The sequence below is a fragment of the Physella acuta genome, unplaced genomic scaffold (assembly GCF_028476545.2).
Source record: "Physella acuta isolate Inbredline_101_S28 unplaced genomic scaffold, ASM2847654v3 ptg000187l, whole genome shotgun sequence".
Lineage (NCBI taxonomy): Eukaryota > Metazoa > Mollusca > Gastropoda > Physidae > Physella > Physella acuta.
Window position 1 is genome coordinate 1,049,734 of NW_026731706.1, and position 144,179 is coordinate 1,193,912.

At 36.8% G+C, this 144,179-nt stretch overlaps 6 protein-coding genes and 2 long non-coding RNA genes across 10 annotated transcripts in view; 5 read left to right on the forward strand and 3 right to left on the reverse strand.

Annotated features, from left to right (window-relative positions):
• LOC131936794 (uncharacterized) overlaps positions 1–3,522 on the forward strand; it is a 16,072-nt gene extending 12,550 nt beyond the window's left edge. The window contains exons 4-7 of the mRNA XM_059293871.1: positions 408–498; positions 1,549–1,820; positions 2,010–2,240; positions 2,397–3,522. Coding sequence (XP_059149854.1) covers positions 408–498; positions 1,549–1,820; positions 2,010–2,240; positions 2,397–3,461 — 1,659 coding nt within the window. The 3' untranslated portion in view covers positions 3,462–3,522. The remainder of the gene's footprint in view (positions 1–407; positions 499–1,548; positions 1,821–2,009; positions 2,241–2,396) is intronic.
• Positions 3,523–10,476: 6,954 nt separating this feature from the next.
• LOC131936781 (uncharacterized) lies at positions 10,477–20,615 on the forward strand. Its single transcript, XM_059293844.1, has 7 exons — positions 10,477–10,628; positions 12,349–12,364; positions 12,919–13,190; positions 13,382–13,612; positions 13,774–14,889; positions 15,282–15,368; positions 18,780–20,615. Exons 1-7 carry the CDS (start codon positions 10,614–10,616, stop codon positions 18,894–18,896), a joined length of 1,854 nt encoding a protein of 617 aa, XP_059149827.1. The 5' UTR covers positions 10,477–10,613; the 3' UTR covers positions 18,897–20,615.
• Positions 20,616–20,631: 16 nt separating this feature from the next.
• On the reverse strand, positions 20,632–48,091 carry LOC131936780 (uncharacterized). 2 transcript variants are annotated; one of them, XM_059293843.1, is made up of 24 exons: positions 47,986–48,091; positions 46,712–46,849; positions 46,350–46,435; positions 45,409–45,525; positions 44,144–44,377; positions 43,757–43,877; positions 43,509–43,619; positions 41,927–43,177; positions 41,447–41,629; positions 40,422–40,692; positions 39,799–39,913; positions 38,900–39,352; positions 38,222–38,399; positions 36,240–36,426; positions 35,411–35,571; positions 33,629–33,897; positions 32,651–32,835; positions 31,462–31,690; positions 29,720–29,877; positions 29,370–29,557; positions 24,562–24,687; positions 23,777–23,847; positions 23,463–23,659; positions 20,632–22,069 (listed from the first exon to the last, which is right to left on the reverse strand). In XM_059293843.1, exons 2-24 carry the CDS (start codon positions 46,827–46,829, stop codon positions 21,547–21,549), a joined length of 5,532 nt encoding a protein of 1,843 aa, XP_059149826.1. In that variant the 5' UTR covers positions 46,830–46,849; positions 47,986–48,091; the 3' UTR covers positions 20,632–21,546. The 2 variants fall into 2 exon arrangements, with proteins under 2 accessions (XP_059149826.1, XP_059149825.1); XM_059293842.1 differs by having other exon boundaries at positions 47,975–48,091.
• Positions 48,092–54,457: 6,366 nt separating this feature from the next.
• On the reverse strand, positions 54,458–55,421 carry LOC131936813 (uncharacterized). Of its 2 annotated transcripts, none has more exons than XR_009386100.1 (3): positions 55,308–55,421; positions 54,788–55,087; positions 54,458–54,583 (listed from the first exon to the last, which is right to left on the reverse strand). It is a non-coding gene; the product is annotated as an uncharacterized LOC131936813 (long non-coding RNA). The 2 variants fall into 2 exon arrangements; XR_009386099.1 differs by lacking the exon at positions 54,458–54,583 and having other exon boundaries at positions 54,619–54,885; positions 54,978–55,087.
• Positions 55,422–62,577: 7,156 nt separating this feature from the next.
• Positions 62,578–97,518, reverse strand: LOC131936790 (NBAS subunit of NRZ tethering complex). Its single transcript, XM_059293862.1, has 60 exons — positions 97,420–97,518; positions 96,163–96,226; positions 95,801–95,843; positions 95,614–95,694; positions 95,458–95,505; positions 95,195–95,372; positions 94,711–94,796; positions 94,209–94,503; positions 94,029–94,094; positions 93,618–93,746; positions 93,401–93,464; positions 93,123–93,172; positions 92,803–92,946; positions 92,375–92,556; positions 92,189–92,258; positions 91,952–92,077; positions 91,074–91,225; positions 90,839–90,973; positions 90,608–90,686; positions 90,043–90,147; positions 89,891–89,955; positions 89,522–89,593; positions 89,275–89,349; positions 87,946–88,014; positions 87,690–87,819; positions 87,080–87,214; positions 86,182–86,355; positions 85,431–85,504; positions 84,528–84,587; positions 84,344–84,412; positions 83,807–83,870; positions 83,499–83,557; positions 81,439–81,541; positions 81,139–81,193; positions 79,669–79,837; positions 79,447–79,559; positions 78,233–78,312; positions 78,005–78,100; positions 77,689–77,810; positions 77,366–77,453; positions 76,586–76,918; positions 75,760–75,883; positions 75,108–75,184; positions 74,635–74,935; positions 73,496–73,562; positions 73,276–73,386; positions 72,707–72,951; positions 71,834–71,952; positions 71,485–71,583; positions 71,243–71,356; positions 70,771–70,865; positions 69,956–70,115; positions 69,158–69,300; positions 68,170–68,265; positions 66,378–66,486; positions 65,901–65,987; positions 65,316–65,455; positions 64,253–64,382; positions 63,974–64,102; positions 62,578–63,117 (listed from the first exon to the last, which is right to left on the reverse strand). Exons 1-60 carry the CDS (start codon positions 97,504–97,506, stop codon positions 62,842–62,844), a joined length of 7,011 nt encoding a protein of 2,336 aa, XP_059149845.1. The 5' UTR covers positions 97,507–97,518; the 3' UTR covers positions 62,578–62,841.
• Positions 97,519–99,015: 1,497 nt separating this feature from the next.
• Positions 99,016–99,894, forward strand: LOC131936811 (uncharacterized). The gene has a single exon (XM_059293890.1). The coding sequence runs from the start codon at positions 99,016–99,018 to the stop codon at positions 99,892–99,894; it is 879 nt and encodes a 292-aa protein (XP_059149873.1).
• An 18,134-nt stretch (positions 99,895–118,028) lies between these two features.
• Positions 118,029–119,102, forward strand: LOC131936777 (uncharacterized). Its single transcript, XR_009386098.1, has 4 exons — positions 118,029–118,132; positions 118,224–118,360; positions 118,492–118,575; positions 119,021–119,102. It is a non-coding gene; the product is annotated as an uncharacterized LOC131936777 (long non-coding RNA).
• An 18,133-nt stretch (positions 119,103–137,235) lies between these two features.
• LOC131936791 (coatomer subunit epsilon) overlaps positions 137,236–144,179 on the forward strand; it is a 13,083-nt gene continuing 6,139 nt past the window's right edge. The window contains exons 1-2 of the mRNA XM_059293863.1: positions 137,236–137,355; positions 144,050–144,179. The exon at positions 144,050–144,179 is cut by the window's right edge and continues 34 nt beyond it. Of these exons, the coding sequence (XP_059149846.1) occupies positions 137,260–137,355; positions 144,050–144,179 (226 nt within the window). The 5' untranslated portion in view covers positions 137,236–137,259. The remainder of the gene's footprint in view (positions 137,356–144,049) is intronic.

Sequence of the window (144,179 nt, forward strand, 5' to 3'; positions counted from 1 at the left end):
TCAGTATTATGGAGAGTGGTTAACTTACACTAAAGGCTTTCATAGGCCATGCTCTGGGGTGTACTGGGTGGTAGTGGTAGTGTAGGCAAAGCCGTGCCCTGACAAATATGATCCAAGAAATATAGCACAGGTGTTGTTTACATCTAAATAACTCAGTGTTAGAAAACTAGTTCACATGTCTAAGAATATAGGATTGGTAACGCATTGATAAAAACCTCTTAAAATATTGCACCAGACTTTCTTCTGAGGCCGCTGTAATGCGTGAGAAGGGGCACGCAAGTAAAAAAAAATAGGGCTACCTATATAAAATTGTATGTATAAAATTTATATGTCCCTGAACTATCTGCTTTAAGAATTTCTAAATGACTAACATAACACATTTTTTTTGTGTGTTTTTTTTTAACTAGATATTTTTGGAAAAACGCTTTCATGGTCTTCATGCGTGTAACAACAGCGAGGAAGTTATACCATCCCTGAAATTACCCTACCAAATACAGAGTAAGTTTAATTATCTCCGATAATGTTAACGTTTTAATAACATTTTAGATCTACTTAAGACCACATTATAAAAATATAGATCTAATCATCGCTTAACATTTGTTAGGGTCATTGGGGCACCACAGAGTGGTGCATCTAGGTCAAGGTGTTGCGTAGTGGTGCCCACCCCTCTCCATGCCTGACCACAAGCGGATGGCTCCAGCTAGGTGGCTCGTCTAGGTCAAGGTGTTGCGTAGTGGTGCCCACCCCTCTCCATGCCTGACCACAAGCGGATGGCTCCAGCTAGGTGGCTCGTCTAGGTCAAGGTGTTGCGTAGTGGTGCCCACCCCTCTCCATGCCTGACCACAAGCGGATGGCTCCAGCTAGGTGGCTCGTCTAGGTCAAGGTGTTGCGTAGTGGTGCCCACCCCTCTCCATGCCTGACCACAAGTGGATGGCTCCAGCTAGGTGGCTCGTCTAGGTCAAGGTGTTGCGTAGTGGTGCCCACCCCTCTTCATGCCTGACCACAAGCGGATGGCTCCAGCTAGGTGGCTCGGCTTGGTCACAAACACGTTGCCGTTGAAGTTCATCTAGAAACTGTTGCGCCTCGACTAAAGTGATGCAGTGTTAGCATCAGTTTAATTATGGAGTTTTTGTCTCCTAGATGAGTTGCTGTCCCTAGCTATCAAGCCTCATATGCCTGGGGTTTGAACACGGGACTTTTTGGTTTAGCACCCATGAGATATACTGACTCCTAAAATGTGTTTATTAGATCTATTAGACAAACATTTTGAAAAAGTATTTCAGATGGGAAAAAAGAGTTTGTCATGATTTATTTTCTCCACAGTTATAATGAATTGATGACACAAATTTTTTCTTGAAGAAAAGGTTGATGTTAACATTTTACTTACCAAGTATTAGCTTCAGAGCAATAATATAACTCATAAGATATACATTAAAGAATATCAGGATAAGTTCTTGTGTGAAAAGATTTTAAATCGATGTATACAAATTAATATAAAGATTTCTGCTGTTAGCAATCTCATACGTTTTCTTATTTAAAACAACACAGGAAGGAAAAAAGTGCGTGCTCCCAAGCTAACACTTGTTGAAGAACTAACTAAAGGGCTACAAACTGATCCTGCTGTGATACGGTCCAATTTTACAGTCAAGGATGAGGATGGAAAAGGAAGGGGAGTTTACTTAAAGCTACCTATTTTGCGCAAGGATTCTTTTGTTCTTGAATATGAAGGAGATGTTATATCAGAGGCTGAGGCTCAAAGTAGGGAGAAAATTTATGCATATAACAATGAAGGCTGCTTCATTATGTCCTTTGTTTTTAGGGTAAGAATATACAACTTTAATTTTTTTGTATAAGTACATTTATGTCGAAAAGCGCTAAAGTGTAGTTTTTTACACATAGTAAAATAGAATATTATCAGAAAATTATTTTCTTTTAAAGTTATATAAATTATAAGAAATATTTTAGATTTACTTTGAAACAAATTTGTAACAAATAATGCACCTTCTTAGAGAAAAAAATTAGCTGTGGATGCTACAAGAAGGTATGATTCAATTACAAGACTACTCAACCATTCAAGACAACCAAATATCAAGTTCCATGCTCCTTTATTGTTAGACCTTTCAGGCAATGGCTTGCCTAGAATAGCAGCTTATGCACTGAGAGATATTCACAGGGGTGAGGAAATTGTCTTTGATTATGGTGTCAGAGACAGGCATATACCTTGGTTAACCAGCAAACAGGTGGGTTTGGATTGTTTTTAAACTAAATTCTTGAAACACCAGGTGGTTCATTGTTTATAATTTAATCGTGATTAATATTTAAGTAAAATGTTTTCAATTTAGTTACACCCTGTGAGATGTTCCTAACAGCCTTAAACCAAATTCATTTTTCTCTAGGCTGGCTATGTCTCCGATATCGACACAAGTTCTGATGAGGAGACAAATGAAGGATGCATATCAATGCGGATATCTCCTCATGAAAGATCTGATTATGCCTACAAAGAAAATGAAGCATCAGAATCTAAACCCACGACATTTAAAGAAAATGAAGCATCAGAATTTAAACCCATGACATTTAAAGAAAATGAAGCATCTACTTCTAGCAATTCCAGCTCTACCAAAAGTGAAGAATTGTCAAGGAAACATTTAACTTTTAAGCAAAAATCAAAGGCAGCTTTCTCAAATAAATCACTAGGAAATTTCAGAGTATGTTGTGGTTGGAGGTTTACCCGTTTGATACCAGGGAGCAACAGCTTTTATGCTGGACTAGAAAATATTGGACCAGATATGAAGATTCACAAAATGTATGAAGATTTCTCCAGACGTATGAACAAAATTGAGGAAGAAATCATTTGTTTGTCAGATACTGACGAAAGTACATCTTCAATACAGAGAGAGACTTTTGAAATTTCTTCAGTATCTGATGTAGATCAACCAAATACTGTTTTAAGTAATCTGTCATCCAACATTAACACTAATAGTGATAGTAAGGTGCTGGACTGGCTACCATCTGTTAGAGAGAGTAGCAGTGGTTTGTCTCAGGATATGGATATTAAAATTATATGTGTCCAAAGTCTTATTGATCCAGAGCCAAAGAACTTGAATGTAAAGCAACCTTCCACTGAACAAAAGCAGCAACCTGAGCCAGTCTTAGTAATAGAAGACTCGTCTGAAGATGAAACATTAACAGCTTTACAGAACCTCACATGTCACAAATCTACAAACCTAACAGGTTCCAGCCCATCATCTGTTAGCAATCCTTTGCCAAACATTTCTGAACAATCACATTCATCTACTGATTGCTGTGTATCTTCAAAACATAGAGAGACTTCTAAAAGTCCTTCCGTTTATGATATTGTTGATCAACCAAAAACTGTTGGAACATTTCATATAACAACATCATATAATATTTGGCAAAGGCTAAGTTATCCAGTAACTTTACACAGTACAGGGTATCATTAAAATTGTAGACACCAAAGTTCGATATGATTATTTATTCTTATTCATTTTTAATTTGAATGTATTGTAATTGTAAAAGGGGAGTTCCTCCAATTGAATTAAGTATTATGTGTCAACTTGTTATGTACCATATGGCCTGATGACGTTAGCTTCATTTTTTCTTTTTTTTTGGATGTGTTGTCAAGGATAATGTGTAAGGCATCCATTGTTTGATTTTGGAGTTTTCTCTCCTAAATAGGTGCTGCCCTGAACTAATGAACCTCATCTGCCCAGTATTATAATGATAATGCTGATAGAGGAGCAGCCAAAGACTTCCACATTTTCTCTTTATAATGGTAAATCTTCTAGTGTTAACATCAGCTGTTATCACTACATTCTCGTACATTGTTTAATAAATTCTACTTCACACAATAGAGAGTTCATTTTTTTGGACAAGCGAAAAAACTCTTTTAACTAAGCCATAAACAATAAACATGTGTTTATTGTGATACTTGTGTCTGTGACAGATCCGGCTAACTGCTTATAAAATTGGCCAGGTTGTTACGTGCATTGTTGGATTGAGCAGAGGCGTAGCGAGGGGGGGGGGGTGCGGACCGCACCAGGTGACACCAAGGCAAGAAAATAGCAAACTATATATAGAAAAGCGATAATTTCACTTAATTAAATAATTAATTAGAGTGAGTTAAATAGCCTTTTAAGAGCAAAGTGGACAAATCCTGACGTAAACCTGCTAATGATAAAGAAAATATGCAACATTCAGCTGAATTTATAACCGAATATAGATATAAATCGTTAGTTTTATCTGAGCTCAGTTTAAAGCAATCACCGGGGGGGGGGGGTTATATCAACTCAACGTTGCAATATATATGCATGAGGAAAACGTTTTGGTTGAGAATCGTATGTATGTATGGGGTGGGGATAAAAAAATTAAATACATCCAGAAGAAAAAAATTGAATACATATACACATGCATATACACATACTTACACGAGTGTATATGGAATAAGAGGCGTAGCAAGGGGGGGGGGGCATGTCCCCCGCAGAGTTTCTTCCAGGCATCTCTTGGGGGGGGGGGTGCGAAGCCTCCCCGAAAAAGTTTTACCCCCCCCCCCCCGAACGAAATGAAATTTATATAGAAAATATATACTTTTAACAGTGTCCGGCCCCCCCCCCCCCCCCGAAAATTTTAAGTGCCTCCCCGGAGAAATAAGTCTGGAAGAAACACTGGTCCCCGGGCGCCGACCTTAGGGGGGGGCGCCAAATTGAAAGTTTGAGGGGGGTGCACATCGAAAGTTTGGCGCCGGGAAGGGTCGCTACGCCTCTGGAGTATATATATATATATATATATATATATATATATATATATATATATATATATATATATTCTCATGGAGGGGGGGGTGGCACCATTGGGTGCCGACCCGGGTGACACCCGTCCTCGTTACGCCACTGGGATTAAGGCTAGGGACCCAGCTTTTTACCCATATTTTCTCTTATCAGCGATGCTAAATTATCGTCTTACCAACTTTTTGTTATTTACTATTTATTAATAAGTTGTTTTAATATTTTAAGTTTAAAAGCGAATACATTTTATTTGATTTTTTAATTGCGCAAACACAAAAAAAATAAAACTATAAAAGATATTTTCAACATGAAAATACCTTCGGACAACAAAAGAAGCCAGACAATGTTAGCTAATTCCAACGCGTTTGTTGTAGACCCTTTATAGAAAACAAAATTCTCTCCCACCCACTCTCAAAATATATTTTTGTTTGGTCACGTAAAAATTTCAATCAGTGTGAAGTCCTTTATGCGATCCTATTTAGTCAGATGTACACAACTTGAGACTGATCGCACACAATATACATCAAACAGTTCAAATGTCTATTAAGATCCAGCATCGTCCACTACATTTGTGAAGAGCTGTGATCTACACCAGGGGTCTCCAAACTACGGTCCGCGGGCCAGATGCGGCCCTCGAGGTCCTCTCATCCGGCCCGCGGAGATCTTTTTGTCCACGGAAAAAACGTTTGTTGGTGATGGCTGATAAACTTTGCTCAGAAAAATCACGACATGCCTAGAAACAAATTGGCCCCCGAACTGAAATATGATAGTTCATGCGGCCCTCGGACTAAAAAGTTTGGAGACCCCTGATTATTCTACACAATACAAAATATCAAGAACCACAATCCTGTGTTTACAACACTTCTTACCAAGTAATGGAAAGCTTTTAAACTGTTATTAAAAATCACAACTTCATAGTCAATAGTTATGTCTTTTGTTGCATTTTTTTTACAATGCAAGTTTTTTTAGGCAATAAAACAGATCTGTGGGAATGGGGCCAGTGTTGCAGACAGGACTACGATGTTGCAGACCGGGTGCCTAGTCGCCGGCCAAATACGTTGCTGACACTGACTGGGGCACTAGCCAATAAGGCCGTCGTTGTCTTGGGGTATTTAATAATTCTAGTCAACTACAGTAAAATATACAACGGGACATGAGATCTGCTTATTTTATGTTGTTTATTAATTAACTAAATGCTTGTTCCGCCGAGCGAGGCTTCCCCTAACCGCCAACGTCGGGAGCGCTTGTGCGAGAGAGAGACTAACTAACCTGCCTGTATTTATACCCTGTTCTTACCCCCTAGCTATTCCCACGGGACAATGAGCTCAAAACTTGTGACCTAACAAATTATCCCCCCTGGCGCTAACAACCCTGGCTACTGGTCAGTATAAAGCTACTATTGTCCTGTCAGAGCGGTCAGTCTCTTTGAACGCGTCACCTACTGTCCATCCCTACTGTGTACCCTGTAATTATCTAGTGAATGGATGCTTGTGGAATTCTGACCCAACAGCCAGGTATTTGGGGATGGGTGAGTGCATATAAAACTCCAAAAGCGGCAACCTTTCAATTTCATCAATTTAATGTTTTCCTCTCTTGAAATTTTGTTTGATATTATTTTGCCAGCTCCTTTCCATTCCATTGTATATATAAACCCATTCAATATAAACGTGTTATGCATCCCTAAAAGATAGTCAAACAATGCTTAGGGCATCTTGTCACTAAAAAAACAAACAAAAAGAACTTAAAGTTAGTTTAAATCCCGCCTCAAAATTTGATATGTATTTCAACACCCGGTACATAACCAATTACAAACTGAGAAATGAAATGTAGGCATACTATAGTGTGTTGTGTGCTGGAGGTACATAGCTCATTGTAAGACAAACTTAAGCAGAGGACAAAAAGGCAAAACAACTTTGTAATGCTGGTTGAAAGTTGATACTGGGCAATGAATTGATCAAACTGGGAGTGGGGTGGGCGTCCTACAGGCTGTGACCCTGAGAGTAAGGTTTATAAATAGTCATAAACGTTATTGGGAGCACAACAGAAACAAGTCTTGAACGCTGTTGTCTAAACTCAAGTGCTAATGATAAAGGAATATATTTGCCAGTTTTAGCATAGCAGGTAAAAAGGACCAACACGTTTTGAGTCTGAACTATCAATATCAGAGGTGAAGATGAAGAATGGCAGCCATCAGTATCAGAGGTAGAAGATGACGAATGGCAGCCATCAATATCAGAGGTGAAGATGAAGAATGGCAGCCATCAGTATCAGAGGTGAAGATGAAGAATGGCAGCCATCAGTATCAGAGGTAGAAGATGAAGAATGGCAGCCATCAGTATCAGAGGTAGAAGATGAAGAATGGCAGCCATCAGTATCAGAGGTGAAGATGAAGAATGGCACCAATCATTACTTGAAGACAATGCTGGTTCAGTTTCAAGCAGCTCTGATGACGAAGGCTACCCAATATACTCAGTGGCGTAGCTAGGATTTTTGGGCCCCTATGCAAAAAGTGTTAGTGGGCCCCTCAGAGGCGTAGCGACCCTTCCCGGCGACCGGGGACAAACTTTCGATTTACACCCCCTCAGACTTTCGATTTGCACACCCCCCCCCCCCTCAGACTTTCGATTTGCACCCCCCCTTCAGACTTTCGATTTGCACCTCCCCCCCCCCTCAAACTTTCGAAAAAGGGCCCCTATTTGCCTTGGGCCCCTATGCCTTGCTTACGCTAGCTTTACGGTAGCTACGCCACTGAATATACTGCATTTCAACTATCAATAACGTGTCAACGGTTGGCACTCATAATGAAATAAAACTGATGGTGCAAAATGAAGAAAAAGAAATATTTTCAGGAAAGACAAAGTAGCAGTATACTAGACCATTGCCTGAAGTGCAAATCCCTGGAAAAATAAAAACAGCCTGACTGAAAATATTTCTTCTGTACATGAATACAAAAAATAATACAACCGATATTTGACTGCATTAGCAGGGATGGAGAGAAAGGGGACACACTGGCACTCTGCAGAATAACAATTTAGTTGTATGTCGATTCAGTTCTGTTTATGGAAGATTTTGAAGGCAGAATTTTCTATGAAGAGATTCAGCAACCTTCTGGATCATATTCACTTTCACAACAATAACACTAACAGTCCATCAGGCTCATGGTATATTTGCTCCCATTATGGTAGATATTCCATATAAATTAAGCAGGGTGTTATTTTTCTGGAGAGATCATTACTAATTGGGCAACTGGTTGATTTTAGAGGTGAAAGTAGATTTATCCAATACATAACAAGCAATTCCGATAAGTATGGAATTAAAATATTTTGGGCATGTTACTCATGTAACACCACTAAAAGGGTGCCCATATTTTGTCAAAGAAAACTAAATTTCCCTGCCAGCAAAAGGAAATGTCCAGTTATTTTTAATTTTATCTAGATTAACAACTGTGCTCTCTGAGGTGCAAATTATTAAAACATGTTAATGTTCTATTATTTTATTACTAAAGTTGATTACTTCAATCCTGTTTGATATCTTTGTTACTCAAATACCTTCAGATTGTTAATTTATAGTTAAACTTTGAAAATTTAACACAATGACTTAACCCATATGAGTAAAAACAAATATTTAGAAGCCAGTTTATAAGTTATAAATATTTTACACCCAGTTGCCAGGGACCGTATAAAAAAATTTCAAACCCTCATTAAAAAAATTGTTTACGGATATTTTTAAAATGTACAACCTCCAATGTGTTCATCCCAACCACCTTATAGATGGGAATGAGGCCCAGAAAAATGTATAAAACGAGACTCGAGATATGAGCAAAAATATAGCGACTTCGGGTCGATTACATTCAGTCGCCGGGGAAAGGGTTGAACATTAGTACAGTGAAATAGTTTGACTGTTTCTATCATTAACTGTCAGCTAAATATTCGGACTTTGGCCGGGTGCTCCTAGCCAGTCCGCGAACTGGTTGGCTAATGTCCGAAATTAAGAAACATTTCGGACATTAACGCCCCTGGCCAGTCCACCGACTGACCGGTCAATGGGATGTGGTATTGGCTAATGACTCATTGACTAGCTTCGACCTTTGACCGTAACATTTTGGCTTTTATATATAGATTATATATAGCCTATATATATGTATATGTATATATATATATATATATATATATATATATATATATATATATATATATATATATATATATAGGCTCCCGACAGATAGGCTCCCGACATATTGGCTCCCGACATAAGGGCTCACGACAATTGGGCTCTCGAGATAATGGCTTCCGACAAAATGACTCAGGACATATTGGCTCCAGACAAATGAATGGCATGACCACTATTAGCAAAAAAGTAACCATTTTGTCCTACCTCCAATATCACTATAACCTCTTTTAAATGCCTGAATGAAGTTGTTTTTCATGAACCAACACCAATTCACAAACAAAACGAGCCTTTAGCAGCTAAATTCCACCAATTCTAAAGTTTTGACAATGTTTAATTTACAACATTAAAGATCTGTTGCTTAAAAGCGAGCACAGAAGTGTAAAATGTATGATATACATGATGTTTACAGGATAACGGCATTTTGTTTTGATAACCTACAAGAGTACTGCAGGTAGGAATGTTCAGCGTGGACTCATCTCCCCACACATTGAGTTGGAACAGCCTATAACCGACTCATTTATGGAAGTCATAGATACTATTTCTTATAATAGATAAACTATTATAAAAATAAGGCCTGCCGAACAAGAGATGCATACGTTGTATTACTTAAAGAGTGTTGGATAAGCTAACTCTAAAGAATATTGATGGGGTCCCACTGGCGGTGTCATATTTAATGAGACCGTTTTGCCGGGAGACTTAGTCTCTACAGAAACCGTTTTGTCAGTGGTCCTTAGTCGTGTGCCGAATTGACAGGAGTCTATTTGTCGTGAGCCAAAATGACGGGAGACTATTTATCGGGAGTCGTAATGACGGGGGCCGCTTTGTGGAGAAACCAAATGGCGGGAGCCTATTTGCCGGGAGTCGTAACGACGGGGGCCGTTTTGTCAAGAAACTAAATGACGGGAGCCTATATGTCGGAAGCCTAATAGACGGGAGCCTATTTGTTTGGAGCCTTGTTGACCGGAGCCCTTTTGTCGGGAGCCTATTTGTCGGAAGCCTATATGACGGGGTCCATATGTCGCTGGCCCAGAGGCGTAGCAACCCTTCCCGGCGCCCGGGGACAAACTTTCAATTAGGCGCCCCCTCGGGAGCAAATTTTTCGATTTAATTTCGATTTAATTTGTTTTTACAACCCGTTTTGGCGCCCCTAAGGTCGGCGCCCGGGGACATATGTACCCCCCTGCCCCCCCCCCATCGCTACGCATCTGCGCTGGCCCTTTTGACGGGGCTCTTATGTCGGGGCCGATTTGTCATTGGCCGATTTGGCGCCGCACGTCATTTGGGGCTTGATGAGGGCTGAAACTCCAAATACCTTCTGCCTATTTAGATCGTTATCTAATTGGGGTAGATTCTAGGTCTAGATCTAGACCTAGAAAAATCTAGACTTTTGGTCGAGGCTAAGCCGTTGTTGAAATAATTTGTATCTAATGTTTGCAAGCTAGACTAGATTCTAGATCTATTCTGTTTGATTACGGTTGCTCTTGGTTTATAGTGAGACCTTTTGGTGGATCCAGTAGTACCAGCCCTCCTGGATCTATTAATCTATATTTTTAAAATCGATGGATTTTTAGCAAAATAATTTGGCCAATGTAGCCTTTGCAAATCAAATGATAGCCTGATTAATGGTTTTGTTTATTTTTTATGATTATAATGACGGTTAGTTATTAAATTAATTACTAAACTAAAGTTTACTTTGATTTTCTTCATATTCACATGGACGCGGTTGTTAATCGAAATGTTAAAAATAAAATATTTCAAAATTCTGGTGCCATGTTATTAAAATAAATAATAATTAAATGTGGTTATAAAAACCTATTTGATTTTTGATGGACTTTTATAGGCATACTTTAAGATTGGATGTAGAGTCTAGGATAGTTTTTAGTATACAAGTGTCAAGTTAGTCAACGACTCAAGTACTCTAGATTTCTAATCTAGATCTCTAACAACTCTGTGTGACTCTTGGTCTAGAACTCTAGCTGCTAGCAGCTTAGCTAGTCTTAGTAGATTTAGCTAGACTCTAGATGTAGATCTTTCATTTATAATTAAATTATTGAATATTAGGCCTAGCCTAAACTAATAGGCTAATAAATTAATAATAAATAAATAGGCTAGGTTCTAGCCTATTCTACTATTTAAATTTATTTAATATTAAACAAAGACAAACCATTGAGTTTGGTTTTATTTTTATCACAGAAAATGTAAACAAAAATGGGGATGATTAAGCTAATAGATACCGGTGTCCGATAATGGAATCTTCTTTAAAAAATGGGTGTTGGGTTGTTAGTAGTATTGTAATCTCGACTAATTTTATGGTTAGAAATTAGGGTTAGGTGTATCATAGTGCATCGTAGGACCAGGGTTGGGGTTAGGGTTAGCATTGACATTAGCCAGCCCTGTGTGTATTTAGTTAACTACCAGGAACCTATCACCCTTTTTTAAAGAAGATTCCATTATTGGACACCGGTGTAAACATTTTCCCAGCATTGATTCTAAAACATTGATGGCTAAATATAAAAAAAACCAACCTTTTATCATGTCAACAATAACGATGAAATCCAACTCCATCTCGGGCATCTCCATTGTTTTAAAGTCTATTCATAAGTTGACTTAATAAAAAGCACTGCACGAGGTAGATAATGAAGTTTTTGAATCAATAGACTATTAGGCCTACTTATTGTTAATTAATGATTAGGCCTAGACCTAATAATTCATTGTTGTAAAATTGATATCAATAATAAATCTAGATATAAATTCTTACTAACTAGTACTAATAGTGTTTTAATGGTAAAGAGTTATTAAGGCCTTTGCTTTGACTTGGTCACTTTTTCTTTATGTTTTAACTAAACTTTAAGTAAAACTATCTAAGTTTACTTTCATGTGATAAGCTGCATATATAATGCTATTTGATTCAGTCCTGCGTCCATATGGTCATATAGCCAAGAGACACTATTCAGACCTGGCATTTGGTTACTACTAGTCTATACGCCCTACTTAGTATACTAGTCTATAATATTTACCTAGTTACTTTTAGTAGGCCTTCGCTTACACATTACCTGTATTAAAATGTATATCTCTATAGTTATCTGAGTTTCTAGGTTCTATACCTTTTAAGTTTTTCTGACATTAAAGGAAGCCAATGTGACCTGTAGTGCCAGGGCTACACCACAAGCACTATGGTGGGTGTTGGTAAATTGAGAAATTGCAGTGCGCTAGAGAGGGGGTGAAAACTTTATGATTTATCTACTTTTTTCTTTTGTCTTGAACACCGAAGCGGCTATTCATTGTTTTATGTCAAAATTTTTATACAAGAGTTTATACAATGTACAATTATTTTTCTATTTTGAGATATAAAATAATTTTTTTTATTTATTTTCAGGACCAAGTTCTGAAAAGTGAGTATTTCCATTTATCTTAGCGACAGTAACTTAGTGTTAAGTATTGTTTTTTCTATTTATATCAAAATGTAATCCTACTCGTTAAGTTTGTGTAATTGAATATTGGGTTAGTTAGATTTGTTGCAGTTTATTTTCTCTGGTTACCCACAGTTAAAACCAAAATAATTAGGATAAAGATTCCCTCGGAACACCATGTTTTATGCATGGTTGCTAAGGCTTGTTTGGGAATAGAGGTGCAGTGCATGTTTTAATTTCAGCTGTGCACTCTACTTCATAATTGACATTGCTGCCTAAATATGTGAAATCTTTTACTTCGTCTACTTGTGTGTTGTTTATTTTAAAAGACTCACTGCTAGTTTTATTTTTTATTTTTGTAACTCTGTTTTTTGTTAATATGAAGTTTAAGACCAACTCCATTAGAACTTTAAAAAACCCAGTTGTTCATAAAGTAGTCTAACAATAAAAATGACAGGTTTTAATTAACTTCAATCATGTGGGGCTATATGACATAGTCAACTGTGATTATTTTTCTCTTATTTAAAACAAAACAGGAAGGAAAAAAGTGCGTGCCCCCAAGCTAACACTTGTTGAAGAACTAACTAAAGGGCTACAAACTGATCCTGCTGTGATACGATCCAATTTTACAGTCAAGGATGAGGATGGAAAAGGAAGGGGAGTTTACTTAAAGCTACCTATTTTGCGCAAGGATTCCTTTGTTCTTGAATATGAAGGAGATGTTATATCAGAGGCTGAGGCTCAAAGTAGGGAGAAAATTTATGCATATAACAATGAAGGCTGCTTCATTATGTCCTTTGTTTTTAGGGTAAGAATATACAACTTTAATCTTTTGTATATGTATATTTATGTCGAAAAAAGCTAAAGGAAATTGTTTACACTTAGTAAAATAGAATAGTATAGGAAAATTATTCATGTTTTAAACTTTTTATAATAAATTATAAGAAGTATTTTAAATTTAGTTGAAACAAATATGTAACAATTAATGCACCTTCTTAGGGAAGAAAATTAGCTGTGGATGCTACAAGAAGGTATGATTCAATTACAAGACTACTCAACCATTCAAGACAACCAAATATCAAGTTCCATGCTCCTTTATTGTTAGATCTTTCAGGCAATGGCTTGCCTAGAATAGCAGCTTATGCACTGAGAGATATTCACAGGGGTGAGGAAATAGTCTTTGATTATGGTGTCAGAGACAGGGATATACCTTGGTTAACCAGCAAACAGGTGGGTTTGGATTGTTTTTAAACTAAATTTTTGAAATTCTTGAAACACCAGGTGGATCATTGATTATAATTTAAACATGATTAATATTTAAGTAAAATATAGTCCCACTCTGTGAGATGTTCCTAATATAATAGCCTTAAACCAAATTAACTTTTCTCTAGGCTGGCTATGTCTCTGATATTGACACAAGTTCTGATGAGGAGACAAATGAAGGATGCATATCAATGCGGATATCTCCTCATAAAAGATCTGATTATGTTGACAAAGTCATGATATATAAAGAAAATGAAGCATCAGAATCTAAACCCATGACTTTTAAAGAAACTGAAGCATCTACCTCTAGCAATTCCAGCTCTACCAAAAGTGAAGAATTGTCAAGGAAACATTTAACTTTTAAGCAAAAATCAAAGGCAGCTTTCTCAAATAAATCACTAGGAAATTTCAGAGTATGTTGTGGTTGGAGGTTTACCCGTCTAATACCAGGGAGCAACAGCTTTTATGCTGGACTAGAAAATATTGGACCAGATATGAAGATTCACAAAATGTATGAAGATTTCTCCAGACGTAAGAAAAAAACTGAAGAAGAAATCATTTGTTTGTCAGCCTCTGATGATAGTACGTCTTCAAAACAGAGAGAAACTTCTGAAAGTCCTTCAGTATCTGATGTTGTAGATCAACCAAATACTGTTTTAAGTAATCTGTCATCCAACATTAACACTAATAGTGATAGTAAGGTGCTGGACTGGCTACCATCTGTTAGAGAGAGTAGCAGTGGCTTGTCTCAGGATATGGATATTAAAATTATATGTGTCCAAAGTCTTATTGATCCAGAGCCAAAGAACTTGAATGTAAAGCAACCTTCCACTGAACAAAAGCAGCAACCTGAGCCAGTCTTAGTAATAGAAGACTCGTCTGAAGATGAAACATTAACAGCTTTACAAAACCTCACATGTCACAAATCTACAAACCTAACAGGTTCCAGCCCATCATCTGTTAGCAATCCTTTGCCAAACATTTCTGAGCCATCAAATTCAATGCCTTGTTTACAGCCTAAAGCTATAACAGCTTTGAATAAAAAAGTTGTGACTGATGTTTATGTCATTTCTGATGATGAACTCCCACATAGCAACCTACCGCCACGCAGACCTGCTGGGCAGTCACTGCCAACAGCTGTGATCAAACCTTACGTTGCCCCAAAAAATTTAGATCCAGCACCCACTGAGTTGCCAGTCTCAGAGCCAGTCAATGCTGTGTTGGACAGTCATGAGGACGTCATGGTAATCTTTTTAAAAATAATTTACATCTCATTTTTTATACACCCAATTAATTAAAAAAAAAATTATTTTTGTTATAATCTTTAAATCAAAATTTGTGTTTTATTAATACATGTGAATAGCAAATTAATGTTTTTTTATATAAAAAATTTCCTCCCTTAGTTTAGGCATGGCTTTTAAAAATGTGTAGAAATGTATTGTTTAATTAGCTTGAAGGATAATATTACATTCTGGTGGTCAGAAAAATCAAAGTTTTAATGCAAAGTTTCTTTCACTGACTTTTGGCAACTGTTGATTGTGAACAGTGGTTTAATTTCTTTACTTTATAGGACATGGCTCTCACAGATGATGAAATGATGCATTTGAAAAGAATATTTAATTTCTTTACTTTATAGGACATGGCTCTCACAGATGATGAAATGATGCATTTGAAAAGAATATTTGACTGTCACATATTTTCTGAACAGGTTTCTCAAGATGCAGTAAGTACATTTTTAGATTTAAAGTATTTTTTTCCTACAGATAGCACTCTGGCAATAATTGGGTTATTGCATTTCTTCTTATCATATTTGGTAATCTCAAATGGTTTTTCTATTTGTCTTCATATTTTACATTTTATGCTTCTTTCACTTTAACTGTTTAAAAAGTAAGGATAGATTTTAAATTTTTTTTTTATCAACACCATGATTCACCATCTGCACATTTGTCAGTTTCACTGGGTGATATAGCACTTACACATTACATTGCTAGGAAAATAGACAGATGGAAAATGCACCATACATAAAACTAAACAAAAAAATATTTAGAATTTTTCAAAAGACTTTAGTTTAATAGTATAATTCTTTATTGGTTTTATATGGAGTTTGTATAATTATTAATGTGCTTGTAAGTGAATGTAGACATAAATGTCATGGAATTAAGTATAGAGTAGACACGCCATACCAATGGAGGTAGCTCAGGTAGATGAAAAGAGATGAAATCACAGAAAACTTTAAAATAATAGCAACTGAGCTACTGCTGAAGGAAACACTGTGTACTCAGGAGGTCAAGAACATGGTCCTGCACACTCTGGCACTGAGATGGAACAACTAAATTAAAAAGATATTTCTTGAAACTAAAAGGAGCGAAGAAGCTAACGTTATATCAATATAGACTAGCTTGTGCTCTCTTAAAAAATGCATGAATGGAGAGCATTAAACCTCCCTGTTAGTTAAGAACAGTGCTGCTATCTGTGTCTGCTAGTTTCAGGATGTTTGTTTAAAATAGGAACTATTAGGTTGTTTTTGTTTTGGTCGTCCGCTTCTATTATCCCATCACAAATAAAACATCAAATGTTAAAAGTAGTTCCATGAGTGTATACGCTGGGATCCTCTCTATGAAAGTCTTCAAAACTGATCATTCTACCGTGCCAATAAGTCCAAGTAGCTGTACCATTGACTGAAAGGTTGACAGTCTTTCAAGAATGTTATATATTGATACATAAATATAAAATTATTTTTGACTGGTATGATGTTAAAAGCCTTGGAAAAATATTTCTGGAGTTCTAAACTATAGATGTCATTTCAGGTGAGTTGATAAATAAATCTAAGATTACTTTTTTATATCATGAACTTAATTTAATTATATGTATACATGTGTATCATAATAAAAGGACTGTGAGTTTCAGATACAAATATTAAAATACCCAAAACTTTTGTTGGACTTTGTACTCAATCCTGCATAGCCTTATTGTCAAATATCTATTTTCAAAAAAACCAACGTAAAGTTATAATCCAAATTATATATATATATATATATATATATATATATATATATATATATATATATATATATATATATATATATATATATATATATATATATATATATATATATATATATATATATATATATATATATGTATATATATAGAGAGAGAGATATATATTAAACACCTAATTTTTAACCAAAATATAAATGTTCTGATTAGAGTATTATAAAGTGTGGACCACATCAAGTTAATGCAAGTTAGAGAACAATCACACAGTAATTTTAAACATTTTTGGATTCAATTTTCTCTTTCCTCAGGATAGCACCTTGAGTCAGCAAAATACTTTATCCGTTGAGTTTGTACTGTCAGAGAAAGGCAAAGAGAAGTTAATTTTGGAAGGACATATGTACTTTAAAGAAAGACAAACCAAAGACAAAATTCATTGGAAATGTGTTCAGTACCAGAAGTTATCCTGCAAGGCTAGGTGCACTACAGAAAACAAAACTGTTGTTAAAACATCTGCACAACACAACCATGTTGCTGATGATGCTACAGTAGAAGCAACAAAGGTTTATGCTGCCATTAGGAAACAGGCAAGAACAGTAAATGATGCACCATATGCTGTAATAGCTAAAGAAACAACACAATGCAGACAGTCAGCAGTTGTAAAATTGCCATCAGTGACCTCCATGAAACGATCCATTTGTAACATTCGACGAAGGCAGTCAACCACACAGTTTTTATCCAGTTAATGTCCAGACGTTTAGTTTGTTGAGGCCAAAAAATGTTACATTTTTCACCTTTTGACTCTGATAGTGGGCCTTTTTTTTCTTACTTCAAATAACAATTCTTGCAAACGTGTTAAAATCAGTGCCTCATATGTTTCATTTCTTACAGCACAGCTTTTTATGCCTTTAAACAGTTTTTTATGCCTGGTTTTAAGTTAAAAATGACAGTAACTCAGAGCACTTCTAGCTCAAGGCACATGTAATTTCAGATTTTGAACTTGGAATTCCCAACAAAACCAATGTTCCTATTTTCAGTATCTTGAAACAGTGATAGAAAATTGAGAATGATTTGTTATCGCTCTAACGACGTCTCGGCATATGTGATTTAAGGAAGTATTTTATTCAATCCTGAGTTGTTCAGCTGAACAAATGGTATCAGAGACTAGTTGAAAGAAGACCTGTGGATTGTTTTATAAGCCAAATGCTTAGAACAAGTTTAGCTGTAGACTCAGTAGAAGGATCAATCAAGGCAGTTTGAAGTTTGGAAGAAAAGTGTTGTGAGAAGGAATTTATACAACCACCACACATTTAATTCTGAATGGTTTTTTCAACACGCTTATAATTTTATTTCTGATTTTTAACTGATTTTCTGTTTTAATTTACAGAAGTGAACTTCAGTCTATGTGATAAGCTCAACAATTTATTTACTCTTTTCGTTTTGAACAGTCAAAGTTGTTATTGAAATAAATATATTGGGAAAACTAGTATGAACATGAGTTGAATGCCTATCTTTGTTTGGAAGTTTTAGATGAGATCTATCATTGTTTTGGTGGTTGTGTATGTAGGACACTTGTTGAAGTATGTAAAATTTTGCAAAAAACTTTTCTTGGGTTTAGTATTAATTTTTTAAATTATGAAAAATATATATAGATATTCATTTTATGAAGTCTAAATAATATAAAATTAATTTTACAATAAAAAAGAATTTATAAAAATTCATAAACGCATCGTTTAAATAACCAAGAAATATAGTAAACAATTCAAGTTGACTACCTAAGTTAACAACCATGGAAGGTTTAAAAAGTGAGTTGTCAAAAAAGTTATTTTCTTCTAATTCATTCATATCTGTATTCATGAGTAGTGGAATGTTTTTGTTATTGTCTTGTTGAGCATCTGTTACCATCAAGAAAATAAAGAAAATTGTGAATCACCATACAGTGTAGCTGATCATTGAGTTCAAATTTTTCCTCTTGCTATGTTAATAAAGTTATCCATGATGTGGTTTGTTTGTATTGTTTCATTTCATTGTTCCAGTACATCACAACCCAAATCTCAAGGACTCTCAGATATCTTTATATTTTTCTACTCAATGGCTGATTATATTATAAACTAATGACCCTTTCATTTATCAACAGGTAAAAGAAACAATAGATGCAAACTGGGAGTTTTTCAAAAAACTGATAGAGAGAGGAATATCAATCACTCAAATTAGATCAACAGTCAGGCATTTTTTCAAGGCAAAGGATCATTGATGTTTGATTCATGTAACATCATTCTAATGGCAGCAATTAGTAGCTAGTTAACTAATTTCTAAAAAATTATAATGATCAAACTGCATGAAAAACACAGAAATGCAATAACTGATGGTCCAGTACTATCCTTTTTTTTTCTTCTGTCGATATATATTTTGGTAGTAAATGGTGTGTATAGTTTCTAGTAACAAGTTAGAAAAACATAGGATATTTTTCAATTTACAGAACAAAGCAACCAACGAGTGAGCTGTGAAAATCCTAAGTCTGTGTTTTTCAAGCAATCTGATTGTTCTTATCTCAGTCGATCTTCATTTAAAAATAAAGACGCACAGAATTAATGTACATTGAATATTATTACCCCCTCTCATCATTTTTTAAATATCAGCATATTGTTAGAAAATCTGTTTAATTACGTATGCTTTAATGGTTAAAACAGTTTAAAACTTTTTAAAGCAATAGAACTATGTTGTGGAGCCACAATACATTACAGTAAAAGGTTTTGGTACTTAATTAACACATCCTGGGTTAGTAATACTTAAGGTCTTACTGATTTCCTTACCAACTGGTGATTTCATCACACATCGGTGCTGTTTTAAGGCATTGAAATGTTTTAAATAGGTTGATGTTTGACTTGAATCTTGCATTTTGTCCAATGATAAAATCATGTCATGTGTGTATTTTAGTACCTGATGATTTTAGTACTATAGAATGAAGGTAAAATGAGTTTGGAAATGTTTTCTGATAAAGCATTTTTGTTGTCAGTTTTTTTTTTAAATTTTAGCAAGTTATATTTTGATTTTAAAATTCCTTTTTATTGAATTTAAACAATCATTTTTTTAACTATTGCAGTTTAAAAAAAATATTATTTTATCGTCTGTTGAAATTTTTAAGTTAAGTACTCTAGTTTCCTCTGTCAGTAGACAGTTATTTAAAAAAAATTATTTTTATTGAATTGATTGCATTTATCTGAGCTCAAATCTCTACTGCGTTATTTTAAATAAGATTTATTTAAGCACTGTAGACAGTTTAATGAACTGAGTCAGAGAATGGCTTTAGCAGAATGAGTTTTCAGAGACATGGCTGGACAGAACAGCTGAACATATTTTTTTACTTTGTAGTCATCAAACTACTGACATTACTATTTCAAATCAAAAAGTGGTATTCATATTTTTTTTTATCTTGACCACTGCTGCCTTATTTTTAAAATATTTTTTTAAGTTTGCATAGATTTTCATGAATGATTTAAATCCTGATTTTGATTAAGCTTGGGTTGGAGTAGATTTGGCCATGGCTGAGAAGAATCTCCAGCTTGTTTTAGGTGCTAGGGTCAACTTGTTGTGTGGACCCTGTTTTACCATGAAATTTATAATCTGAATTTTAAAAAAAACTTGTACTGTATGTATGTATACTTTGTAATCTTTAGAAAAAATGTTCTCATTGATAGCAGCTAATTAAAACCCATATATTTTTAATGTTGATGATTTTATATTAAAATTCCTAAGAAAGGAAATTTTTAGTAATTTCATTTTATTTATGCTTTTAAATAACAATTAAGCTGTAAATAGAAACATGTTTTTTAAAAATATTTTTAACTTGAATGATTTACACAATGATTTCAGATAAAGGAAATTTTGAGTTTGAAAATAATTTTTATCTCCTAATTAGTTGTACATTTTGTAAACATAATCACTAATAGCAAATAATGAATAAAAAACAATTATGTTATGTGAGCATTTAATGTTTTATGTAAGGTGCAAGAATGAATAAAAGAAAATATTCTGTATTACAATATTGTCCAGTTGTTTATCTATATCACCTGTTTATCTTAAGTAGAATAAGATCGGAAATGCTTTATTAGTTATCATTATGAATTTGGTATTTATTACAGATGATGGTTTGTTGAGAAAACTGGGGTATTAACAAAATATCATAAATGGCAAAAATGTATTATCATAATATGATTGGTCAATATGTAACATGGACATAATGTCAAAGGCTTGACACCAGACAATAGGCCTTGCAACAAGTTGTCAATCGTAAGATATTTTTGATCGGGACACTAGTATATATGGGGATAATGTTTGTTACTTTTTGCTCAATTTTTTTTTCAGGCGTAAAACTAGAAAGAAGTAGAGTCAAAATTTGAGTATTTTTGCCAGAAATGATTTTTTAACAAAGTGTTTATCCATTTATCTGGTACAACAATTTAATTTAATAACTTCAAAATAATTAATAAATATCCACAGTAAAAAGGGTATCAAAACAAGCTTAATTCAGTACATAAATTTTGAACATAAAACAGAAGTATGAGAATGCATTGCAATTTATCCATATAAGTGAAAACTACATTGATCACATTTATATAATATTAGCTTTAGTGCAAGAGATTCTATTAAAAGTATTTGGACACAAGACTTAGAGGCATAACAATTATATCACACTTCACTCATCTCAGTAGTATCACAGTTTAACCACTTAAGTATCACAGTGGCATCTTTTAGCCATAAGTATCACAGATAATCAAAACCTTAAAAAAACAATTTTTTCAATCATATAATAATGTTTCAACTGTCAGTGTGCCTATGATACACTGCAAGCTGCTGTTGTTCTTAGTACTATAGTACACTGCAACCTGCTAATGTCCTTAGTGCTATAGCACATTGCAAGCTGCTGTTGTCCTTTGTGCTACCTGCTGGCTGGAGAAAGACAAGGCCAGCGCTTGAGCTTTCTGCACGGCATCAGGGATGCTGGTAGAGGATGTTCCATGAAGCGCTACTTGACCCGCCTTGTTCAGGACGAGGACGGCAATGTTGGCTGACCTCTCGGGTATGAAGGCTAAGGTTGAAAGGTCGGGGGCCACTTGCATCACATCAATAGAACAATGGTAGCGGAAGGTGCATATGGAGCTGCGAGTGTTCATGCTGCACACAGATATAGTTTTATCCAACGAGGCTGTCACGAGGTATTTTTCATCCTGCGCAAGCTGCATGCAGGTGATGAAGTTCCGGTGATGGGTCAGCTTGACCACTAGCTGACCACGGTGCTCAGGTGAGTGGTCAGGGCCGAGATTCCATAAGTACACAGACCTGTATCCTGCTGTCAGGAGTTGGCGGCTATCTGATGTCACCAACATGGCTGTTATTGACGACCTCTGAATCATGGTATGAAGGTAGCTGAATAAAGAAAAAAAAAAAAATAAAACTTGATAATATTCTAATTGAAAAAATATTTTATTTAAATATTCAAGAATTATGAACAGCAATCGAGTAAGTTTTGGCAAAGAAAAATAGATTTTTATTACATTTTGAAATAATAAATGTAATTTTTTTTAAAATTCAGAAAGCTATAAATGTTTGTATAAATAAAAACACAATAACTTAATACACTTATAGGCTGAATATATCACTGGTTCGGTATTTTTAAACGATGAGAATTTAATATTGCTCTAAGGTATAATAAACCGGGAGTGATCTCCCCTAAACTTTCTCGAATATCTATATATATAATTCTCTTCTGGGATCAGTTAGAAAACAAGCTGCAAGCGCGCCTTTGCAGTCCCCTCTCTTCCTCTCTATCAGTATCACTACCACCCCCACCCCACCCCCACATGATCTGGTGAGTGGTGTTCACTCTGTTTACATTTACAATCATAGAGACGGGTTTGGTGACGGCTATTAGGGGCAGATAATTTAGTTTGAAACGATTTTAAACTTAAAGGGGGTAACTAAGAGGAGGCTGCTTTCACGTGGGGGGGGGGGGGGGGGTTAGTGTTTTTAAGCAAATATTTTCAATGGCAGCATTGGTACTGTCGAATTCACAAATTATAAATTACTGAAAAGTAGAAAAAAAACAACTAAATAGCGGCGTATGATACGCAGCGGGTCAGCTCGTTTTTATATAAAATAACAGGGGATGGGAACTCGGGTTATAGACATGATTTTTAATCCATTTTAAAAATAGAATAAAATCTCGTAGACAAAAGAATTGCATACCAAGTGAATGCTAAATAAAAAAGTGCATAATAGTGCGCAATATTATTAGTATTTTAAAAATTTACATTAGTTTTTTGAGAAATCGGAAGTAGCGTAAATTACTACTTCCGGTCAACGGAAATGACTCAAAATTTAACAGAAGGTAGAGAATTAGATCTTTTACTTACATGTGAAATTTCGTTTATCTATCTGAAATAGTACTCAAGTTATAGGCTTTTGAAAATTTCAAAGTAGGAAAAGTACCACTTCCGGTTATCGGAAATCGCTCAAAAGTTGATACGGATCTATGATTTTGATAAAATACTTATATATGAAATTTCATCAACCTAGCTGTAACGGTACTCAAGTTATCGTGTTTACACACACACAGACACACAGACAGACAGACACACAGACATACGGACACAATTGCAAAATTATGTTTTTCCCTATCAGTGAGATGTAAAATGTCGAGATTTGTAAAAATCTCGATTTTTTTTTTTTGCACGATTACAAGACTTCGTATATACGAGAAAGTAAAAAGCAGTATCTTTGTAGAAATAAAAAGAAAGTTAAAAACAAGATGGCTGTTTACCGGCCTGATTCAGTATCTACCACCCGAACTCTGGCGTCCCCACTAGCGGAGATGAGCATCTTGTTGTCAGGACTGAACTGTAGGTGGGAGCAGGCGGACATCATTGTGTCCATCTGGTCCATGGATATGTTGCTCTCCCCTTCACCTGAATCTACTACATTCATCGCCAGTGGGAAATCAAAAAATGTAAGCCCCACCTACAAATAAAACAAGCCTAGACTAAAGTTAAAGTTCATTAAGACTAAAATGGCAGGGTATTTAAAGTAGATAATTTGAGATAGCTGTTTTTGTAAAGTAGGTAGTAAACGAAATACCTTTTTCCCATCTGAAGTGACATCTGTTCTAAAAAATGAATACAGGAAAGTCAAATCTCTTATGACAGCACCTGTAAAACAATACAATTAATTAAAACAAGGCCTTCAACAACTCAGTAATATTCACATCAAAGTAATGCTGACACTATGTTAATTTTAATGTGCTAATATTTTATATCTTAGAAGTTGTCTCCCCTAGACTGTTTCATCAAAATACTTTACTTCTGAAGCTTGCTGTAATGTTAATTTTAAGGCAGATTCTAGCAGAACCCTAATCCTAACACTAGCGCAGCTTTTTAATGTCACTGTGCATGCACAGAACTAATGAGCTTCGTATCTTCTGCTAAAAAATCTTTTTCCTTGTAGTCACTTCGTAATTTCAATATGCTCATATTTTATAAGTAAGAGGCTGTCTCCCCTAGACTGTTTCATCAAAACACTTTACTTCTGAAGCTTGTTGTTGTGATGTTAATTTCAATATGCTCATATTTTATAAGTTTGAGGTTATCTCCCCTAGACTGTTTCACAGCTAGAAATGCCAGTTGCTCTAGAAATGCCAGCCTTAGTATCTCCCAATCTTTATTTATATTAATACCAACCTCAAGTACAAAATTAACTGGATTAACAATTTTAAATACAAGGAATGTTAGTTGCCTTACTATGATCCATAACTGCAGCTTTCATTAACTTATTTAAAAATGCAGATATGAAAAAAAGACAGTTTTAACATATGCAAGTAAAATTAATTTTTAAACCAACAAATAAAATGGAATTCACTAACAAACCTGTGGAGAGATCCCAAATTCTTCCTTTCCCTTCCATGCCAGAATGCCCCGCAATGAGTACCATGTTGTTTTCTGCCATACAGGAGACAGTTTTTGCACAGGGTTGAAGTTGGAGGTGTCTCTCACCTTTAACAGAAGGGTTTAGTGTGTGAGTGGAGGTGTCTCTCACCTTTAACAGAAGGGTTTAGTGTGTGAGTGGAGGTGTCTCTCACCTTTAACAGAAGGGTTTAGTGTGTGAGTTCAGGTGTCTCTCACCTTTAACAGAAGGGTTTAGTGTGTGAGTGGAGGTGTCTCTTACCTTTAACAGAAGGGTTTAGTGTGTGAGTGGAGGTGTCTCTCACCTTTAACAGAAGGGTTTAGTGTGTGAGTGGAGGTGTCCCTCACCTTTAACAGAAGGGTTTAGTGTGTGAGTGGAGGTGTCTCTCACCTTTAACAGAAGGGTTTAGTGTGTGAGTGGAGGTGTCTCTCACCTTTAACAGAAGGGTTTAGTGTGTGAGTGGAGGTGTCTCTCACCTTTAACAGAAGGGTTTAGTGTGTGAGTGGAGGTATCTCTCACCTTTAACAGAAGGGTTTAGTGTGTGAGTGGAGGTGTCTCTCACCTTTAACAGAAGGGTTTAGTGTGTGAGTGGAGGTGTCTCTTACCTTTAACAGAAGGGTTTAGTGTGTGAGTGGAGGTGTCTCTCACCTTTAACAGAAGGGTTTAGTGTGTGGGTGGAGGTATCTCTCACCTTTAACAGAAGGGTTTAGTGTGTGAGTGGAGGTGTCTCTCACCTTTAACAGAAGGGTTTAGTGTGTGAGTGGAGGTGTCTCTCACCTTTAACAGAAGGGTTTAGTGTGTGAGTGGAGGTGTCTCTCACCTTTAACAGAAGGGTTTAGTGTGTGAGTGGAGGTGTCTCTCACCTTTAACAGAAGGGTTTAGTGTGTGAGTTCAGGTGTCTCTCACCTTTAACAGAAGGGTTTAGTGTGTGAGTGGAGGTGTCTCTCACCTTTAACAGAAGGGTTTAGTGTGTGAGTGGAGGTGTCTCTTACCTTTAACAGAAGGGTTTAGTGTGTGAGTGGAGGTGTCTCTTACCTTTAACAGAAGGGTTTAGTGTGTGAGTGGAGGTGTCTCTCACCTTTAACAGAAGGGTTTAGTGTGTGAGTTCAGGTGTCTCTCACCTTTAACAGAAGGGTTTAGTGTGTGAGTGGAGGTGTCTCTTACCTTTAACAGAAGGGTTTAGTGTGTGAGTGGAGGTGTCTCTTACCTTTAACAGAAGGGTTTAGTGTGTGAGTGGAGGTGTCTCTCACCTTTAACAGAAGGGTTTAGTGTGTGAGTGGAGGTGTCTCTCACCTTTAACAGAAGGGTTTAGTGTGTGAGTGGAGGTGTCTCTCACCTTTAACAGAAGGGTTTAGTGTGTGAGTTCAGGTGTCTCTCACCTTTAACAGAAGGGTTTAGTGTGTGAGTGGAGGTGTCTCTTACCTTTAACAGAAGGGTTTAGTGTGTGAGTGGAGGTGTCTCTTACCTTTAACAGAAGGGTTTAGTGTGTGAGTGGAGGTGTCTCTCACCTTTAACAGAAGGGTTTAGTGTGTGAGTGGAGGTGTCTCTTACCTTTAACAGAAGGGTTTAGTGTGTGAGTTCAGGTGTCTCTCACCTTTAACAGAAGGGTTTGAGTGTGTGAGTGGAGGTGTCTCTTACCTTTAACAGAAGGGTTTAGTGTGTGAGTTCAGGTGTCTCTCACCTTTAACAGAAGGGTTTAGTGTGTGAGTGGAGGTGTCTCTCACCTTTAACAGAAGGGTTTAGTGTGTGAGTGGAGGTGTCTCTCACCTTTAACAGAAGGGTTTAGTGTGTGAGTGGAGGTGTCTCTCACCTTTAACAGAAGGGTTTAGTGTGTGAGTTCAGGTGTCTCTCACCTTTAACAGAAGGGTTTAGTGTGTGAGTGGAGGTGTCTCTTACCTTTAACAGAAGGGTTTAGTGTGTGAGTGGAGGTGTCTCTCACCTTTAACAGAAGGGTTTATTGTGTGAGTGGAGGTGTCTCTTACCTTTAACAGAAGGGTTTAGTGTGTGAGTTCAGGTGTCTCTCACCTTTAACAGAAGGGTTTAGTGTGTGAGTTCAGGTGTCTCTCACCTTTAACAGAAGGGTTTAGTGTGTGAGTGGAGGTGTCTCTTACCTTTAACAGAAGGGTTTAGTGTGTGAGTTCAGGTGTCTCTCACCTTTAACAGAAGGGTTTAGTGTGTGAGTGGAGGTGTCTCTCACCTTTAACAGAAGGGTTTAGTGTGTGAGTGGAGGTGTCTCTCACCTTTAACAGAAGGGTTTAGTGTGTGAGTTCAGGTGTCTCTCACCTTTAACAGAAGGGTTTAGTGTGTGAGTGGAGGTGTCTCTTACCTTTAACAGAAGGGTTTAGTGTGTGAGTGGAGGTGTCTCTCACCTTTAACAGAAGGGTTTAGTGTGTGAGTGGAGGTGTCTCTCACCTTTAACAGAAGGGTTTAGTGTGTGAGTTCAGGTGTCTCTCACCTTTAACAGAAGGGTTTAGTGTGTGAGTGGAGGTGTCTCTCACCTGTAACAGAAGGGTTTAGTGTGTGAGTGGAGGTGTCTCTTACCTTTAACAGAAGGGTTTAGTGTGTGAGTGGAGGTGTCTCTCACCTTTAACAGAAGGGTTTAGTGTGTGAGTGGAGGTGTCTCTCACCTTTAACAGAAGGGTTTAGTGTGTGAGTGGAGGTGTCTCTCACCTTTAACAGAAGGGTTTAGTGTGTGAGTGGAGGTGTCTCTCACCTTTAACAGAAGGGTTTAGTGTGTGAGTGGAGGTGTCTCTCACCTTTAACAGAAGGGTTTAGTGTGTGAGTGGAGGTGTCTCTCACCTTTAACAGAAGGGTTTAGTGTGTGAGTGGAGGTGTCTCTCACCTTTAACAGAAGGGTTTAGTGTGTGGGTGGAGGTGTCTCTCACCTTTAACAGAAGGGTTTAGTGTGTGAGTTCAGGTGTCTCTCACCTTTAACAGAAGGGTTTAGTGTGTGAGTGGAGGTGTCTCTTACCTTTAACAGAAGGGTTTAGTGTGTGAGTGGAGGTGTCTCTTACCTTTAACAGAAGGGTTTAGTGTGTGAGTGGAGGTGTCCCTTACCTTTAACAGAAGGGTTTAGTGTGTGAGTGGAGGTGTCCCTCACCTTTAACAGAAGGGTTTAGTGTGTGAGTGGAGGTGTCTCTCACCTTTAACAGAAGGGTTTAGTGTGTGAGTGGAGGTGTCTCTCACCTTTAACAGAAGGGTTTAGTGTGTGAGTGGAGGTGTCTCTCACCTTTAACAGAAGGGTTTAGTGTGTGAGTGGAGGTGTCTCTCACCTTTAACAGAAGGGTTTAGTGTGTGAGTGGAGGTATCTCTCACCTTTAACAGAAGGGTTTAGTGTGTGAGTGGAGGTGTCTCTCACATTTAACAGAAGGGTTTAGTGTGTGAGTGGAGGTGTCCCTCACCTTTAACAGAAGGGTTTAGTGTGTGAGTAGAGGTGTCTCTAAACTTTAACAGAAGGGTTTAGTGTGTGAGTGGAGGTGTCTCTCACCTTTAACAGAAGGGTTTAGTGTGTGAGTGGAGGTGTCCCTCACCTTTAACAGAAGGGTTTAGTGTGTGAGTAGAGGTGTCTCTAAACTTTAACAGAAGGGTTTAGTGTGTGAGTGGAGGTGTCTCTCACCTTTAACAGAAGGGTTTAGTGTGTGAGTGGAGGTGTCCCTCACCTTTAACAGAAGGGTTTAGTGTGTGAGTGGAGGTGTCTCTTACCTTTAACAGAAGGGTTTAGTGTGTGAGTTCAGGTGTCTCTCACCTTTAACAGAAGGGTTTAGTGTGTGAGTGGAGGTGTCCCTCACCTTTAACAGAAGGGTTTAGTGTGTGAGTGGAGGTGTCTCTTACCTTTAACAGAAGGGTTTAGTGTGTGAGTGGAGGTGTCTCTCACCTTTAACAGAAGGGTTTAGTGTGTGAGTGGAGGTGTCTCTCACCTTTAACAGAAGGGTTTAGTGTGTGAGTGGAGGTGTCTCTCACCTTTAACAGAAGGGTTTAGTGTGTGAGTGGAGGTGTCTCTCACCTTTAACAGAAGGGTTTAGTGTGTGAGTGGAGGTATCTCTCACCTTTAACAGAAGGGTTTAGTGTGTGAGTGGAGGTGTCTCTCACATTTAACAGAAGGGTTTAGTGTGTGAGTGGAGGTGTCCCTCACCTTTAACAGAAGGGTTTAGTGTGTGAGTGGAGGTGTCTCTAAACTTTAACAGAAGGGTTTAGTGTGTGAGTGGAGGTGTCTCTCACCTTTAACAGAAGGGTTTAGTGTGTGAGTGGAGGTGTCCCTCACCTTTAACAGAAGGGTTTAGTGTGTGAGTGGAGGTGTCTCTTACCTTTAACAGAAGGGTTTAGTGTGTGAGTTCAGGTGTCTCTCACCTTTAACAGAAGGGTTTAGTGTGTGAGTGGAGGTGTCTCTCACCTTTAACAGAAGGGTTTAGTGTGTGAGTGGAGGTGTCTCTTACCTTTAACAGAAGGGTTTAGTGTGTGAGTGGAGGTGTCTCTCACCTTTAACAGAAGGGTTTAGTGTGTGAGTGGAGGTGTCTCTCACCTTTAACAGAAGGGTTTAGTGTGTGAGTGGAGGTGTCTCTCACCTTTAACAGAAGGGTTTAGTGTGTGAGTGGAGGTGTCTCTCACCTTTAACAGAAGGGTTTAGTGTGTCATCTCCTTACAAACACCATTTTACAATCTACATCAGACATCAATAGTGTTGACGGTCTCTTGGTGAAATTCAGTACCAGTAATGATTTTATTCCTGTCTATAGCAAAATAAGATCATTTTACACTTTGTAAAAAAAAATACCTGTTTCTAGGTTATAGACGTGGATGAGACCTTTAACAGCAGCGACCAAATATTGACCATTTTTAGTTAAGATCATGACATCAACAGGATGTCCTAGGTCAGTTGCCAGGGTTTGTGTTAGCTGACTTGATGTACAGTACTTCATTATAAAACCTTTCTCTGTGGAGAAGTACACTTCATCTCCAGTCCTGGAGAATAAATATTGTATGAAGATACGTTCTTTAATTAATTTAAGTGTACTGATATTTATGCCTGAAAACAGAGTTATTTAAATTTGGCTAGCTTGAAAATTTGGACTGTGGTCCTGGATACACGCAAAAATTAAATTAATCTCACATACAGTTACTTACTTGTTATAGATCAAGTTAACTGCAGCGCCTGTGTCTACTGTGTTAGACGGGGGTGGAGGGGAGATTGCCTGTTTCAGGTTCCAAATTTTGATGGAGTTGTCAGCAGATACGGAGATGATTTTTTCTCCAGAAGTTTTCTTGTCACATGGCAGAATGATCTGAGATTTCAGAAACAAAATCAATTTAAGAAAAACTTTGTGAGGTTAAATTAACTCCATAGGGGACACCTCACAACAGTTTTATAAAGAGTTGAAATCTTTTCATGCTGTGTTAGTTTTTTTTTTACACATATTGTTTAATTGTGTTTGAGACACAATTTTTTCAGGTGGCTGATAAAATTACTGTGAATACCAGTTTAACCAAAAAGTAGTAAAGTGCAAGGGGGATATTGTGCAAATCAACAAACAACATTGCCAGACTGGAATCTACAAGGAAAGAAAAAAGTAGAGGCCATAACATACATGGGAACAATCAATTGTCAGTGAAGCAGAAGCAGCCAGAATGTCATGCACCCAATGTGGAGGAACCAACCAAAATAAAGTACAATCGGGAAGTGTGGTTGTGTCCATATGCTCCACAAGTTTTCCACAGAAATGATAATGATGAAGATAGTATTTTGACAAGTCTTGTAGCTAGAGATGCTCATCTAATGCCATTTATTACTTAGGTTTTAGAAGAAGTATAACAATAGCGTTTGCAAACACATACCTAAATACACATCTATTGATTCAAAAACACTTTCTTTAGCACATTTTAATAAAAATAACGCAGACGGCGTGGGTGTAGACTAGAGCTTGCGATTGCTAACTAGAAGGTCTTGAGATAAGATCTCTGACTCAAGTTTGCAGGATGTCCCTGAGACCACCCAGCTCTGATGGGCACCTGATTCACATTAGGGAAACCAAGGTGGCTGGGCATAGTGCTGACCACAACATACCCCCGTATTCCGTTGTCATTGAAACAGATGAAATCTACTTTATCTGCCTCTTGTGCCTTGGATATGAACAAAAAAAGTTGATGATGCATGATAGCAACACCATAAAACCAGGAAAACTTTATTTTGTTCTGTACTGAGCAAGCAGAGGTAATGTCAGAACACAAGGCAGGTGAAGATAAAAACAAAGTGCCCAACAATATGGGATTAGAATTTAAGTACATCTTAAAATTATTTAAAAGTTATGACCTTCAGGGCAGGGCCTAGCTCATGTGAAATGAAACTTGATTGGAATTTGAGTACATTTTAAAATTATTTTAAAATTTTGAACTTAGGACAGCTCTTGTGTACAATTATACAGACTGGAATTTTTGTAAATTAAAATTTAAAATTTAAGTAACAAACTTTGAAATGTAGTTTGCGAAATCTCTAAGAAGGTACAAAATTTACATCACTTTTATTCTGTATACAAAGCAGTTTCTATCACATGAAAATGTAATAAGGTTATTGAATAAAAAGTTTTTTTAAATTTCTTTTTCTGATAGAAAACCTTTATTAAGAGTTATTAGCTTTAAAATAATATACTCATTATTAAAGTAAGATTTAAAGACATATATTGGGTGGAAAGAGTTTTCGACATTAATCTATGTATGCACCATGAATCTAAACAAACTGTTCTTAAATCCAGTTTTTTTAAAGTAGAATAGATAGCAGGGGCAAGGATCTCACTAGTCTCAGTGACTAAAAGTTGAAAAATACTGATTTAATATAAGCCTCAAACAAACATTTATGTTGAGATTAAATGTACCTGTAAAATGTCCTTTGAATGGCCGTAAATATTTTGTACCAGTTTAGCCACTGGCTCTGGCTTGTGTCTACTTCCCACCAGGTAGACCCCAATAAAAGAATTTCTTTTACAGGCTACCAGGATGTAGAGGGCACCACCGACTTGGATGATTTTTGTGGCACTAATTGGGGATGTGCTGGCTACCATTGACATTGGACTTCCAGTTTCAATGTTCCACAAAACAGCTGATCTGGAACATCATTTTAAAAGTCATTTTAAACGTTTGCATAGGTTAAATATACTGTATCTTTACAATTTTTAGGAATAAAATAATGAGTTAGATAAATATTGCCAGTAAGTATGAATTCCAGGCAAAGTTCAAAATATGCTGAATAATCTTTTTGTTACACTTTATTAAAGCATTGTATAGAGAGAATAGAGCTATTTTTTGGGGATAAAGTGAATTATGTAGTTTACAGAGGATTTCTTCAAAAGATGGAAACTGGGTGATTTATCATTCTGTTTAACTTTGTTAAATGGGTGAAATGAGTTGCAGGAAGCAATAATATGTAACAGGAGTTTTGATTGGTCTATAATCTCATTTTTTTCAAAAGTGCTGTTATACTGGATGGTTGTATGAATAGTTTGTCATGGATGGCTTATGTATTCTTCTTGTAAACAGTTGTTTTTTAGAAGTTGTTTAAGGGTGATATAGTTTGATTGAGTGGAGGGGAAGAGGGGGGAGGAGGAGGGTGGTGTTATTAGAAAGGATATATACTCTGAGAAGTGGTTGTCAATGGACATACGTGGTTGTCAAGGGAAATGGGAAGGGACGGAGTGGCCTAGGGGTAGAGAGCTGGGCTGCTAACGAGTTTGAATCCGGGTTCAAGTTAGATCTGATGGGTACCTAACTCACGTTAGGAAAAGTAAAGGCGGCTGGGCATAGTGCTGATCACATTATCCCCTCATATGCAGAGGTCACAGAAGCAAGTGAACTCTACTTCGTAGACCCATAGACCGTCAGGTTTGAAAGGGAACTTTACTTTACTTTACTTACAATGATAATAGGTGGTGGTCAATGGAAATATCATATTCTATATTTTGCTATTTTCCCTGTTTGATGATAAGTTAAAAAAAAAGTTCTAATAGGCTGACGTGTTGCAACTGATTGTGTGTGCACAGATTATGAGCTCAATACTTGTTGACTCACTTGGAAACATTGCCATTAGAGATGACATCTTCTTCTGTGGACACAAGAACCAGCTCTTCACTGACATCAAGCTCAAGTAAATTTATGCTGTAGTTCAGCTCTGGAGCTTTAAGATCCTGCAGGAGGCTTCCGGTCAGTAGGTCATAGACTCCCAGGGTGTTTCTTTCATTGTAGTCTGACCGGACCTGTGGGAGGAGATACCAGATACAATCAGGTAGGGGGGGGGGGGGGGGGTGGGGATGGGAGGCAGGTCATGGGATCACTAACTTAAGGGTTCAAATTACTGGACATGACAGAACCCTAATTTAGATCATTGAAGAGATTAAGGGACTGCATGGTCAAGTAGTAGAGCACAAGATGGTTAATCTACAAGTCTTGCATTCAATGCCTGGGTCCACCCAGCTTTGTTGGGTACCTGACAAGTCTGGAATGTAAAGACATCAGGACATAAAGCTGACCAAACAGTCCCTATATAAGCAGAGATAAAGGCCTTAAGATGGCCTGAAAGGAAACTTCTTTTCAGACACACTTGAGCTCTCTCAGTAGAAACCAAATTAGGCAAAACAAAGTTTAAACCAGATGACCCTAGCTCTTCTGTCTAATGGACTAAGCCAGCTAGGACTCTAAATGATAATGGTACAAGTAGGCTGTGTAATCCTCAAGTAAATATATACCAATCTTCTTTCATTAATATAGCTTAACATAAATATTTGAAGATAGAAAACATGAAGTAGTAAAAAAAACTTTTCTAAAGAAAAATCTTATGTGTCTCTGTAAAGGAAATAAAAGTACCCTTTTGAACATCACAGTCCATAAGTCAGGTGAAGTAGAGTTTATGTTTTAGTGACCTCCCCATATAAAGGGATAGTGTGGTCAACCGTATGCATATACGCCTTTACATACATAGTTAAGTTTAACAAATCAGTCTGTGAATTAAGTATTCATAAGAAATATGTTTAAATTACTAATTGATGTAACCTGTATCAGTTTATTTTTTGATGTGATCAGAGCAAACTTGGTAGGAGTTCTAAAACTAAATCTATCAGACGATTTCTTCTCCTCAGCCTTCAGGACTAGTTCCCCGCTCTGTGTCCGCCAGACCTTAAACGCATCTCCACTGCCAAATGTCACTAAATACAGGCCATCAGGAGAGAACATGATGTGATAGATTGTTTCCTCATGTGGCAGGCTGAACAGTGTTTTTAAGGTGAGCTCTTCATCGTTTGGAGTGCAGATGTAGCATGTACCTATTCAAAAGAAGGGTAACACTTTTTAATAATAAGACTCCAGCTATATAAAAAAAAACTCAGAGGCTACTTTTTAAAATTTTAAATCTAACAAAAAAATATACAAAGTTTTTAACATTAAATGTGGTGTTAATTAATTTTGTTTAGATACAATTTATAATGTGAGAGGTCCTTATATTATAATAGGTTCAAAATGACCAAAAAATGAAATGGTACCTAGTTATAAATGAGATAAAGGATTAATATATAATTTTTAGCAAGTGATAAACTCTATCATCAAAATCAGAGAACAGACTTTGTAGCTGATGAGCTACAAAAGAGTGAAATAAATCTTTGAGAGCTGTAAGTGGCTGGGATAACTCTTGATGTCTTAGATATTGGCTTGCTGAAGTTTTGTGACTTCTAGAATAATTTTTTATGCTATAGTTAATTAGCTCAAATGAATGAAGCAATAAATGGAACTTCAATTGTATCTCTTATGGTGATAGCGTGATTTAAATTATATCTTATTTTTTACTACACCTGATTTAATAATAGAAATGTTAACTGTAGATGATGATTAAACTTTTATTCAATGTATAACAACTGATGTCAAAATATATCACTTCCGCTTCATTAACATATGTCATTTGAAACAAGTTTAAATATGTATTTAAAAACAAAACATTAAAAAAAAACCTTTGAATTATAAAACTTTAAAAGAAATTTATATTAAAAAAAGGAAATAAAATCAACTCAGTAATTTGCTTTACTTAAGATAGTTATTTCCAACTGCAAAGAGACATAGAAGATGTTTGCTTGATATTATATGATCAAATGGTTCGCAAAATAAGTTATTTACAGACATTTCAACAACTCTAGACATAAACAATTTGATATAGTCTGTGTCACTTAGTCTGGGTCACAGAGATTTCGGGGCACTTAGCATGGGTCATTTGGAATCTGGTCCCTTAAAGTCTACATCACTTTCAGTCATATGGAGAGGATTATTTTGGGCCACAGTCTCTGTAGCCTAGCGGGGGTCAGCGCGGTTGAGTTGGTAAAGCACATGGTTGCTAAAAACAAAAAGTCATGAGTTCGAACCCCCGGGCAGGTAAGGCTCGATAGCTTGGGACAGCAACTCTTCTAGAAGAGACTACTCCAAAATCAAACAACTGCAGCCTTGTAGTTTGTTCTTGGTTGGACAAAGGCTATGGAAGCAAATCCAAAAAGAAAAGCAGGTTGAAATCGGAGTCAACTGCCTCAATGGCACATAACCAGTTGACATGTATACTTAATTGTGTTGGAGGGGATACCTTCCAATACTACAATTAAAAATAAAGAAGAAGAAGTAGGAGGTAGCCTAGCCATGTAGCATCTCATTCACTTATATCCATGCTCTTTTATTTCCCGCAGTGTGAATCAGGTTGGGATTTGATCTCGAGACTTAGCTGTTAGCAGTTGTATGCTCTACCATCCTACCTGTCCACTTACTGTCATTGGAGTAAGCTACAAGTTTTCCCTGTCCACTTACTGTCATTGGAGTAAGCTACAAGGTTTCCCTTCTGTGTGACATCCATACAAGTGGCAGCTCTCTCAGTTTTGAAAGGTGAGAGTCTGACTCTCTCATACAGCAGATACTCAAACTTTGGCTCATACTTGCTCAGAGTTGTATACACACAGACTACCAGATACCTGACCAAATAAAAAATGTAGTTCAAAACTCAATATTATCTTTAAAGTAAAACCATAAGAACTGTCTTCTAATGTGGGCTGTTATAGAAGTTTAAGAATGCTTATTAATGTTATTCATACCAGGGACATAATGGTATGGTTTGAAGTTAATTTTAACAGTTCTGCCAAATTCATTTTATTAACAACTTGTTTTCATCTGTAATTGCTTGGCTGTTATTGTTTCATATGTGAAACAATAATGCTACATGATCAGCCTTCAATTATTTTTAAACAATGTACACTAACTCTCATATGGGCAATCTTTATAAATGTTTTAGGATAAAATTCCCTAAAAAATGAGCATCGAAACATAGACAGACAGATAGTATTTTATTTATATGTGTTTTGGATAGCATTATGCTTGGCGGCTGGTAGGATCAGATAAAAATTTATGTTATATTTTCAGCAGTACAGAAAAAAAACACACCAAGGGAGGGAATAGAAAATCTATTAATAATAATAGAAGTTTTACAGTGTGATTTATGTACCTATTTTTTACAATAGGTAAGAAAAAACAACTGTTTTTGTGTTCAAACAAGAAAATTGATAAAAAATTAAGGAAAACTAAAAAATCAACAGGTTAGTACTATCTGACTTTAAAAATTAACACACATTAAAATATTGTTTACTTTTCAGTTCCATTGCATTGCACTTTATGCACATATCTATTTAAGTCCTCAGAGATGACCTTTTCACCTCCTTTAGAAAGGTCAAGGACCACCATGGTGTCCTTTTGTCTATTGTTTTGCTGAATGATGTAAAGGTAATGATCTGCACGGCAGTAAGTTACAGGGAAATCATGGGCTCTGTCCTCACCTACAAACACAAATAAATAAAACAACATATATATGTAACATCATACAAAGAAAGTTTATCATGTGCTCTGTCCTCACCTACAAAAAAAAATGTACAACATATATATGTAACATCATACAAAGAAAGTTGAACACAGACTTCCTCATCAAACCACATCCCTGCTAGTCAAACTATTTATCCACAACCACTCAAAGTCAACTTGGCTAACTTGAGTCACTCTTAGCAAACCACGTTAACCACATTCACCCCATCCACTGCAGCTAACCATATCCCCCTCTAGCAAACCCATTTAACTACAACCATTTCAAGTCACATCCATTTAACTAGAAACATTTCAAGTCACATCCATTTAACTACAACCATTTCAAGTCACATCCATTTAACTAGAAACATTTCAAGTCACATCCATTTAACTACAACCATTTCAAGTCACATCCATTTAACTACAACCATTTCAAGTCACATCCATTTAACTAGAAACATTTCAAGTCACATCCATTTAACTAGAAACATTTCAAGTCACATCCATTTAACTACAACCATTTCAAGTCACATCCATTTAACTAGAAACATTTCAAGTCACATCCATTTAACTACAACCATTTCAAGTCACATCCATTTAACTACAACCATTTCAAGTCACATCCATTTAACTAGAAACATTTCAAGTCACATCCATTTAACTAGAAACATTTCAAGTCACATCCATTTAACTAGAAACATTTCAAGTCACATCCATTTAACTAGAAACATTTTAAGTCACCCTAAGCTAACTATAGTCAACCCCACCAACCCTGGCTAACTATATCTACTTCTAGCTAACCCTTGACCAAAAAACAATTCAAGTCATTCTCAGCTAATTAAAGTCAACCTCACCCACCCCACTAACAACAGCAACAATATTGTATCAAGACTGAGTCTGTAGTATTTTAGACCAAATTTTAATCAGTTGTTAAAATAGGATGAATGGGGTAAAAGATTATACCTCAAAGCAAATTACATACAAACAGTTTTAAACGTCATTCATATTAACAGCCAATACTACTTGAATTTAAAATTCTAAAATGTATGTAGTTTTAATATTCATCCCTTCAGTAAAGATGATCCGCATGTCATACGTCTTTTGGGACAGTCACTGACAAATCCAGTCACTGACAACCACCAACCAACTGTCACAGACAACCACTGACAACCACCAACCACTGACAACCACTGACAACCACCAACCACTGACAACCACCAACCACTGACAACCACCAACCAACTGTTACAGACAACCACTGACAACCACCAACCAACTGTCACAGACAACCACTGACAACCACCAACCAACTGTCACAGACAACCACTGACAACCACCAACCACTGACAACCACTGACAACCACCAACCACTGACAACCACCAACCACTGACAACCACCAACCAACTGTTACAGACAACCACTGACAACCACCAACCAACTGTCACAGACAACCACTGACAACCACCAACCAACTGTCACAGACAACCACTGACAACCACCAACCACTGACAACCACTGACAACCACCAACCACTGACAACCACCAACCACTGACAACCACCAACCAACTGTTACAGACAACCACTGACAACCACCAACCAACTGTCACAGACAACCACTGACAACCACCAACCAACTGTCACAGACAACCACCAACCACTGACAACCACCAACCACTGACAACCACCAACCACTGACAACCACCAACCAACTGTCACTGACAACCACCAACCACTGACAACCACCAACCAACTGTCACTGACAACCACCTACCCAACAAGTGGACATCCACATTAAAGTTAGTTTCCAGCATCCCCCCAGGTTCTGGCATGCAGGCATCCACAGGCACCAGTAGAGGTACATTGTTCTCCTCCATCCACATGAAGGCATCAGTCACCAACTTCACCAGCCCAGGAGATTTGGCTCTAGTTTTTCCCAACTGGCAGCAAATCTGAAATTAACCAAGTAAGATATTTTGTAACAATGAAAGGGATTTTTTAATGCATTTTAATAGTTTTAAAAAAAGTAGGTACTCTATAAATTAACAAAAAACGATTTTTAATGCATTTTAATAGTTTTAAAAAAAAGTGGGTACTCTGTAAATGAACAGAAAAATTTTTTAATGCATTTTAATAGTTTAAAAAAAAGTAGGTACTCTATAAATGTAAAGGTGTTAACTTTGCATGTATATCAAAATATATATTAAAGTATACTAAAATCTCACTTTAATATTAACATATACAGAAATTTATATTTTAAATTACAGTTACAATCATCAAATCTTATTACAATTAAAAAAAGAATTTAAAAAAAAAAATTTGCATAAAAAATATATTAAAAGTAAATTATCCCCCTTTGAATGTCAATTTTTATTTTCAACACAAGCATTAATCCATCTCATTACAGCAAGAGTATCAATCACAAGCCCACACCTTAAACATAAACACTAACCTGTACAGGTAAATTATGAGCACCATGACGTATACAGTCCACACCAAGTGTAATGATGTCAATCAATGTCTTCAACTCCTTCAGACAAGTCAACAGATCAACCTCTTTCTCCACTGGACTCTTTGCATTACTCTCTCCAGTTTCAGAGTCAGTAGCAACAACTCCATTTTGTAATTTCTCAATCACAATGCCATCATTACCCTTATGGTTGACCTTTGAGTTGACCGTTGAGTCATCCTTGATCAAAAGCATCTGTTCCAGCATGAACAAGAGATCAGCCTTCAACTCTGACACACCAAGCACTTTGACCTTTGCCACCAGCCAGTCAATGCTGGTAGTGATTTCCTTATGGAACTCTCTCCACATCCCAGCTAAAGACAAATGGTGAGGGAGCTCCCGTAGCTTGCGAATGTTGTAAACACCATCACTAAACATCAGGGGTTGTTCTGGGGCCTGGAAAAAAATTTGGATTCATGATAATTATTTGCATGTTACCATTTATGATCTAGATATAAGACATTTTTACTTCCCTAAGTGAAATAACAGTTTTCAACCACAACACTTGTTTTTTTTAAATTATAATGAAATTAGCAACACAATATCAAAATTGTAAACCAAAAGCAATATAACAGAAAACAGTCTTAGTTGAGTCAAAATAGCTTGATAATTTACAACATAGTAAAACATGTAAAAAATTATTTCTCTCCCTTCAGTATTTTCAAAAAACTCACAATACCAGCAAGACTTCAATTATAATACCTATGTAAATTTAGTATTTAAAGTTTGGGAGCTTATAAGAAAATCTCAGCATTTGGGCACATAGGACTCTTAAAAACTTAAAATAAATGTAATAAAAAACTCCTCATTGAGAAGATAGATTTAAGCGAAACAATACAAACCCCTCTATGGTTGTCTGGGTACCATCCATGTTTGCCCTTGAACAGCTTTAAAGGCTTGTGTTGGTTGTGCCAATAGCCAAGAAAGTATTGGGCACAAAGGCTGTGCAAGGAATGTCTAGACACAAGAAGGGAACAATTATTCTCTCAGTATATTGACACAAGAGGAAGGCAAAATTATTAACTTAGAATCTAGGATTTACGTTTCATAATGACTTTTTTACACAGATTCAAATTTAAGTTGTCAAATGACTTTTTATACACAGATTCAAATTTAGGTTTCCTAATGAATTTTTACACAGATTCAAATGTAGGTTTCCCTAATGACTTTTGGCCAACCATTGTGCTACTCACAAAATAGTTCCTTAAAGATAAATTTGTGAAGGTATCTTAAGATAAATATCACCTGATATCTTTGTGAAAGTATCTTTGGCTACCTTAAGATAAGTGTCAACTGATATCTTTGTGTAGGTATCTTTAGCTACCTTAAGATAAATCTCACCTGATATCTTTGTGAAGGTATCTTAAGATAAATCTCACATGATATCTTTGGGCATGTATCTTTAGCTACCTTTAGATAAATCTCACCAGATATCTTTGTGAAGGTATCTTAAGATAAATCTCACCTGATATCTTTGTGAAGGTATCTCTCTTCAGCCACCTTCTTGAACAAGCGATGGTACCAGGTCAAGACCAGTCTGCCACCCACATCCTCCCCCGACGTGTACTCCCGGATGTCCATCATTATCCGGGCCCACAGTGAGGGAGGAAGACGGATCAACTGGCTGGAAGGAGGCAGGTGGTAGATGTATGTGTCCTGTAGGATCTCATCATCAAGTGATAGAATATCCTCCATCTCCATCACGCTTGCGCCTTGTTTCATGGCTGTCAAATAGCCTGCAATTAAAATTAGACTAGAAACCAGGTCCAAGTGAAGCTTTATTGTAAGTTAGATATGTCAAACCTTAACATTTTCATATAAGTCGAATAGGGCTATTATGTATGTCATGGTTAAATTAGCATATTGTACAACTTGGCTGTCAACTAGAATTCTACACATTTTTAGGGATTTAATGCCAAGTTGTCTTAATTTTAATTAATACAATGTTCACGGAATTTAATGCCAAGTTGTCTTAATTTTAATGAATACAATGTTCAGGGAATTTAATGCCAAGTTGATTTACTTGTTATGAATACAAATTATAAAACAATAGATTTAGCTTTGGAATGATACATTTTTTAAACATCAAAGTAGTTTTATTATTACACAATAATGTTTTCACTCCAATACATAAGATGTACTTGTCAAACAGTGTAAGAGTAAAGAACCATCATCAACAAAAACTATATACAAAAATAATTTAACAAGACTTAATCAGATTTCTTGTGGGGAGGTGTGGACCAGCAGTAGAGCACTAGATTGCTAACCTTCAAGTCTAGAGTTTGAATCCGGGTTCAAGTCCCTGAATCCACCCTGTTCTGACGGGTACCTAACACACATTAGGGAAAGTAAAGGTGGCTAGGCATAGTGCTGACCACATTATCCCTTCACATGCAAAGATCAAGAAACATGAACTCACTTCAACTGCTCAATGGGTGGCTATGTCTATAAAGGAATCTTTACTCTTCACGTTACAACCAGATTTCTTACCAAAAGCTTTTGAAACAAACACCTTCCCATATTCCTTTTCCAGCTTCATCATCAGCTGGTGAATTGCTGATTGAGTGTCTGGTGCGATGTTTAAGTTTTTCACCAGCTCATGTGACTGCCAGCTTAGAGATTCATCTAAAATTAACTTCAGGTACAAGGGGCTGGGACACTGTGCAAATTTCTCTGTAAACAAGATGTGGACAATAAAATCTTGTACCAGATAATTATACAGCTATTGTAATGTTGTGGAGTGAGTGTTCTTTACTGTTATTTTCTTACTTTGAAAAAGATAAAGAGAACATGATAAAAAAAGTGTTTGAGTAAATAACAAACAATATAGCTGAATTATTTCTTTCATAAGAATTAAGTTTTCAATCATTTTAAGTACAAAAATTTAGTAACAATTTATGTTTGAGAGTACTTGTTTACATTAGCTGATACAGAGGAAAATGAATAATAAAAAAAAAACCAATCGCTCACCTTTTAAAAATTTCCTTTGTTCTTGAGTGAGCGTGCGACTGTTCTGACTGCATACCTCATTGATGACACAACTGGCAGATTCAACTTTAAGGGAAGGTACTTGAATGAACAGCTCAGGCCTGGCCAATAGTCTTCTGGCACTGTCCAGACAGCCATTCTCCTCTGGCAGAGTTGAGAGCACCAGAGAACAGTGAACTGGCAACACAGTTGGCAACCAGGCAAGTCTGTGAGCCTGCTCCACCTGGGATAGCTGGTCCAAGGAATCCAGAAAAATATACAAAGGTCGGGAAGAAGAGGCCACTTGCCAGATCAGAGCTTGAAGATACTGGCCTAAAAATATTACATCAGCATGGAAATCCATATCTGAAGGCCGTGGTAACTTGTACGCTGCCCAAATATTTTGTATCACGCTTATAAGCATTGCTCTGATGTTCGCAGATTTAGCAGTGGTCCCTAAGAAACGTACAATAACCACAGAATCAGGAATTCTCGTCTTTACTTGTTTAACCAACTGTGCCATGAGAGAGGTTTTTCCACAGCCAGACTCGCCATACATTACAATGGGATATTTTATGCTATCAGTTGCAACATAATGAGTCAGCTCTTTCTTTACATCTCTGTTAGGGTCTGAGCCTGTATCATATTCAACATCCCCTACGCCCACAGTGATTCCTAAATCTTTCAGTGGTTGGTTCAAATCCTGCACATTTCTATTCTCTTCCTGACTTGTGTCGTCTGCAACTTCTACTTCTTCATTAACAGCCACTTCTTCATTAACAGCCACTTCTTCTTCCTTTACAATATCAATCTGAACACTGCCATCTGCTTCACTGTCACCAACTAGCGGTTGGACTTCTCCCTTTCCTGTGCTGAAGACCGCCTGCATCATTGTATACAAAGTTTCAATCAGCTCTTCTTGCCCATAAAAACATTTACACTTAGACAAACAAAACTGGAGGTGGACAAGAACCTCAGCCAGAACTTCATCCTCAATCCTCTGCTCCAGAGCTTCCTGCGCACAGCTGTCAATCTGTTCTTTCATCAAAGTCTGGAACGAGTCTCGAAGTCTAGTCAGGTAGGATTTGTGTTCTTCGTGCTCTGCATCAATTCCCTTAGGTGTCCACGACACGTTAAACTGCACACTCTGCGAGGCTGGCACTGACCCAGGTAGGGTCTCATTCTGTAGCCTGGCCCTCAGTACTTTAGCTTCAGCATCAATATCTCCTTCTGCTGTAAGATCTGTGAATCTTTCTGAAAAAAATAATGCATGTACCAGTCTTAATTTTATACTGCAGTACAAATGTTTCACATTTTACTATAAAACTGGTAATATGAGAAAAATGTAGAAATATCCATTGTTTATTGGAGGAGGGAACACAGTAAGAGTGCATTGTGATTGAATGTATATATGCCAATATTTTAGAAGAAAAACTTTTCAGCACTTGCTAATCTTAAAAGAAACTTTTAATTCAAATAACAGCTGAAAAATTAATCGTTAAGTAAATTATTTGAGAAAATTACTTGAATCTCATTAATTAAAAAAAAAGGAAGCATAAAAAAATGTATTGGACAAATTACTCACTAGCCATTGTGTCCTCAATGTTGATGTCATTGAAATTTCTGACAAAGCAGATGACTCTATCTTTAATTTTGGGAGAAGCAAATATGCCCTTTTCTATCTCGTTCTGAGTCACTGAAATATGTAAAAATTGCTGGTAAAAAGTTATTTTTTTTTATGTTTATTCTGAGTCACCAAAATGTTGTGTAAAAATTTCTTGTAAAAAGTTAAGGTCAAGAGAAGAATTGACTTTAAGAAATAGCAGAAGATACCTGAGACAAAGTATTTTTGACATTCCTCTTCAGTAATTTTGTTTTGCTCCAGAGCTAGAGATGCTACTGTTTGCAAAACTTTCCTGATTTGTTTTTCATCAGTTTCCCAACTTTGCTGGTGCTAAAAAAGGCAATAACAAACTTTATTATGGGTTGACATGGTTATTATTATGTTAATGGAATAATTAAATATTTACCTAACTGGATTTGTAATTTGTTAAATCTCTTCAAATGAAATTAGAAAAGTTATTGCAAAAAACTATCACTATCATGATTTTTCTTTGTGAGTGGTTAAAATTATCTTTAAAACTTGTGTTGTTGTGCTGAATAATGATTAAACAAGGTAATGCTATTTTTATATAATGCTAAAAAAATCTCCGAACTCACTGCTATTCTTTTCTTCTCATTCATTGGATCCATGTCTGTAAAAAAAGGCAGGAGTGTGGTGATTGGTTGAATATGATAAACTGCTGGTACAGAGTTTGTATCTAGTAAATACCATTTTTCAACTACATCGAATTTTAAATCCATCCATGAAGCCAAACGACGGAACAAGCGGAACTCTGTGACAGGCACTGAGTTAGGTAATGGCCTTGTTCCATATTTGTCACCAAGAAATAACTGAAAATAAAGTAAGAATTTGTAAAAGTCTTTATAAATATGATATGGTTCTAGCTCAAAGGGGGAAAAGAATGGTTACTTTATTTTTTAGAGAGGCCCGAAAGACATACTGCAGTTGACAAAATAAAATTTAACAAACATACTTACAACAAAGTTTAACAAACATACAACAAAGTTTAACAAGCATACATACAACAAAGTTTAATAAACATACTTGCAACAAAGTTTAACAAACGTACTTACAACAAAGTTTAACAAGCATACTTACAACAAAGTTTAACAAACATACTTACAACAAAGTTTAACAAACATACTTACAACAAAGTTTAACAAACATACTTACAACAAAGTTTAACATACATACTTACAACAAAGTTTAACAAACATACTTACAACAAAGTTTAACAAACATACTTACAAAAAAGTTTAACAAACATACTTACAACAATGTTTAACAAGCATACTTACAACAATGTTTAACAGATATACTTATAACAAAGTTTAACAAACATACAACAAAGTTTAACAAACATACTTACAACAAAGTTCAACAAACATACTTACAACAAAGTTTAACAAACATACTTACAACAAAGTTTAACAAACATACTTACAACAAAGTTTAACAAACATACTTACAACAAAGTTTAACAAACATACTTACAACAATGTTTAACAAACATACTTACAACAAAGTTTAACAAACATACTTACAACAAAGTTTAACAAACATACTTACAACAAAGTTTAACAAACATACTTACAACAAAGTTTAACAAACATACTTACAACAAAGTTTAACAAACATACTTACAACAAAGTTTAACAAACATACTTACAACAAAGTTTAACAAACATACAACAAAGTTTAATAAACATACAACAAAGTTTAACAAACATACTTACAACAAAGTTTAACAAACATACTTACAACAAAGTTTAGCAAACATACTAACAACAAAGTTTAACAAACATACTTACAACAAAGTTTAACAAACATACTTACAACAAAGTTTAACAAACATACTTACAACAAAGTTTGGTCCAGCAGAGGTCAGCTGGCAATTTTTTATTTCTTTAAGGCAAATGTCTGTAGTCATGTGGTCTGCATATGCATCTTCTCTCACACCCCAGCGCATGTCAACAACCTAAATATTAAGACATCTGTTAATGTTATACGACATTTAAACATAGTGTCTGCATGAGTTTAACCGAGTATGATTGAACTGTGAATTAGACTCAATTGCACAAACTTAAACATTTTAGGTAGGTTGTCGCTTGACCTACAAAATGTCAATTGCTCTATTTAATATTGTTTTTAACATACTGAAAATATATTCTAAACTATAGAAAAATTATAGCCTGCTTTCCATTAAACTTATGTCATTAATGTTTTAAAAATCATGCAGGGTAAAATAAAACCTTTAAAAAATAACTTGATCGAGACAACAGCTAACTAAGCCTGCCCATTTTGCCCGCCGTGTATTTGAATGGGGAGAAATCTAGCAGACGACACATTTCTGCTAAACGTCAGTGAATGATTAATAGCGTCACTAAACCACTCCTTAAAAAACTAACCCACCGTATCACTGAAAATCAGTCTTATCATTGTAGCCATTTAAAAACAAACGCGTTTTTTCACAAATCATTTTCTAGGCTACCAAATAGATTGGATAAATAAAATTGGTATCAAATTAAAGGTAAATAAATGTAGTTTTTAATTTTTAAAGTCATCATGAACAATAATGAAGTTTAAAATCTTGGCGACACCCTATTTTAAGCTTATTACACAATTAAATATTTCACACAGTAAATAAGTTTGGTCATTTAATTTCATTAGAATAGAAACCATAAAAAACTTGAATCATAGAGTAAACACTTTTGTAGGCTTACTGTCTTGAATTTCATTCAAGTTTACACTCACTAAGATAACTTGAAATAACATGATTAAATTTTTCAGAAATAAACCTACTTCAAAATCAAATCCTTTTTCATTACAATATTTTCTTAGTTCTGGTATGGCATTGTTCATTAGCATGTTCCTTTCCTCAGTCATATCTGGAAATTTAAAAAAAAAACCCATGTACTATGTTATATTCATTTTAATATATTACAGCCTATGTTAGAAGTATGAGAAGCTAAAAATAGTTTGATTTAAAAAATCCTTAAGACTGATATTCTTCCTTTTTGTCTAACATAGCCAAAACGGCATTATGGCAAAAAAAAAAAACTTCATTTCTTTTCAGTAAAGTAGATTGTTTTTATCATAACTGTAATGGCTGTTATTTTTGTACATAAAGATTGAAAAAAAAACAACAAAAAACTTTATTTCACCTGTAAATGTTGAACTGAAGAACACTCTTATGGCTAATGAAGGAGGCAGTGGGAGGTTATCAAGGTTTCCAGTTAAAATTCTGTCTGTATGTAGCCTTATCTTGTTTGTTAAAGCCATCTTGTCTCAAGTTGAGCAAACTGATTCAATTATATTCTTATATTATCTTCAATAATATATCTTAAATTAATAATTAATTGATGCATAAACTACCAGAAAATCTAAATTTTGGGTTTACTTTGTAAGCCGAAGTATAATTTACATTAGCTCATGGTAAACCCAAACCCTCACCAGTCCAATGTTCCCAGTTGAGACTATATCTAAATCATAGTCGATCTATATCCCCTTCTGCAATTAAATATCTATTGAGTGATTTAATATTATCTCCCCTTAGTATCAAAACTGTTTAATTAAGGCTGCGGCTATTCGTACTTAAATACAAATAGCCCTATGAAGGCTATTCATACTCTGACCAATCAGCGTGGGGCATTTTTTAAATTCTTGAATTCCCTTTTTCATCTTTTACATGCTGTATAGATCTAGAACTAATTATTTTAGATCTCACTAACCCTAACCCTAAATCTAACCCTAACCCTATGCCTAACCCTAACCTTAACCCTAATCCTTAAGTAAAAGTTAAAAAAAAAAAGCAAAAAAAAAAAATAGAAAAAAAACTCTGTGCTTCGAAAACAAACTGGCCAATGCACAACCACTTCGACCACTAAAAATAGCAAAAGTACGAATAGCCCTCTGATGGCTATTTGTAGTGAAGTACCAATAGACACTCTCTGAATTAATTTGTAATGACTAATTAACCATGTAATTAAATTTAAAAAAAAGATAGATTTGTATTATCATCGAAGTGGAACGCATCTAAAAAGTTTGACCAAAGTCGCTGCATTGGAAGTTTGTCAAATTTGAGTTACAAAATTTGCCACAAACCCACAGACATTGCAAACTACATACATATTACATAAATCAAATAAATGTGATAAAAGCTTGTAAAAAGAAATGTTGCAAAAGATTCCTCTCCACTCAAGAAGGGAATGGTGTTTTTTTTTTAATTTTTAGGTAAAACAGCATAAGTATAGTATACCAGTATAAGTAATAATAGTAATTAGTAAATGATAATTTAAATGCCAAGCCAGGCGTGTGGACGTGGTGCCGTTCTGTTCTAGATCTAGAATCTAGTAAATTAATGATTGCCACAAGTCACTTTTCATGCTGCATATTTATGACACATTAATCATAAAGTCTAGGCCTACTATTCTTTAACTGTTTTATTAGTAGATCTAGATCTGCATCTCTTTAAAATGTCTTTATTTATTTTGTCTTTTAACACTTAAATTACGAGTGCGCTTGTGCTTCTGTCGCCCTAGTTACAATAAACTCTCCTATCGAGGGAGATTTAAAAATATTTTAACAGCTGGCTTGACCGAGGCCGCTGCCAGATCAAAAAAAAAAAAAAAAAAAGATCCCTATCTATCTAGAAATAGATCTAGAGCTACTAAATCCATGTAGATTTAGACTATTTAAAACGAAAATAAACCTTACAAAAAATACAAAATGTAAATCAAATTAAGTGGGTTAAAATATACAAAGCCCTTTATTTTTAATAATTGTTCTCTTTTTGATTGTCAATTATTTATCATGATTGACTAAAGATATTAGCAATGAGCAAAATTAAAATCTATGCGAATAACTCCGACATTATTGCTTGTAAAATAATCACATGAACACAAGATTTTATGAATTTATGTATTCTAGACTAAATTTCTGTACACGAGACAATATATACTAGATCCAGATCTTAACGTGTTACAAAGTTCAGTTTTTGGTTGCCTTCTCGTGTTGAAATTATTTGGCCGACAAATGCTAAGAATTTTTCATTGGTTTTAGAAAAGTTTAAATAGTTTTTAGACTTCGATCTAGATCTAGATTCTAAGATCTAGATCTAGCTGATCCAGTAGCGTAGCGAGAGGGGGGGGGGGGGGGGTCGGGGGGGGGGGGGGGTCGGGGGGGGGGGACATATGTCCCCGGGCGCCGACCTTAGGGGGCGCCAAAATGGGTTGGAAAAATAAATCGAAAAGTTTGTCCCCGGGAAGGGTCGCTACGCCTCTGAGCTGATCTAGTCTATATTATTATTGTTTTCTTTTGTTAGCCATTCATTCAGTAGGCCTTTTAATGCTATTTTTTTCATGTGGTAATAAAGTAATAGTGAATAATGTCTAGAATCTATATTTAGTCTGTTTTCTAATTTAATAAATGTCCAATTTAAAAAAAAAAAACTTGAAAATAAAACAGGTTTTTATAAAAATTCCTGAACAGGATAAATTTTAGTATAAATACAAGAGTTCTCTCCCCTCAACATAATACATCAGCAAAATGCATCAGTTTTTTAGTTTTATTAAACTAAATCTTGTGAACATTGATGACCTAGTCCTATCATAATTATTATAATAGATTGACGACAGAAGCCTGTGGTTGTATATAACACATTTAATGGGTCTAACTACATCACGATGGTAACACACAGAGAGGACGGAAGGAAGTACCCAAGGGACATCACTCAAGATAACAATATTATAAATATAACTAATACAGAAGAGTGAGTTCCCTTGACCTCACAATTATTTCAATCTATTACATCCCTTTACCCTTAGAACACAATAACACATCTCTCAATAGAACAATTGATAGTATCCTAAAATCACCAATTATATTGTAACATGAACATTATGGTAGATCACATCCTTACAAACAATGCACAATATGCCACAACATAATCAAGATACAAAACAATGATGTCAAAGTCCTTTTGACCTTTAAAATCATAGGTCTAACTTATTTGGGACTTTGATTGTCCTGCTTGACCTTCTCAGTGGCTTTTGATTTGGTGACTCAAGATTCTGACCATCTGGATTCTCTATCTCAGGAGGTCTAGGATTTAAATCATTAACTCCAGAATTTACATTTTCTGACTCCAGACAACTTGGTTCACTCATATCAACAGAACTTGGTTGTGGAACAAACTGAGTTGGTGTGAACTGATCAGATTTGGTGGGATTGACAGATTCACACTTATTATCTGCACAAGTTATTTTTAACTTTATAAGGCACAGGTCCTGTACATTGAACAATTTGACCTGGTATCCATTTTTCCTTTCTCCCATAATTTCTTAGATACACATACTCATTAACACCAAATTCTCTTTCAATGAATGTTTGTCATGATTTAATGGAACCATTTTTGAATTGGCATCTGAAAGTATTATGCTGTTATTCAGATCCTTAACTGACATAGATTTCTTTGATTGATCAATTTCCTCATGTAATCTGATAGTGCTTTTTGGTAACCAAAAATACTGTTTATGAGTAATATTCTGGACCATATCACTTTGCAACTGTGATCCAGTATTTGAAGTGGGTGTATTCAATGGCAAAAATCTTTGCTCTTTTCTTTTGATGTTACCCTTTTAGTTTCTGTAAGTGCTAATGATGTTAGCAAAGTTGTTTGATGATCACATTCCTTCTTACTAATGTATTCTCTTTAAAACATTTGAAATTGCCATATCACCATAATCATTTATCAAGTTACAAGTACTTTGTTTAGGCAACTCTGACTGGTAATGGACTGCATCTTCTCCATCTTTTATATTATCTTCACAAAGGTTTTTATTTCTTATTTTATATGGCCTTAAGTCATCATTCACAGACTCTTCAGGCCAACCATTCATACAGTGCTCATATACTTTTATTAAGCACTCATCTTTTTGTGTTTCTCTTTTAATATCATTCACATTTATATTGGAGTTATCCATGATAGTGAAGAGAACAAATACATCTTCTGGTACATAGCTCAGGCTTTGGTTTTTTAAAGGTAATCTACTAAGACTATCTGCACTATTCTCAGATCCAGGTTTGTATTTCAATTCATAATTGTATGCAGTTAGTGTGATAGCCCATCTTTGAATTCTTGGTGAGGCATGCTCAGGTAGGGTTTTGTTTTCTCCAAATAAACCTAGCAATGGTTTATGATCTGTAAAGATGGTGAACTTCCTACCAAACAGAAACTTATGAAATTTCTTAACACCAAAAATGATGCCTAAGCCTTCCCTATCTAACTGAGAATAATTTTTCTCAGCCTGGTTCAAAGATCTACTGGCAAAAGCAATGGGTCTGTCACCCTTCTCATCCATGTGGGACAAGACTGCTCCTACACCATCTGGTGAAGCATCACATGTTAATATAAGTCTTTTCCCTGGGTCATAGTGAGTTAGTAAGGTGTCAGCAGACAAAGCCTCTTTTGCTGTATTAAAAGCAGCTTCTTGTTGTTTACCCCAGTGCCAAGTTGCATTTTTCTGTAGCAGCTTGTACAGTGGTGATAGTTTACCAGACAGATTTCCTATGAACTTTGCATAGTAATTTATTAAGCCCAAAAAAGCTCTTAGTTGTTGGGTATTTTCAGGTTTGGGTGCTTCTTTAATGGCTTTTGTTTTCTCAGGTTGAGGTCTGATACCTTGTTTGCTCAATATATAACCAAGAAAACTAATTTCTGTCAACATGAATTGACATTTATCTTTGTTTATCTTTAAACCTTTTTCGCCAACAATTTTCAATACTTTATCAAGTGTTTTAAGATGTTCAGTGTCATTCTTACCAGTTATGTACACATTGTCAAAGTACACACAAACATTTGGAATGTCCTTAAAAATACTGTCCATGACAGCTTGGAAAATTCCAGGGCTAGATGATATGCCAAAACATAGTCTTTCATATTGGTAGAGTCCTTTATGTGTGTTTATTGTCGTATAGACTTTTGAATCTGGATGCAGTTCTAGTTGAGTGTAAGCATGACTAAAGTCTAATTCAGTGAATTTGTCTCCTCCTGCCAAATTCAAAGAAATTTCCTCAATGTTAGGAATAGGGTACCTATTTAGCTCTATTTGCTTATTCAGTGTGGCTTTGTAATCTCCACAAATTCTTATAGAACCATCCTTCTTTAACACTGGCACAATGGGTGTCGCCCAATCGGAATAGTCTACCTTCTTTATAATGCCATTAGATTCCAATCTACTTAGCTCATTTTCAATTTTGTTCCTTATTGCATAAGGTGGAACTCTAGCTTTGCAGTATCTTGGATTTGTGTCTTTAATGCTTAACTTCACTGTTCTATCATTTAGTAATCCATGATTACCAAAAACACTTTTATTTTCAGATATAACTTTATCTAGTGAAGTAAGACTAGATTCTTTTACATTCTTCAATGAACAAATACTCTCCCAATTTAACTTAAGATTACTTAACCAGTTCCTACCTAGTAATGGCGGTCCATTTCCTTCAACCACAAGAAGAGGAAGTTTAACACTTTGACCATTATAATTTACATGAACCATACACTCTCCTATTACCGGAACATTGTCACCAGTGTATGTTGTTAGACACTTGTGACATGGCTGTAGAGGCACTGATCCTCCTATGACAGCGTCAAAATCTTTCTTTGTTATGACTGTTAGAGATGCTCCAGTGTCCAGTTGGAAGCTGATGCTCTTACCGTTGATATAAACTGGTACATTGATGGGAGCATGACTTATTGATTTCACAGAGAATAGGTTGAAATCCGGCTGCGAATCAATTTGAGCATTTTTACAGGTAGAGTGGTTCATTGGTTGGGTTAGGTAGTCTTGGTGAGAGTTAACATAGTGCTGCTTTTGGTTGCGGTACTGTCTTGACTGGCTAGATTTAGCAACAGACGAAGACTTTGCAAAGCAGGCCTTAGCAATGTGACCTTGCTTACCGCACTTATAACAAGTTGCAGACTTGAACTTGCACCGATGAGATGCATGGGGACCTTTGCATCGATGACATTTTTGATAATTATTACTAGATTTAGATCTAGGATTTGAACGAGCAGGCTGTTTAGCATAAGTTAGAATGCTCTGATAGGGTTGATGTTTATTGACTAACCTGCTGTTTACTGCATGGATCTCTGAAGGTGCTAAAGATCTCGCCGCATCTGATGACTGCTGGAATGACATTGCAAGTTGTATTGCTTTTTCCAATTTTAGATCTGACTCGAGCAGCAACTTTCTTTGAATATCAGGGCTGTTTACACCTGTCACAAACTTTTCACATAGTCTGTCAGACAGCGTATCGCCGAATTCACAAAATCTACTTAAATGACGTAAAGCAGCAACATATTCTGTTATTGACTCGTTTGGTTGACGAGTCCTACTGTCAAATCTAGCTCTACATAAAAACTTTGATGGGGTAGGCGCATGGTGGTCTGTTAGCAATTTGCTCAGCTCGTTAAAGCTCTTGGTAGTTAGACTAGCTGGTGTGCATAAGTCTTTTAGTAGCCTAAATTGTTGAGGCCCTATGACTGTTAACAAAACAGCTCTCTTTTTGGCTTCTATCGTCACGTCGTTAGCTTCTAGGTAAAAGCTTAACCTCTCTAGGTAATCTTGAATGATTTCATCATTCGCATCAAATTGATTTATTTGGCCATACAGCGCCATAATTCTAGAAATAATTAGCTAATAAGCTCTAGCAAACCTCTTTTTTGCGTAAGTAGGTGCTCTTTCTAGTCGATGTTTATCCTTCGTCGCCAATTATAATAGATTGACGACAGAAGCCTGTGGTTGTATATAACACATTTAATGGGTCTAACTACATCACGATGGTAACACACAGAGAGGACGGAAGGAAGTACCCAAGGGACATCACTCAAGATAACAATATTATAAATATAACTAATACAGAAGAGTGAGTTCCCTTGACCTCACAATTATTTCAATCTATTACAATTATATTAATTAAGATTTTGTTGCTCAAGTTGGCTATCATATCTGCAAATGACTGATTAAATTTATATATCAACCGTGCATTATTTTGTAAAGAAAAAGCCTCCTTATATAAATTATATAATAAAGGCTAAGAATGCTGGGCTAAAATGAATAATTTTTTTTTAAAAACAAACTAGATCTAGTACTAGATCTAGGTTCAACTAGAATATGGTTTTTAAATTTAAATTACTTGAAACTGTTACTGTTTACTTCCTTCAAAGTCTGCAATTTTGGTGAAAACAAATCAAATTCATTCTATCAAGCGAACACATCCCATCACAATCAAGAATTGAAAGAGAACAAGATGTAACTTTAAAATCATTTATTTTAAGAAAATTCAATGATGGTACAGCTTTTCATTTGTTTTTCATTAGCTTGACAACTCTAGTCCACTGGAAACTTGGAAAAAACAACTGAAAGAGAAAACAAATATTTAATGAATCAAATTTATTTAAGGATGAGATACAAGATTTAAATACAACTCTAAAGAAAATTGTTATAAAAATTTGTGTTGAAAAGAAAAGATTGCAACCTAGATCTAGCAGTTAACAGACTGACCTTAAAATTGTAGTACATTTAGAACACTTGTGTAAGTTTTCAATGAAGACAGAACTGTGCAACTGTTTCACACACTGCCATTTTTACATGACTGGAGGATGTTCAACTATTCACTGGGAAAAGTTTTGCATCAGGATGGCTGAAACTAAAGTACAAAAAGTCTACACAATCAGAATGAAAAATTACACAAAATGTATAGATTTATGGTTTCTAAAGATCTCCATGGCCCCTGAAAGCAAATAAAAAATTAAATTAGGAGAGAGCGCAAAAATAACTACAGTCAATGTACCTGATTAAACATTTGATAATCAAAGATTTAAAAAGCTATGGTCAACTTGCCTGTTTTGAACAAGATTAGCCTCCCTTAGCATTGCATAGTAAATCTTGTTTTCAAGTTTCTTCCCTTGGCTACATCTGCTTTACCTCAATAACCATGCTCAACTAGGCCCTATGTGTCTTCACCAGTTTGACCTATTTAAGTAAAAAAAAAAACAAGTAGTCCTCAACACAATTACACTGAAAGCAAAATCTACAGCTTTGATCTGTATGTGAAGAGATTTCATTGTCGACTCCTGCAAAAAATAATGCAATTGTGCAAAAATTAATTACAATCAAAACATCACATGTCAAAGTTTTTCAAAATTTGGGTATTGCAAAAGCAAATTGTCAACTTACAAGTTTTTGAACAAAATGTGTTCCTCTTGGCATAGAGTATAAATCGCCGAATGGAAGGAACCTTCAACACGTCTTTTTCTTGTCGTTTCTTTCCTGGACTGGACATCATACATCAGTTTTGCTTCATTTTCGGAAAAAAACCACGTTTTTAAATAATCCATAGAATTGTATAAACTATCATTCAACTTACCTCAATGGTACAATATGCCTTCCTCTTAGCTTGATATGAAATCCTTAGAGAGAATCTGACATACGGCTGTTCCAAACAAGCTGAACTATCCTTTGTGATCTAAGTTACTCCTGTATAAAATTCAAATATAAAATTAATCATTTATTTAATCATAAAGAAACTAAGAAAAAAAACTGGCTTATGATTAACGGGAGAAAGAAATGGTAGGCGTTTTCTTTGAATCTGAGGAAAAATAATAAATTTAATAAACAGCAAAATTAAACTAGAGTCAATACACATGACAAAAGAGCTGTCATAAAATCAAGTATAAATAGGTTATGGTCAAGTTACCTGTCTGTAACATGTTTCTCTTGACTTCACATGAAATGTTTTCAAGTTACTTCCCTTGGTAGGACAGCTCCTTTAACTTTAGCTACAACTCCATGTTCAACCCTTGTAGTTGGACTCGCCCAGTCTCCTTTATCAAATAGAACAAAGTACCAATTAGTAGACTCATAAACAATGATAATCATATCCAGAAACAAGTCTTTGTGGTGCCTGGGTGGGAGTGAGGGAATAAAAACATGAAATAATTAGTAGAGTGCATGCACATTACAGTTAATGAATTGTTGAAAGAATGGCTGTACAAAATGGAAGTATTAAAAAAGATTATGATCAACTTGCCTGTCTGGAACAATTATGTGCCCTATCCATAGTTTCCCTTAAAATACTTAAAACAAATACAATAGGTTTTTATCTATACAATCATAATACACAAATGAATATGTCATGTGGAAGGGAATTCACTCCCAGCTTTAAAGAAAAACTAGTAGTAAAAAAAACAAAAACAACATTACATGATAAATGCATAAACTAAGGATGACCAAATGTATGTCCTACCTCAACTTTGTCCCAAATACCAAGCTGTGCTGTCGCCTGTAGATGTGCTGACTGTCCCAAATACCAAGCTGTGTTGTCGCCTGTAGATGTGCTCTGACCACAGCTTCACTCACAAAACATTCCTCTACAAAACCAGATGTGTCTGTGTGCTGGGGTTTCCTTTAATGCACCTTTAAAGTTTTAAATCAGAAACTAAAAAGTTTAAAATAAACAATAAACTTTACTTGCATGGAGATTCCTGTACGGGTATGTGAACGCACATATTCAAGCAATGTTGCATACTTTTCTGGTCATCTAACTTGACAGTTACACTGGATAAGACCAACGGATGAAAGCTGAGGAGATTTGGAAAAATAAAATGACAAAATACATTTTTAAGAATGAACATGTGGTTCGAAGATCTGGATATTTCATGGAAGGATCCTGGGAGGATCTTTGGAAAAAATCCTGGAAAAATAAAGTTTGAAGAGTTAAATGCGTTAGTTAAAAGATACATAACTAAATACAGGACCACCGTGGGCCAATATAAACATATATAAAATAATTTCTCGCACGCTACGGTCCTATCATCTCGCAAGCTACAGCCCTATATAACATGTGCAAGCCTGTTATTAAGGCAAATAAAACTGCAAGTAAAAGATAATACAAGCACCATCAAAGCCACTAGACGGCTACAGCTGGGTTGGACAGTCCCGGTTTAACACGTAGAACTAAGCTATCGTTAATACTGAATTATGTAAGGCTAAAAGATATAAAGGCTATGGTCAATTTACCTGCCTCCAACGAAGAACATGCGTTCTTATCACCTTCACCTGCTGGTTTGGCTTCCTCCGATGCACGTCCAAGACTTGCACCTAAACACCACCCAACAATCCTGCCGGAAAGTTGGGTGCCATCACTGATCCCTCCTACCCACGGCAGCGCTACCGCGATAGGGCTTCACAGCTTGACACTACGTGATGTCCAGGACTTCCCCAAGCACAAGTCGAACTACTGCCTCCCCCCCTCCGGCAGCGCTACCTTCAGGAAGGATTGGTAGCCCAGTTAGTGCTGGAGAATTGCAAGCTTGTCCCGAGCCACTTTGCAACCCGCTGCTGGAGTTGGTGCCCGCACTGATCCCCCCTACCCACGGCAGCGCTACCGCGATAGGGCTTCACAGCTTGACACTGGACTCGGGAAGGTCCAAGAGCTGGAACTCTGGGGAAAAAAAGCAGCTGCACTCCTCTTGAACAGGAACGTTGCTCCATTCTCCTCCCCTTCGTCGAGCCTTCAGTGATGAACCACTACTTTCCCAGCTTTGACCCCCGCAACTGGTGGGTGAGACCAGCACTGAGGGCCTCCGACAGGGATTGTGTGGCTGTTGCCCTGACCAGTAGTCCCCTTTGAAATGGCCCACCCAAACCATTATCGCAGGTTATACTGAGAACAGAGTTTCCTCTAGGCGGCGGCTAATGGAACAAAACAGTAACGTACAGATTAGCATCCATGACACCTAACAGACAAGCTTAGGACTGTCCAACTTGTGCGGCCAAAAGTGACATTGATGAGCGCGTCAACTACGCATGTGTATGGTAGTTAGCAGAATAGAAGAATCGTTGCGGATTAGATTCATGATCATAGTAGCAGTTTAGGTTATCAAAGTTAATCTTAGCGGATTAGATTGCGGAATTTAATCGGAGCGGATTAGTGGAATTACATTTTACCGGTTGATAAACTGAGGCTGCATAGTCTCTATGCATAGCAGGCTAAAACTAATTTTAGAACCGCATTAGATCTAATCTAGATATGAAGAGAATCAGTCGCATGTAGCGACAAATATTAAATAACCAACTTACCAACAAGAAAATTTCTTAACGTGACACACCTGTAGCTAAACTATAAGCCCTAGGTCTATAGAGTTGATAACTCGTTACTTGACTAACTAGATACACCTGTAGCTAAACTATAAGCCCTAGGTCTATAGAGTTGATAGCTCGTTACTTGACTAACTAGACACACCTGTAGCTAAACTATAGGCCCTAGGTCTATAGAGTTGATAACTAGTTACTTGACTAACCAGACTTTGACGTGATGATGTTCCACCCGCACTTGACTGGATGTCTAATGAAGGTCTAACGTAGTCGGCCTTAAGTCTAGTAATATGCCTGCTACACGCCATTGGCTCTGCCTTTGTTGTGAACTGTATTCACGTGTTTACCTGAACATTTGAACAAAAATTGACAACCGTGACCGAACACTTCACAACACCCGCCCACAACCTTACTCCACCCTGCCCTTTTACTACATCTTGTCCGAATCTTAAGGTAATGCAGGGGCGTATCCAGGTTTACAGTTTGAAGGGAGGGGGGTCTTTGCACTGATATCAGACAGTAATATTCAGTGAATTCAGTTTATAGAGTTTATTGGCAAGTACTTGACCAGTCAAGAGTTTCTCTGCCCCATGTTAGGCGAACACAATCACAATGAAGATGTCTAAATTCAGCAAAACTAGAACCATTTTTAATCTCACTGAATTGATATTTAGGCTATTCGTAATAACCCAGTTGAGTATTTTAACGTATGTGTCAGAGACTTAAAGAAGTAACAAAAACACAAAACTAAAAGCCCAGTCAGAGATTAAAGAAGTAACAAAAACACAATACTAAAAGCCCAGTCAGAGACTTAAAGAAGTAACAAAAACACAATACTAAAAGCCCAGTCAGAGACTTAAAGAACTAACAAAAACACAATACTAAAAGCCCAGTCAGAGATTAAAGAAGTAACAAAAACACAATACTAAAAGCCCAGTCAGAGACTTAAAGAAGTAACAAAAACACAATACTAAAAGCCCAGTCAGAGACTTAAAGAAGTAACAAAAACACAATACTAAAAGCCCAGTCAGAGATTAAAGAAGTAACAAAAACACAATACTAAAAGCCCAGTCAGAGACTTAAAGAACTAACAAAAACACAATACTAAAAGCCCAGTCAGAGATTAAAGAAGTAACAAAAACACAATACTAAAAGCCCAGTCAGAGACTTAAAGAACTAACAAAAACACAATACTAAAAGCCCAGTCAGAGATTAAAGAACTAACAAAAACACAATACTAAAAGCCCAGTCAGAGACTTAAAGAACTAACAAAAACACAATACTAAAAGCCCAGTCAGAGACTTAAAGAAGTAACAAAAACACAATACTAAAAGCCCAGTCAGAGACTTAAAGAACTAACAAAAACACAATACTAAAAGCCCAGTCAGAGACTTAAAGAAGTAACAAAAACACAATACTAAAAGCCCAGTCAGAGACTTAAAGAAGTAACAAAAACACAATACTAAAAGCCCAGTCAGAGACTTAAAGAACTAACAAAAACACAATACTAAAAGCCCAGTCAGAGACTTAAAGAACTAACAAAAACACAATACTAAAAGCCCAGTCAGAGATTAAAGAAGTAACAAAAACACAATACTAAAAGCCCAGTCAGAGACTTAAAGAACTAACAAAAACACAATACTAAAAGCCCAGTCAGAGACTTAAAGAACTAACAAAAACACAATACTAAAAGCCCAGTCAGAGATTAAAGAAGTAACAAAAACACAATACTAAAAGCCCAGTCAGAGACTTAAAGAACTAACAAAAACACAATACTAAAAGCCCAGTCAGAGACTTAAAGAACTAACAAAAACACAATACTAAAAGCCCAGTCAGAGATATTTAAAGGGGCTTTAATTAATCTTATTGTAAACTTGGTTAAAATGATTAGTCCAAAAAGACGCCACTGAACTGAAAACGGTCGCCCCCCCCCCCCCCCATAACCTCTCCCCCATACCCCTTCCATACCCTCTCCCCACCACCACTGACTGCCGTTTTAACGATGAACTCACATGCACGAAGTTGACGGGTCGACCATGGCTACACACAACACACCACAGCGGGATAACTGCTTACAGGGTCGACAAATACACATCAGGCAGTGGTGAGCTCTTCTGTTCTAATGTAAACGTAAACACGTTCGCCGTGTCCCCCTTCATTTTTCCATGCCCCCCCCCCCCCCATACATAAACACAAATAAACTGTTGATGACGGCCGTTGGTCAAGTTTATGGCTTTTACATCCAATCGACCCTCACTTTGTTATTGTTGTGAACTGTTTTCACGTGTTTACCACACGATCAGTGTTTCTTCCAGACTTTTTTTCTCCGAGGGGGGGACACTTGATATTTTCGGGGGGGGGGGCGGTCAACACTTTCCGGGGGCGGACACTTGTTAAAGTATATTTTTACTATATAAATTCCATCCCCCGAAGAGATGCCTGGAAGAAACTCTGCACACGAATGGAAAAAACCCATTAAAAAAAAACAGCATAACGCAACATTGGTTTTATTTTTAAGAAGTCGTTCTAAAATTTTCGGCTTGATGTTACTTGCCATGTTACGTATTTGAGGACCAGACCTCTGCCCCTGCCTACAATCTTAATCTGCCCCACCCGCTTACTACTTCTTGCTTGTGTCTTATAATCTTAACGTAAAGGCCATTTTTACTTTACCATTTGATCAAAATTACTAAACTGGAGGCCCCTATATAAACATTCTATAAGCCAAATCAGTGAAACCATTCCTTTATTGACCTAATGAATGTGCTGCTTTAAAGCACCGTCAACATTAATTTGTAGGTCTGACGTGATTCCGACATTTGAATGGATTTCACAAGATTTGGACGATTCATGCACAGACCGCATGAAGGTCCGGTCTGCCAGTCTTGTTCTATCCACCAGTTAACTGCACTGTTTTACTGAGTTGACCCTCGTTTTAAAGTTTTGTGATACAAATTTTAGAAGCACATTTCAAGCAAAACAGACGAAAGCCAACTGTCGAGGACAGACTTTTAAAAAAAAAAAGAACTATCGTTTTTATTCCTCCAACATGATGAAGCATCATGGGCCTAGACATACTCACCACCAAAACCGTATCAGTCACGCAGCATCCTACATGTAGACTGTATCTCACGTGATGCGTCTTGGCTTCCTTCACGTAATAATTTTAAGACAACAGATGACTCCCCTAGGTTACCTATCGCAAATAGAAAAAGCCCACCCAGTTTTATCTACATTCGTGTGTTTGGATGAGATCTCGCTGGACACAGAAAATAATTGGTATTAATGGCGTGGGTGGGTCATATTGTTGTGACGTGTGGTGACGGTCATCTTTAGGTCGTCGTGACGTGTGGTGACGGTCATCTTTAGGTCGTCGTGACGTGTGGTCATCTTTAGGTCGTGGTGACGTGTGGTGACGGTCATCTTTAGGTCGTCGTGACGTGTGGTGACGGTCATCTTTAGGTCGTCGTGACGTGTGGCAACGGTCATCTTTAGGTCGTGGTGACGGTCATCTTTAGGTCGTGGGGACGGTCATCTTTAGGTCGTGGGGACGGTCATCTTTAGGTCGTGGTGACGGTCATCTTTAGGTCGTCGTGACGGTCATCTTTAGGTCGTGGTGACGTGTGATCATCTTTAGGTCGTCGTGACTGTCATCTTTAGGTCGTGGTGACGTGTGATCATCTTTAGGTCGTCGTGACGTGTGGCAACGGTCATCTTTAGGTCGTCATGACGGTCATCTTTAGGTCGTCGTGACGTGACATGCGGGAAAGTAACAACCGGAGGGATACTGACGTACTGGACTATGTCAAATGGTTTACTACAACATGGAATGCTGCGTACTTCAAGTTTGTGAAGGGCACAATTCAACACAGTGTATAGATGTTATAAAATGTTCGCCGGCACATTGTTAATTGTTAAGAGGGGGGGGGGGGGGTTACATTGCAATAGAAATTAATTGATAACTCAATGACGACGGAGCTCAGAAAATATTTTAGGAAGAAATCGATGTTTGGGAAAACAAAAAAACTGCTATTTTGAGGGAGTTCTAGGCTGAGTTGACTAACTCATACAGGTTTAAGTATTCAAGTTCTTCACTATTTGACCAACACTACATACAGGTTTAAGTATTCAAGTTCTTCACTATTTGACTGAGTGACCAACACCATATACAGGTTTAAGTATTCAAGTTCTTCACTATTTGACTGAGTGACCAACACCACATACAGGTTTAAGTATTCAAGTTCTTCACTATTTGACTGACCAACACCATATACAGGTTTAAGTATTCAAGTTCTTCACTATTTGACTGAGTGACCAACACCACATACAGGTTTAAGTATTCAAGTTTTTCACTATTTGACTGACCAATACATACAAGTTTAAGTATTCAAGTTCTTCACTATTTGACTGAGTGACCAACACCATATACAGGTTTAAGTATTCAAGTTCTTCACTATTTGACTGAGTGACCAACAACACATACAGGTTTAAGTATTCAAGTTCTTCACTATTTGAGTGAGTGACCAACACCATATACAGGTTTAAGTATTCAAGTTCTTCACTATTTGAATGACCAACACATACAGGTTTAAGTAATTAAGTTCTTCACTATTTGATTGAGTGACCAACACCACATACAGGTTTAAGTATTCAAGTTCTTCAATATTTGAGTAGCAGAAGTCTAGATTACATTGCTATGGCAGTCAGAGTCAACCCACCTAACAGCTTTAGGTGACAGTGTAAATCTTGTATACCTATATTTTTATTTGGTTTTATCAGAGTGATGGATAATTATCACATGCTTTGGTTATTGATGCAGTTAAGTCAAATTAAGTTAAAATCAAATCAAATACAATTTTTTAATAATTAATTTATTACCATAATTTCTATTAGTAAATAACAACAATAGGAAATATAACTCAGCAAAAATTCATTAAAGGTTCTAGTACCATTCACATTGTCCTGGGTTAGGCTTTATATCACATTCACAAAATATTTCTTTCACGTGTTTCCGTCAATAAATAAAGAAATCCTAGAGAAAAATAAATGCTGTAAATGACATCAGTTGGGCACACTTCATTATTTACCTCACAAGTAAATTGTTTTGCGCTGTAAAATATCCAATGTGACTGAGATCAGTTTTTAAACCAGCGACGTACTGAAGCAAGGGCAGAGTTGAAGGTGAGCAGCTTGGAGTGACTCAGACGAGCCTGTAGTAGGAGAGATCCAGCCTCTGCCTTAAAACCTGCCTGGTCTAGCTGGGCTACAATAGTGTCCACTGCAGGAAGCTCTGGCTGACCTTGGTGTTGAAGGACATGGGCAACCAGTGGTGAGTACACTGGCATTGAGACCACCCTCGCTGTCAGGTGATTTTTTAACAACATGGCCATCAAGTCAGCATCGGCTAAATTCTGAAAAGTAAAAATAAAATAACTACATATTTTGGTGAGGATAAAATACAGTTTAGTAAAGTATTAACAATATCACAAGGTAGAATAAGAATTGAGGAAATATTTTTTATTACAAAAATGTCCTTTTTTAAACCAACCAGAAACTTATGTATAGACCAGGGGTCGGCAACCTGCGGCTCGCGAGCCGCATGCGGCTCGTTTGATATCAAGATGCGGCTCTCCAGCTCCTTGCACAAATACTAATAATCTTAATAAAAAAATAAAATATTTGAAATTAAAAAGTGTTAGTGGCTCTTTAAAACCAGGGAAATTTTGAAAATTGTAACTTTTGGCTCTTCCGCTTCAAAAGGTTGCCGACCCCTGGTATAGACCAAACACCCCACAGAATAATAGTTAATGAATAATATTTATGTTCAATGTCTAATCATCAAACTAATTCATAATGGCTTGTTGAATTTCTACTTTTTATCTGTTAGACTTTTAGTTGTTTGTCTTTTTCCATGTCTATCTTTTATCCATGTCAGCCTATTATCAGCGTCTTCTTTATGTCTGTGTCAGTGTTTGCTTTTAGTCAGTGTCAGCCTTTTGATCATGTCAGTCTTTTATCTTTACTTATTTTTATTAACAGCTTTTGGCCATATCAGCCTATTGTTTTTCTCAACTATTTTGTTTGAGTCAGCTCTGTGTAAGTGGCAACTGATTGTCAGTGACAACCATATGTCAGTGTCAGCCTTTTGTCAGTGTCAACCTTTTGTCAGTGTCAGCCTTTTGTCAGTGCCAAACTTTTGTCAGTGTCAGCTTTTCAGTGGCAACCTTTTCCCTAGACCCTTGTTAAAATTATTTAGAAAACACTTACTTCACTAATATTCTCCAAAACCTTCAAGCCTTTTTCAACCAACTGTGGATAGCAGGACCTTAAAGCTAACTTCACACCAGAAATGTGTTGGTTGTCTTGAATTAACAGATCAACTATAGAATCAGTACACTGACAATAAAATAAAAAAATCTATTTAGAGCATTATAAATGATTAAACGTTGCAGATTCTAATCATGTAGATAATTTATCTTTGTTGGCAACATTGTACAGTATATATGTGAGTACAATTCATGCATATGAAAAGATGTTTTTTTTTACCTTAATATCAAGAGGAAAGATTGAGCATTCATTTTTTATAACATCATATATGATCTCTCCACTTGATTCTCCTTGAGGGGACACAATCGTTTTCAACATTTTCACCCACGGATTTGTATCTGGATTAGAACTGAAACAAAGCACTTTTATATTTTACTTTAGTTTACCAAAAAGTACTTCTTCCTTCCTTCCTTATATGGAAACCGGCTCAGGAGTTGGGCTCCCATTAGCCAGGCAGGCCTCAGTGTAGCAAACCCCGACCACGAGAGTTTCCTATACATCGGTCGCTACTTCCGTTGGCTCTCACCGGGCTTTCCTTCCCCACCCACCAGACGCGGGACGTCGTCCTACCGCCTGGTACCCAGCTTGATCGTGAGGGGTGTTCGGCCATCCTTTGAACTAGCGCATACAGCAGTTCTACTCGGCCAGATCAAAAACCTCTAGCTGCTGTTGGCTACCACTAGCCATTCCGCACCCATTAGGGGGGTCATGAGCTTGGTCTGACTAGTGGCACTCTTCCGAAGCCACATGAAGGCCGCAGCTTAAAGTCAAAATATCTGGTTAGGGTTGAGAGCAAACCCTTTTTGGTTCCTGGCAGTCTTGCACCTCTCCCCCCCCCCCCCCCCCCCCCCCACGCTATTATGTAGGGGACTTGGAAGTCCGACGTACCAGGCTCTTCGGAACCCAAAAAGTACTAAATGAGACTGTTGGATTTTGGTGATTATAAAATTAAAATAAATGCCAATTCTTGAAAGGGGGAACACTGAGAGATTAAAATTTGTTTGAAATATTTTATAATTGTTGATTAGGAAACTCATACATTTTAACTAGATGTGTAGATTTGTTAAATCTTACTAAAATTATATTTGGCATGGATTTTGTTTATAAAGAAGCCCTATATTTTTTAAATCCCCAAAATGTAAGAGATTATTCATAAGAACAAAACATGTTAACAGTTCATAAATAGTTTGTTTTTTAAATTTCTAAGTGCAGTCATCATCATAATAGATATGATAAATAAATAAATCTGCCAAACTTCAGAATTTGTTTTTGTATCACTCACCTGTATGAAGGAGAAAATGGTGGCCATAGTATGAGCAAATGTGCACATGTGACCAAATGATGTTTGTTGTTAGATTCTTGTAGAAGAGTTGAGAAGAAAGCAGCCCTTGCCTCCTCTGATATTATCATGTCCTCACTAATCTGTTTAAAATAAAGGGAAGGGATTGGTCATTAAATTAACTATGGCATGTGAAATCATTACATTATTTATCTAGCATAATAAATAAAAAACTTATTAAAACAATAACAAAACATCTAAGGAGAAACATATAAAGTTTTTAGTAGTTATAAACGGTTGAAAGTATAATAAAACAACTATCTAACTTCATTTTCAACACACTTATACCTGATTAAAAAATCAGCAATTATTTTTTAATAAATAAGCTTCATGGGGCACCAGAAGCACATGTTGAGAACCTGTGTAGGATCCTACTATACCATACAACATATGCCACTTCCACAGATAGTTGTGTGGGGCACCAGAGGCACATGTTGAGAACCTGTGCTAGATTCTTCTATCCCAAACAACATATAGCTAGAGATAAAAAATGTTCCCCTTTAGCAGCTATCACCTGTGTTAACTTACCTGTTTGTCTGGCCAACCAGATGTGACAAGAGCATCTGTTCTGTACAGTGTTAGAAGTGTTTTGTCTGTGGCGGACAAGTCAAAACTCTAAAACAAGAACAAAAAAAGGTGGACATAAAGTACTAGTAGAGATGAAATGGATTTTCTGTGAACACATGATTTAAATTGATGAGACCCAAAAGCTGATTTTTGTTTTGTTTCCGCCCATGGTGGGGTGTGGTAAGGCAGTAAAGCACACGAATGCTGACCCAAACATCTTAAGCTTTAGGACGTCGCATAGTCCAGCCAGCTGTAATGTTTACCTGGTCATGTTGGGGAAAGTAAAGGCAGCTAGATCACATTATTCCTTCATATTCCAAGGTCATGGAAAAAGATAAACTCCACTTCACTGCCCTAATGACCCTCTAGTCCAAAAGAATATCTTATTTTACTTTTTACAAATGATTGAATTTGTGAAAAAAAAAAGGTGAGGTTGACCTTTTCAAGGACCTTTAAAACATCCAGCCTTTGTGGAACTTGTATAGAAGAATCTGAGCAGAATGGTCTCAGTAGAGACATAACATCTTCAGCTTGCACTAGACTTCCACTGCAAATGTTCAACATTGGCTCAGACAAAATAACAACTCATTCTTACTTTAGAACTTACTGAAGTGGTGATTAAAATTTTCTCAAACAAAATTACAAATTCTTGCTTCTAAACTTAATGACATTGAGAGTTATAATTAAATCACTTATTTTGATTTTAGTAACAACATACACACTGAATAAAAGTCTATTTAATGTCTTTTTCATTCTTAAATTAAATGAAATTAAATTTTTTTTTTTACTAATGATCAAACATGTGAAAAGTAACTGCATCCTTTTAATTAAGGGATTATAATATTTTAAGCCAATTATTGCAATAACTCGTAGTCCACCCTGTGATAATTGTGTGGTCAAAGTTCTGTTATGTGGTCAAAGTTCTATTTACTGATTAATGAGGTCTACTTCCATGTTTTTGTTTTGTTTTAGTGTTCATGCATGAATATGTTGGTACATGAAGGGTTCCAATGCAAAATTATAAGTGGTAGCCACATCACTGACTCATGTACGGTTCAGGCAGGAGTCAAACAAGGATGTGTTCTGTCCCCACTTACAACTAGCCTAGAAGAAGACCTGGATTTTGCAGACCACATAACTGTAGTAGCCAGCAGTCAAAAATTAAATAGACTGATTTTGATAATGGAGTTGGACTCAAACTAAACATTAACAAAACCTAAGTTATGAAGCAAAACACATCTTGTCAAGAACCCTTAAAAATAAACAACACACAAGCAGAGGAAGTAAAAGATTTAGCATATTTAGGCAGCAGTGTCAATTATGAAGGGGACTGCATTTATGAATATAAAACACCCATCTCTAAAGCCAAACAAGCCTTTGCAACCATGAAAATTCATGGCAATCGAAGAAAATCTCCAAGACCAAATGCAGACTTTTCAAAAGTAATGTCCTTAGCATCCTACTGTATGGCAATGAATGCTGGAAAGTAATAAGTGCCACCAGCAGAGTACTGGATTCTTTCCAGTGGCCTAACACAATCTCAACTTATAGACTGCTAGGAGTGGTGGAATATGGAAGCAGTTCACAAAATATTTTTTTAAAAAGGAAGATGGTGATGGATGGGGCACGTCCTTAGAATGAATCCAGATGACATCTCAAGAATGGAGCTAAACTGGAAAAAGGGGAAAAAGAAAGCAGGGAAAGGCCGCAGGAGACAAGGAGGCATAAGGCAGGAAAGCTGTTGGCAAAGGCAGGACTGTCATGAGGGACTGCCTAGATAATTGGAGGGAGCTTTCTGTGGCGGCCCCATGTCTATTGGGCACAAAAAGGAAAAGATGATGTTGGTAAACAGCAGGCACTAAAATATTTTATTAACTGAGCAAGTGAGTGTTATCAGGGAGTTGTGTAAAATTAAGACATCAATATTAAGAGATCAATTATAATAGCATTTTAATTATGGTGGAAGTGGTATTTTTTTTACATGCAGAAATGGAGTAGCTATATAGGTTAGTCCTTGACACTAAGGGGTGAGTTTTTTAAAGTTTAAAGTGCTAGACATGTGTAAAAGGTTGTGGATATTTCAGGCTATAGCCAAGCTAATGTTGAAGTCTGCTCTACAACCTTAACTATGTGTAGTCTTGAACTGAGTTGTATTACGTGTGACTTCAGTTGCTTGTTAGCTTTGGAGAGAATTTGGAAAGCATAGAGTAGCTTACTGTGGTGGACCTACCCATTATCTTGATGTTCCCTCACATTCTCCACAACTTGCTGTAAAACTTCTAACAAAGATTTTCTCACAATTATTTCTTGTCTCATTTCTTTGCCCCTATAAAACAAAATGATTTTTTTTTAATCATAAAAATTAAACTCAACTGCACAATCAACTTTCTACTGATCATTATTAAACAATCAGATTTTGTTTAACCTTATTTCAATATACAGCAAGCCCATGGTTTATACAGGAGATCTATTGGCTGATTCACAACAATGCAACTTTCCTGCATGCTGTGATTCCCCAATGTAACAGCACTAGTATTATTTTGTGAACTAAAAGTATTTTAATTATGTTAAAAGGTGTATCCATGTGGAACTTGAATATGCATTCACAGAATGTATAGGGTGGGGCATCATTTTCCTTCCTCATTTCAGTGTTTGGCAAATTTGAATAGATATCTATTTTTTAGCAAGCTTCAATTTAAACCTCTGTCATCATAGTGTCTGAAATCATGCCATGTTTATTTAGACACCTACACTGAAATGTATTATCTATCATAAGTGAATTGTTGTGATTACAAAAGCTAATTAACACATTTTTGCTTGGACTTGATGGTAAAAAGATTGATGTAATACTTTTAACAAGCCTAGCGGCGTCGCCGCTATTTAGTTGTTTTATGTTATACTTTTCAGTAATTCATAATTTGGGAATTTGACAGTACCAACGCTGCCACTGAAAACATTTGCTTTAAAACACTATCAGTAGCTCCTTAAGGACGATAACCCCCCCCCCCTCCTTTCCCCAACCCCTACCCCACACCCCCGTGAAAGTAAACTCCTCTTAGTTACCTCCCCTAAGTTTAAAATCGTTTCAAACTAAATTATTTGCCCCTAATAGTCGTCACTAGACCCAGCTCTACGATTGTAAACATTTAGCGTGAACCACAGCTCACCAGACCATGTAGGGGTGGGTGTGGTAGGTGTGGTAGCAATAATAGACCAACCTTAATGCGCTGGCTATTATACTGACAGCTTCTTTCACAATCGTCTGTGTTGTCAGGGAACTTGCTGCTGTCACTTGTAAAACATCATCCACCAGCTCCACAGCCTGCCCATCTAGAATCATCTGGACCAGCAATAGTTTCACCTGAAACACATCAGCAAAGATGTGGCAATGTAGTACTGATAAAATGACAGGACTAGCAACACATCAGCAGAGATGTAACAATCTGCCACTGATAAAATGACAGGACTAGCAACACATCAGCAAAGATGTGACAATCTGCCACTGATAAAATGACAGGACTAGCAACACATCAGCAGAGATGTGACAATGTAGTACTGATAAAATGATAGGACTAGCAACACATCAGCAAAGATGTGACAATCTGCCACTGATAAAATGACAGGACTAGCAACACATCAGCAAAGATGTGACAATGTAGTACTGATAAAATGACAGGACTAGCAACACATCAGCAAAGATGTGACAATCTGGCACTGATAAAATGACAGGACTAGCAACACATCAGTAAAGATGTGACAATCTGCGACTGATAAAATGACAGGACTAGCAACACATCAGCAAAGATGTGACAATCTGCGACTGATAAAATGACAGGACTAGCAACACATCAGCAAAGATATGACAATCTGCGATTGATAAAATAACAGGACTAGCAAAACACCACCAAGAAATGTAAGTTGATTAAATTGTTTCAAATTAAATCTCTATCTATAACAACAATAGCATATAAAACAGCAAAGTTACAAAATATTAGGTAACAGTCAGATGACAGTACCTGCATGATGTCTCCTTTAGAGAGATCATATTGCTGAGCATATGAAGCAAAGGTGGGGTCTGTAGCCTGGGCAAAAGACTGTATGGTTTCACTGGACAGGGTTTTCAAGTGTTCTAGTCTTGTCTCTAGCTGTGAGGTACAATTCTCCCAGCTTATCTCCCTGTAGAAGCACAACAATTTTCTTTACATTTTAAACAAATATTGTTAGCAAAGCAGTAATACAAATTTATTGGTATACTAACTGTTAATTTTCTGGGATGGTTTTCATTACTAAATTAGTAAATAAATAAATATTAATTAATGTTAATAGAAATACTTGAAACAAAGTTTTTACTGATCCAAAAAGTTTTTTTTTTTAAATTTAGACAAGCTATCTGAAGTTAATTCTCCATGTGCAAACCAATAAATGTATCTATTGTCTTTTTTAAATGGCTATAAAAAGAGATTAAGAAGAAGTCTGATATTTAAAAAAAAAAACGTCTCTTTTGAATTCATATTCTTTAACTGCTCTGTGTTTTATGGTTTACAAACTCTTATAGTATAGTGGCTAAACATTAAAAACAGATAATAACACAGTCATGACAAAGAAAGCACAGAAAAAAAAATGGTATTATAAAGACAAATCACATTAAATAACTTTTAATGAATGTTAAAAGTACAAGGAAGTATTTAAAATATTCTATTAATCCTTAAAATAAATAGATTCTAAAAACATAAGAATATGTGGATATAATCTTCGTGAGGTTTCACTATTATGTTAAGCAGTGCAAGAGTGCAAATAGAATGCAAGTTCAAGAGATTATTTTAAAAATTACCCATTGGTATCCAGTTTTTCCTTTTTTGAGCCACAATTTTTTCTAGAAACTGCTACAGCTCTTTTGCTAATTTCTTCACGACAAGGCAAATCAAGCTGTAATAAATTGAATGTGCACAACCCTCAGTACAGAAACTTAACAAGACTTTATAATAACACCTTATAGGAAGCTTGTGATGAGAAAATAAGTATTGAATACAATTTTAGTGTACAACCCTCAGATCAGAAACTTAACAAGACGTTATAATAACACCTTATAGGAAGTTTGTGATGAGAAAATAAGTAGTGAATAGACTTGTGGTATCTGGCAGATGTGATAGTAAACACTAATGCTTCAAAGTTGACCACCTGGTGTAGCCAGAAGTGATTTCTTTCCTCCATACACTAATCTATCTGTTCCTTTCTAAAACCATCATGTCCAGGATTCTTATTTATAGTTAGATAGAAATGCTGTGGTCCTATACACCACTTACAGTTTTTCTTGATGATGCTGTGAAAACAAGTGAGTCAATCAACCAGAGAAGATCATCAGGACGAAGCTTTTGAATATGTTCCCCAATAGATTCATAGCGACGTATCCAATCATCCTAAACATTAGATAACAAGACATTAAGGAAGCAGTGCCATAAGTGTATACACACAACACAAATACACTGAACATTGATGAAGACATAAAACACAAAGATGTAGAACTAGAGCACAAAGACAGGCCTACCATGTTACTTGGGGAGGATTTCTTGGACCCATCCCCCATCCAGAAGACTTGAGATGCCCAGCAGCTGTACACAGAGCCTGGGTGAAGAAAGCCTCCTTTCTAAAATAAAAAAATTAATAGCTATACATCAAACAATAAATGCTATAAATTAAAAAAAAAGCTATGACTGTTTTTTTAAGCAAATTTAAATTAACAAGTGACTCTTAAAGTTGCCAGTAACAATTTGACAATGACAACAGAAATATATCTTACTAAGTAGTTGTAAAGTGTTTTCTCCAAATTTGTATCACCTTTGTTCCTATTATTATTTTTAACATTATTGTTTTTATAGTAGCTTAAAAGTTCTCACTTTATTAGGTATCTGTGAGGCCAGTTTGGCTAAAGTATTTATGTTGTTTGCTGTTAAACAAGGCTGCAGCACTTCTAGTGGATCTGCGTTGGCATCAATTAATTTTTTGTAATCCAGATCTGAAACATATCAATACAAAAATATTTAGTTAACATACTTAGTGAGACAATAAGGTCAAGGGGTGGGCTAGAAGAGAGACTTGATATAAAATCAGGTTTCAATATGAGCCGATGAACAAAACCTAAAACAATTCATTTTAAAGCCATACAAGTGTAATTAATAATGCACTATTCTTCAACAAGCAGTGTAAATGCACCAAGTGAGATATAAACATCACATAATGGATGATTTACTGATGTGATGGGACTAGGGAAATCTTCAATCCTGTATGGCTAAAATGTTTGTAATTATCTGATGTTATTAGTGTATCATTCTGTGTCATCATAGGACTGAATCAAAAACAAAATATAAGGTGGAAATTAAGGCTTGCCACAAGTTATTTTATGGGATGGCATGGATGAGTGGTAGAGCACATGACTTGAGTTTTGTGTGTAGCATGTCTTTGGGTTCTTCAAGGATAACAGGCCTAAGGTAGGGGATTGTAATGGTGATTGGGTATAGTGCTGACAACACAATTGTTACAAGTCAGCAGCTTTTTTCTCTCAAGTCAAATACGTCAAAATCGAAGGGTAAAAAGAGATATACTTTTAATATTTAGTTTCAGCTAAACTATGGAAATTATATGAACAACAATTAATAACTGTTTGAGAGAAATATATTTTAATACAAAGGTTGTTAAGAGATTGTAAAAATAATTTGTTTTCTTTAAAATTAAACACTAAACAAATATTTCTTGATTACAAATGTACTCACTAGGACAGGAGGATTTGAATTTCTTTAACAGCGCTGCATGTTTTGCTGGAGGCAGCCCAGAGATAAGTTTATCTTCAACTGATTCAACCAAAGTAAAAAAGTAGCACAGGCTTTTCAGATCTGTTCCAGCCAGTGTGGGGTAAACTTGGGTGGTCATTCTATCACAGAACTCAGACATCTGGCCCTTCAGTGTGGGCAGTATGTCAAGTTTGGTTACTCTCATCTGAAGATCTTCTAATGATAAACTGTAAGTATATCATGTCAACTGGTTTTACGTAAGTTATAGAGAAATTTTCAAGAATAATAATTTTCTTTATGCCTAATTTTGAAGCCCTAACAATTATGTGTGGATAATCATAAAGAATAATGTACTTATGATTGGAGTTACTTAAGATTATTATTTTATCACAATAAAATTAATAAAAAAAAGTAATCTTGAAAAATGTTATTATTCACCAGTTAATCCAGCTTATACTTGAGTATAAATGTTAAACAAGTTTTTTTTTATGTTTCAAAACATTTAAACTGTTAATTCTGTTTAAATTAGTTTACAATTGTATTTTCCTTACCCACTGTCAGAGAAAAGATATTCAAGATGGCACATGTACACATCCCACATATTCATGTCATAACGCTGGGCAAGAGACAGGGCAATGTTGTAGACTTCATCATCCAGATTCCTGCAGGAGTAGAATATAAGGGAAATACCCTTTTTGTTAACAATTTCACAAGTTCACAGTTATAATGTTCACAAATATTTTTAAATACTAAAGCAGAAGAAAAACTTACATTGCTAGTCCAAAAATAGTTTCTTTCTTGTATTCACTGTCCTCAGAAAATCTAATCACATTGACTCCTTTAACATTGGTAAAAACAAAGAAAACTTAAGAATCATAATACCAAATAAACATTGAAATAAATGATTAAAATCAACAACTTATTTTATACAAGTGACAGGAAATTTATATAAATGGACATTTTCATTTTGCATATATTTTACCATTTCTTTGAACTCATTTCTTTTTCTTCTTCTTCTTTGTTCTTAATTCTAGCATGGGAAGGGACTCCCTCCAACACAATTAAATATTTCATGTCAAATTGTTATGTGCCAAATTTCAGCCTGCTTTTCTTTTTGGATTTGCTTGTATAGGTTTTGTGAAAATATCGATGTTTTAAGAAAAATTCAACTGCAATTTTGAGATGGTTGTAGGTGGAGGTGTGATGTCATTTTAGGGAGGGGGGGGGGGGGGGGGGGGGGTGTCTAGCTTTTTGTGACGATGTGTGACAGAGGGTAGAGGGGAGGTAAAAATCGTCAAAAAAAGCTTGATGTCATTTATGAATGACCTCCAACCAAGCAGTTGTTTGATTTTTGAGTTGTCTCTCCTAGAAAAGTTACTGTCTCCAGCTGTTGAAGCATCATTTGCCCAGGGGTTCAAACTTTTCGGTTCAGCAACCATGAGCTTAACCGATCCGACCATGCCAACCTCCTGTACTCATTATATTTCTTCATTAACATTATTTAAGTAGATATATAACAATGTATCAACGATTGAAGACTGGATATTGTAAGAAGAAGACCATTCTGTATTTGTCAGGGATATCTGGTCTCCAGAAATTTGCATAATGACCTTGCTGGGATCACAATTACACTAAATGAGAGTCTGGATCTAATGTTGCAGACTCAGATGGGAATACATACCATAAATGATGCTTTTGATAATATATATTTCTGAAACTCTAAAATTTACAAACATTGACATTCTGAAAAAAATAGGATGTTTTTCCGTGCCAGAAAACATGATGCATAGCTAAATTTCCCAAAAACTATTCAAGGGTTTTAAAAATTATTTTACTATAAAAATAAGATTTAAAAAAAAAATAACAGGAATAGTTATAACTGAGTGCGGTTTTAAAGCTTATTTCTTTACCTTTACCAAGACTTTGTAGCATGCATGCTTGATTATAGTCTTCCAGCATCTCTTGATAAGACTTGAGTTTGACAACAAATGAATTCACCTCAGCCGGCCAGTCAGTGCCAGTACAGGTAGATATGAAATCAAAGACTCGGCTGATTACTTTAGAGGGGGTTTGTCTATACAGGGCATACACATGGGATGAGGTGAGAGGTTGCAGGGTGTTGTAAATTTGAATAGCATAGTAATACACAGCCAGCTGTAAGGAAATGTCTGTACTTGGGAAGTCCTCAAAACAACAGCTCACATCTTGGCTCTGAAAATTCAGTTTTTTTTTTTGTTATTTATTGTACAAATTAAAGTTTGTTATACAGACAGAGTTGTAATCTAGTATTACATTTATACCAATTAATATTTTAATAAATATCTAAATTAATGACATTAATTTATCAGAAGTTTTGCAGAAATCAACAACATTTTTCAACTACCTTTGAGGTGGCCAAAAGAAAAGCTAGGCCCAGAGTAGCATCTGTATAAATAGTTTGTTTGGCAAGCTCTAATAGAACTGCAAGAGAAACAAGATAAAATGTTAGATGATTGAGAAGTTAAACCTAAAACTTTTCAAAGTCTTGGTCCTTTAGGTATCCAAAATCTCAGTTTGGCCAAAAAGGAATTGTGATTAGGCTAAAATTAAAACAAAAAACATCAAGTAATTGAAGCATGATATAAGTTTTCTACACATAAATAACCATGCTCATATTATATATTTTAAATAATAATAATAAGGCTAATTGTGATATGAACTCTCCATGCACAGCCAGTTTTTCAACAAATAACTATCTTCAATAGCAGCACATTCATGGTGCCCAGGATAAATAAATTTTAATGGCTTTCTCAGTCCTGATTTCTTTTTTAAACTGCAAATTGAAAATTTAAAAAATCTAAGCTTGCAAATGAGGAAATTGAAAACAATTTAGGCCATCGAAGCTAGAGTTCCTGGACAACTTATAAAAGTAGCTCCTCTGTACTGGTTCAAATAACATAGGATGGTTAAAACTACTGTAACTAGGATGGTTAAAACTACTGTAATGGTTAAAACTACTGTAACTAGGATGGTTGAAACTACTGTAACTAGCCAACCTTCTGATGCAGGCTGCTGCTTTAATCCACATGTCAGCATTTCATCCAGCTTTGCAGTTCGTAATATTTTAGCACTCAGACCAGGCTCATCCCCACTCTGACAGGAAGCAAAGTCTACAGATTTCTAGATGACAAAAATAGTGGATTACTTTCTACATCTAAAGTTTTTGGTGAATACTTATAGGAAGGAGGAAATAAAAGACCCAGAGAAATATGGAGCAAAGTCTACAGATTTCTAGAAGACAAAAATAGTGGATTACTTTATACATCTCAAGTTTTTGGTGAACACTTATAGACAGGAGGAAATAAAAGGCCCAGAGAAGTATGGAGAACAACTAGGATTGTGAGTTAAGCCTGACTTTTTCAACTATTAATGTTTTCAGAAAATTTCAGGTTTAATCCATAGTTTAAGGTTAACTTTAAAAAAAGAACAGGATTCCCATATTTTCTAGTCAATTCTTTTGAAGTTTAAAGATCAATTTCAATCATATTATTACACACCTAATTTTTTGTGGGTGTTTATAATTTATTGGCGGTTTTTTCACTTCTTTTCTATAGGCATTTTTCTTGTTTTTGGACTGTGACAATTGTTTTTACACTGTTGTTCATCCTTTTAGGTTTATTTGTTAGCTAGGTTCTATTTTAGGTGTGTAGCCGTCAGTCAACAAACAGAACAATAGAAAACTACATACATGATAATGGAACCTAATAATAGAAATGTATGCGCTATAAGATTAATTCTGCTATTAAGATGCATTTGTTGTTAATTTGTTTTATTTATTTTTTAAACTTCATGTGCTACTGAGCGGCAGAAGAAAAGACCTACCACATCTTCATAGCAGTGTTCAATAATCCCAGCATAAAAAGGATGGCACCCCTGCTTCTGCAGGCCATAATTTCCCAGGCCTCCATCGTTCACCGTGTGAGGTTTGTTGGGCCCACCTTGTAGCACAGAATGTTTGAGGCTCTTGACGGCATTGTGCAGCCACTTGGTGTCAGTGATGGAGGAGAGAACTGCTGTGGTGGTCTGCTTGGTAGAGGATAAGATCTGCTGGGTCTGCTTGATGGCAGCATGGGCAGAGAATGGGCTCTCTCTGCTGTCTGGACTGTCCAGGTGAGGCTCTTTAGACACCACTTTACTCACTTGCTCATACAGGATCTGGACAGATACAAAGAATAAACATTTAGAATAAACCATCAAGAGAAGCAAAGTGTTTTTAAGTGTATCTAGAATGGTGGTGTGGTTGGTGAGCATCGCACCAGGCATTAAGCACATTTCTTTTAAGTCATCTGAAATAGGTTGGGTTTAATTTTATTCTTAGGGGCATCAATGGCAGGCAACTATGCAAATAGTTGTACCATTCAATTTGTCAAAGGTGGATCATTGATCAATATTAGGTAAGAATTTTTGTCATTTTAATAATTAACACAAGTTTAAGCATACAGGGACTGTTTGAAATAAGATGGATAAAAGAATAAAAGTGAATTGACTGTTATTATTTCAGGTAGGTGATGGTGTACTTGTGCCATAAGAGATAGTTATCTTAATATATATTGCTACAAGTGTGGTGAAAAATTCACATAAAGAATGAGAAAAAATAGTTACCTGTGTTTCTAACAAGCATCTTGCTTGAAGTACAGGAAGTATTTTATCTTTACTACAGTATGTCATTGCAAATGAAAGAAGTTTGGCCCTGTGAATATATTACTAATTTGTTGAAAAAAGCATTGTTGCTGGTATAAACCGAAAAGTCTTAAATTTTTTTATAAAAGAAAATTTATAGAAATGTTAATATAAGTTAAACAAATGTTTTTACCGAACAAAATAATTACTACAACTAAATTCATCAATATAGTAAAACTCTATATTTTAAATAAAATTAAAATAAAAACACTTTCACACAACACAAAATGTATGAAATATCTTACTTGGCAACAATATTTCTGAAACCTTCCTGTTCAGCAAGTCGAACACAAATACTCCATGCACTGCTGTGACAAAGACTGATAAGCCTTTCACAACACTGATAAGCAAATTCATAATCCAAAGCCTGATAAAAAAATATTTATTTGATAGTTTAAAACAAAATTTAAAAAGCAGTAAGTTTTTTAAAAATACTTTGTTTTGCTTGACAAAATAAATTAAAATTTTCCAGAAAATTTTTATCTTTTTAAAAATATCATTTAAAGATTTTCAAATATAGCTAACTAAATATCTACTATTTAAAAAACCCAGTAGAATTACATTAACAGCAGCATCTGCTGCCATCTGTAGTATTTGGCCCTCCAGTTCCTGGGGATCTTTGCAATATATACCAAGGAGTTGTCCTAAACGAAGCAACTAGAATGATAGAAGGAAATAGTTCTGTTTTTTTATCATTATTAAAGAATTATTTTTTTTAAAACATAATACTTTTTCAGCAAGAATTTATATATAAGTATTGAAGGTACTTAGATATTAACTAAAACCTACTCGTTGTGTTTGTTTATAGCTGGTGGGTTTTGTTGTCACAGCAGTCTTTACAAGTTCCATTCTATTCTTACACAGACGCACTGTCAAAAGATGTATACATAATTTTTTTAATACTTGGTGAACTGATGACATTTTTTAATATGATGGTTGTTTGGTCTATGAAAATAAGTGTGCACTGCTTTAGAGTAGCCTGTTGCTTGACCTACTTCTTTTACTGTAGTCATGGTAATCATGGCTGCCGAAAACGATGATACAGTGATTCCGTTTTTTAACAATGTTTCACTGTCATTTCAGAATTATATACTTAAAATCGTTATTTTTGCATCGTTTTCAACAATACCAATCTAGTTTTTACACTGGAAGCATATTGTTTGATGCAAATTTGCCATTTGTACACTTTTTTGGTCTAATTGCTGAGAAAATCGAGCAGAACATAATAAAAGTAAAAAAAAATGTGAATTGCTATATTAATATTGTTGTGATTTTACTCAAGAATATAGAAAATTATATATTATGTCCTACTAAGCTAATTACATTAATTAAAAAAAAATGCAGGGTAAAAGCAAAACCTTCAAAACATAACTTGATCGAGACAATAGCTAACTAAGCCCGCCCATTTAGTCCGCCGTTTATTGGAATGGGAAGAAATCTAGCAGACGACACATTTCTGCTGAATGGCAGTGAATGGTAAATCGAGTCACAACAACAATCCTTAAAAACGAACCCACTGTATCCCTGAGTATCAGTCATATCATTGTAGCTATTTAAAAACTATTTCTAGGCTAACGATTAATTTTGATAATTAAAATTGGTATCAAATTAAAGGTAAATAAATGAAGTTTTTAATTAAGTCATCTTGAACAATAATGAAGTTTTAAATCTTAGGCGACACCCTACTTTATAGTTAGAGAAATATATTTTTGTTTGTCGATTTAGATGAGCGATTGCAAGCCGGTCATTCTGATATACAGCATGCTAGGCTAGGTCGCTTAGTTAAGAATCTACAGGCATGTTTTATGGAGGGCATTTTTCTGTAAATTTATATTTTTCCAGGCACACATACCTTCTTCAAATGCACTAACATGTATGAAAATGTCAATTAACAGTTAAAAGATAATGGTATTAGGTAAATAAGATGTTAATGTATAGAAATAAAAAATAATCGGGAAAAAAATAAATCAAGCTGAGTACGGTGTTGTAGCCCCTTAACTCACCTTGCAGTGGAAGAACAGCTACACCAAATTCATCCAACAAAGCAAGGGAAGCAATCAAGTCCAACTCTTCTTGGATTGGTTTTGGCGAGTCAAGGATCAAATTCAAGCATGACCTAAACATTATTTTAAAAACGACATAATAAAAGCATTTTATTAATATAGAATTTTAAAAGGGATACTTAGGTGTATAAAATAGAATAAATAAACGAGTGGAGTACCAACCTGGCAAGGTCCATGCATGAGTCACTGAGATTAGAAGAGGAATCAAAATATTCCTGAGCTGCAGACAGGGATAGATTCACTGCCTTAGCATACGGCACTTTATCAATGCTGAGTCCTTTCTGGGCCTGGTTGTGTTTTGGCTCCCCAGAACTTCTTTCCATAAGCTGACCTTAATTGAAAAATTTATATTTCAAATACATGTCTTGTTCTAATTTCTTCAAATGTATAAATTTGTTAAAGTAGCAAAAACAACAAAAATTGGAATATTTTTAAAAAAAAGCTAGTGATTTTAAATTTTTCAATATGTAATAACTGAAATCCACTATAAGACATAAATTATCTATACATACATTTAAATTCCATTATTTTCTGCAATGTTTAACTAAGTGACCTAGCAAAAATAAAGTTGAACTAATTTTAAATAAACCGGGAGTGATCTCCCCTAAACTTTATCAAATATTCTTATATAACACTATGGGGGGGGGGGGGGGATGGCAACTCGTGATATAAGAGATATTTTTAATCTATTTTTAATTACTTAAACTTTTTAAAATAGAATAGAATCTCGTAGAAAAAAAAAATTGCACACCAAGTAAATGCCAAATATAATGTGAGTAATAGTGCGGAATATTATTAGTACTTTATAAATTCACATGCGTTTTTTGGAGAATTCGGAAATAGCCTAAATTACTACTTCCGGTCAACCAAAGTTACTCAAAATTTGAAAGAAGGCAGAGAATTAGATCTTTTTCTTATATGTGAAATTTCATTTATCTATCTGAAATAGTACTCAAGTTATAGACTTTTGAAAAATTGAAAGTAGAAAAAGTTCCACTTCCAGTTATCCGAAATCGCTGAAAAGTTGATACGGATCTACGAATTAGATATAATACTTATGTATCAAATTTCATCAACATAGCTGTACCGGTACTCAAGACACACACATACACAGACATACGGACAAGATTGCAAAACTATGTTTTTCTGACTCAGGGAGGTGTAAAACGTCCCGATTTACAAAAACCTGGATTTATTTTTTTTGTTTGCACGATTACAATACTTTCTCTATACTTTACGAGAAAGTCTTCTTCTTCTTCGTTCTTAATTTTTAGTGTTGGAAGGGAGCGAGCCATATCTGCCAGGGTGTTTGAATCAAGACTAGTTTCGAATTTATCAACCATGAGCGTTTGCTGACTCGACCACGCCTCCATCACAATTAAGGATTACGTGTAAACTGGTTATGCGCCGTTGAGGCCATTGACTCCGATTTCAGCCTGCTTTTCATTTTGGATTTGCTTCCATAGCCTTTGTCCAACCAAGAACAAACTACAAGGCAACAATTGTTTGATTTTGGAGTTGTCTCTCCTAGACGAGTGGCTGTCCCCAGCTAACGAGCCTCATCTGCCCGAGAAAGTAAAAATGTACATGTTTTTGATAGATTAACTGAATAATCATCTAATGAAAAACTACCTGCTAGCCTAATTGTCTCTTGAAGGCCTGAACACATTAAACTTTCCACAAATACCTGCACAATTTTAAAATACACAAGCTTGTTAAAAATCATATTGAACATCCAGATTTATTACTGTTGACTAAAAGTATTAATTTTAAAAAATGCTAGCTATGTCTAGAGCTGTTAAAAATTACTTTAAAAATAAGAAGACATCTAAAGCTATCAATAAACTATTCAAATAAGAGAAATAGTTCTAGTGTTGAAGTAATAATTGAAACAATAGTTTAAAAAATATAATCACAACAATAGTAAGAGACCTCTTGACATAAAGCTGGGGAAATACAGTTATAGACTTGACTTTGAAGAGTCAACACATCCTCATCTAGTTTACGCCATTCTAATTCATTTAGTGGGATGGATCTGTGGATGTAAAGATATTTATCTGACACAGCTGAGATTCACTAATTTAATAAAATCAGATAATTTGTATAGTGCTCTTGCAATTAAACAAATGCTAGTCACTATGTAAACATCTGCCATGTTGAGAACCACATTTTAAATGGTGGTCTGCACTGTGAAAGGTTGTTGAACTTGAAGTGGAAGTTTGAAAGGAATTTCTTTATTTTGACTGCCAAAATATTGAATCACATCAAGGTGAAAGAGATTGACAGTTAACAGTAGGTAGACACTGTCAATTTCTAGCAAATATTTATAGCAGCAATGTGGGTGAAGCAATTGCAAACAGATTATGAATATCTTTTCCACTTTGTTTTAGATAAGAAAAGAAAACATTATGTAAATTAAGCAGATCTACAAACCTAGTGAAAAAGTCTAATAGAAGACGATTCTTAATTGAATATGACATACATATATTTTAGCCTTTACTAATAAACCCAAAGTCAAAATACAGTCAATTTGATTGATTAACTTATCAAGCAAACAAAAGTATTGTTACTAGGCAGACACAGAATCTGATAATTAATTAGTAGTGGGCTTTCATGATGTATTTTTAAAAAAATGTGTATGCGATAGACCAGTTTAATTTAAAAAAAAAAATTCTAATTAACATTAAATATTTTAAATGAAGAGGGCAATCCTTTAATAGATGATGTAGTGACAAATTGTTGCGCATTGATTAATCTTTGTTCATCTTTTGTGCATTTATCTGAATGTAAAACTGCATTCACATAAATAAAACTGGGTTTTAAAAAATAGTTACATCTAGTTCATTTAAAAAAATGTTTTATTTAATTGTTGCCAGTTAACATATTGTCAAGCTGAGAGTCTTTAAAGGTTCTTATTGTTCAGAATGTTTAAACAGTCCAGTTTAAAAAAAAATTCGGATGTGTCCCTATGTTGTTTTCCTACATGATCACGACATAATCTGTTTGATGCTGTTGCAGCTAGCTTGCATTTTTTAAAGCATAGATGCATCCTGCCCATTGGCAAAACCAGTCCTTTGTACATGACTGATCTTTCATTGGGGCTTCAATAGCCTTTAGCGTGTTCACATTTAAATCTATGTCCCCAATGTAAAGTTCTCCCTACTGCAGTTAACTGATGGCTGATGGAGGACTTATTTTAGCTAAGTCTTTCAGAAATCTTTGTCTTGTGGTGCAGATTAAATTTTTTTTTACCAAAGGCTAGTCCTGATAATTTTGCAAATGGCTGCTTGCCTGACTTCTTTGCTTTCAGGATATCAAAATCTATTTCTGCCACCCCCAGATTATAAGACTTTTTGTAGTGAGGGATGGAGAAACCAATCACAACTTTTTTGAGTAGTTGATTGATGAAAACTCACTCCATATTTTCCATCTATGGCAAATAGCCGGGCCCCTATGTTAGAACACAATTCTCCTATCACATGATTTTGGTCACATTATTGCAAGATGATTATTTTACAAAAGATACTATAGGCCTAAACCTTATGATCAACCAGGATAAAAATAGATTAACTATGTAAGTAAATTTTATAAAGCATCCCATCCACAATGGTTTTGCTTGCCTGATTAATTCAGTCTTAACCAACTTAATACAGATTTCAATAAAGAAAACAGTTTAGGGGCAATGTTAACTGTATCCAAAATGTGGTTCTGAAAAATGGAATTTACCACCTAGTATCTTTATGACATCTGTCAGTTTGCTACTTCCAAAACACCATTTTCTTTAAATTACAAAAAAGTCTGCACCCAAGAATAAATAATTAAAAACAATTGCAATGCCAAAACCAATACAATGAAGCATATAAAAATTACTATATTTAACAAATAAAAATTACAAATAAATAACATATACAAATAGTATTTAAAATAAATAATGCAGTGATATACAAGTACTAATTACATGTACATAATATTGCGATACTAATTATATCTACCTTTTACTGGCTAGTCTTGTCAGTTTAATAATCAAAGACTTGGATATCGATGGATCACCCTGCAAAACAAAATGCCAAATTATATAGGATTCATCAACTAAATTTGATGTTCCCAAGTTAACTAGTTGGTACAAACATTACATTTAATACATGAGACAATTCGATGTTAGCTAAATGCAAGTAAAGGGAATGGTTTGATTGAGAGGCTGAATGCATGAGTCCACCCTGCTTGGTTGGGTACCTGACTTGAGCTAAGGAAAGTAATGGCAGGAGGGCTGAGTTCATGGAAACAGATGGACTCTACATACCTCAGACAATTTGATGTTTGCTATAGTCATCTTCATGCCATAATCCTGGAAAATTCTTGCAGCACTGCAGACATAACATCATTGTATTCTTAAGTCGATGACTAAAATGTTGAATTAATTTAAACCTATTACAAGACTATTTGTTTTGGAAATTGAAAAACAATTAAAGCTTAACCATATATTGCCAATCAAAATGATTTTATTATATCAGATTGCATATTGTCTTTAAAAAACTCTATATTCTGTAATTGTAATTACAAACTGTTTGTCCTTTTCTCTTTCAAATTTTTGACAGTTTTAATTCTTATATTGATTAGTTTCTGCTTTTTACAAGTAAAAAAAAACAAACATCAATTTTTACCCATCTGGAACATACATTAGGCAATATTGGGTCAATACATTCCATTTCTAACTATTTCTTTGTAAAAAAAAATGTTTTAAGTATATAAAGATATAATTTGAGAGCTGAAATATAATATTTCTAACAAAAAATTAAATTTTATTAGAAAAGAAAATGAATCTAAAAAGCTTCCTTACTGTACATGGTGATCTAATTTATCCACTTGTTTATGTAGCAGCAAACATTCTGGAGAATCTTTAAAGGAGCTTTAAACAAAAAAAGAATCACTTTTATACACGCGTTAAGCTCAAGTATAATACAGCAACTAAAATAGATCTCCACTTTATACATCAATCGATGTGATAAAACTCATTGACTTACCCACTGCCATAGCTGTGAAGACATTCAAGGATCCGCATTATAAGCTCCAGCTGATCATCCCTGTAAAACAAAAACATGAGGTACATTAGGGATCATGCACAATTTATATTAAACTGACTGGACAATGGGGAATAAAACTGACCATCCTTACAGAAACATGAGGTACATCTCATTAGGGATCATGCACAATTTATATTAAACTGACTGGACAATGGGGAATAAAACTGACCATCCTTACAGAACAGAAACATGAGGTACATCTCTTTAGGGATCATACACAATTTATATTAATATAAAACCATCCTTACAGAACAGAAGCACAAGTTACATGTCATTAGGGACCATGCATAATTTATATTACATTGACTGGGAGATTGAGAATAAAGCTGACCAGAGGTCATATTTCCTTATTTAAATAACAATTTTTTTTAGAAAACCGAGGTGAATTTTCAAAATGTTTTTGTGTATGCATTGTACATTTAGATAAACCTTAATAGTTCACTTGGCCATATGTGATAAGTGCTAAATGATTTTTTTAATATAAAGAACTGAATATAAGTTAAAAAGGTTTTGCAATTGTTTGTAAAAGAGAAGAATCTTTCTCTAAAATTGTGAGATCCCCATAATTTAGTTTTTTAATTTATTTTTTGTAAGAAACAAATTGTATTAGTTGCAAAAGGGTTACTAAAAAAAATGCCCTTTCTTTTTGTTTATACTGAGTGCACAATTATTTCGGAAACTAACATGGCTGGTCACTAAAGTGGACTGTTGTTGCAAATAACTTGTATAAGTCTTGTACTAACACTTAAAGTAGATTTATCATCAGGCTACACAATAGTATGTGCTGATTAATGTAAAAGGTTAGATATTTTATGTACAAGCAGATATAGAAATAAACTTTGCCTTTCACAGCAGTAAATTGCATCCAATCCAAGGGACAAAACTTCATCCTGTGACTTTATCACACGCTGAGTATTCTGTAGGATTAAAATGAAAAGTTACAATATAAATCTAAAAAAAAAGCTTATTTTTAAAGTAAATCATTTGTTATATATTAAGCAAATGCCTCTTGGTCATGTCATTAGCCTCTGTCTATTATGTGGATAAAGACCAATCAATCTGAAATTCTACATTTCACATGAGTTGTTTGTTTCCTAAAATTCAGTCTTTTAAGAAGATGATGAGTAAGTCTCTTCATTCAAGTTAATCTCCAACAGCAGATGTAAGTTATGAGGTTTTGTGCAACTCAAATAACACATTATCAAATACAACAATCACCAAATAATAAATAATGTATTATGAAATAGGTAAATTGGCTTTTCTAGAATTGTAAAGTAACAGTAAGTCAGTACCACATTATATTTCCTGCAAATTTAAGTAGATTAAAATAATCTGCTTGTTTGTTAATGAACTAAATAAATAGGCAAAAGGGTGAAGTAATCGTAGCAATGAATTTGCAAAAATAGGCAGGCTGGTTCATAAACTAGTTCTTGCCTAGCATCATAAAAAGGAAATGCATAAATGTTTACATCGAACAAATTTTGTAAAAAAGTATAATTAAGGAATTAGATTATGAATTATTTAATAATTAACTCAATTTACAATGTGCTTCTCTAGGCATAGTATTAAAGAATCAGCCAGGTTAATTACTCACACTTGGCTTTGATGCTTCAAAAATCTTCAGTACAAATGTCAGGTCATTCTTAGCTTTTGTTAGAACAAAATCTCTCAAAAGTCTGTTGTACGCTCCTGGTTCTTTTTTCTCACAGCGCTGTAGAAATGGAACCATCCATCTGTGCAGATTCTTTATGTACATCTCTTCTGGGGACTGTCAAGCAAACACAACATTACATTAAATAACTAGTACTGTAAATCACCCTTATTAGAATAGAATCTTTTAATCAGTCAGTAACATTTAACATGCTTGATTTTTTAAAATAATAACTAAAATAAATTATTACCATAGTTGGTAATGAAGCATTATAAGAACAAAATAAAATAAACACTTTCAAAATTAATGGTCCATAGAGATAAATTATAGACTTTTCCATAGAATTGTTCAATCATAACATGATGTGGTTGAATAGAAGAACATTTAGCTGCTAGCCCAAAGGGGCCGAGTTCAGATCTCTGTTCGGACTTGTGACTAGGACATCCCTGAGTCCACCCAACTTTAATGGCTACCTAACTTTCATTGGAGAAAGTAAAGGTGGCTGGGTTTAATGCTGACTGCACTATCCCTTCATGTGACGTGGTCAAGAAACATATGCCCGATGGATCAAGTCTAAAGAGGAATCTTCACCTTACTTTTACTTCTCTACCCCATTCTTATTGTAAGAACAAAATAAACAAAAATTCCCAGTGACTAGTGGAGTATTAAGTATGAAACCACTGTTATTTTATTAAGTTCATGATATGGGAAGAGGGAGCTAAAAAAAGCTTCCGATGGACCCTTAAAATGAAAGTGAATATTTTTACACCCCCCCCCCTTTCCCCTCAACCTACCCCCATGACCAATATCTAGCTATTCACCTGATAAAGTCAGTTCTTACCTTGGCCATGATGAGTTCAAGTCTGTCATAATCAGCCATCTCTCTAAGTTGATGCAATTGGAGGGAAGCATCAACCCCACATTCATACACCATCATTTCCATTGTGACAAGGTCATCCAACAGGTCAAGCAAGTTCTAAATTAAAAATAAGTCCCCTCACTGTCAAGTGGTGACTTTAGTGTTACAGATACATTATTAACTCATTAATTACCATTTCAATAACAAAAGAAAAACCTTTTGTGTAACAGCATTTTTAAGCACTGCAGAACACCCATTCAGAGAAAAAGTAAGTTACTTCAGCTTGTCAAATAATTTACCCAAAATATTTTTTTATATTAATAATATAATCCATGATATGGGTTAAAAAATTAAAATTGATGTAATTCCATTTTTAAAAATTGCATAAAACAATTTTTTTTTTCATTCACTTTTCTTTCCGAATTTACAGTGAAAAGTTGCTTGTTTTTTCTTCTTATTATTAATTAATATATATGTATATAAAAATATGAGACATTTTGCAGTGTAAATACTTAAGACAACTGAGGGGAAAATACTTCCAGTAATATAGGGTTAAACAATATGCAAACTTTTTAGACATTTAAACACTTACATCTATTCCCCTTTCAATTCCCAGTTTCACCAACTCAATTGCAAACTCCACTAATCTAGATCGTCTCTCAATCTCACAGGCACGTTCATGGTACCACTCTTGGACCAAATCACAAGTTAAACTAGCAGTCCTAGGAAAGATAGGATACAAAATAAAGATGTGAGCCTAGTAGTGAGCAGGTTTATTCTAAAGATGACATCCAATTTGGAAAAGACAACAGCTTGCATCAACAAAAAAATGTTCGATTTTTATATACCTGTATTTAATACTGATGTCCTTGTACAAGAAGAATGCCTCATCCTCACTCCCTAAATCAATCACTGATCTATTTGAGATATTAGAGAAATGGTAATTGGCATCTTGGTCAGGGTAGGCATAATACAGCATATCATGATTAAAGCAAATATCTTTAATAGTAATTTCTGCACCAGAAATTTCTGCATTTAAGGATGTTTTAGACGTAAAGTTCCAAAAGCAGGTGATATTGCCCTTTAGGTGGGTCAAATTACTCCTCTAGGGGCAGTGTGCTGGAATTATTGAAGGCAGGGGAATAGAAAATTTAGGTACATTTAGAAGTCGTTTGAAAAAATAAAAGGGAGAGGGAGTGGAAGCTTCACAAACAGACTTGTCACAAAAACAAAGAAATAGGTAGATCACATAAGGTGACAGAGTGGCCTGGAGGTAGAGTGCTAAAATGAAAACCCTAGTAGCACATCCCTGAGGTCACTAAACAAGTGGGGAAATCTTGGCAGACACACCATTAATTTACAGCTAGTTATACTAAACATATTTGGAAAAAAATTGATTTATACAGAAGAAAAAAAATTAATTAATAAAATAAATTGAATAAACAAAATCCCCACAATTACTTTTAATCTGAATCTAAAAAGTGAAGAAAAATTCCCCTGAACTCAGAAATATAAAAGAAAAACATTGTTTATAAAGAAAAATATTAAAGTAATAAGAAGAGAAAGTAAAGTAAAGTAAAGTTTCCCTTTCAAACCTGACGGTCTATGGGGCAAGTGAAGTAGAGAGTTTGAAAGAAATTATCATAATAAATTTAAGAATTTTTTTGTCAGTTTGGTTTTTAAAATGTTTTGAAAACGAGCCGACCCGCTGCGTATCATACGCCGCTATTTGGTTGTTTTTTTTCTACTTTTCAGTAATTTATAATTTGTGAATTCGACAGTACCAATGCTGCCATTGAAAATATTTGCTTAAAAACACTACCCCCCCCACGTGAAAGCAGCCTCCTCTTAGTTACCTCCTCTAAGTTTAAAATCGTTTCAAACTAAATTATCTGCCCCTAATAGCTGTCACCAAACCCGTCTCTGTGATTGTAAAATGTAAACAGAGTGAACACCGCTCACCAGATCATGTGGGGGTGGGGTGGGGGTGGTAGTGATAGTGATAGAGAGGAAGAGAGGGGACTGCAAAGGCGCGCTTGCAGCTTGTTTTCTAACTGATCCCAGAAGAGAATTATATATATAGATGAAATTTTTCCTTTAAATAAATAATGCTAGTGATCAAAATTGGAGGTTTCCATTTAACTAAAAGACACAACAGCTTGAAAGAATGTGTTTACCTGCAATAGTCCTTCTCAGACCAGTCAGTTTCTCTCCAAAAATCTACTTCCCATGGAACAACACCATCATCCTCACTTAAATAAAATTTTACAAAGTTCAGAGCCTTAAAGTAAACATTTAATTTAAGATTAGAGATTTTATATTAAACCCACCACCATTTTTTTTTTTATAAAAACAATAGATAGAGCTTGTGAGCATTCACTGTCAAATAAAACAGAGTTTTTATAACCTAATAATGATACTCACTCTAATTTAGGAAGAAGGGTTTTGTAATCATTAGGGTCGGCTGTTTCAGGAAAATGAGATAAAATGGCTAATCTGAAACATGACATAAGAGCATATTTACTATGTGATAAAACAACTAATTGGAAGCATGAGATACAAAGGCTGTACTGATGCAATATAAATGTGAGGATTGTTTTTTTTTTCTTTATGGGCTTCAATTACTAGGACCAGTATTTTCAGTTTACTTTGGTACACACCAATCTTATTACTTCTTTCCTAAATTTCATTGCCCTCAGATGATAAAATGTGTTTTACAAAAGTAATTTTATAACAATTTCTAAAATTATTTAACAGAAATATACTAGCATATTTTTGTCTATACAAACATACCTATGAGGAGCAAGCTCTGAACTGTGATATATCAGCAAGGTTTCAACAGCCCTCCAATCATTATTCTAAATAAAAAATAAACACAGTTCTTTAAATATCATTCAGCCACTTTAAGTTTAATTCACACAATGCCCACATTTATTTATATTTACCTGAGCATACTCTACAACAAGATCATATATATTTTGGGACCGAAAGGAACTATAGAATCCAGCATTGTATCTCTCTGAAGCAGCGTTAGGTCCTCCAAGTATGTACTAAAAGCAATAAATTAAAAAATTAAATTAAAGAATCAATATTTTTATCTAACAGATGAAAAGAATTTAAATAGATTATTTTTAAAGGTAAGAATTTAGTATTATTTCTAAAAGTGGGACTTTTTAGCAAAGTTATGCATTGCATGATTTAATTTATTTATATTTTATTGGTTACGAACTAATTTTAGCTTATTGTGTAATTAATCAGTTGGAAGCAGATTAAAATTTGCTAAACCCATCCATGCCAAATTGTTTTTAATTTTAATCAGCATTTAATATCAATATATGCAGTATGAGCTAAACACATTTTTTTCTTTAAACAGAATAGTAAGTTTCAAGCACATGTGGGGCCCAAAATTTAAGAGAACAGAAAATATTGGGGGCACTAAAAAAGTATTGAAATAATAAATCTGTTTTTAAAGTAAATTTGTTAAGCACAGTAATTATAGCAGTTACATACTTCATATGTTTTTAGCCTGTCCAGATAGTTCAAGAACTTGAGACGGGCTCTGCAGAGTTCTTTTTGCTCTAAGTTCAAACTGTAAATAGTTTTGATTATAAAAGCTAATCATCTATAAACATTTTTATAATTTATCCAGTATTAAATTGCTTTTTAATTATTAAATATATATGTACTTATGTGTATTTAGATTTACAATAAAACAGCAGTTTTTAAGAAGGAGCTACTTACTTTTTAAAGTCTATTTGTTCTAAATTAGACTTTCGAATCTGAGCTCTTTTTTTCTCTTTTTCCTTTGATGACTGAGGGTCGAATGGGTCATAGATTTCATCATAAAGCCCATCGTCAGGGTCACAAATCATGAATCTAGTGGGAACAAAAGAAAGTTGCTTAATCTTAAAAATCTGTTAAAATTTTCTATACTTCACTAAAAAGAAAACAATAGAACTGAGTTTTGAATGCTCACTGTCCATGATCCTCTCCTTTCCCAATGGCAATCAAAGCTGGCAAATCTGTGCCATTCAGCCCATATTCCAGCAACTCCTGCATGGCCCCTATGGTCTCAGGCACACGCTCTAGACATTCATGAAGCACCCATGAACGTTTGCTGATCTTGCTCTGTTAGAATTGGTTGGCATCATTTAATCAGGAATGAATTCATTCATTGGTTAACTAAACAGTGATTGAAGTTTGAATCTAGCTTTGATCAATATATATATCCTAAATGTACCTAATTTATTAAACCAGTCAATAAAATGTTGAACTTTACAGCTTATGGTAAATTTCCAAGTCATTGCTAACTATCTGAAGAATGTAACTGCAAAAAGGGGCATAAAATCCTCAAAAGATGCTTTAACCCGTTTTTACTGTGCATTCCCTTAGCACATTCTACTGCTCAAGGTCTGGGGTTTTACTACTACATCCTTGTCACTATATGTGCAGAGTTAGTCACTTTAATGAACTAGGATCTCATCATAGTGTATTGAAAAGAACCTCTCAAAGGCAAATAATGTATCTTTTAAAATATTTTATAGCTTTGCTCTTAAACAATAAAATAAATATCAATTTATAAGTAACAAAGTTACAATTGTTATGCATATTCCATTTTTAAAACACACAAACCAATTTATATTCAGTTATTTTTATTCGAACATCTAAAAAAAAATAAACTACAATAAATTTTCCATTAAAAGGAGTTGATTTCTCTCTTCATATAATTTTTTAAATTATTCCAACATATTCAAATTAAAGAAAAAATTAAAATTGAAAAACACATACACTTAAATGATTTTTTAGGTGACTTACTGCCCTTTGTGAAAAATGTTTATTCTAAGAAATTCATACCAAATAATCCTCAATTGATGCTTTAGACACTTGAGATTTTCGCCACTGTCTCTGGTAAACCAAATCACAGTCAAGTTTATAAGCTTGCGCAAGACTCAAAGCTTCTCCATACTCTTCAGCATCAATCTGTAATAAATGTATATTTATTTCATTCCAGCTTTTTAAGAGTTAAAATTACAAAATGTAACTAAGTTACTTTCTTTAAGAATTTTTTTATGAATTCCTTGTAGAGCTTACCTTTCTGGCATAAAGCTCTTCTGGTGTTGTAGATTTAAGAGATACAACTCTGTACACTTTGGTGACAAATCTAACCAAATAAAGTTATGTAATTAGATTAACCCTAAATTAACACAATTAAATTTAAAGTAAATTGTTCAAACATAAACCATATTTCTTTTTAAGAGGACAGAAATTTTTAATTACTTTGGCTTTTTTTTAAGTGGCTGAAAATGTTCACTGTCTGTGAGATAATACAAAATTTGCTTTGACATGCGTGTTGTTTTGGTCATGAAAGAAAGATCTTCCTCATCACTGTCATCTTCTTCATCACCACCTCCATCATTCAGTTGTACGACTATACGTCTTTTAGGGAAATTTATCTCACACTGCAATAAAATATGGTACACAAAACTCAGCGGCTTTAATTTTTATATTACTCTTGTCAAACTAAACTTACATTTCTGATTTTTTTAAAATATATTTTTAAATACCATTTTAATGTTTACATTTTAATTCATCTTTAAATTATATAATTATTATTAAAGAGCAATTTACAGTTTGGATAAAAAGGTAAATGACAAATACATTGTATTTTTTATTGAAATTGTAGGTAACAAAATGTGTTTTCTTACTTCCATTCCGAGAAATCCCCCGTTTAGGGCTTGGGTCAACTGAGGAGATGGCTCAAACCATTCAGGGGAGACACCCAACAGGTTATCAAGGTTGTCAAGGGAGACTACACTGACAGCACCAGAGCATCTTGCTAAAATCATGTGCTTGAAAAAAAAATTTTTAGTATAATTTAAAACAAGTTTATAAGTTTATCTTAAACAAGGATCACCCAAGGCATAGACTCAAGTAATAATTTGTTAAGATTATGAAGAAAAAAACCTGGACATTAAAATGGTAACAAGGTTGTAAATTAGATTTTGATAAAACAGATGTGACTCACTTCATCAGACCAAAAATTGACATCAATCAGTTGTTTGTGAGGAATCAAATCTAAAAATGAAACACCAAAATTTATATTACATTATATCTCTAAAACATATCTGACTTATAGATTTAAAAAGAAAGGCTAGCTTCAAACTTAAGCATTAAAAGGCTAGCTTCAAACTTAAGCGATTTCACACACTTAAATGAAATTTAAAAACTAAATTAGTATTGAACCTGATAACAAATTTAAATAATATTACTTATTTTAAATGTTAACAATTAACAAAACAGAACCTTTGATTCTCTTTTTCTTTACTGGGTTTTCTAGTAGCTCTGGACTTATTTCCTCCCAGCCTGGCTAAAAAAATTTTTTAATCTACTTAAAATGAATTTTTATGTTAAGATTACAGTGATTAGGTAACAAAAGTTTATCATAATAATAGGATGAAATAAACATTCATATAAAACTACATTGATTATGAAATCAAATTTGTTTATGAAGTCAATTTACCTGTTCATTCTGATCAAATTCTCTCCTGAAATACAAAGATGGGACTTCCCACAGTGCAAGTTTCCCTGAAAAGTGTATTGATGCTAGTGTGGTTCCACAGGGTGATAAACAGAGGTGGAAGATACCATCCTATGTTAAAAGACGTTTGAAAATTATTTTTAAATCTCGATGGAAAGTTTTTTTGTTTTGTTTCCAATTCAATCTATTTGTTAGCAAATGTGTTGTTTGTAAGCCAAATGAATGACCATTCGTAACATTACATAAGAAAGTAAAATAAATTATATATTTTTATTATTTATTCCAATTCAATATGGCAAATAAGTATTAATGTAGATGATGATAAACATAATACTTGGGTTATTAAATGATACATTTCTTTATTCAAAAAATTACAAAAGAATTATAACTTACAGCTTGAAGATTATTCCAAACATAAGAGACTTTCAATTTTGATAAGAAAGATAATTTTAATTTTGCCTGCAAAAAAAAAATGATAACATTTTAAAATCTACAATACAGCACTTTGGCAAAAACTAAAAAGAATTTTCAAAATTTAACAAATAAGTTCTTATCTAATTTTCTTTTACCTACCTTGTATTTATCTTCTTCATAATCTGTAATAAGCTTACAGTATGGGCTGTCTGACAGAAGCCTCCATGCTGAAATTCCCTCTTGGCGAGATTTTGAAGGGCTAAGCAAACTGTCTGCTAGACCACCACCTCCAACAAACAAAACTTTGTGCTTCTTGGCATATACAACAGAACTTATACCTCTTGGATATTCCGTGGCAAAAAGAAAGGTGTATCTCAATTGAAAGCCATTGTCTCTGTGCACAAAATAACTGGACATTGAGCCATGATAGTTTATAACTAAAAGTTCATATGCCCTGAAAAATAAAAAGCCATCTTAGCTACCCAATAGCACAATAAGAACAATATATTGATGTAATAATTCAGCTAAAAAGTTTTTTATAACGTCTACTGGATATAATGACAAAATATGCTGATTGTAGTAGAATTTCTGTATGATAAATATTACAGTATTAATTGTTTAAATATAGTGATCAACTACAGATATGGCTTAGAGAGATTACCACTTCTCATCTGGTTTGTAGTCTGTAAAAATAAGAGCTGCGACGGCTTCACTCAAATCCATGGGAGAAACAGCCTCCTCTTCAACCTAAACAAAAAAAAGTATTCAGTAATCACAGAGGGGATTAGGACTAAAAGAATTTATAAAACTTGAAAAAGTTAACTTAGCTAGTCAGAAAAATGACAAGAACCTTCAGTAAGCAGCAAATGTAGTAAAAGTTTAAACAACTCATTCAAATTACAGACTTTCTAGAAAGTTTTTTGCTTCTGTGGTGTCGATATTGTTCATATTAAGCAAAGAATGATAGATCGAGAAATAACTATTTCATTAAAAAAGCAACAATTCCAAACCACCTGTAACACCCTTACACATACAAGCAAAATAACAATTTATTTCTTCCTACCCCAGGCATGTACAATACTGTTATGCACACTCATTCGCTTTTATCAAATTTAACAGCTTAAAGAAATAAAAGAACAACATACGCCTGGGATAGTAAACAACAATGTGCCAAGAATATCAAAAACATCCACTGCTCCAGAGCTCCTACTGCAAGCAACCATAGTTTCATCTTCACTCCATGTCAAGCACCGCCACTGGGAATAAGGATCTTGTGGAAATATGCCTCGTCCCAATACACTTTCAAGGTTATCACGCTGGGATCTTAAAGTTAAATCATCATGTTAATTATCATTTTTTAATACAAGTATTTTTGATCAAAGGTATTCTAAATGGATAAAAAACTGACCTGATTTCCAAAAAGCTTTCTTGTGCAATTGCTACCATTGTGCCAGTGCTAAGAGGAATATTTTAAAAAAAATTAATTAAGATAAATTTTTGCTGATTAATAAAAGCATAGTTTACTTCAAACAAAAGTCAGAATACATAAACATTTTCTTCTTACCTGCTGACAGCAATTTTCCATGGCAATTGGCTATTCTTAAGTTTCACAAGTTGTTCTGGTAAAAGGCAAGGAGTTGGCATCCTTTAAAAAAAAAGTTTCTCGTCAGTCTAGCTCACATTTTTATACAGTCAATGAAATACAGTTTAGAAAAAAATAAATCAATGAGTATGAAAAAAAATGCACTCACTGCATAGGGATCCCAACAACACGTAGAAATGTCCATGTTGAGCCTATGTGGATTTAAGTTTTTTTTTTAGCTTAAGTAGAAAGCTTAAAGCATTATTAACAAAAACCTTTTAAAATGTTCTTACAGCACTTAACTCATTTAAACTGTCTATAAACCAAACCAAAAAGTAAAAACTCAGTTGAGAATCTGCGATTTGACCAACACTTAAACCACCAAACACCTACACTTAATATCGATAGTATCCATGGAGTATCCATAGTTTTCACTTCCCATTTATTTTTCTGATTCAATTACAGAACCTATAACATAGTTTGTTTTTTATCTAAAGTAAGTCATCAAATTAAAATTGTCATTGAACTCACGTCTCACTAAAGATGATGCTCTTCCAAATAATGAGGTATTAGGTTTATCACGATTACTGCGAGTCTGAAACAGTAAAAAAAAAGGTTTAAATATTGCTGGTCTTTATCAGATTAAATATGAAAAGAATGGGGCAGAAGCTTAAAACTGACTATTAAGAAATGTATGGATTTAGGTAGATGGTCACACTGAGTTTAGAAGTCTCACAATTCTTAGGTATAATATAAAAAAATGTTGTAGATTGGTCAAGAGCAGACTGGAGTTTTCAAGCAGCACAGGTACAAATAATTAGTCCATTATCTGGTGCAGTGGTCAAATGGTAGAGCTCACGACTGCTAACCTGCAAGTCCTGAGTTTGGGTCTTGGGCTCAAGTCTTAGCTCAGGACATGACTCATGTTAGGGAACTGAAGGCAGCTGGGAATAATGCTGACCACTTAACTAGTAGATCTAGTAGGGTTGTATTATTCAGTGATTTTTAGCACTAGCCAAACTTGTAGATAAGACCTAGATTCTAGATCTAAGTCACAGTGTGAGTAGCACTTGTGTACTATGTACAGTACTGTACAACTGTACAGTGACACATTTGAGTTGATTTGAGTCTACAGTGCAGTCTACTCAAGTTAAAATTAAATGAAAAGGAGATCCACATCTGTCACAACATCTGTGACAGTGATACTGTGAGTACGAACGTCAGTTCTTGACTTCTTAAGTACAAAAAGTTTCAAAAACAGTAGACAACTGCGAGTGAGTGGGGTAGGCTATAGAACAGACTATAAGTCTACTGCCTTTAGAAGTTTAGTCAAGTGTGACAGTGAGTAGTGACATGGTGAGTACAGTGCCAGACCTGTGACCAGTTTGTGAGCTGTGCAATTGTCTCAATTCCAAGAATTTAGTCAACTGCCCGAGTTGACTGACTGTTGTTAGTTGAGTACAGTACAGTGTACTTGAGTGTACTTGAGTGTACAAGTGTTAGTACAAGTACAGACAGAGTTAGACAGAGTGTAACACACGCTCAGTGTACACTAGTGTACAGTGTACACTGTGTACAAGTACAGTACAGATTAGTACTAAGTACAAGTACAGCAGTGATACAGTCACATTTTTATTAAATCACTGAGTGTGAGTCGTGAGTGAGTGTGAGTGTCGTACGTACTCACTCGTTAGCTGGGATTTAGTAAAAATAGGCCTATAGATCTAGATAGTAGATAGTAATATTTTTTTCAAAAGTTATTAAGCTCAAATAAATAACCAGACTTACAAATATTTCATTTTCTGCTCTCCATTCTGCTAGCACTGATAAATCATATAAAATATTGTCGCTATGTTTACTTTCCACGTCTGCCATTTTTGGTCACACTAACACACCGAATCTAGAATCTAGCCCAAACAATTTTAATGGTCATGACTTAAACTAGATAACTTGACAATAAAACATAGTGTAAAAAGAGCTGGAGAAAGTATTCCGGAATTAGATTAGCTCTAACTAATTATTGCTATAATTAGTATTGCATGTAAAGCTAGTTTAACATTAATCTTTAACAGTGTTTCTTCCAGACTTTTTTCTCCGGGGGGGGGGGGGGGCACTTGAAATTTTCGGGGGGGGGGGGGGGGCGGTAGACTTTCTTCGGGGGGGGGGGGGGGGGGCGGACACTGTTAAAAGTATATATTTTCTATATAAATTATATAAATTTCATTTCGTTCGGGGGTAAAAAAATTTCGGGGAGGCTTCGCCCCCCCTCCCCGAAGAGATGCCTTGAAGAAACTCTGATCTTTAACAGATTAAAAATATAATATATAGGCACATATAGGTCTATGGATTTATACCATTTTATAGATTTATATTTTATATAATATATTATATATGTCTAATTATTATAACTTAAGGGCCTAAGCATTAAAATAGTACATAGAATTGTCTTAGAAATGTATGATAAATGACAATGTGTTTAATTTTCCAAATAATAAAGGCAATACATAAATGTAATTATATTTCGATATCAAATAGGATAATCGTCACATATCATCACAGCGAGACCCCCCCCCATTCCTAAAATGACGTCACGCCACAGCCTACAACCTCTCGCAAATTTGCATTGTTTTTTTTGTTTTTTTAAATAGATTTGTTTTAGTCGTCTTTGAGACGAGTTTGAAAAAAAGGTCTATACCAATCACTTTGTATTACAACTTAGAAAATAACTGTAATAGATTGAAATAATTGTGAGGTCAAGGGAACTCACTCTCTGTATTAGTATTATATTTATATTGTTATCTTGAGTGATGTCCCTTACATGTTGTTATCTAAAGCTGCAAGGGTATGCTCAATATGATGAGATACCTAAAAGGTCACAGCTGGGGTGCCAGGACTGAGTGCCTGTTAACCTTCTACAAATCATTTGTAAGGGGCAAAATAGACTATGCCAGCATAGTCTATGACTCGGCCTCAAACTACACAAAAAAACCCTCGACAAAATACAGAACCAGGCCCTTAACATAATTGCCGGTTGTAATAGTAGTACCTCCAAAGAAGCCCTAGAGGTCCTCCTGGGAGTAATCCCCCTCTCACTCCGCAGGAAGGAACTCAGGCTAAACTACTGGGCCAAAGTAAAACATCAAAACCACCCAACCTCAGCGGCCTTCCTACCAGTGCTACCCAGGGCATGGGGAATCCCCATTGGGAAATTCAGCCCCCCCCGCCAGCTGGAAAACACCGGGGGAACTGGAATCCTGCAACCAAACCTCAATCGCGGATCAAAACTTAGTCATCCACAAACCTATAGTCCCCCCATGGGAACTGACATCCCCATCATTACACACAGACCTGCACAATCAGATAAATAAAAAAGAGGACCCAGTAATGGCCCGTATTGAGGCTTCAAATGAGATAGAAAGGATAACAACCAATAGCCTAACCATCTACACAGACGGATCGAAAATAAACGAGAAAGTGGGAGCAGGGTTCCACATCCCCCACCTCAACCACTCCAAAAGCTTTAGGTTGACAGACGGCGCCTCCATTTTCACTGCCGAACTAACGGCCATCCTTATGGCCCTCGAGTACGCCCCAACAACCCCACATACCAGCATCAGCATCTTATCCGACTCCCTGTCAGCATTACAGGCCATTAAAGGGGGAGAATGCTGCAGGGACGACATTGCAGAAGAAATTCTTCATAAATGCTCCGAGTGGAAACAAAGGGGTCGCTCGGTGCAAATGATCTGGATTCCCTCCCATATCGGCATACAAGGTAACGAGTATGCCGACAAAGCTGCTAAAAAGGGAGTGGAATCCAGAGCTATTGTGAAAACGGGAATAGGCTATTCCGAAATGAAGGCTACTATAAAGAAACAAATAAAAGAAGAATGGATTCAAAAATGGAACGCAAGCGACAAGGGTAGGCATGCCCACAACATACTACGTCCACCCGACGGGAGACTGCAAGTTACAGAAGACCAACGGCCACCCATTAATAAAAAAATTACAAGGCTGCGTCTAGGTTCAGCCTCCTTCATTCACACAAAGAAATGGTGCCACACCTGCAATGAAATAAACACAATAGACCACTACCTAATACACTGTAAGGCATACAACAATCAAAGAAAAGAACTCATCAACTACTTCCAGATAAACAAAAACACATTACTAACAACAGAAACATTACTGGCTATGGACGCCCCATCCACTCTGCTTAGCCTGGTTAAAAAATATGTGCACAAAACCGAAGAATCAGTCTAATAAGCTGTAAAGATAAAATAATATTCACCCAATAACAAAATACAAATCCCGCACAATAAAAAAACTACACCCAAAAATGAAAGGAAAACAAATGAAACCAAACTGTATATACACAAAAACCACGAACTAACCACCAAAAATAGTCTGCGATATAAACGTAAGTTTGAAAGCGGACTTTAAACCCCAAAACAACAACAACAACAACAACAACTTACTTCCTCTCTCTTTGCATGATGGCGTCTGTACATAATAAAGACTGTTAACAACCAACGCGGCTTCTCGTCAGTCATTACAATCCACGTCATTTGGCGACGAAGGATAAACATCTACTAGAAAGAGCACCTACTTACGCAAAAAAGAGGTTTGCTAGAGCTTATTAGCTAATTATTTCTAGAATTATGGCGCTGTATGGCCAAATAAAAGAATTTGATGCGAATGATGAAATCATTCAAGATTACCTAGAGAGGTTAAGCTTTTACCTAGAAGCTAACGACGTGACGATAGAAGCCAAAAAGAGAGCTGTTTTGTTAACAGTCATAGGGCCTCAACAATTTAGGCTACTAAAGGACTTATGCGCACCAGCTAGTCCAGATACCAAGAGCTTTAACGAGCTGAGCAAATTGCTAACAGACCACCATGCGCCTACCCCATCAAAGTTTTTATGTAGAGCTAGATTTGACAGTAGGACTCGTCAACCAAACGAGTCAATAACAGAATATGTTGCTGCTTTACGTCATTTAAGTGAATTTTGTGAATTCGGAGACACGCTGTCTGACAGACTATGTGAAAAGTTTGTGACAGGTGTAAACAGCCCTGATATTCAAAGAAAGTTGCTGCTCGAGTCAGATCTAAAATTGGAAAAAGCAATACAACTTGCAATGTCATTCCAGCAGTCATCAGATGCGGCGAGATCTTTAGCACCTTCAGAGATCCATGCAGTAAACAGCAGGTTAGTCAATAAACATCAACCCCATCAGAGCATTCCAACTTATGCTAAACACCCTGCTCGTTCAAATCCTAGATCTAAATCTAGTAATAATTATCAAAAATGTCATCGATGCAAAGGTCCCCATGCATCTCATCGGTGCAAGTTCAAGTTAGCAACTTGTTATAAGTGCGGTAAGCAAGGTCACATTGCCAAGGCCTGCTTTGCAAAGTCTTCGTCTGTTGCTAAATCTAGCCAGTCAAGACAGTACCGCAACCAAAAGCAGCACTATGTTAACTCTCACCAAGACTACCTAACCCAACCAATGAACCACTCTACCTGTGAAAATTCTCAAACTGATTCGCAGCCGGATTTCAACCTATTCTCTGTGAAATCAATAAGTCATGCTCCCATCAATGTACAAGTTAATATCAACGGTAAGAGCATCAGCTTCCAACTTGACACTGGAGCATCTCTAACAGTCATAACAAAGAAAGAGTTTGACGCTGTCACAGGAGGATCAGTGCCTCTACAGCCGTGTCACAAGTGTCTAACAACATACACTGGTGACAATGTTCCGGTAATAGGAGAGTGTATGGTTCATGTAAGTTATAATGGTCAAAGTGTTAAACTTCCTCTTCTTGTGGTTGAAGGAAATGGACCGCCATTACTAGGTAGGAACTGGTTAAGTGATCTTAAGTTAAATTGGGAGAGTATTTGTTCATTGAAGAATGTAAAAGAATCTAGTCTTACTTCACTAGATAAAGTAATATCTGAAAATAAATGTGTTTTTGGTAATCATGGATTACTAAATGATAGAACAGTGAAGTTAAGCATTAAAGACACAAATCCAAGATACTGCAAAGCTAGAGTTCCACCTTATGCAATGAGGAATAAAATTGAAAATGAGCTAAGTAGATTGGAATCTAATGGCATTATAAAGAAGGTAGACTATTCCGATTGGGCGACACCCATTGTGCCAGTGTTAAAGAAGGATGGTTCTATAAGAATTTGTGGAGATTATAAAACTACACTGAATAAGCAAATAGAGCTAAATAGGTACCCTATACCTAACATTGAGGAAATTTCTTTGAATTTGGCAGGAGGAGACAAATTCACTGAATTAGACTTTAGTCATGCTTACACTCAACTAGAACTGCATCCAGATTCAAAAGTCTATACGACAATAAACACACATAAAGGACTCTACCAATATGAAAGACTATGTTTTGGCATATCATCCAGCCCTGGAATTTTCCAAGCTGTCATGGACAGTATTTTTAAGGACATTCCAAATGTTTGTGTGTACTTTGACAATGTGTACATAACTGGTAAGAATGACACTGAACATCTTAAAACACTCGATAAAGTCTTGAAAATTGTTGGTGAAAAAGGTTTAAAGATAAACAAAGATAAATGTCAATTCATGCTGACAGAAATTAGTTTTCTTGGTTATATATTGAGCAAACAAGGCATCAGACCTCAACCTGAGAAAACAAAAGCCATTAAAGAAGCACCCAAACCTGAAAATACCCAACAACTAAGAGCTTTTTTGGGCTTGATAAATTACTATGCAAAGTTCATAGGGAATCTGTCTGGTAGACTATCACCACTGTACAAGCTGCTACAGAAAAATGCAACTTGGCACTGGGGTAAACAACAAGATACTGCTTTTAATACAGCAAAAGAGGCTTTGTCTGCTGACACCTTACTAACTCACTATGACCCAGAGAAAAGACTTATATTAACATGTGATGCTTCACCAGATGGTGTAGGAGCAGTCTTGTCCCACATGGATGAGAAGGGTGACAGACCCATTGCTTTTGCCAGTAGATCTTTGAATCAGGCTGAGAAAAATTATTCTCAGTTAGATAGGGAAGGCTTAGGCATCATTTTTGGTGTTAAGAAATTTCATAAGTTTCTGTTTGGTAGGAAGTTCACCATCTTTACAGATCATAAACCATTGCTAGGTTTATTTGGAGAAAACAAAACCCTACCTGAGCATGCCTCACCAAGAATTCAAAGATGGGCTATCACACTAACTGCATACAATTATGAATTGAAATACAAACCTGGATCTGAGAATAGTGCAGATAGTCTTAGTAGATTACCTTTAAAAAACCAAAGCCTGAGCTATGTACCAGAAGATGTATTTGTTCTCTTCACTATCATGGATAACTCCAATATAAATGTGAATGATATTAAAAGAGAAACACAAAAAGATGAGTGCTTAATAAAAGTATATGAGTACTGTAAGAATGGTTGGCCTGAAGAGTCTGTGAATGATGACTTAAGGCCATATAAAATAAGAAATAAAACCCTTTGTGAAGATAATATAAAAGATGGAGAAGATGCAGTCCATTACCAGTCAGAGTTGCCTAAACAAGGTACTTGTAACTTGATAAATGATTATGGTGATATGGCAATTTCAAATGTTTTAAAGAGAATACATTAGTAAGAAGGAATGTGATCATCAAACAACTTTGCTAACATCATTAGCACTTACAGAAACTAAAAGGGTAACATCAAAAGAAAAGAGCAAAGATTTTTGCCATTTAATACACCCACTTCAAATACTGGATCACAGTTGCAAAGTGATATGGTCCAGAATATTACTCATAAACAGTATTTTTGGTTACCAAAAAGCACTATCAGATTACATGAGGAAATTGATCAATCAAAGAAATCTATGCCAGTTAAGGATCTGAATAATAGCATAATACTTTCAGATGCCAATTAAAAAAATTAAATCATGACAAACATTCATTGAAAGAGAATTTGGTGTTAATGAGAATGTGTATCTAAGAAATTATGGGAAAAAGGAAAAATGGATACCAGGTCAAATTGTTCAAGGTACAGGACCTATGTCTTATAAAGTTAAAAATAACTTGTGCAGATAATAAGGGTGAATCTGTCAATCCCACCAAGTCTGATCAGTTTACACCAACTCAGTTTGTTCCACAACCAAGTTCTGTTGATATGAGTGAACCAAGTTGTCTGGAGTCAGAAAATGTAAATTCTGGAGTTAATGATTTAAATCCTAGACCTCCTGAGATAGAGAATCCAGATGGTCAGAATCTTGAGTCACCAAATCAGAAGCCACTGAGAAGGTCAAGCAGGACAATCAAAGTCCCAAATAAGTTAGACCTATGATTTTAAAGGTCAAAAGGACTTTGACATCATTGTTTTGTATTTTGATTATGTTGTAGCATATTGTGCATTGTTTGCAAGGATGTAATCTACCATAGTGTTCATGTTACAATATAATTGGTGATTTTAGGATACTATCAATTGTTCTATTGAGAGATGTGTTATTGTGTTCTAAGGGTAAAGGGATGTAATAGATTGAAATAATTGTGAGGTCAAGGGAACTCACTCTCTGTATTAGTATTATATTTATATTGTTATCTTGAGTGATGTCCCTTACATGTTGTTATCTATATATAGTGGTCTCTGGCCACTTACTTCCTCTCTCTTTGCATGATGGCGTCTGTACATAATAAAGACTGTTAACAACCAACGCGGCTTCTCGTCAGTCATTACAATCCACGTCAATAACTGCTCATATTGATTCGAGTCTCTAACATAAGCCTACTTTTTGAAATGCAATGGTGTGTCGTCACATTCAGAGTTTCTTTCAGTGCCCCCCCCCCCCCCCGAAGAAAGTCTACCTCCCCCCGAACGAAATGGAATTTATATAGAAAATATATACTTTTGACAGTGTCCGCCCCCCCCCCCCCCCGAAAATTTCAAGTGCACCCCCGGAGAAAAAGTCTGGAAGAAACACTGGTCACACTTTTCAACAATCGGGCAACGCAACGGCTCAATGAAGCCGTTACAAAACCGCTGCTGGCAAAATAGCTTCTGTCATTAAGGCACATAACAATAGCCTATATGCGTAATTTTTTTTTTAAATTTCGATGCGAATACATCTAAATTTCCTATTTCAGTTAAGTGATCATACTAGTCACATAATTAGATTATATTAACCCAACCTTTATCGATATCCTAAAAATCCTTAGCCTCCCCCAATTCTTTCAGACATTTTTTTTCTCACTAAGCCAGTGCACCCCAAAATTGTCCCAGGTGAATAACCTCATTAGGGATCATTCATAAATGACGTGACGCTTTTTTGACGATTTTTACCTCCACCCTCTCCCCCCCCCCCCATCTACAACCCCCCCCCCCTTACCTCAAAATTGCAGTTGAATATTTTTTTAAATACGATATTTTTCCAAAATAAAAAAAAAATCTGAAGTCTGTTAACATAGAGTATTTTAATCCATTCATGTTACAATTTATTGAAAAAGTTTTCTAAAACGCGAATTAACCGCTAAAATTATTTTTCTACATTTTTTTTAATAATGCAAAAGTATGACGTCACACCCCCTAAGCCCCCCCCCCTAATCACACACCGTCACAAAATTACGGACCCTTCCTCCCCCCCTACTAGCGTGACATCATTTACGGACGACCCCATAATAAAATTTGCTATCTTTTGCATTTCTTCATAAGTTTATTTTTTTCAAATATTTTTTTCTCTTTAATGTGGCCTATATATTTTCAAACAAATTAAACGTATGACGGTCAGCGAAATTCGATCAGTTTTTTAAAAATCGTTTAGGCCTAGATTTGGATACTAGAATATACATTTTTTCAAAACTAGTTTTCGAAGTTATACTCTAAACGTGTTTCCTATCACTATCACTGTGTTTCCGGGTCAGCTTGCTTTCAGAGTTTCTTCCAGGCATCTCTTCGGGGGGGCGAAGCCCCCCGAAAAAATGTTACCGCCCCCCCCGAACGAAATGAAATTTATATAATTTATATAGAAAATATATACTTTTAACAGTGTCCGCCCCCCGAAGAAAGTTTACCGCCCCCCCCCGAAGATTTCAAGTGCCCCCCCGGAGAAAAATGCGGACAATGTTTAAAGTATATGAAGAGATGCCTGGAAGAAACACGTTCTGTCAATAGTAACTTGGTCATTTGTAAATTGTCAGTTGGTCATTTTTTATTTTTTTAATCGTCATTTGACAACTTATCACACTCCAAGGTGGGAGGGAGTGGGGGCGGATGAGACTGGAGAGTCATGATGTCTGAGTGGGGGAACTGACGTCACACTTTTGCATTCAACTAAATAATTTTTCAACTGAACGTGTGTACTAAATTTGCATCCTACAATGATCTTGTAATTCATAATTAAAAGTAATCAAATAACCGGTAGCACATTTAAAAAATGTAATTTAATAAAAAAAATGGATGTTAGGTTTGACGATGGGGAAAATATTGGGGTGGGTAAAATGGCCCACAAAAATAAATTGAAAAAATGTTTCAGCAACACTGTATAGTGTATGGTATTCCAAGATTTTCTAAATTTTCTGTGTAGTTCGTCTTACCATGTCCATAACACGTGGCTTACTGTGTGTTTGGATGGGTGGGGTGTGTATGCGATAAAAAATAAGTCTCCCGTGTAGACTGGCAACAACGTTGAAGTTTTGGGATTGTAGGACTAGCCTATTGTAGCCTACAATACTACAATATGCATAGGTATTTTCCTTTCAGCGTGAATAACGATCGTAGCTTCGAGTGTCGGGAGAAGGTAGTCACTGTAAAACCACCAAAATAGGCTACACGTTTTTTTTTGTTTTTGTTTTTTTAACTGAAGAGAAAGGGGGGGGTCTCAGAAGTGTAGACAGGAATCCTTGTGAAGATTGTATATTTAAGTGAATACCGTCATTCCTTCTTCCCTTCCCCCTTCGTATCAATAAGTTAAAGCTAATTTTATAACGCAGAAGAGCACATTACCAGGTGCTCACAACAGCAGACAACAAGAGGCATGAAAAATAGTCAAACAAGCCTGTGTCAAATTCACTCTGAGTTATTGGGGGGAGGGTGGGGACGTCAACACAGCAAGCTGTAGTGTAAAGGTATCGACAGGGCATTAGGCATTAGCCATGGGTAGGCTAAATTTTCAGGCTAGTCGAGAGAACATTTTTTTCGTGAAAGGGGGGGGGGGTGGGGTTAGTAGAATACAGTCACGTAAGAAAGTCCATTTAAAAGGTCTAGACAGTCAACTAGATAATGTTAATATTTGATTAGTCTTGCGTATCAGTACAAAATATGTCTACATATAAACGTGTAGGCATATTTTGTTGGATTAATTTGGACTGGCTGTTCAACCATTAGATCTCAACAACTCATTTGATATAGCAAACTAGATTTTAGTTTTAAAATTTGACCGTTACCCAAAAGATGGGATGATGGTGAAAAGTAAAGTCAACGAACAAAATTACCAACTGCTACCAGAGCCGAAAACTACGAAGTTGATCGACACAAAGTCTAATGACCAACTGACGATTGAAAAATAACCAATTGACAAATGACCAACTGACGTTTGACAAATGACCAACTGACGCTTGACAAATGACCAACTGATGTTTGACAAATGACCAACTATTGACAGATGACCAACTGACGTTTGACAAATGACCAACTTGCGTTTGACAAATGACCAACTATTGACAAATGACCAACTGACGTTTGACAAATGACCAACTATTGACAAATGACCAACTGACGTTTGACAAATGACCAACTATTGACAAATGACCAACTGACGTTTGACAAATGACCAACTATTAACAAATGACCAACTGACGTTTGACAAATGACCAACTATTGACAAATGACCAAGTGACCTTTGACCAATGACCAACTATTGACAAATGACCAACTATTGACAAATGACTAACTATTGACAATAGACCAACTGACGTTTGACAAATAACCAGACGTACGATTCGACCGACATGGTAAAGTAGAAATTCTGTTTATGGGATTATTCGACGAATGAGTTCTTCCCTCCCCCACCTACCGAGACATACCTGCTGAAATAAACACGTCCTTCTCTCGGTCCGTGCTAATATCATAAGGTTTGGGATTGTAGGACTAGCATATTGTATCCTACAATACTACAATAGGCATAGGTATTTTCCTTTCAGCGTGAATCCGATCGTAGCTTCGAGTAGACAGAAAGTGACCAGTTTAGGGTTACCTCAACTGACCAGGTTAGGGTTACCTCAACTGACCAGGTTAGGGTTACCTCAACTGACCAGGTTAGAATTACCTCAACTGACCAGGTTAGGGTTACCTCAACTGACCAGGTTAGGGTTACCTCAACTGACCAGTTTAGGGTTACCTCAACTGACCAGTTTAGGGTTACCTCAACTGACCAGTTTAGGGTTACCTCAACTGACCAGGTTAGGGTTACCTCAACTGACCAGGTTAGGGTTACCTCAACTGACCAGGTTAGGGTTACCTCAACTGACCAGGTTAGGGTTACCTCAACTGACCAGGTTAGGGTTACCTCGACTGACCAGGTTAGGGTTACCTCGACTGACCAGGTTAGGGTTACCTCGACTGACCAGGTTAGGGTTACCTCAACTGACCAGGCTAGGGTTACCTCAACTGACCAGGTTAGGGTTACCTCAACTGACCAGGTTAGGGTTACCTCAAGTGACCAGGTTAGGTTTACCTCAAGTGACCAGGTTAGGGTTACCTCAACTGACCAGGTTAGGGTTACCTCAACTGACCAGGTTAGGGTTACCTCAACTGACCAGGTTAGGGTTACCTCAACTGACCAGGTTAGGGTTAACTCAAGTGACCAGGTTAGGGTTACCTCAACTGACCAGGTTAGGGTTACCTCAAGTGACCAGGTTAGGGTTACCTCAAGTGACCAGGTTAGGGTTACCTCAAGTGACCAGGTTAGGGTTACCTCAACTGACCAGGTTAGGGTTACCTCAACTGACCAGGTTAGGGTTACCTCAAGTGACCAGGTTAGGGTTACCTCAAGTGACCAGGTTAGGGTTACCTCAAGTGACCAGGTTAGGGTTACCTCAAGTGACCAGGTTAGGGTTACCTCAACTGACCAGGTTAGGGTTACCTCAACTGACCAGGTTAGGGTTACCTCGACTGACCAGGTTAGGGTTACCTCGACTGACCAGGTTAGGGTTACCTCAACTGACCAGGCTAGGGTTACCTCAACTGACCAGGTTAGGGTTACCTCAACTGACCAGGTTAGGGTTACCTCAAGTGACCAGGTTAGGGTTACCTCAAGTGACCAGGTTAGGTTTACCTCAAGTGACCAGGTTAGGGTTACCTCAACTGACCAGGTTAGGGTTACCTCAACTGACCAGGTTAGGGTTACCTCAACTGACCAGGTTAGGGTTACCTCAACTGACCAGGTTAGGGTTAACTCAAGTGACCAGGTTAGGGTTACCTCAACTGACCAGGTTAGGGTTACCTCAAGTGACCAGGTTAGGGTTACCTCAAGTGACCAGGTTAGGGTTACCTCAAGTGACCAGGTTAGGGTTACCTCAAGTGACCAGGTTAGGGTTACCTCAACTGACCAGGTTAGGGTTACCTCAACTGACCAGGTTAGGGTTACCTCGACTGACCAGGTTAGGGTTACCTCGACTGACCAGGTTAGGGTTACCTCGACTGACCAGGTTAGGGTTACCTCAACTGACCAGGCTAGGGTTACCTCAACTGACCAGGTTAGGGTTACCTTAACTGACCAGTTTAGGGTTACCTCAAGTGACCAGGTTAGGGTTACCTCAAGTGACCAGGTTAGGGTTACCTCAACTGACCAGGTTAGGGTTACCTCAACTGACCAGGTTAGGGTTACCTCAACTGACCAGGTTAGGGTTACCTCAACTGACCAGGTTAGGGTTACCTCAAGTGACCAGGTTAGGGTTACCTCAACTGACCAGGTTAGGGTTACCTCAAGTGACCAGGTTAGGGTTACCTCAAGTGACCAGGTTAGGGTTACCTCAAGTGACCAGGTTAGGGTTACCTCAAGTGACCAGGTTAGGGTTACCTCAACTGACCAGGTTAGGGTTACCTCAACTGACCAGGTTAGGGTTACCTCAACTGACCAGGTTAGGGTTACCTCAAGTGACGACTACAAATCCGACAAACCAAAAGTAACGTTTTAAATAAACAAAATTAAACAATTGTTTTTCACAAATTTTTTTGCACTTAACAAAGAGTTGCGTATTTTTTTTTAATTAAAAAAAAAAAGCTTACGTTCTCGTTAAGGCCTGACAATGTTAGTGCTTGCCTTAAGGTTTGGGACAGGTTTAGCAATAGTAAGTTCTGCTTGATCTTTTCATTGTCGTCTGTAAACTGTCGTCACGGACGACTGCTTTCACGGGGGAGGGGCGAGAGAGAGGAGTGGAGTGGAAAGTGAGGGTCAGGATAATGGTCCTTCACGAGCTACTGATGGTGTTTTAAAGCAAAATAAAATATGTTCTTTCGCAGCATTGGTAGTGTCGAATTCACAAATTATGAATTACTGAACAATAGGAAATAAAAAAACTAAATAGCGGCGTATGCTACGCCTCCGGTCAGCTTGTTTAGTATAAAGAAGCCCAACATCCCCTTTTTAAGACGATGCCTTCATGGTGGTATTATCCAACTCTGGTACAACACACACCACAAGGCGACTTCAATACAGCCAAGCTTACTTTCACCTGACCATGGCGGTGTCTACTGGGACGGTGTGGTCGTGTGGTATAGCGCACGAGCCACGACTCAATCGGATGTCCCTGGATCCACTATGGTACCTGACCCAAGTTAGAGAAAAGTAAAGGCGGCTATACACGGTGCTAGCAGCATTTTCCCTGGAAATGTCCAGGTGACAAAAACAGGTGAACTGTACTCGACCTGCCCTCAGTGTTTCTTCCAGACGTTTTTTTTTCTCCAAGGGGGGGGGGGGGGCGGACTAAAATTTCCGTGGGGGCGGACACTGGTAAAAGTATATATTTTCTATCTAAATTCCATTTCTTTCAGGGGAATGGGGGGGGGGGGGCGGTAGACGTTCTTCGGCGGGGCTCCGAAGAGATGCCTGGAAGAAACTCTGCCTGCCCCATGGACCGCCAGGTTCAATAGAGTAAATTGAATGCTTAAACGGTGTTTCCCCATCTTAAATGTCTCAAACAACTAGCAATAGCCCAGAATTAGTGTTCCTTCTAGACTTTTTTCTCCGGGGGGGGGGGGGGGGTACTTGAAAATTTCGGGGGGGGGGGGGGCGGTAGACTTTCTTCGGGGGGGGGGGCGGACACTGTTAAATGTATATATTTTCTATATAAATTCCCTTTCGTTCGGGGGGGGGGGGGGGAAGAAACTCTGCCCATAATTCTAATGCACTTCGTCTGAAAGAGAACGGGTGGGGGTAGAGGGGTAGTAGAATTTGTTTACATAAATATCTATAGGAAGACTTATATACTTTTATTCGCGAAATCGTTTAATTTCCATTTAAGCATCAAGGATTTCTTTTACATTTATGTATTTTAAAGGGCAAGCCCATATTAGGCCTATAAACAACACAACGTGGGTTATGTAGTATTTACCAATAGGACATTGCCGACATTTTTCAACAATTTAAATGTTGCGATTTTTTTACATTTAAGGTGGTTTGTTGGATAGTGTCACCCACAAAAAAATTACATATTTTGACAATAGGATTTTACAACTATTTTGAATCGTGTATCACGTGATTTTTCACAAAACATGACTTAAGTTGCTGGAGTTCCGTAATGTATTATAGACATGCGTTGTTGAGTATATTACTTTTATTAGCCTACGGCGAAGGTTTCTGTCATATTTTATTTTTATACCGAAGGGATCGCGCGGTTGTGCCTTCCCCCGTCCTATTCCCCCACCCCCATACGTTAAGATTATAGGCAAGATGTAGTGAGAGGATGATGTGTAGTAAGAAATCAGAGGTTGGTAAATTTCAGCACTACTGTGCCTAACAGTTGAGTTCCTTCCCTACACGTGAAAACAGTTCAAAACAAAGTCACGGCCAATGGCGTGTGAAACGCTCAATACTTGACTGACGGTCGACTCTGGTAGGCCTTCATTCGTTTGCTGGAGATTACAAGGGGGTTGTTATATTTCATACATGTTAGCTGTTAACTATAATAGGCTACTTTTTTCACGAGCTTGTCGTTTACACTTTCTAAAACTTTCAGTTGGATAGTCCTTTACCATTTATAATAACTATTAATTATTTCTGAAGTAATTTATGTTTGTACTTCTTTGTTTCCTATCAGGAGCCACGACGGATGCCCGGAGTGTAATGGCCATGAAAGCCCATGTCGCTCGCGGCTGTTTGTCCAACAGTGCAGGGAACCTAAGTTTGGGGGATTAGTGGCTGCTATACGTAGTGTGGCCGAGAAATCCCATTCGGAGGTTCCCAAAACTGCCTGTCGAACAGTGGAGGGGCTAATGATTATTGGCGGCTGGGATGGGGTCATGCAGTAGGAAGTCTACTGGAACCGGGACCGGATCTAATAGAAGCAAGTCAACTCCATCAGCCTGTTGAGTATGGTGTTTAGGTCAAACTAAAGGTAACATGAGAGTAATGGTTACAGCACTGATGGAGCCATGCAGGGCAACAGTAGCCTGTAGCAGGTTAATTAGTTGTGATATTTTAGATAAATGCCATTTTTAATTAATCAGATGTATTGCATGTTTTCTATTTACTGTTTGGATACATCCATCACTAATTTTGACTACCAGTCTCTGCCTATTGGTAGCACTGCCTTTGGGTTTTAGAGGAAGTGGTTCGACCTGTGCTTGGAGAAACCTTAACACCAGTGTGTCAAACTGTGAAGCCTTTGCCTGTTGGTAGCACTGCCTTGGGTAGGGATATCAGTTGGGCACACAACTCCATCAGTGGGTTGAGCACGGTGTTTAGGTCGAAAAAAAATGTAATAATAAATTTCCATGCTTTTTCTTCTATAGCAAGATTTTTTTTCAGGTGCTTGAATCTTGGGTGAGTTTTGAATAGAACGTAAATAGGAAGGTAGCATGTCACCCCACTCAGTGTTCACATAGAAATCCCATGTCTGAAGTTCACAATACTGGTCTAGCCAGCCAGTGGCAGGGGCTGATGCTGGGAGAGTAATGGTTACAGCACTGATGGGGCCATGCAATGTAGCAGTAGCCTGTAGCAGGTTAATTAGTTATTTTAGATAAATGCCATTTTTAATCAGATGTATTGCATGTTTTCTATTTACTGTTTGGATACATCCATCACTAATTTTGACTACCAGTCTCTGCCTATTGGTAGCACTGCCTTTGGGTTTGAGAGGAAGTGGTTCGATATGTGCTTGGAGAAACCTTAACACCAGTGTGTCAAACTGTGAAGCCTTTGCCTGTTGGTAGCACTGCCTTGGGTAGGGATATCAGTTGGTCACACAACTCCATCAGTGAGTTGAGCATGGTGTTTGGGTCGAAAAAAATGTATTAATGTATTTCCATCCTTTTTCTTTCCTTGCAGGTTTTTATTTTTCAGGTGCTTGAATCTTGGGTGAGTTTTGAATAGAGCATAGATATAAAGGTAGCATGTCACCCCACCCAGTGTTCACCAAGAAATCCCATGTCTGAAGTTCACAATACTGGTCTAGCCAGCCAGTGGAAGGGGCTGATGCTGGGAGAGTAATGGTTACAGCACTGATGGGGCCATGCAGGTAGCAGTAACCTGTAGCAGGTTAATAAGTTATTTTAGATAAATGCCATTTTTAATTATTCAGATGTATTGCATGTTTTCTATTTTCTTTTTGGATGTCTCCAGCACTAATTTTGACTACCAGTCTCTGCCTATTGGTAGCACTGCCTTTGGGTTTTAGAGGAAGTGGTTCGACCTGTGCTTGGAGAAACCTTAACACCAGTGTGTCAAACTGTGAAGCCTTTGCCTGTTGGTAGCACTGCATTGGGTATGGATATCAGTTGGGCACACAACTCCATCAGTTGGTTGAGCACGGTGTTTAGGTCGAAAAAAATGTAATAATAAATTTCCATGCTTTTTCTTTTATAGCAGGATTTTTTTTCAGGTGCTTGAATCTTGGGTGAGTTTTGAATAGAGCGTAAATAGGAAGGTAGCATGTCACCCCACCCAGTGTTCACCAAGAAATCCCATGTCTGAAGTTCACAATACTGGTCTAGCCAGCCAGTGGCAGAGGCTGATGCTGGGAGAGTAATGGTTACAGCACTGATGGGGCCATGCAGGTAGCAGTAACCTGTAGCAGGTTAATTAGTTGTGTTATTTTAGATAAATGCCATTTTTAATTAATCAGATGTATTGCATGTTTTCTATTTACTGTTTGGATACATCCATCACTAATTTTGACTACCAGTCTCTGCCTATTTGTAGCACTGCCTTTGGGTTTGAGAGGAAGTGGTTCGACCTGTGCTTGGAGAAACCTTAACACCAGTGTGTCAAACTGTGAAGCCTTTGCCTGTTGGTAGCACTGCCTTGGGTAGGGATATCAGTTGGGCACACAACTCCATCAGTGGATTGAGCACGGTGTTTGGGTCGAAAAAAATGTATTAATATATTTCCATGCTTTTTCTCCCCTTGCAGGTTTTTATTTTTCAGGTGCTTGAATCTTGGGTGAGTTTTGAATAGAGCATAAATAGGAAGATAGCATGTCACCCCACCCAGTGTTCACATAGAAATCCCATGTCTGAAGTTCACAATACTGGTCTAGCCAGCCAGTGGAAGGGGCTGATGCTGGGAGAGTAATGGTTACAGCACTGATGGGGCCATGTAATGTAGCAGTAGCCTGTAGCAGGTTAATTAGTTGTGTTATTTTAGATAAATGCCATTTTTAATTAATCAGATGTATTGCATGTTTTCTATTTACTGTTTGGATACATCCATCACTAATTTTGACTACCAGTCTCTGCCTATTGGTAGCACTGCCTTTGGGTTTGAGAGGAAGTGGTTCGACCTGTGCTTGGAGAAACCTTAACACCAGTGTGTCAAACTGTGAAGCCTTTGCCTGTTGGTAGCACTGCCTTGGGTAGGGATATCAGTTGGGCACACAACTCCATCAGTAGGTTGAGCACTGTGTTTGGGTCGAAAAAAATGTATTAATATATTTCCATGCTTTTTCTCCCCTTGCAGGTTTTTATTTTTCAGGTGCTTGAATCTTGGGTGAGTTTTGAATAGAGCATAAATAGGAAGATAGCATGTCACCCCACTCAGTGTTCACATAGAAATCCCATGTCTGAAGTTCACAATACTGGTCTAGCCAGCCAGTGGCAGGGGCTGATGCTGGGAGAGTAATGGTTACAGCACTGATGGGGCCATGCAGGTAGCAGTAACCTGTAGCAGGTTAATTAGTTATGTTATTTTAGATAAATGCCATTTTTAATTAATCAGATGTATTGCATGTTTTCTATTTTCTTTTTGGATGTCTCCAGCACTAATTTTGACTACCAGTCTCTGCCTATTGGTAGCACTGCCTTTGGGTTTGAGAGGAAGTGGTTCGACCTGTGCTTGGAGAAACCTTAACACCAGTGTGTCAAACTGTGAAGCCTTTGCCTGTTGGTAGCACTGCCTTGGGTAGGGATATCAGTTGGGCACACAACTCCATCAGTGGGTTATGCACGGTGTTTAGGTCGAAAAAAATGTAATGATAAATTTCCATGCTTTTTCTTCTATAGCAGGATTTTTTTTCAGGTGCTTGAATCTTGGGTGAGTTTTGAATAGAGCATAGATAGAAAGGTAGCATGTCACCCCACCCAGTGTTCACCAAGAAATCCCATGTCTGAAGTTCACAATACTGGTCTAGCCAGCCAGTGGTGGGGGCTGATGCTGGGAGAGTAATGGTTACAGCACTGATGGGGCCATGCAGGTAGCAGTAACCTGTAGCAGGTTAATTAGTTATTTAAGATAAATGCCATTTTTAAAAAATCAGATGTATTGCATGTTTTCTATTTACTGTTTGGATACATCCATCACTAATTTTGACTACCAGTCTCTGCCTATTGGTAGCACTGCCTTTGGGTTTGAGAGGAAGTGGTTTGACCTGTGCTTGGAGAAACCTTAACACCAGTGTGTCAAACTGTGAAGCCTTTGCCTGTTGGTAGCACTGCCTTGGGTAGGGATATCAGTTGGTCACACAACTCCATCAGTGGGTTGAGCACGGTGTTTAGGTCGAAAAAAATGTAATAATTTCCATGCTTTTTCTTCTATAGCAGGATTTTTTTCAGGTGCTTGAATCTTGGGTGAGTTTTGAATAGAGCATAGCATAAATAGGAAGGTAGCATGTCACCCCACCCAGTGTTCACCAAGAAATCCCATGTCTGAAGTTCACAATACTGGTCTAGCCAGCCAGTGGCGGGGGCTGATGCTGGGAGAGTAATGGTTACAGCACTGATGGGACCATGCAGAGCATCTGTAGCCTGTAGCAGGTTAATTAGTTGTGTTATTTTAGATAAATGCCATTTTTAATTAATCAAATGTATTGCATGTTTTCTATTATCTTTTTGGATGTCTCCAGCACTAATTTTGACTACCAGTCTCTGCCTATTGGTAGCACTGCCTTTGGGTTTTAGAGGAAGTGGTTCGACCTGTGCTTGGAGAAACCTTAACACCAGTGTGTCAAACTGTGAAGCCTTTGCCTGTTGTTAGCACTGCCTTGGGTAGGGATATCAGTTGGTCACACAACTCCATCAGTGGGTTGAGCATGATGTTTGGGTAAAAAAAAAATGTATAAATATATTTGCATGCTCTTTCCTCTATAGCAGGATTTTTTTTCAGGTGCTTGAATCTTGGTGAGTTTTGAATAGAGCATAAATAAGAAGGTAGCATGTCAGCCCACCCAGTGTTCACCAAGAAATCTCATGTCTGAAGTTCACAATACTGGTCTAGCCAGCCAGTGGCGGGGGCTGATGCTGGGAGAGTAATGGTTACAGCACTGATGGGACCATGCAGAGCATCTGTAGCCTGTATCAGGTCAATTAGTTATGTTATTTTAGATAAATGCCATTTTTAATTAATCAAATGTATTGCATGTTTTCTATTTTCTTTTTGGATCTCTCCAGCAATGATTTTGACTACCAGTCTCTGCCTATTGGTAGCACTGCCTTTGGGTTTGAGAGGAAGTGGTGTGACCTGTGTTTGGAGAAACCTTAACATCAGTGTGTCAAACTGTGAAGCCTTTGCTTGTTGGTAGCACTGCCTTGGGTAGGGATATCAGTTGGTCACACAACTCCATCAGTGGGTTGAGCATGGTGTTTGGGTTAAAAAAAATGTATTAATATATTTCCATGCTCTTTCCTCTATAACAGGATTTTTTTTTCAGGTGCTTGATGCTTGGTGAGTTTTGAATAGAGCATAGCATAAATAGGAAGGTAGCATGTCAGCCCACCCAGTGTTCACCAAGAAATCCCATGTCTGAAGTTCACAATACTGGTCTAGCCAGCCAGTGGCGGGGGCTGATGCTGGGAGAGTAATGGTTACAGCACTGATGGGACCATGCAGAGCATCTGTAGCCTGTAGCAGGTCAATTAGTTGTGTTATTTTAGATAAATGCCATTTTTCATCAGATGTATTACAGGTTTTTTAGGTTAATTTTTTCTTCCTTAGCTTACCCCAATTATTTCAAGAGAAACAGAAGTCTATACAGGCAAGTCGACTATATAGTTATACATTTTTAGCATTTTGTAAAGCATCTTAATTAAATACTTTAATTCTATTCTACACCTTAAACTTGGGCTATCAAACTTTTTTTTAACTAAAGAGGATTATCAGGGAATGTTTAATGTTTCATTTCATTTTTATTTACTTTTAATTGTTGGTTTTCTTTCTATTAATAGGTATTTAGAAAATCCCAGCCAACACATCTTAGACCTAGAGAAATGCATGGTTAAGAAAGGCAGGTTGACCTTTACCTTCAGTTTTAATTCTTGAACAACAATTATACTTTTATATTATAATTTTTTTTTGTCCACTATGGATTCCAATTTATTTTAAGGATCTATGAGGATCTCCCCCCCCCCCCCTAATTAACAGCTCTTTTTATATTTTTTACAGGACTACTTAATTTTTAAACTGGACAAAGCATAAATCTGACCTGTTGTCCTGCCTGATGAAGGAATTAAAAGATAGTAAGATGTTTAAGGTAACTTTATCATAACCTTTTAATACCTAATATTTTATAGCCCTTTTGACATATGTATTGACTATTTTAATTTTGCTTACTAAATTTTATTTACTACTACACCCCCCTCCCCAACCAGGAATAGTAATGAACTGTTAGTTTTTCTTGTTTTTACTATGACTGTGTATAACACTACTTTTTTTTTTTTTACTCAAGATGTGTTTAGAGCATGATGTGTTTAGAGATGTGTTGAGATGTTTCAAGCAAAGCCTAGGTATGATGTCAAGTTTTTCATATTTCCTCCCCTTGGCTGATATCATGTGTTGTCAAGAAGATTCAATGTTCTAAATGGGTAGATACTTAATTTTAATTAGCAGTGCTTTAAGCAGCTCTCATTTATTGTAATTTTATTGTCCACAAATTGACAAGTTTTTTTCTTTCAGGACCCATGAAACTCCACAAGCAGGATGTTTATTCCTCAAATTTCACTATGGTTTTGTAGCTGTTTACATTATTTTGTGCCACAAGAGAAGCTTACTTCCCTTGGCTGATTTCAATAGAGGCAAATTGTTCAAGACAGGTGGTTTGACTATTTTTTTTTCATTTTCAATTTTTTACACAACTCTCTTTAAAAGTTACTGCCAATTTTTCTTATAAACAGTACATTAAAAAAAAATGTCCTCCCCCCCCCCCCACCCCTCATTATGAAAGATCAAGTTTGTGTCAAACCTGGTTTATGATGTACAGCATAGGACAGAAGCTACAAGACTGAAAGAACACAGGTTGTTCTTGAAGGTAAACTGACCATAGCCTTTTTTAGACAAAAATTGTGTAGTTATTTTGTCATGGTGAGAATCATTAACTTTCATTTATTTTTGCACACACTTTATTTTTATAAGTAGGACAGCATGGCCTATAGGCTACAGTGCAAACCCGAAAGCCTTGTTCGAATCAGTGTTTAAAGCAGTAGAACATCCCTGAGTTCACTCAGCTCTGATGGGTACCTAACTCAAGTTAGGGAAAGTAACGGCAGCTGGGCATAGTGCTGACCACACTATCCCTCCATAAACCAGGGTCTCAGAAACGGGTGAACTACTTCACTTGCCTTATATTTGAAAAGGGATCTTTTACTTATTTCTTACTTTAGCTCCACAAATGTCAGTAATAACTAATCTGTAAATTTTGATTTCAGTATAATTGTGTATAGGACTACTTGTGTTTTTCTACATATTTAATATAGTTGAGCATGATGTTTGAGGTAAAGCAGCCAAGGGAAGACACTCTAACATGATTTAATGTGCAGTGCTAAAGGAAACTTGTTCAAGGCAGGGAGATAGACCATAGTTTTTTAAAATTTGAAACTATTCAAAATTTATTATATTGCTTGTGAATTTGCACACTATTTTTTACTTTTTCTAAGAGTTATGAAGACACCATAAATATCATTTTTAAAATCTTATTTTCATTCTGATTGTGTGGACTTTGTATTTTACTTTCAGCCATCCATGACCCAAAGGTTTTCCAGGTGAATAGAGGAACATCCTCCAGTCATGTATAGGAAATTAAATGGCAGTTTGTGAAAGTCACACAGTTCTGTCTTCATTGAAAACTTACACAAGTGTTCTAATGTACCACAATTTTGGTAAGTCTATGTTAATGGCTAGATTCCATTCCTTTCTTTATACAAACTCTACATGAAAAATTATTTCTTTTAAATTGCAACTTCTAATTTTGTTTCAATCTATCTGTATGTTACTGTGCCAGTGAGACTGTGCAAGTTACATTAAATATTTTGTTCTTTTCTCTTCTAGTTGGTTGTCCCAAGTTTCCAGTGATTGCCAAGTGGATGTAAAAGAAAGTACAAGTGCCATCTTTGGATTTTTATAGAATAAAATATCTAAATATTGATCTTGTTCTCTTTCATTATTCAAGAGCGTATGAATGGATTAGATAGTATTTGTCTGATTTGTTTGTGTAGTAGAATGTCTATAGTATGACAGGGCGAAATAATGATTTAGTAGATAGGACAGTTGGCAAGTAGGCAAGGATCACATCAAGTCTACCAGAATTCTATACTCGGCACATTGCCAATACACGAGTTTCCTCGTCACTTGTAGCAAGTTAGACTACTTGCATAGATGTTTACTGTAATACATACTGGACAGTAATAAGTCGACTGTCAGTATACATGCTTGGAAAGTTTAAAAACATCTTGAAGCTGAATGTGTCATTTTAAAGACTTGGCACATCATACCAATTAATGAATAACTGTAGACCAACAGTTTTGACCCATCTCATGTTAGAAAGAAATCTGAGTAAAAACCTGCAATTAATGAAAGAGGTTTGTAAGGTGACTATGAAGAGCTGATCAGTCTCCCTAACTCTGCATTACATGCTAAGATTATCTCTCCCTGCTAGGTTTAAGCTGCATTTCGATTGGCATCTCTTAGTCTTGTAGCATATTGTGCTCCAGAAATAAGGCGACGTATTGAGGATTTGGGGGATTGGCAGTAAAGTTAAAAGTTTTGGTTTGTTACACAATCCTACAACAACCACTGTCGTGCGTTAAGATTCAGTTGTGTCGTGGAGAGGGGGGGGGGGGGAAGCTTCGCGTGTATGACTTAGGGATGGGGTTACTGTATCATCACTACAAAATAGCACAGGTAAAAGATGGAGAGGAGGATTTCTGTATAATCACCAAAAAAATAGTACAAGTAAGAAAGAAACAAGGTAATTAAAAAGTCTAGTGACAATTTTAGCGTAATTTCCTTATGTTATCTAAAAATAGCTCTGTCGTAGCGTAAATCAAGAGCAGGGTTAGTAAAACCATTGGTTAGTTATTAAAACGTTTTTTATTAATTTTTTTCAGTATTTTACATGTTTTTATTTACAATAGTTACATTACTAAAAACCATTGCGCGCCTACTGAACGTGATGGCGCAGCCATGGAACGCGATGGCGCAGCTATTGAACGTGATGACGCGTGTGGTGTGGTTGGAAAAAATGCCTACTAATTCGGTCCAAATTTTAATTAATTCAAAATTTTTTTTGTGACCGAACGAAAGGATATTTTTGAAAACTTTCTTCGGCAATATTGTTCTAAATTATGGCAGGAATCGATTGGTACATGTTTCAAGTCGCTTAGTGGTCTGGTTGCCGAGATATGGGCCAAAAACTGCATTTTTTCGAGGTTTTTTGGCTTTTCCGGGAAATCCATGAAAGAAACCCGTAATTTTTATGGCCTATGTTCATCCTCGTAACTTGCTTAACATAATTGCTTTTGGAACTAGTCATCGATATTGCTTCGTTGAGGAGGAGATACGACTTAAAGCCCGGACACACATTCATCTATACATTCATACATTCATCCATTCATTCATCCATCCATTCCCAGAAATGACGAGTTAATAAACGCAATTCTCCAGAATGGAAATTGCGCTAAAAAGGGGAGGGAGTGTAATTAGAAGTGTATAAATAGTTGATGAAAATTTATTTGTTCCACACAGACTTTTATTACAGACACACGGTCTTACCCCGGAAATAATGCACGCAAAATTTAGACTTTTTAAAAATGTCAGCAGAAGTAGCTTATAATTATAAAACTATCGGCAACAAAGCGCGCTTTGTCTGATTATGGCAGTCGGTGTACTAAGGTCTATTGGTAAGTCGTAAGTCATGTCTAATGTTCTAAAGTATGTCTACACTAGGGTGTAAAGACAAACACTCACAAACACACACAAACAAGTCACAAGTCATGTCTGTACCAAGATCAAGGGGCAAGCACTCTAAGTCACAAGTCATGCCTACGCTATGGTGTAGCGTATGGACTGACTAGCACTTTTAGTCGTAAGTCATGTCTACATTAAGGTCTAAAGGCAAGCACTCTAAGTCATATGCTAGTCATGTGCAATCACTATCAGTCATAATTCATGTCTAAGTTATTTTTGCAAGCACTTTAAGTCATGTCATGAATTGTCATGTCTACACAAGCATCCTAAGAGATTTCTACAGCAAGTCATACGTCATGTCCACACTAAGGCCAGCCTTCCCCCCTAAACTTAGTGGACCTTCTCTGACACCCCATTAACCAACAAACACCCCCCCCCCAATTAACCTACTCCCCCCACCCCACATACAGATTGTATAGTCATGCAAATCATTCGTTGGGTTCTATCTAACAAGTTCGTCATTCTATTTGAGAACGCATGAATTATTCAGTGGATGACATTAACCTTGGGTTTTTACCCCCAAGTTATATAATATATTATATATGCTAGCGGCAAACTATGAGAACCAGACATTCTGTAGAATGTCTAGGCAATGTATACAATCAAGTATGGGAAATCCTGTAGATCATATACAGGAGCAGTCAAGTAAGAAACAGTCAAGTACGGGAGCAGTTAGGTACGGGAGTCAAGTACGGGAGCAGTTAGGTACGGGAGTCAAGTACGGGAGCAGTTAGGTACGGGAGTCAAGTACGGGAGCAGTTAAGTACGGGAGTCAAGTACGGGAGCAGTTAGGTACGGGAGTCAAGTACGGGAGCAGTTAAGTACGGCAGCAGTTAGGTACGGGAGTCAAGTACGGGAGCAGTTAGGTACGGGAGTCAAGTACGGGAGCAGTTAGGTACGGGAGTCATGTACGGGAGCAGTTAGGTACGGGAGTCAAGTACGGGAGCAGTTAGGTACGGGAGTCATGTACGGGAGCAGTTAGGTACGGGAGTCAAGTACGGGAGCAGTTAGGTACGGGAGTCAAGTACGGGAGCAGTTAGGTACGGAAGCAGTTAGGTACGGGAGTCAAGTACGGGAGCAGTTAGGTACGGGAGTCAAGTACGGGAGCAGTTAGGTACGGGAGCATTAGGTACGGGAGTAGTTCGGTACAGGAGTCAAGTACGGGAGCAGTTAGGTACGGGAGTCAAGTACGGGAGCAGTTAGGTACGGGAGTCAAGTACGGGAGCAGTTAGGTACGGGAGTCAAGTACGGGAGCAGTTAGGTACGGGAGTCAAGTACGGGAGTCAAGTACGGGAGCAGTTAGGTACGGGAGTCAAGTACGGGAGCAGTTAGGTACGGGAGTCAAGTACGGGAGCAGTTAGGTACGGGAGTCAAGTACGGGAGCAGTTAGGTACGGGAGCATTAGGTACGGGAGTAGTTCAGTACGGGAGTCAAGTACGGGAGCAGTTAGGTACGGGAGTCAAGTACGGGAGCAGTTAGGTACGGGAGTCAAGTACGGGAGCAGTTAGGTACGGGAGTCAAGTACGGGAGCAGTTAGGTACGGGAGTCAAGTACGGGAGCAGTTAGGTACGGGAGTCAAGTACGGGAGTCAAGTACGGGAGCAGTTAGGTACGGGAGTCAAGTACGGGAGCAGTTAGGTACGGGAGTCAAGTACGGGAGCAGTTAGGTACGGGAGTCAAGTACGGGAGCAGTTAGGTACGGGAGTCAAGTACGGGAGCAGTTAGGTACGGGAGTCAAGTACGGGAGCAGTTAGGTACGGGAGTCAAGTACGGGAGCAGTTAGGTACGGGAGTCAAGTACGGGAGCAGTTAGGTACGGGAGTCAAGTACGGGAGTCAAGTACGGGAGCAGTTAGGTACGGGAGTCAAGTACGGGAGCAGTTAGGTACGGGAGTCAAGTACGGGAGCAGTTAGGTACGGGAGCAGTTAGGTACGGGAGTCAAGTACGGGTGCAGTTAGGTACGGAAGTCAAGTACGGGAGCAGTTAGGTACGGGAGTCATGTACGGGAGCAGTTAGGTACGGGAGTCAAGTACGGGAGCAGTTAGGTACGGGAGTCAAGTACGGGAGCAGTTAGGTACGGAAGCAGTTAGGTACGGGAGTCAAGTACGGGAGCAGTTAGGTACGGGAGTCAAGTACGGGAGCAGTTAGGTACGGGAGTCAAGTACGGGAGCAGTTAGGTACGGGAGTCAAGTACGGGAGCAGTTAGGTACGGGAGTCAAGTACGGGAGCAGTTAGGTACGGGAGTCAAGTACGGGAGCAGTTAGGTACGGGAGTCAAGTACGGGAGTCAAGTACGGGAGCAGTTAGGTACGGGAGTCAAGTACAGGAGTCAAGTACGGGAGCAGTTAGGTACGGGAGTCAAGTACAGGAGCAGCTAGGTACGGGAGTCAAGTACGGGAGTCAAGTACGGGATCAGTTAGGTACGGGAGTCAAGTACGGGAGCAGTTAGGTACGGGAGTCAAGTACGGGAGCAGTTAGGTACGGGAGTCAAGTACAGGAGCAGCTAGGTACGGGAGTCAAGTACGGGAGTCAAGTACGGGAGCAGTTAGGTACGGGAGTCAAGTACGGGAGCAGTTAGGTACGGAAGCAGTTAGGTACGGGAGTCAAGTACGTGATCAGTTAGGTACGGGAGTCAAGTACGGGAGTCAAGTACGGGAGCAGTTAGGTACGGGAGTCAAGTACGTGATCAGTTAGGTACGGGAGTCAAGTACGGGAGTCAAGTACGGGAGCAGTTAGGTACGGGAGTCAAGTACGGGAGCAGTTAGGTACGGGAGTCAAGTACGGGATCAGTTAGGTACGGGAGTCAAGTACGGGAGCAGTTAGGTACGGGAGTCAAGTACGGGAGTCAAGTACGGGAGCAGTTAGGTACGGGAGTCAAGTACGGGAGCAGTTAGGTATGGGAGTCAAGTACGGGAGCATTTAGGTACGGGAGTCAAGTACGGGAGCAGTTAGGTACGGGAGTCAAGTACGGGAGCAGTTAAGTACGGCAGCAGTTCAGTACGGGAGTCAAGTACGGGAGCATTTAGGTACGGGAGTCAAGTACGGGAGCAGTTAAGTACGGCAGCAGTTCAGTACGGGAGTCAAGTACGGGAGCATTTAGGTACGGGAGTCAAGTACGGGAGCAGTTAGGTACGGGAGTCAAGTACGGGAGCAGTTAGGTGCGGGAGTCAAGTACGGGAGCAGTTAGGTACGGGAGTCAAGTACGGGAGCATTTAGGTACGGGAGGCAAGTACGGGAGCAGTTAGGTACGGGAGTCAAGTACGGGAGCAGTTAGGTACGGGAGTCAAGTACGGGAGCAGTTAGGTACGGGAGTCAAGTACGGGAGCAGTTAGGTACGGGAGTCAAGTACGGGAGCAGTTAGGTGCGGGAGTCAAGTACGGGAGCAGTTAGGTACGGGAGTCAAGTACGGGAGCAGTTAGGTACGGGAGTCAAGTACGGGAGCAGTTAGGTGCGGGAGTCAAGTACGGGAGCAGTTAGGTACGGGAGTCAAGTACGGGAGCATTTAGGTACGGGAGTCAAGTACGGGAGCAGTTAGGTACGGGAGTCAAGTACGGGAGCAGTTAGGTGCGGGAGTCAAGTACGGGAGCAGTTAGGTACGGGAGTCAAGTACGGGAGCAGTTAGGTACGGGAGTCAAGTACGGGAGCAGTTAGGTACGGGAGTCAAGTACGGGAGCAGTTAGGTACGGGAGCAGTTATGTACGGGAGTCAAGTACGGGAGCAGTTAGGTACGGGAGTCAAGTACGGGAGCATTTAGGTACGGGAGTCAAGTACGGGAGCAGTTAGGTACGGGAGTCAAGTACGGGAGTCAAGTACGGGAGCAGTTAGGTACGGGAGCAGTTAGGTACGGGAGTCAAGTACGGGAGCAGTTAGGTACGGGAGCATTTAGGTACGGGAGTCAAGTACGGGAGCAGTTAGGTACGGGAGTCAAGTACGGGAGCAGTTAGGTGCGGGAGTCAAGTACGGGAGCAGTTAGGTACGGGAGTCAAGTACGGGAGCATTTAGGTACGGGAGTCAAGTACGGGAGCAGTTAGGTACGGGAGTCAAGTACGGGAGCAGTTAGGTACGGGAGTCAAGTACGGGAGCAGTTAGGTACGGGAGTCAAGTACGGGAGCAGTTAGGTACGGGAGTCAAGTACGGGAGTCAAGTACGGGAGTCAAGTACGGGAGTCAAGTACGGGAGCAGTTAGGTACGGGAGTCAAGTACGGGAGTCAAGTACGGGAGCAGTTAGGTACGGGAGCAGTTAGGTACGGGAGTCAAGTACGGGAGCAGTTAGGTACGGGAGCATTTAGGTACGGGAGTCAAGTACGGGAGCAGTTAGGTACGGGAGTCAAGTACGGGAGCAGTTAGGTGCGGGAGTCAAGTACGGGAGCAGTTAGGTACGGGAGTCAAGTACGGGAGCATTTAGGTACGGGAGTCAAGTACGGGAGCAGTTAGGTACGGGAGTCAAGTACGGGAGCAGTTAGGTACGGGAGTCAAGTACGGGAGCAGTTAGGTACGGGAGCAGTTAGGTACGGGAGTCAAGTACGGGAGCATTTAGGTACGGGAGTCAAGTACGGGAGCAGTTAGGTACGGGAGTCAAGTACGGGAGCAGTTAGGTACGGGAGTCAAGTACGGGAGCAGTTAGGTACGGGAGTCAAGTACGGGAGCAGTTAGGTACGGGAGTCAAGTACGGGAGCAGTTAGGTGCGGGAGTCAAGTACGGGAGCAGTTAGGTACGGGAGTCAAGTACGGGAGCAGTTAGGTACGGGAGTCAAGTACGGGAGCAGTTAGGTACGGGAGTCAAGTACGGGAGCAGTTAGGTACGGGAGCAGTTATGTACGGGAGTCAAGTACGGGAGCAGTTAGGTACGGGAGTCAAGTACGGGAGCATTTAGGTACGGGAGTCAAGTACGGGAGCAGTTAGGTACGGGAGTCAAGTACGGGAGTCAAGTACGGGAGCAGTTAGGTACGGGAGCAGTTAGGTACGGGAGTCAAGTACGGGAGCAGTTAGGTACGGGAGCAGTTATGTACGGGAGTCAAGTACGTGATCCGTTAGGTACGGGATTCAAGTACGGGAGCAGTTAGGTACGGGAGTCAAGTACGGGAGCAGTTAAGTACGGGAGTCAAGTACGGGAGCAGTTAGGTACGGGAGTCAAGTACGGGAGCAGTTAGGTACGGGAGCAGTTATGTACGGGAGTCAAGTACGTGATCCGTTAGGTACGGGATTCAAGTACGGGAGCAGTTAGGTACGGGTGTCAAGTACGGGAGCAGTTAGGTACGGGAGAGGTCAAGTTCGTGACCTGTTAAAACAGACAAGTTGTGGCACTAGACGTGGAATAAAATCTAGAGTGGTCTCCCATGCCGACAAATCTTGTGTTAAGGTTGAAATAAGCTGCAGGGGACCTTTTGATTTACCCGATAGTGAAAGTGTGTGTGTGTGTGTGAACGAAAGTGTTTATGTTGACATATGAACATAAGTGCTCAACACTGCCTGATGTGTATTTGTCGACCCTGTTAGCAGTTATCCCGCTGTGGTGAGTGTAGCCATGGTCGGGCCGTCAACTTCGTGCATGTGAGTTTATCGTTAAAACGTCAGAGTCAAACGTAGGTGTGTGTGTGGGGGGGGGGGGGGGGGGGGGGCAGAGGCGTAGCGAGGGGGGGGGGGGCGGGGGGGGGGGGGCATATGTCCCCGGGCGCCGACCTCAGGGGGGGCGCCAAATTGAAAGTTTGAGGGGGGTGCAAATGAAAAGTTCGAGGGGGGGTGCAAATCGAAAGTTTGTCCCCGCGCGCCGGGAAGGGTCGCTACGCCTCTGGTGTGGGGGGGGGGGGGCGGGTTGGGAGAATGGGGGGGCGGGTTGGGAGAATGGGTGGGGGGGCACATGGTCTTTTTGGACTAATCATTTGAACAAAGTTTACAATTAGATTAATTAAAGCCCCTTTAAATGCACTCCATTATAAATGTGAACCTGTCAAGCCAGTCTTCCATCTCGCCACCTAGAGGAGAGTCAGAAAACCATCTGACGCTAAGTTGTCACATGAGAGCAGTGACATGTCAAATCTATCTGGGCTTTTAGTATTGTGTTTTTATTAGTTCTTTAAGTCTCTGACACATACGTTAAAACACACAACTGGGTTATTACGAACAGCCTAAATATCAATTCAGCGATATCAAAAATGGTTCTAGTTTTGCTGAATTTAGACTTCTTCATTGTGATTGTGTTCGCCAAACAGACTGGTTAAGTACTTGCCAATAAACTCTATAAACTGGATGATATCAGTGCAAAGACCCCCCCCTTCCCCACCCCAAACTAAAAAACCTGAATAACGAACAAGGGCTGGGTGGAGTAAGGTTGTGGACAGGTGTTGTGAAGTGTTCGGTCACGGTTGTCAATTTTTTTTTCAAATGTTGAGGTAAACACGTGAATACAGTTCACAACAAAGGCAGAGCCAATGGCGTGTTGAAGGCATATTACTAGACTTAAGGCCGACTACATTAGACCTTCATTAGACGTCCAGTCAAGTGCGGGTGGAACATCATCACGTCAAAGTCTAGTTAGTCATGTAACGAGTTATCAACTCTATACACCTAGGGCCTATAGTTTGGCTACAGGTGTGTCTAGTTAGTCAAGTAACGAGTTATCAACTCTATAGACCTAGGGCCTATAGTTTAGCTACAGGTGTGCCTAGTTAGTCAAGTAACGAGCTGTCAACTCTATAGACCTAGGGCCTATAGTTTAGCTACAGGTGTGTCACGTTAAGAAATTTTCTTCTTGTTGGTAAGTTGGTTATTTAATATTTGTCGTTACATGCGACTGCTTCTCTTCATATCTAGATTAGATCTAATGCGGTTCTAAAATTAGTTTTGGTCTGCTATGCATAAAGAGACTATACAGCCTCAGTTTATCAACCGGTAAAATGTAATTCCACTAATCCGCTCTGTTTAAATTCCGCAATCTAATCCGCTACGATTAACTTTGGCTAACCTAAACCGCTACTATGATCATGAATCTAATCCGCAACGATTCTTCGATTCTGCTAACTACCATACACATGCGTAGTTTACGTGCTCATCAATGTCACTTTTGGCCGCACAAGTTGGACAGTCCTAAGCTTGTCTGTTAGGTGTCATGGATACTAATGTGTACGTTACTGTTTTGTTCCATTAGCCGCCGCCTAGAGGAAACTCTGTTCTCAGTATAACCTGCGATAATGGTTTGGGTGGGCCATTACAAAGGGGACTACTGGTCAGGGCAACGGCCACACAATCCCTGTCTGAGGCCCTCAGTGCTGGTCTCACCCACCAGTTGCGGGGGTCAAAGCTGGGAAAGTAGTGGTTCATCACTGAAGGCTCGACGAAGGGGAGGAGAATGGAGCAACGTTCCTGTTCAAGAGGAGTGCCGCTGCTTTTTTTTCCCCAGAGTTCCAGCTCTTGGACCTTCCCGAGTCCAGTGTCAAGCTGTGAAGCCCTATCGCGGTAGCGCTGCCGTGGGTAGGGGGGATCAGTGTGGGCACCAACTCCAGCAGCGGGTTGCAAAGTGGCTCGGGACAAGCTTGCAATTCTCCAGCACTAACTGGGCTACCAATCCTTCCTGAAGGTAGCGCTGCCGGAGGGGGGGAGGCAGTAGTTCGACTTGTGTTTGGGGAAGTCCTGGACATCACGTAGTGTCAAGCTGTGAAGCCCTATCGCGGTAGCGCTGCCGTGGGTAGGAGGGATCAGTGTGGGCACCCAACTTTCCGGCAGGATTGTTGGGTGGTGTTTGGGTGCAAGTCTTGGACGTGCATCGGAGGAAGCCAGCCCAGCAGGTGAAGGTGATAAGAACGCATGTTCTTCGTTGGAGGCAGGTAAATTGACCATAGCCTTTATATCTTTTAGCCTTACATAATTAAGTATTAACGATAGCTTAGTTCTACGCGTTAAACCGGGGCTGTCCAACCCAGTTGTAGCCGTCTAGTGGCTTTGATGGTGCTTGTATCATCTTTTACTTGCAGTTTTATTTTGCCTTAATAACAGGCTTACACGTGCTATATAGGGCCGTAGCTTGCGAGATGATAGGACCGTAGCGTGCGAGAAATTATTTTATACATGTTTATATTGGCCCACGGTGGTCCTATTTTTAGTTATGCATCTTTTTACAAACTCATTTAACTCTTCACCTTTATTTTTCCAGGTTTTTTCCAAAGATCCTCACAGGATCCTTCCAAACAAATATCCGGATCTTAGAGAAAAAATTTCATTCTTATAAATGTATTTTTTTATTTTATTTTTACAAATCTCCTCAGCTTTCATCCATTGGTCTTATCCAGTGTAACTGTCAAGTTAGATGACCAGAAAAGTATGCAACATTGCTTGAATATGTACGTTCACATACCAGTACAGGAATCTCCAATCAAGTAAAGTTTAATGTTTATTTTAATCTTTTATTTTTTAGTTTCTGATTTCAAACTTTAAAGGTGCATTAAAGGAAATCCCAGCACACAGACACATCTGGTTTTGTAGAGGAATGTTTTGTAAGTGAAGCTGTGGTCAGAGCACATCTACAGGCGACAACACGGCTTGGTATTTGGGACAAAGTTGAGGTAGGATTTACTTTTGTCCATCCTTGAATGTATCATTTGCTGTGTTTTATTTTGTTTAATTCACCACTAGTTTTTGTATAGAAGGAAACTAAGGACAGGGCACACAATTTTTCCAGACAGGCAAGTTGATCAGTCTTTTCTGAATTTTATTTTGGGCAGTCATGCTTTCAACGATTCATTGACTGTAATATGTTTATGCACTCTACTAATTATTTCAGGTTTTTATTCCCTCACTCCCACCCAGGCTCCACAGACTTTTGTTTCTATTTATGATTATCGTTTATGAGTCTACTAATTGGTACTTTTTTCTATTTGATACAGGAGACTGGGCGAGTCCAACTACAAGGGTTGAACATGGTGTCGTAGCTAAACTTGAAGCTGTCCTACCAAGGGAAGTAACTTGAAAACATTTTATGTGAAGTCAAGAGAAACATGTTACAGACAGGTAACTTGACCATAACCTATTTATACTTGATTTTATGACAGCTGTTTTGCCATGTGTATTGACCCTAGTATAATTTAGCTGTTTATTAAATTTATTATTTTTCCTCAGATTCAAAGAAAACGCCTACCATTTCTTTCTCCCGTTAATCATAAGCCAGTTTTTTTTCTTGGTTTCTTTATGATTGAATAAATGATTAATTTTATATTTGAAATTTATACAGGAATAACTTAGATCACAAAGGATAGTTCAGCTTGTTTGGAACAGCCGTATGTCAGATTCTCTCTTAGGATTTCATGTCAAGCTAAGAGGAAGGCATATTGTACCATTGAGGTAAGTTGAAGGATAGTTTATACAATTGCATGGATAATTTAAATTCCCCCCCCCCCCCCCCCGAAAACCAAGCAAAACGGGTGTATGATGTCCAGTCCAGGAAAGAAACTACAAGAAAGACATGTGTTTAAAGTTCCTTCCATTCTGCGATTTATACCAAGAGGAACACATTTTGTTCAAAAACTTGTAAGTTGACAATTTGCTTTTGCAATACCCACATTTTGAAAAACTTTTTGACATGCGATGTTTTGATTGTAATTAATTTGTGCACAATTTTATTTTTGCAGGAGCTGACAATGAAATATCTTCCCATACAGAGCAAAGCTGTAGAATTTTGCTTTTGGTATAATTGTGTTGAGGACTACTTGTTTTTTTTACTTATTTAATAGGTCAAACTGGTCCAGGCACATAACAGGATATAGTTGAGCATGGTTATTGAGGTAAAGCGATGTAGCAAAGGGAAGCAACTTGAAAACAAGATTTACTGTGCAACGCTAAGGGAGGCTAATCTTGTTCAAAACAGGCAGGTTGACCATAGCTTTTTAAATCTTTAATTATGAAATGTTTAATCAGGTACATTGACTGTAGTTATTTTTGCGCTCTCTCCTATTTAATTTTTTTTATTTGCTTTCAGGGGCCATGGAGATCTTTAGAAACCATAAATCTATACATTTTGTGTAATTTGTTTTTATTCTGATTGGGTAGACTTTTTGTATTTTTGTTTCAGCCATCCTGACCCAAAACGTTATCAAGTGAATAGTGGAACATCCTCCAGTCAAGTAAAAATGGCAGTGTGTGAAACAAATGAACAATTTTGGTGCGTCAATGTTAAGTGCTAGACTCCATTCCTTTCTTTACAAAAATTCTACATGAAAATTTTGTTTCTAGCTATTTGTTTTGCTGCAAGTTGCAATTATTTTGTTCTTTCTCTTCTAGATGGTTGTTCCAAATTTCCAGTAAACTGAACACCACTGCCAAATGTCAGGCGGGAAAAAAAACGTGTCAAAATTGTTACAAAATTTTAATAGAATAAACTATTGAAATATGTATCTGCTTTTTCATAATTATATGACTGTATGAATGGGTTAGATAGCATTTGTCTGATTTGGTTGTGGTAGAATGTGTATAGTATGACTTTGTAGAAATGGCAGTTGGTCAACAGGCAAAGATGGGATTGAAAGAGTACAAGAATTCTACAATGTTTCATATTGTTTGTAGCCCTAGACATTTGAACATGATTTCATTGAATACACAAAATCCAAGCTACTTTCCATATACCTTAAAGCAAACTCACTAGTTGCATAAATGTGCACTGAAATACATAGAAAAGTTGGCAGTAATTTTTTGCAAGGCAATGGAATGTTGTATTACCTCATTAATTCAAGTGGGTACAGGTTAAATGAAGAAATGGATTAATTTGTATTAAGACCCTAGAGCTCCAGCTTGATTATATAATGAATGTATACTTTATCATCTTAAAGACAATAAATTGTAATATGAATGAATATAACTGTAGACAGTGTCGGATCAGCTCATGTTAGAAATCTCAGTTTAAAAATCTACAAATAAAGAGGTTTGTAAGTTGACTATGAGGAGCGTATCAGTCTCCCTAAATCTGCATTACATATCTCTTTCTGGTAGGTTTCAGGCGCACATTGACATCTACCAAGCCAATATTACGTGTCATTGGATACGGGTGTTTTGTTTCGTATCCAGTTCTAGTGCAGCAATTTTATTGTAAGACCAAATAAAATGCTTTGGTATGGCTCTAAAACATAGTTATTTGTCAAATGTTATCGAATTTTTATTAGCGGTCGTGTTATGATGTAATTGATGGATTAGAAATGGATTAATTTGTATTAAGACACTCCGAGCTCCACCTTGATTATATATAATTTTAACATAGACATGATAACAGACCTTATATTGCATCAGAATGTACAGTGTAAATTATGAAAATTACAATTTAAAACTGTATACTAATCCCTGATATAGCTAGCTTTTTATCCTAGACATTTAACAATTTAATTTTCATCAAATGCATCTGACTACTAAATATTTCTACTTATTATTATTAATGAAGTATGAACCTGATAAATCATTGATGTTTAAATGATTAGAATAACATGAATGTAGATCTATAATCTACAAAATAAAGTATAAGCTTATAATATAAATGAGGTGACCTTTAAAATAAAACTCCTTGTCTTAGGTTAGATTAGAATGTTTTAGATTAATAAGATATAAAATTTCCCACAACCCTGAATATAATATTAATAATGAATAACATGCAATGACCCCACTAACTTCAATGGTCAAAATTTATAAGAGCTTAACATTTGTTTGGCTCTAACTGATGAATGCAGTAAAGTGTAATACCTGATCAACTTTTTTCTGTAGATTATTTACTCCAAAAAAAAATATTGTGAACATTACTGTTAATACTATTAAAAAAATAGCCTAATATAAGTCTATTGGACCATATAATTTTGGCTAATATTAATTTTGAAGATTTAAGAAAAATATAACTAATTACTAAATTAAGGCCTAATGAACTTGATTAAATATAATAAATAACATTACAAAAACAAAGACAATACAAGTAATCGGCACGCGCACATAAATCAGATATTTCACTCTGGTGGCAGGGAAGAGTTCAGACCTTTGTGATGATGAGTACAAATTTAAAAACAAGTTAATAAAAAGTCTAGTGATAATTTAAGCGCAATTTCCTTAATTAATTTTTTGTGACCGAACGAAAGGATATTTTTGAAAACTTTCTTCGGCAATATTGTTCTAAATTATGGCAGGAATCGATTGGTAAATGTTTCAAGTCGCATTTTTTCGAGGTTTTTTTGGCTTTTCCGGGAAATCCAGGAAGGAATTCCGGGAATTTTTTTGGCCCACAATCATCCTCGGAACTTGCTTAACATATTTGCTTTTGGAACTAGTCCTCGATATTGCTTCGTTGAGGAGGAGATACGACTTAAAGCTGCGGACACACATCCATCCAGAACGAATTAATAATCGCAATTGTCAGTATGGAAATTGCGCTAATAATCGCAACGAGCCGGCCCGCGGCATAACATACGCCGCTATTTAGTTGTTTCTAATTTTCAATAATTCATAATTTGTGAATTCGACAGTACCAACGCTGACACTGAAAATATTTCTTTAAAACACTATAAGTAGCTCGTTAAGGACCATAACCCCCCCCCCCTTCCTTCCCTCCTCCCCCCCCCCCCCCTACGTTTAAAATCGTTGGCTCTGCTTGTAAACATTTAGAGTGAACACAGCTCACTAAAACCATGTAGGGGTGGGGAGGTAGGGAGAGCGTTTGCAGCTTGTTTTCTAACGGCTCGAAGAAGAGAATTATATATATAGATTGTCAGTATGGAAATTGCGCTAAAAAAACTCCCGGCTTATGTGTGGTATAATTTTTTTGGACGTGAACATCGGCAAAAAAACGTGACTGTCTTCGTATGATGACATATAATTTTTGGACCATCGCCTTATTTTGAGATATTAATTGTGATTGTTCAATTTTAACAGTTTATCGATCTATATAGGGCAGTGGTTCCCAACCTTTTTCGAGTGGAGACCCCCTTTAATAAAACTTAAGTGACCCGCGACCCCCATATAATTAACAAGTCGAACTTAGTAAAGAAAATAATAAGCACTAAATTAGTATTTACTAGTAGACTTTCAATATGAATTATTCTTGATAACTGTTTTAATACGATGAGCAAAATTACATCCTATTAACAAGCATTAACTAGCATTAACAATTAAATTTTGCAAATTTAAGAATTCATCTTGTTATTCATCGGCAATGCTGGTAACATCAAGGAAAGCAGAGATTGGGTAACGAATCAATGCAGATTCTTCTTCTTTCAGCTCGGGGAAAATAACGCCGCAGTTCGTTGTCAAGAGATTCAAGATGCACAGAATCCTTTAAAAATTTATCTATCACACCACACTGCAGAGTTTCTCAAACATGGCAGTATTTCAAATATTTATTTTTCCTCGCCAATTTTGTAGCTTTGATAAAAATGCCAAGAGATTATCATGAAAAGAGATAATATTCGTTCCTTTATCAGGTTAAACTTATGTTGATGTTCGAATATATCTGCTAGGTATGATACTCTCTCCAACCACACCATGTCGTTAAAGTATATCAAAAGGTCTTGTTTCCTTGCACTTCCAAGAACATCTTGATTTCATCTTTCAATTCAAAAACACGATGGACATTTCCTATTGACAGCCAGCGTACTGAAACATGACGCACCATCCGTACAAGCCCCACAGCCGTTTTCCCACTTTAATCCTCCAGTTTCAAAAAACGTATTTATTTTCTCCAGGATATCTTCACAAAACATCAACTCTTATTTGCTAACATCTGAATGAATATATTTAACAAAGACAAGCAACTGCGAACCAACACGAACTCACGTCTGTCGATTCGTCAACTTGAAAATCAAACAATGGGTGAAAGCTTGATTTCATTCTAAATTTGTCTTTTAACATAAGCCGCTGCATAGTATTATTAGACAGAGATATTTGTTGCATCTTTACTGCACTGGAATCCCCAAGAATTAATTTTACCATCTTCAGCATACATGGTTTGATGAGATTTTCTCCTTCGTGTGAGAGGTTTTTTGCTGTGCAATTTCTAATACTACTTCATATGATGATTGCACTAATGCTGTGTTTTCTTGGTGAAAACGTTCTGTTCGATCAAATCTCTGACGTTTGCAACTAGCTTCATGCCGACGAAAGAACTACATATCTTTTTGGTGTGTTCCGAATGACTCGTCTCAAATTGACGTTTGGAAGTTTTCATAGACTCCTGACTAAGAACACCTTTGCACAGTACAAATTGTTTATTCTCTATTCCATTTCCAGTGATGTTAGTAATGCCGAATTTCAAATATTTTTCTAAATATTTATGTTTTTTTATTCATTTCTAGAGTTTAGTCTACCAGTTGGCGACCCCCCAGAAAGCCCTTCGCGACCCCCATGGGGGTCGCGACCCCCAGGTTGGGAACCCATGATATAGGGCCTATAAGTTATTAAATTATATTCTATAACTAGGCAGAGTTTCTTCCAGGCATCTCTTCGGGGGGGGGGGGGGCAAAATGGAATTTATACAGAGGCGTAGCGACCCCTCCTGGCGCCCGGGGCGAACATTCAGTTTGGCGCCACGCCATATATATATATATATATATATATATATATATATATATATATATATATATATGTGTGTGTATGTGTATGTGTGTGCGACAGTCTTGAAAAAAAATTAATAGTTACGCTGTATGATTGTCGTTCCCTAAAACTTAACTCAACGCCAATTAAATTCCTCTTAAGATGCATTATCCTTTAAAGATGATGATTAGTAATGTCAGAAAAAAAATTGTAGCGGTGCTAATTTGTTTAGCACAGTCTTTTTATGTTTTATCTTTGGAACAGTCTCTTGTATGACATAGTATATATTTGGATTATAAGTTTGTTAGATTAAGATCATACAATTAACATACAATAGCAAATTATTGTTCACATTGGAATACCATATGGGTATTTCGTTGACTGGTTGATTGTATAATGAAACAAGCTAGAGGAAAAAACATTTCTTTTCTTAGTGTTATCTAGTTATCTAGTAAACGATCCAGTACAAATCCTGCGATTTTTGTAGGTGAAAAAGTGCCCCACCATCTTGGACAAAAATGGTAGAGCGGATTTTAAACGTCACTAACTCTTGTTTTTATGTTACACAATTGTAAAATACGCTTTAGTTCCATGGGTTCTTTTCTGAGTAATAAGAGTTATTTATTCCTTAATTTTTCTGATTTTAGACTTCGAAAAAGCGCCCCCCCCCCCCCCCCCAACCCCATCTAGGAAAGCTGGAAAGCAGTTTTTCTGGTCACTGTTTCTTAAGGATATACCTTTTACAGTTACTCAATCAAGGTAGAAAACAGTTAAATCAGTATGAAAAGGCTCTCAGCCGTTAAATTTCTTTACTTTGACTGTTTATAATTCAAAACTGCAGCTTAAAATGAGCTTGTAAATATTTTTTTCTAGCCCTTTTGGCGCCCCCTTAGGGTCGGCGCCCGGGGCGGCCGCCCTCCCCGCCCTCCCGTAGCTACGCCTCTGAATTTATATAGAAAATATATAGCTTAAATAGTGTCAGCCCCCCTCCCCCCGGAGAAAAAAGTCTGAAAGAATCACAGAACTCGATGTCTACAACATTGATATTATTATTATAAAGATGTGTTTCAGTGTGACTTGATCATAGGTTTCTGATGAATGATGGCCCATATAATTTTGGATTAAAATAGATATCCCCATGCAACAACAAATTATACGGATGTTGTTGTAGGCCTATATTCCACGTCAATTGCACATGCGCAGATCTAAACAACAAAATGGCGAATCAAACTGTTGATCAGCTTTTTGATATTAGAACTGCTTTTTTAACTGGAAATTATCAACAATGTGTTAATGAAGCCCCAAAGTTAAACGTAATAATTTGCTTTTCCAACTGTGTTTTCTAGAGTAGACTGGAATTTAAAATCGTTTAATTGAAGCGTGATCAATGTGTTGTTGTGTAGGCCTAATAAATCGGGGGGGGGGGGGGGGGGGGGGGGGGGAATTTTTTAATGGAGGCGAGCGAGTTGACGAGATTCCTTCCATAATGTTGTTGACATGGAATAAAAACGTCCTTTTTAGATTTAGACCGTAATAAAAAATAAAAACTTAAGCCTAAAATTAATTTAGAAATTTTAGGCCCTATATTTTTAGAATAAATGCTATAAAAGTTGCAAATCCAGAGAACTTGAAAATAATTTGTTGAGTTTAAGTAGGCATTCCGACTTCCGCTGTTTCGATTCGGTATTCAACATCCGGACTTTTCGATGCAGTCTTTATAAAAACTCGCCCTTTTCCGAAGAATGCCGAATCTCACTGTTGGAATCGAGTTTTTAGAAATATTCGATATAGATATTCTAGTGTAGTCGTATTATATGTTTCAATTAGAAAATTACCGCCATTATGACAATCTTTAAGCCGAAATCGATCGCACGATTCTAATGAGTTTATCTCGCGAACATGTCCCGTACGGTGCTGTCACATTCCGCTGTTTCGATTCGGTATTCAACATCCGGACTTTTCGATGCAGTCTTTATAAAAACTCGCCCTTTTCCGAAGAATGCCGAATCTCACTGTTGGAATCGAGTTTTTAGAAATATTCGATATAGATATTCTAGTGTAGTCGTATTATATGTTTCAATTAGAAAATTACCGCCATTATGACAATCTTTAAGCCGAAATCGATCGCACGATTCTAATGAGTTTATCTCGCGAACATGTCCCGTACGGTGCTGTCACATTTTAACTAAGTTTACATATTAAACCTTTTATAAGTGTCTTGCCATTAGTTGTAAGTGTCCATTAAATAAACAAATATTATTATAATAACGGTTTTATGGCACTTACTACTTCTGCTTACGAGTTATCATACATGTCAAATCCCCGAGCTAGCGCTTCGGCCTTGACAACGCCATGGCGTCGGTTTAGCACCGCATTACCTATTATCGATAAAATACGCGCACTAATGCCAATGACGTAGTTTTCGAAGTTGGAAAGAATTTAAATTGTGGGTGGCACTGTTAAAACTAGATAAAATACGTTTATCAAGTTATCTATTAAAACCGACATGCAAGAAGCTTAGGCTTACATTAAATAGTGTTAAGCATTTCACACATACCTACTTACTTAGATTTAAGGCTAATACTAATAGCCTTTAATATTTACTATTATACTTTATACTATAAATAAGTTATAGTATAGGCCTATTTCTTAGTATAACTAATGCTATATACTAGATCTATATGTATCAATTGATAAAGTAAGTCTGGGCCTATTATTAATTATGATAAGTAAAGAAGCTTGGTGATAAACTTATTTAATTATTTGTAATAATTAGGCCTATGCTTATGACATTAGTAAATAATTAACAAAAGGTGCAGCAATTGACATGGGGGGGGGGTACTAATTAATAAGGCAGTGAATTTAGAATGACATGAAAAAGGCATGATAATTATTATTCATAATAATTTAGGATACCAATTTTTACATTTAATAATAAAAAGTAACAAAAAACAAATAACAACAAACAATACAGATTTAAATGACTGCATGTTGCCAATATATATATTCATATAAGCAGATAGACAGGGAAGCTGTAACTTCTGATTTGGTACAAATTAACACTTAGCTTAATAAACTTTTACAAGAATTTAAGGTTTTTCTATTGATTAGTAATTTAGTTGTACCAAAATATCAATAGGGTCTTATAAAGGCCCTAGTATATTAAAGTAGTTTCCCTTTTGGACCTGTCAATCCATCATCCATAAAGCAGCTGAAGTAGAGTTTGTTTCTTGACCCATGCACATGAAGTGATGGTGTGGTTAGCTCTCTGCCAAGCTATCTTTACTTTCCCTTGGGTCAGGTACTCATCTGAGCTTGGTGGATGCTGCACGCTGCACAGACAGACTCGTCTGAGATCTGGACTTAAGACTTGCATGTTAGTAGTTGAGTGCTTTAACACACCATCCCTAGTTTTATTTTTCAGCATTCTTCTTATTACATGCTTCAGTATCAATAACCAAAATGTATCCTATCTATTATAGTAACATTCTGGACATACGTCCGTTGCAGTCACTATAATTACTATAAAAGGGTGCAACACCCTTTCATAGGACTTTTTAATTATATGCAGTCATACTTAATATAATTTTTTTCTATATTTTTATTTCCCCCACCCTCTAGCAAAGTTTCAATTTTAATATTAAAAAAAAAAACATAGACTTTCAGTCTGCATATTGACCTATATAGAACAGGACCCCTCACTTTAATTTGACTTGATTAGTTCTAATTATCCTTCATCAAATTTTGATTTTACTTTCATATTTCTATTGCCCACACTCTCTAGCACTAATGTGCAAAGTTTTATAATTATATCTCGAATAGCAGCAGTGGTATGCAAGCCTAAAGCCAATCACACAATTAAATCCGATGTTACAGTGATATATAACAGGTTTAATACATAACTTTAAAAATTCATATAAAAAAAACTATTAGGCCTAGAAGGATAAATTTGGTATTTTTATCAATGGGGTATATTATAGGATTAATCTGTGTACATTTTATCATTCTATGGTAATTAGGAAAAATATCCCAACATTCCTAAGTTTAAGGCTACATTTTAGGCCGGTTCGTCACTTAGATGGCTGGATTGACCTCTGACCCTGAAACGTCACGCGTCGTTTTCTGACGGTTTCTACGTTTATTTTAGGGGTCCTATCCACGACAAATTAAAGAACTGTTTATCTCGCCAATTCTCATCATTATTTTAACACAAAATGCTAATAAAATGGATAATATGACTTAGAATGCCAGAAAAAATCGCGAGAATCGTGTTTGTAAATAATGAGAGGATTTCTAGTGGAGCACTCTCCGTAAAAACTGAACCGCGGCCAAAAACGACCCAATAACGGGGAAAACGGCTCTGATAACACTAAATTACTATATAATTGAGATAATTACCATGTATATTTACAGTATTATCGATTCTACTTTCCACAATCTAATTCCAAAATGAGGTACCCACGCTGACATTTCTATCCGCTATTTTTAGTATCGTGACGTCATTGTTACGCTAGTTGCCAGACTGAAACAACTAGTTTTTGTTTTTTACGGAATGAACTGTTAAGTCTAGTATTTTAATTATTATTAAATATTATTCAATTGTAGCATGTGCGGAAAAAGTAAAATTATGGACATTATTATTGTATTAGTAATTTTATTAGTATATTGATTTTTTCTTCACTGTGGGCCGACCGTTGCTGCATTCGTGACCGGTGGTTAACCTCGTCAACGCCGCGTGGCCTATTCGTTTATATAATCAGTGATGCTCGTTCAGTGGCCTTTTTCAGCGCTAGGCCTAATTACGGGCGATTTTTAGACTTAATTGATTGGCCGTTAGCCTTTTTCATTGCTGCGTATTTTAAAAAATGCTCGTTCAGCTGCCTTTTTTTTTTGGGCGCTAAATAATCTGTTTACGGGCATTTTAAGCGTTTATTTATTTATTTTTTTAAGCTAGTTAAAAAAATTTTTTTTTTTTTATACAGCTGGCTGATATGCGAACTTTAAAAAAAAATGACCGAGCTTTAAAAAAAAAAATGACCAGAAGGGAAATAGGTCTGTTTTTCAATTAGCTTGAAGAAGGGTGGGGGGGGGGGAGAGAGAGAGAGAAGTGAAGACACCGACCATCTCGTGTACGCGTGTTCATTCTATGACGTGTACTATAGGCCTGCTGCAGTCACGGTGACCCCGCGACCGTGGTGGGATTTTTCATCCACAGGATAGTAAACATAAGCAAGCAATCACGCGAGTGACGATGTTTGGAGATTTTATTTTAAAAAAAAAAATCACATACGTCATGTTTTCAAGATGAAAAAAATTGTAATGTAAAAAAAAAAAAAGACACTAATACTCATGTATGAACCTCAGCTGCCACACTGTTGACTCAATATAATGTGATTGAGTGTAAAATGTATTTGTATTTATAAACTATCTTAACTCTTAACTATTACTATCATATTATTTTATGCATATTATTTAAAATTAGAATTTGAAATAAAAATATTTATTATGGTCGTTTGATTTATGCAGGTGTTCATTACTTCATAAAATGGTATGAATAACATGTAGAGTAGAATTTAATAAATAATAAAATAACTAGATTTCTCTAGATCTAGTTTTATTATCAACCAGTTGCTTTTTGTTATTTTCCGGTGAGTAAATAACCTAAGCTGACGCAATTACCATGGCGGGAATTAAAAGCTCGTGCACACAAGTCCACGACGTCATGTTATGCCGGTCGAGGAGCAAAAACGATGTTCTGACTTTCATTTTCCATTCTCGGAAAAATTTTAAATTCTCTCTTTTCTCGTCAACCGATTAAGCTAGATATTTAAATGTGGTGTCAAATGTTCTCTTAAGGGGTAAGGAACTTAATGGTGTATTTGAAATAACAGAATATTTAATTTAAAAAAATCCATAATTAAACCTACTACATTTCTATTTATTTTCATCAAGCCTAAGTTATATCCTGATGTTTCACTTTCGTAAGACAAATATTGATTGGCTGTACAGTAACTTAGTGATCGATAACTATTTGTTTACAAAACTTTGCAGATCAAGTTTTTAAATAACAATGCAAATTTAAAACACCATGACCTAGTTTTCTATTTTTAGCTTACAATGTGTACAATAAAATCAATGGCGGCCTATCGAATAACAGGATGCCATTGTTTATGTCGCCATTACACGTGAAAACCAAATTGTTTTTGCTTTTTTTTTAAATTTTTATTTAGTTACCGAAAATATTATAAACATCAAATACATCCAATCTTTAGTAAAGTCCGAAAAAAACCAGACATACAGGATTTTATAAACATATTAATTGTAACTACGCTGTGCAAGATTTTTAAATTAATTTATACACCTCTCAAATACCTTTGAGACTTTTCTTGCTGGTGTCCATTTTAGCTTGAATTTATTTCAGAATTTTAAAATCAAATTCAAATATTGTTTTTTTTCACATAGATCTATACCATGACAAGCCATACCCTTTAACAGACCATTAGAGACCACTTTTAATTATCTAGCTTACTCAGATGCCAAGAAAAAAAGGGATTTAAAAATTATCCAAAACGTAGACGTAGCCTAAACAATAAACATGATTTATGTGAAATAACAGAATATTTGATTTTAAAATTGGCCAATGCTAGCCGGAATAAGATTCGCATGCGCAATGGAGAGAAACTACGACTTGCCATCGCGGCGATGTTTTTGATGGTACTGCGCATGCGTGTGTTTACAACAGAACCCTAACGCCTAACACCAACCCTAATCATTTCCCTAGCTTAACCCTATCCCAAACCCTAATCCTAACCCTAGCCATAGGTCACTGTGCATGTGCAGAGCTATCTTTTGCAGACTAAGTAGAGACGTTGGGGAGAAAAATCTTCTTCCGAGTAGTCACTTCGTTTAAAATTTCATACTTCAACCTAATAAATAATATTATTTAGGTACTAGATTTATTAGTCTAGTACTTACGTAGCAGATATTTCAGATATGAGCCTAAAAGCTAAATTAAACTTAAACCATCCTAGGCCCTAACTCAATATTCCCAACCGGCTGGGAATAGCCTTGGCCCCTATTTTATGTGACATTGGTATCTAAAATTAGGCATTTTGATTCATGGCTTCCAGGTTTGTTTGTTTATATTATCTCACAGCGCAAGCTCTCGAAGCGATTTACTAAGATGGCGGCGCAGTTTTGTTTTCATTAAGGGTAGAAGGATAAAACCAATGATTTTGAAGCTTTGTCAATTTTAGTAATCGGAATTACCCATTTCTAATTCGCTCTGTTATTCAAGAATAGTAATGTGTATTTTTTACCTAATTTCTTTATTTATATAGCAAGCGACGCTTTAGTGAAAGTAGCTCTTTTTATTCTTGTGTTAACGTGAACTTAAAATCAAATAGCTTCTAAACTATGCTTCTAATGTTAACCCATTGCGCCCTGGGCTCCCCTGTGAGTACTATGGTACCTACATTAATTTTTTTTTTAAAATGCACCCTGGGCTATCCCGTGAGCACTAAGATGCATATGTTAGTTTTAAGGAGCACCCTATAATATTGACACAGTGGCACGCGACATGCGATAATTAAACTGAGCCAGGGTCAGTACAGTGCTCCCCTGTGGCAGTGCAGCTGGGGTTCCAGAGAGAGCCCTACTATGTCCCTGACACCTGGGCGGTTGGCAAAAAAATTTCATCAGACTTTCTTCTAGCCTCACAGCAACGCGCGGTGACAGGCATGCTAGTCAACGCGCGGTGACAGGCATGCTAGTCCTTTATAAATCGTCTTTAAACATTGCTAAAATACTTACACTAGTGAATCATTATTATTAAAAACATTATTTTTTATTAAACTTTATATTTTGTTTTTTTGTGTCTACTCATTAATCAAAACTGATTTCATAATCATTGACATTACCAAGTCATTATTGTATTTAGTTTAATACTATTAATCTAAACACCTTTTTTTTATTTTTTAAGAAGATTCTGTTATTGTTTTTACTTAGTTGGGCACACCAGAACTAAAAGTTGAACGAGATGTTCTTATGTACCGGGCTTATATTGCCCAGAGGAAATACGGAGTTGTCTTGGATGAGATAAAGAGTTCAAGCTCACCTGAGCTGCAGGCAGTTAAGA

Bases quoted from the DNA above. Each gene is read 5' to 3' on its own strand.
- LOC131936781 (XM_059293844.1), top strand. The intron at 13,191-13,381 runs GTAAGAATATAC...GCACCTTCTTAG, and splicing joins TTATGTCCTTTGTTTTTAGG to GGAAGAAAATTAGCTGTGGA. The intron at 13,613-13,773 runs GTGGGTTTGGAT...ACTTTTCTCTAG, and splicing joins CTTGGTTAACCAGCAAACAG to GCTGGCTATGTCTCTGATAT.
- LOC131936780 (XM_059293843.1), bottom strand. From the start codon at position 46,829: ATGGCTTTAACAAACAAGATAAGGCTACATACAGACAGAATTTTAACT. The intron at 41,630-41,926 runs GTGAGCGATTGG...TCTTGTTTACAG, and splicing joins ACAAAGGAAATTTTTAAAAG to AGAAATTTGCACAGTGTCCC. The intron at 39,353-39,798 runs GTTTGTATTGTT...ATTTTTTTCCAG, and splicing joins ACCCAGACAACCATAGAGGG to GCCCCAGAACAACCCCTGAT.
- LOC131936790 (XM_059293862.1), bottom strand. From the start codon at position 97,506: ATGGCAGACGTGGAAAGTAAACATAGCGACAATATTTTATATGATTTA. The intron at 93,747-94,028 runs GTAAGTTATAAT...CTTTTAACATAG, and splicing joins TTTGGAATAATCTTCAAGCT to GATGGTATCTTCCACCTCTG. The intron at 74,936-75,107 runs GTAGTTGAAAAA...CTGAATTTTCAG, and splicing joins TTCTTTTGGCCACCTCAAAG to AGCCAAGATGTGAGCTGTTG.
- LOC131936811 (XM_059293890.1), top strand. From the start codon at position 99,016: ATGGCCCGTATTGAGGCTTCAAATGAGATAGAAAGGATAACAACCAAT.